Genomic DNA, 144,179 nt, shown 5'->3' with positions numbered 1-144,179 from the left:
TGCTTTAACGGCTTCCCCGTTTTCAGCTGCCCAGCCTCTGAGACGCAGCCTTCCAAGCTCTCTGCCCACTGCAGTATTTCCATCAGCGCTTCCAGAGACATCGGCATCGCACTGCCTCCACCTGAGTCCACACGCCAGGGCTTCTCTCCTGGACGAGGACACAATACCCTCTTAGTGTTCCAATTCTCAGCGCTCCATCTTGCTGCCAGCGATATGACAAAGGACCAGTCACTCCCTGCATCCAGCCATCTCAGTCACCTTCTGCCACCCCCTGACCCCTTCAGTTCCACCGGTTGCCTTTCACTCTGATGAGCACATGTCCCATCGTGACTTTCGAGAATGCTACCCACCATTCTGTGTCTTGTCTCCAATCTCTGTGTGGTTCCTGCTTTCCAGCTACCTGCTCTCATTCTCACACGTCGCCAGTCCGAAAGGCTTTCCTTGGAATTGTGGGAAAGCAGGTTCCTCATTCCTCAGGGGGCACAATCATCCCCTTGTGGTACCCATGAGACCTTGCAGAAGACACTGTCTAAGGACGGGATTGTTTCTCTTTCCTTTGTGCTGAGATCTCGTAAGCTCAGAGTCACATCAAGAATGTGCCAAAAATGTCTCTGGTCTTCTTGTTATGAAGGAATGGCAAGCCAGAGGGTGGGGGCAGAGCAGGGTGTCTTTCCGCCATGGCAGTATTGAAGACAAGCGGAAGCAGACAGAAGCAACTCTGTTAGAACCCTGGAGACAGCTCAAAGCTTCACACTAATTATGTGAATGACAATAAGAGCCAACAATGTTGTCCTGTCTTCAAAACAGTAGGAAAGCTGGGTGTGCCAACCCAGCCTCTGCTGAGTTCCTCCCCAGAACACTGGCAGTCTTGGCCTTGGAGGAGCAGCAGCCCAAGTGCCCACTTGGGGACTCAGGTTCTTTGAATGAGAGGGAGCAAATTAGAGTGCAGGCGTGTTTTGAATTTGCTGGAGGAACTTGAAGGAGGGGTCTTTGTGTGAGCTGAGCACTAGAGAGAGCCAGGGGTTTGCCTGTGATCCCAGCACTAGAGAGAGAGAGAGAGCCAGGGGGTTGCCTGTGATCCCAGCACTAGGGGGAGAGAGAGAGAGCCAGGGGGTTGCCTGTGATCCCAGCACTAGGGAGAGAGAGAGAGCCAGGGGGTTGCCTGTGATCCCAGCACTAGAGAGAGAGAGAGCCAGGGGGTTGCCTGTGATCCCAGCACTAGAGAGAGAGAGAGAGCCAGGGGTTTGCCTGTGATCCCAGCACTAGAGAGAGAGAGAGAGCCAGGGGTTTGCCTGTGATCCCAGCACTAGAGAGAGAGAGAGCGCCAGGGGTTTGCCTGTGATCCCAGCACTAGAGAGAGAGAGAGAGAGAGCCAGGGGGTTGCCTGTGATCCCAGCACTAGAGAGAGAGAGAGCCAGGGGGTTGCCTGTGATCCCAGCACTAGAGAGAGAGAGAGAGCCAGGGGGTTGCCTGTGATCCCAGCACTAGAGAGAGAGAGAGAGAGAGAGAGCCAGGGGGTTGCCTGTGATCCCAGCACTAGAGAGAGCAAGCCTGTGACCCGAGCACTAGAAGGCAGGGGCAGGAGGCCAACTTGGGCTGCAGATGGAGACTCTATTTCAAACAAAACAAAAAAAACCCAAACCATACTGACCAACCAAAGACCCAGAGATAACTGGGAGAAACATGATGGGCCAGGACTTAGACCACCCAAGGCCCCCAGGAAACAAAGGCAGCAGAATCCTGCCCCAGGTATGACAGGGTTTAGGGAGGCACACACATGCCTCAGGCTCCTGAACGCTGGGGAAAAGAACAAAATGACTTTAGGATTTTGTCTTAGGCTCCTCTATCATTTAGGGCGATCCTTGTTGAGAATTGAGGGAGTGTCCCAGAAACAAAGTCAACAGCAAACACCAGCAGGTCCCCTTCTCTTTTGTGTGCACGAGTATTCTGTGTACACATTTGACTTCAAGCCATTCAAGGAAAACTATGTCAAAACACTAGCTAAACACAAGCGAAAAGAAGAAACCAATGCCCACACACAAGTAATCGGCTTTGCAGAGGGACTTAGAAAGTAGTTTTTGTTGTTGTTTTTAAACAATTACAGCCTTCGACAATCAAAGCAAATGAACAAAGCCCAAAGAAAACAAACAAGTCAATAAAAAACCCAAGGAAGGGTGATCACCTGATCTCTAGAATTACAGCATCACACCCAGAAATGTCCAGGTGTCAGAGGCAACAAAGCTCAAGGCACCTGGAGACTGGAAGACTTGGCTCAGGGAAAGGGCAAAGTGAGGAGAAAAACTACCCCCAAGGAGTCAAAGAAATCAGATAGACTTAACAAGGTAACTATCTTAAGTATTCTCATACACAAAATGAACTGAAATAAAACAGCAAATGAAATAAATGAGAATATCGTTAAAGCATAAGAAATCTTATTTTTTTTTTAAAGAACCAAACAGAAACTCTACACTAAAAACAAACAAACAAGAAACCTTTCAAAAGAGATTCAAAAGCAGATGTCCAGCTCTCCCTTCTCTTCCTTTTTGGAGGCAAACTCTTGCTGCATAGTAATGGTGATCCTCCTGCCTCGGCCGTCCAAGCGGTGAGATTACAGGTGCATACCACCATGCCCAGCCCCAAAGCAAATCTGAGTAGGCCAAACAAACAAACAAATGTGTTAGACTTAAAGCTAAAATGAGCAGACTCTGAAATGAAGAAAAGAGAAGGAAGAAACGTGAGCACGAGGGGCCTATGGGCACAGTGAGGCGAGCCAACAAATACAGCAACACAAGAACGAGGAAGAGGCACACAGAGAAAGACTAGCACCCCAAACAAAATGGTGGGGCTGCAGAGGTGGTTCACTGGTTAAGTGCACCGGCTGCTCTCCCTGGCGACCCAGGTTTGATTCCCAGCACTCACATAGAGGCTCACAACCATCTGGAACTCCAGTTCCAGGAAGTCGTCTTCTCGTAGGAACACATATGGGGTACACAGGCATTTAGATAAACACTTAAACACATAAAATAATAAAGGAAAGGTTTAAAAGAGAAGGCGTAATGATTTGCAGTGGCCCATCTTTGATTAAACATATGAACCTAGAAGTTCAAGATTTTAACAAACGGGAGCATCAGTTGCAGGCAAAGATGTGAAGAAGCCATAAATGGAAGCCTCTGTGTGCTGCCTCTGGGAACACTGCTGGGAAAACATGGGTAGCTCCTCATCATTTAACCCCGGGGTTAGTGTAGGGTTCGGCAATTCTACTATTATCAGTTGTATACGCAAAAGAACAGAAAGAATGGACTTAAAAAATCTATACTTTATTATAGATTATAGACAGTGAAGAAGAGCGAGGTGGCTAGCTCTGGGCCTGTGACTCAGATGGCAGGAAACTCCAGCATGACATCATTGGCATAAAGTAGACAGGTGGGTAAGCTCAAAGAGGCTTTTTGTGAGGGGCACCGTGGTGCCGTCTGAGGATGCCAAGGGCACTGTCTAAGTTAGGGTTTCTATTGCTGCGATGAGACCATGACCCAAAAGCAAGTAGGGGAGGAAAGGGTTTATTCAGTGTCCACGTCTACAGCATTGCTCATCATTGACGGGAGCCAGGACAGGAACTCAAACATGGCAGGAACCAGGAGGAAGGTGCTGATACTGCGGTCATGGAGGGGATGCTGCTTACTGGCTTGCTCTGTCTGGCTTGATCAGTCCACTTTATTATAGAACCTAGGACCACTAGCCCAGGGATAGCACTACCCACAATAGGCTGGTGCCCATCTTCTCAATCACTAATTGAGAAAAAGCCTTATAGCTGTATCTCATGGAGATATTTCCTCAGCTGAGGCTTCTTCTCTGATGACTCTAGTTTGTGTCAAGTTGACACAAAACCAGCCCGTACAAGCTTGTTTAGAGGGGATCAACAAAAGCCAAGGGTCCAGGATGCTGCACTAAGGTAAGTAAAGATACCTTTTACGGCAGAGGATCCCCTCCCCTGCCCAAGCTGATGGGTTACTGTGAGGACTCAGCAGAGCGGGTGTGGAAAGCATCACCACCACACCACACCTCTTGTGGTCCCTGCACAACTGCCCAGTCAGCCTCAGGGCCCCTCAGCTCCCTGTTTTGGGACCTGCTTCCTCTCCTGGCTGCCTGTTTCTCCGGTCTCTGCATGCAGTCTGTCCTCTCCAGCACAGGTTCCCACAATGTTTCCCAGTCCGGTTATTCCCTCCTGGGTAGCCAGGACCCTGATGGACAGAAGTGCTGCTGGAGGACCCCAGCAGGTCTCACTTCTTCAATGGCTGTGGTCTGTCCCAACGAGTACCCGGTGAAGGAGAGAGGTGTTGCCTCCGTGAAGCTCTCCAGGGATAAGCTGTGGGCTGGCAGAGCCTTTTTCAAGTAGCACACAAGCCTTTCCCCACAGTTTTTTTTAAAATTTATTTATTTATTAAGGATTTCTGCCTCCTCCCCACCACTGCCTCCCATTTCCCTCCCCCTCCCCCGAACAAGTCCCTCTCCCTCATCAGCTCGAAAAGCAATCAGGGTTCCCTGACCTGTGGGAAGTCCAAGGACCGCCCACCTCCATCCAGGTTTAGTAAGGTGAGCATCCAAACTGCCTAGGCTCCCCCAAAGCCAGTATGTGCAGTAGGATCAAAAACCCATTGCCATTGTTCTTGAGTTCTCAGTAGTCCTCATTGTCCGCTATGTTCAGCAAGTCCGGTTTTATCCCATGCTTTTTCAGACCCAGGCCAGCTGGCCTTGGTGAATTCCCGATAGAACATTCCCATTGTCTCAGTGTGTGGGTTCACCCCTCGCGGTCCTGAGTTCCTTGCTCGTGCTCCCTCTCCTTCTGCCTCTGATTTGGACCTTGAGATTTCAGTCCGGTGCTCCAATGTGGGTCTCTGTCTCTGTCTCCTTTCATCGCCTGATGAAGGTTAATATTCAGGAGGATGCCTATATGTTTGTCTTTGGATTCACCTTCTTATTTAGCTTCTCTAGGATTGCGAATTATAAGCTCAATGTCCTTTATTTATGGCTAGAAACCAAATATGAGTGAGTATATCCCATGTTCCTCTTTTTGGGTCTGGCTTACCTCACTCACTTTCCCCACAGTTTTGAAAGTAGTCATGGAAGATGGGATGTTATCCACCCGGTGTCTTCTTCCTGTTTCTCACTGGCCGGTGTTCAGTACCACCTTCCTTCTTCCCACCTCCCACTTGCACCATCTTTCTCCTGGCTGGATAAATTAGGACATTGGGTCCACGTGCTTCGGTGGGTATGCCGTTCAAATTCGAAAGTAGAAAGGTATAGCGGTTTTAATGGTAGCCCTCCCTACAAAATCACGGTCACTCAGAACTATTCTCCTGGACTAGGTCATGCTCTTAACAAAAGGTGGCTCTGTAAGAGAAAGAGAAACACAAAAGAGCGTTGTCTGAAGGCTGAGAGTGGAGTAGTCGTCTCACAAACTGAAGGACAGCTGGGACTACAGAAGCTGGAGTTGGGGCAAAGATTCTCTCCTAGGGCTCTAGATCCAATCAGCAGCTCCCACACTGGAGAAGGATTTCACTGTTTCAAGCCACCAAGACCATGGCAATGTGTTACATACAGAGCCCCTAGGCAATCACAGGACAGGGGACGAAGGCACAGGTGTCCCCAGAGGCAAAGAAGAGAGCACTGGAGAAAACGTGCTGGCGTGACATTCACGTCTGTCTAATGTCACCGCTGCTCCAGCCTGGATGGTTGCAGGAGCCATCTAAAGATGCAGTCATGCCTGGGGGTGGCAGGTGGAGAATGAAGCTGGAAACCCAAGAAGGCTGGGAGGCTGAGCCTGGGAGATCAAAGAGAGACATTGGTTCATTAAAAATGGATGATGTTGTCAATGGGGATTACTGCAGGAGACGGAAGGAGAAAGAGTAAACAGGTTGAAATGAGCTAAGGGCTGGAGAGATGCATTCTGGGGGTCGGGGATGGTAGCAGAGAGCAAGATTTGAACAGGTGGAGGACTTGCATTTCAGGTGAGGCTAGTGGGAAGCAAGAGAAGTGATTGCCTTAGGTGAAGGAAAGGGGTCTGGGCATGGAGCAGGTAAGGCCAGGACCCCCCAGAGGCCAGACTGAGGTCTAAAGTAAGGATCTGTTAATCCTGCGTACAATGGGACCTGGCAGGAGAAAGAGGGAGGGGAGTGTTTGGTTTAGCATCAAGATTACAATGTGTAGCAAGTTAGTTTTAAACTCTGTTAAACTTGGGGGCAGTTTCTTTCCAGTCTTTCGCAACTCTGCAGGCAGAAGGTCATAGAGGGAAGTGAAGCTGTGTTTGAGGAACCCTCACACAAATTTCCATAGTGGCTGCGCTAATTTACATCCCTGCACACGCTATGGGAGGATTCCCTTGGTTGACTATGGCATTTGCTATACCACATTCTGCCCTCGTATTTCAAGGGGGAGAGAACTCCAGGCATCTAACTGGAGGTTGTGCCATCTAACTGACGGGGGTGGAATGTCTTTACTGAATTGAGTTCTTCATTTATCCGACTTTTTTTTCCTTCATGTGCACCCCTAAATCCTCTTGCTCTCCTTGCAGGAGCCAGAACCTGAGTTACCTAGTTTGGACCCTTCCTCCCTCCCTCCCTCCCTCCCTCCCTCCCTCCCTCCCTCCCTCCCTCCCTCCCTCCCAGGGTGTGTAAACTGCTGCTGGCTTTCAGTGGATCAGTTAAGACCCAGGAGCTCCAGGAGAAGGTAATAGGAAGCTAGGTATGGATCAGGTAAGACCAGGACCTCCAAAGGCCAGATGGAGGTTTAAAGTAAGGGTTGGTTCACCCTCAGTACAATGGGGCCTGACCAGGAGAAGGAAGAAAGGGAGCCATTTGACTTGTCTATAGATTCCGGTAAGTGGCAGGTAGTTTAAACTCTGGTAATCTTGGGGGCAACTTCTTTCTAAGAAGCAAGAGTCAGTTTTATGAGTATGCTGGCCAAAGGTCTCAGAGTTTGCCCATTTCCCAATGATACAAAGACGGCATTCGGTAGAGATGTGCTTGGGTTTTGTTCTTCCCCTAGGCTATAGTATGTATGTAGGCGTGAGCTCTTTGGCAATGCCAGGCTGCAGTGCACAACGCCTGTCTGCGCTCTATGTGCTACCACACAGTTCACGAGCTTCGGGCAAGGGGCTGGAGGTTGAATCACACAAAGACACACAGACAGAGAGACAGAGACACAGACCTCTAGTCACTGGTAAGAAGCCCCTTATTCAATAGCACCATGGAGGCTTATATACCCAACAGTCAGGTGGGCCAACAGGTGAAAACCTTATCCTCTGATCCTCAAGGCCAAGGCAACACATGCTCGTGAAGCAGAGCTGGTAAATAACTTTGACACAGCTTTCAGTAACTCAAATCAGAAGGAAAGTAAAGATCTCTAGCAGGGAAGAACCGCTTGAAGCCAGGACACCAAATGGTCCCAACACCAGGCAGCGCAGTGGTAGTGTCTCTTAAGAGAGCCTCCAGCCCTTCAGAAGGTGAGTGCTTCTCCCTGGCTCAGGGCTTTCAGCTCCCCTCAGCTGCACCACTCCTGGGTAGGTAGCTAGCTGAAGAAATTTAAGTCAGCATATCATGGAGACATTTGCATAGCCACGTGTATTGTGGCATGATTCACAACAGCTGAGATATGTATCAGCCTGGATTCCCAGTAACAGGTAAGCGAATAAAGAAATAGGGGCATCTATACACACTGGAGTTTCACTCACCAGAAAGGAGGATAAAATTATCCACATTCAAGACAAATAGCATCTTTTCTCTCTTAGGAACACATCTAGATCATTTCCTTTTTTTTCCTGCTCTATATTTTTAAAATCTAGATCTTAATGTATATACTTTTATCAAATATATTCATGTCATTTGTTACTATTTGGGCAGAGACAGGGTACCTGCAGGAGGAGGAAGCAGATGAGAGAATCCTGTAGAGGGTGCATATAAAGACAACATGTAAAAGCCGGGTGGTGGTGGCGCATGCCTTTAATCCCAGCACTTGGGAGGCACAGGCAGGATCTCTGTGAGTTCAAGGTTAGTCTGGTCTACAAGAGCTAGTTCCAGAACAGGCTCCATAGCTACTGAGAAACCGTGTCTCGGAAAAGAAAAAAGAAAAAAGGAAAAAAGACAACACACAATATGCAGGCATAAAATAGCATGATGAAACCCATCTCATTACGTACAATGAGTATGGCTAATAATAAATTATTTACAGTGACGGTTTTAAAGGGAAGGAACAGTAATAGAGAATTCAAATCTCGTTTAGGAAGTATTAGTTATCGTCTGAAGGGAGCCAGGGTGCGGTGACCTGGGGTTAGCCTTAGCAGAAGTAGAAAGGGCTGGATGCCCAGGAGTGAGGAAAGCAAACAAGGAAATGCAGCCAGACACTTCAGAGGCAAACATGTACACACGCCTACACCCCACACTCATGGTGTAATGACTTCAACCAAAGCCGTGTTCTACATCAGAGCCTCCAGCTATGTCTACTCAAGGCCAAAATAACTAAATAACTCAGCCAGTTCTGGTGGGAAAGATGCAATCCCGGTGCCTCTGGAGGCTGAGGCAGGGGAATGGCAAGTTCAAGGCCTATCTGGGATACAAAATGAACTTAAGAATATTCTAGGAAACTTAGTGAGATCTTATCTCAGACAGAAAAGAAAAGAAAAAGTAAAAAAACTGCTGGGGATACAGGTTAGTGGTAAAACGTTTAGCTAGCATGTGTGAAGGCCTGGGTTCGAGCCTGAGCACCCCCGCCACACACACACAATTGCATAACCATGTGAACAGTTTTTGTTTTTTTTTTTTAAAGAGAGGTCTCTCTACATAGTGCTGGCTGACCTTGAATCACAGAGATTCTCCTGCCTCTGCTTTCCAAGCGCTGGGAAAAAGACACACAGCACCATACATGGTTGCTTTGAAACTTTTAATCAGCGGAACTTTTAGCTGAGCTAAGAGTTCAAGGAGGCAGCATGTTATAGAGGTGTGATATTGTGATTTATAGTAAGAATATATATTCTCAAAAATAATATATATATTCGCTCCCTATACATGCACACACACATGTGCGCACACATGTTCTAAAGGTAGAGAAAGCATCAGCGATCATAAGAAGCCCTTTGTGAAACACTTAGCTATGTTAACAGGACACCTTGGCAGTCTCCTCACAGGGGCTGGCTGCCAGGGAAGCCAGCTATGTCTTAGAGGGTTGGCATCCCCATCTCCTGGAAGGGCTGAGAGGAGGGCTGGATGACATCATCACCACGGGTCTATGCCACAGTCAGTCATGCCTCCATAAAGTGAAGGCTTCACAAAGCCCCAGGCAGAGCGGTCCAAACCAGTGAGACTGGGAGATGCTGGGAAGTGATGTGTCCAAGGCAGGTGAGCTGACTAATCTTTGCCAACTTGGCACAAACTAGAGTCACCTTGGGAGGCGGGCACCTCAGCTGAGGAATGCCTCCACCAGACGTCCTGAAGACCAACCTGTGGGGCATTTTCTTCATCGTAAATTAAGATAGGAAGAGCCAGTGCATTGTGGAACATACCATGGTTAGGCAGATGGGCCTGGGCATTACAGGAAAGGTAGCTGAGCAAAACAAACTTCCCTCCCCCAGTTCCCAAGTTGTGTTTTTTGTTTGTTTGTTTGTTTTTGTGGTTGTTTTATCGCAGTAACAGAAAACAAACAAAAAGAGGAGGTAGGGGGTCCTAGGACTGTCCTCACGCTGCACCCTCCTAGTTTCTGCCATATAACTGGTCCTGCGTGTACCCTTGCATTCTTGTGGGCTGTTTAAATCAATGAACAAACCCGATGAGAATGTGTGGGTGCCTGTCACTTGTAGATGCTTGGCTAGAAGTACAGGCAGCAACCTGGGCCACAGAGTGGCCAGTGGAGTGGAAGAAGGCCATTGGGATTAAGCCCTGGCCTCAGGTTTCTGTTGACTCCTGGCAGATAGTGTTGCCTTGCACTAAATAGTATCAAACCTGCTGGAATCTTCAGAGAACTGCTTAGTATGAAAAACACATACATATTTGGGACCCAGGAGCTCTTTGTGTGGGTAGCAGGGTCAAAGGCTGTTTGCTCTCGTGTTTTTCCCATGCAGGAGGGAAGAGCATGGACTAACTCTATCTCTTCTCTAATCTGATATGGCTAAGATTGTGTGCTATTGTAGGCAGGAGCTCCCAGAAGTGGTGATGCACACAAACTCATGGTTACAGCTGAGTGGCAGACTAGCATTGGAACCTGGGCCTAGCGCCCCAGCCATGGTTCCATTCCTGTGCAGGATCACTGGATCTGCGTGCACCTTACATCTCAGAAGCTATCTGGCTGCCACGGAGCATGCGCCAGAGGAAGTAAGATACTGCAAGGAGGGGGGCATGTCTGATAAGCAGTCCTACACCCTACAGAGTCAGCCTGACTTCACCCCTAACCCAAGCTCTTTAGAAAATCCCCAGATGAGCTTGAGGGAGCCCCACCCCCACCCCATGATATATGTAAACACTATCATATGTTCATTTTCTGGATGGCAAGACTCTTACCTCTTATCAAGGTCACAAAATACATTTATCCTGCCACTTTTGGCACAGAAAGCCATGCAAAGAACAAAGATTTCTTAGTAGCCATCTATCTTTCAAACATAGTGCCAACTGTCCAGAGCCTGCAAAGACTCCAGGGGGAATGGACATTTAGTGACATATTAATATGCTTCCATTTTCACCTTAGGAAACGTCTCTGTGAAAAGTTATCTTAAAGTTAAGGGTGGTAGAAAAACAGAAAAGGCATTTCCTAAAAGCAAGGCCAGAAATACCATGCATTCCTATAACACACAGGTTGTATTAAAATTCTTTAAAGTCTTGTGTCCATATGATCCGCCCATTCCCAGAGCTTTCTGAGTCTTGTGACTCTTAGGGGATGTCGTGACGTTCATGAGTAGGGTCTCGTCTTCAAGAGAGAAGGGTGACTAGATATGACAGGGAGATTGAAGGGGAGGAGGGGTGTTCTTCCTCCACACATGCTGCCAACCCCCTGCCATCAGAGTCCTCCAGAGAAAGAACAAAGAGATGATACACACACACACTACTCACACACACACACTCACACCACTCACACACTTACATTCACAGTTATACACTCACAGTTACACACTCACACACAAACTCACACACTCTCTACAGCTTATTACGAAGAACTAGAACTGTGTGCTCATGTGATTTTAAGGTCCAAGAGGTTCCAACATCTGCAGCTGGCAAGGGGGAGCCCTGGAACTGCCCATGATGTAGGTTCAGTTTGGATTTCAGAGCCAGAGAAGCAGAGGGCTGAGAACAAAATCTCTAGTCTGAGTCTAAGTCCAAGGGCAGAAGTGTATGGACAGCTACCTTTTTATTCTCTGCCGGCCTACGGACAGGGTGAGGCATGTCTACACTGAGGAGGGAACTCTGCTTTCCTTCAGATTTACACATCGATCTCAGCCAGAAAACACACACACACACACACATCAAACCACCCCCATACCATACAAACTACACACACACATCACCCCCCACACCACATAGACTACACATACACAAACTATACATATATACACACCACTCACTCACACATACACCATCCCCACAAAACTACACACACAAATACACACACCACTCATAGGCACACACATACACCACTTACCACGTACACTTATCCCATCCACCACAAAACTATACACATATATACATACACACCACTCATATACAAACACCACTTAGCACACACACACACGCGCGCACATTCCCCCCCACCACACAAACTACACACACATATATACACACAACCTAGAATGTTTAACCAACTATCTGGGCACCCTGTGTTTCAGTCAAGTTGACATATGAACCGTTCTACTCTCCAGGCCCAGAAGAAGGTCTGCATTCTCCTTCATGTGTCCTCAGCTTTATCCTTCAACCTCGAGCATCCTCGAGCATCCTTGCAGAGTGGTCATTTAAAGGCAGTATGTTCAGCCACCTTCAGTTGCCATAGCAAACACCCAGGCTAATCAGCTTCCACCCCTCACCGTCTTGGCAGTTTCCCTCTGTGGGTGACCCGCCCATTGTTTATGGAGCTGTCCAGGAGCAGATCACCTGATCAAGGCATGAAAGAGAGAAACCAGAGCCCCGCTATCTCTTCAGGGTGTGTTCTGAAAGACCTGAAACCTCCCATTAATTCCCCCCACCCCCTTAGCAGCCACTCTGGGGAGCAACAGGGAGAGTGTTAGGATCTAACCTACAGCAAAGGCAGAAGCAGGCTGCAGGTATAGTTTGCCCGGTGTGTGCAGTATGTGCCGGGTCCTGGGTTCCATCTTCAGCACCACAGAATACACAAGAGAAAGACCAGAAATGAAGAGATCCACATCTGGTGTGTAGGAAAAGCCCTGGGCACGGTGTAAAAGCCGGAGCTTGAGCGCTGCAGATGGACCGGACCTAGCCGAATCTTGTGGCGAGGATGCTCTGCAGCCTGGAGGAAACTCCAGTCAAATGGCCCAAATCCTGAGAGACGACAACTGACTAGCCATATAAATGACAGTTCCCAGGAGGCGGCCTTGCAGACTCGGATACTGTCACCGGGAAGTGTCTCTCACCTTGTGTTGGCTGCATTCCCAGACAGACTTCCCCTCTGAGGTAGCAGGATGGCAGCCAGGAATTCCAGGCTTACATTCTCACACGTGCAGGCCCAGGAGTTCAAGTGGAAGGCCCGCGCACGACTCTCAAGGTCAATACCTGAAACGCATACTCACGTGCTGGACAGGTCACAGTGGCCAAGAGGATACTACACACTCCCACAGATCAGTCTCATTCGGCAGGTCACCTACAGCACCTGGTTAGTATCAGCTTTATTTGAATCCTGTCAGCCAAGAACAGAATAGGGGCATTTGTGACCCAGAATGTCAGGGTCACCTTAACAGAAGAAACATTGATGAAAAGCTGGGGGCTGAACTCGACTGTACCCTCACTGACTAGGTTGTTATACAAGCACAGCTCTGTGAGACGGTAGTTCTCCCTGGGGATGGGCCATCTGTTCCCAGGGTAAAGGAGAAACTTTAGTTCGTCACAGCTGGAGGTGCTGCGGTGGTGAACAACCTCAGGCTGCTAAAACCCTGCACACAGTGAACAGTGTTTTCAAACCAGAATCATTCAGTTCAAAATGTCAGTAATGGTGAGGAGAGGCCATGTTCTAGGACCGGAAATGCAGCCACAAATGCTGTGACCAGGAAAGAGGGCAAGATAGTCATGTGATAGTCCATACCTGCCATGCCAGCAACTGGGGAGGCTGAGGCAGGAGGATTGCTGCAAGCTTGAAGGAAGCTTGGACTGTCTCAAAGAGACAGTGAGAGCAAGTGCAAGTTAGACAGGGAGAAAGGGAAGGGAATGGGAGAGGAGAAGGGAGAGGGAGAGAATGGGGAAGGAGAAACTTGTGTGGCGTGGTGGTTCAGGAATCAGACCTGTGCCAAATACTTGTTGGTATTTCAATGGGGACAAGGCCTGAGGCAGGACAGTCCCTGCTTCCCTTAGCTCAGCCATATCTATCATGGATTTTAGTAATAGCAGTCACTGAAGTGACCATTTTAGACCCAAAGAAATTAGGTAAGAAAATCCTAATGGGCTTTCTACAAATCAAGACTTTGGGTGATCGTTAATACAGCAAGCAGATAGTGGGCAAGAACTGGCAAGTGGCTACGGTTCTACCGTGCCCGGCTGGGAGGAAGCCAGCCACTCATCTGTTGGCAGTGCTGGCCGACAAAGGTGGCATCTGGGTCAGAGCTGTGGCGCAGGCCTCTTGGAGCTTGCTATAGCTGCCTTCCCTGTGCATCCCATGTATACTGTGGGAAGTTAGGTGTCTTAGTTACAGCTTCCGCTGCTGTGATAAAATGTTATGGTCCAAAGCAACTTGGGGAGGAAAGGGTTTATTTCACCTTAAATGCCCTCCTGATCACAGCCCATCACAAAGAAAAGTCAGCTCAGGGACTCAAGACAGGAACTGAAACAGAGGCCACAAAGGAACACTGCTTATGGCTTGTTCCTCCTGGCTTGCTCAGCCTGCTTTCTTATACAGCCAAGGGGTTGTACACAGGGGGTCGGGTCCTCCCACATCAGTCTAAATCGAGAAAATGCCCCACAGCCTTGCCCACGGACCACTATGGTGGGAGCATTTTCTCAATTGCAGTTTCTTCCTCCCTGATGACTCTAGCTGTGGCAAGCTGATCTAAAATTAGCCAACACACTAGGTGAAGGCCCTTGCATCTCCCCTCTCTTCACGGTGTCAACCAGCATGCCTCTCACTGCCCAGGACTATAAACCAACTCAAACCGTTTTAAACCGAGGCAATGGTGTACTATCCCACCTAACACCAGGCTCAGAGGTTTGGGCTGTGGGCCTCCCTGCTCCATTTACCCCTGCAGAGGCCACAGGTATCCCCTCCAGGTACCACATGCTCACAGGAAATGGAGGAGTCCTGTTGTGTACAGATAAAGAGACCCTTCCAGAAGCTTCTCACATACCCCACTCAGGCCTTACTAGCTAAAGGCGGTCATATGCCTGTCCCCAAACCAGCTCCTAACAATGAAGTGGGTTCACACTGGCTAGATGAGGGGTCCAGTCACTCCGATCAGAATGGGAATGGAAAGTCCACCTAATGATAGCCGTTTCGCATTTAACAAGTGGCCCCGCCAAAGTTGCCATCCCTGCTAAGTCAGCTGCAGAGGCTGGCAGCATTTCTGCTGTCAGTATTGCAGCTTTTATTCTAAGACAAACTACAAGCACAAGTCCCAGCTGGATTGGAGCAGCACTGGGTGACGCAGAAGTCACTCAGGACTAGAGGGGAACTAGGCCTTTCCTTGGTCTGGTGCTTGAGAACATTCTTCAAGGATGGGTATCTCTAGCTGGGTGTGGTGGTGCACAGCTGTAATTCCCAGACGTGCTGGTATGTGGAAGTAGTAGAATGAGGAATTCAAGGTTCTCTTTGGCTATTTACTGAGTTTGAGGTCATCCTGGGTCACACGAGGCCCTGCTTCAAAAGGCCAACCTACCACCAACCAACCACCAGAAAATGGGCATCATCAGGACTGCTGGTGCTGGAGAGACAGTCTATTACATTAAACGCACCGGCTGCTCTTCCAGAGAACTTCAGTTCTCTTCCTAGTACCTACATGGCAGTTTATGACCATCTGTAACACCAGATCCAGGGCATCAGGCATCCTCTTCTGGTCTCTGTGGGCACCAGGCACACATGTTGTGCACATACATACATGCAGGCAAAACACACATACATATAAAAATAAACCTTTGAAGAAAAAAGTACCAGGGCCTGGACTGTAGCTCAATGGCATAGCATTCGCAAGGCTCCGGGTTTGATCGGCAACATCGTGCTCACACAGAATCCGAGTTGAAAGAAACCTCTGTCAGCAGGTTTTTTTGGAAACGATGTTTAAAACTCTTTGCCTTGATAAGTTTAGGCGCAGAGTTCTAGTATGGAAAATACATTAGGTGTCCCAAACACAGACAGAAGGAACCCAAAACACGTTTTTTCCCTTGTGGCTGGGTGGGGCATTTGGACCAGAGTGAGGTGGAACGTTTAGCTGCCTTGAGAGACTTCCTAAGCTTTTTTCTCCCTTTGCCTCAGAAAGCAGCAAATGAAAGGTGATGGCCTATTAGTCTGGGTGCTGCAGTCGGGGTCTGTAGTAGAAACCTTAGCTCACCTGTGATATGCATCTGGCTTGAGCCCCAAGCTTTAAAGAAAAAAAAACATAATTTTATGCCAGGTATGGTGGTGCATGCCTTTAATCTCAGCACTCAGGAGGCAGAGGAAATGGGAACTTTGTGAGTTGGAGGCCAGCCTGGTCTATACAGTGATGTCTAAGTCAGGGCTACAAAGTGAAACCCTGTCTCAAACAAGTGTATTTTTAAAAAGAAAGAAAATACCTAATAGATTTAGAGGGTGTTCGTTACTGTAGCTAGCCTAGTGCACCAAAGGTGAAACACTTTCTGAAATCTATTTAAGGGCAGTCAGAGAAGTGAACTGAGATGATCCTATGTCCCCACAACTGCCACCTGACTAACAGCCACCATCTAAATGCTGCTGCTTTCTGGGGAAAGGGGGAGAAGAGCCGGTATGAAGATCAGACAGCAGGGGGAAACGGGGCCAGGTGGGAATGGACATTACTCACATAGGGCTTCGGTGGTCATTGGCACTGAGGAGCTAAGTGTAGCATTTACCAGTGGCAGGCTAGAGAAATGGCTCAGTGGTTAAGAGCGCGGACGGCTCTTCCAGGTGAATCAGGTTCAATTCCCAGCACCCACATGGCAGCTTACAACTGTCTGTAACTCCAGGATCCAACACCCTCACACATACACACAGGCAAAACACAAATAAAATAAATAAGTTAATTAGTTAAAAAAATTAGTTAATTAGTTAAAAAAAAGAGAGAGAGAAAAAAAAACCAAGATTTTCAATGGTCTCCCAACTCTGCTACTAAGAAGAGGCGCGAGACTACATCCAGGGTGAAAATAAAGAAGAAAGCCTGTGAAGCAATCGGGGAGATGCTGCTGGTGGCTCAGCGGAGACTGGGGGTCGCCAGTGATGCTAAGCTGTTTCTAGTAAGCAGATGGTGTCTTGCTTTCTGATTTATAACGTGTACTACAGACTAGGCAATGGACAAAAACTAGATGAGTATTTAGTTTGTACTTCCGGAAGCTACGGAGTTCAGGAGCACGTGTGTCAAGCGGTGAGGGTAGAGGGTAGCTCACAGGAGACAGAGCAGATGTGGAAACTCAAACTTGCTCCTTTGACAGAGCTGCCAAAGTTATCACAGGAGCACCAGTGGCTTGGTTCCCCTGCTTCTAAATGACCCCCAAAGTCACCACCTCCAAATACTGTAAACTCGAATACTCCAAATGCTTGAATGTGGGGTTACATTTCCAATATATAACCGTCTAGGGCACCATTCAAAGCATGGCAGCCTCAAGACTGGACGGGACAACGAAGGCATGACTAGATACAGAGGGCAGTGGAGGGAGAGCTCTGCGGCCTCTATCAGTGACGGATGAGCTGGCGGAGGAGGGTGCAGCGAGCCACGAGTGAAGAAGGCTGAGAAGCCGGGAGATGATGGAGGGCTGCATGCTGCCGAGAGGGACTTGTCCACTGGACTTAGCCGTGCGGAGGTCACAGTGAACATAAGAACAGCTACGGTAGACAGGTGGTGCAGGGAGCCTGATGGCTCTTTGGGACCAAATGTTTGTGCCAACCCAGAATTCATCCATCAAAGTCCTAAGCCACAAGTGCCTTTGGAGTAAGGAAGAAATTAAGGTTAAATAAAGACAGGAAAGGTCGAGCGCTGCTTGTTTTGGGTAGAACTGGAGCCCTATGAGTGGAGACACCAAGGAAGTGCACAGGAAGACGTAGTAAAAAAGGCGTTTTTCCGGGCTGGAGAGACGGCTCAGCGGTTAAGAGCACTGGCTGCTCTTCCAGAGGACCCAGGTTCAATTCCCAGCAACCACATGGCAGCTAACAACTGTAACTCCAGTTCCAGGGCACCTGACACCTTCACACCAATGCATATAAAATGAATTTAAACTATTAAAAAAAGGAGTTTTTCCATGACCCAGGAAGGGGGGGAGCTTTATAGGAAACAGAATGGCTTGACTTTGGACCATTAGACTCCAGATTGAAACCAGGGCCTCACACAGTTGCATGTCGGGAAGTGCACTATCACTTAGCTGAATCTCCGGTACCGACATTAATAGAGGATATCAGAAATAGCTAGTACCGATGGCCCTTGTGAATTCTGCTGCTGAGGTAAAGACACGGTGACAACCTGCAGGGGAAGCAGAGGTAAGATAAGGGCTTGCCTTGTTTGTACTTAAGCTAAAGAGAAAATTAGAAATTCACATTGTGGAGAAGAGAGGGGGGTTTGTGGAGAAGTGTCTGGAGTCCGTGAAGGGCAGGAGGTGAGACCCAGCAAGGGAGGATGGCTTTGGGTGAGCTCAATGACAGCAGGCTGGAGACAGAAGACTGGGTGGGTGGAGAGGTGTGAGGTCTGTGTGCTACGGGCAGCTAAGAGAGGAGGGAAGCCAGGGTGGGGTCTGAAAGCTCAAGACTGGATGTCTGTCCTTGAACAGGAGAGGGGGTGAAGGTAAAGGTAGGAGGTCTTCATTGCATGCTGGGCATTTCTTTAGCCATTGCCACAGTCAGGCGCAGGTTGGGTCTACAGCAGTCCCCAGGGTTGACGTCACTGCCTAGCGCACATGAGAAAGCTAGAGTGTCAGCCAGCCTGACACAGGGATGGGCTGTGCTTGGGTTGAGCTGCGAGAGCTCTATACATTTTGGGGCACAAAACAGTTCCTCACCTTCAGTGCCCACTGTGCAGGGACAGCGTGTTTGAAGCATGTCTTTACCTGCTCCACATCCACTGGGTCCTCCACGTACACGGGTCCTCAGCTCACCAAGAAACTCGGTGTGGGACAGCTATGTCCCATAGCATGTGGGGGCCTTTCATGAAGACCACCAGAAGGGAATAAGCCCACGCTGTAGGCACATTAGGCTCTGGCAGGAATTATTTCACGGGGCTGTGGAGGTGTTTGCAGAAACACAGGTGCCTCTAACAACACAGTCAGGGCCATCATCTACCACACACCCGGCATAGAGAATGCGGGGTGAAGATGGGCGGGGTTATGGGAAAGTAGAAATAAGAATGTGAGGCCTGTGGTACTGATGGCAGCAGGCAATCCCGGGAGCCCTGGGCTAGCCTGGATACTCCACAAACCAAGATGGTTACCCTGACTTCTGACTGTGGCCAACACTCGACACATTTTTCTTTTGGCACAGGGGTAGGGGTGGGAGGGTGTGGGGAGCAGGTGACCATCCCCGAGTATTTGTTTGGAAGAGACTTAAATGTGGGACCAGGTTTAAGGACCTGAAGGCACTGTATTAGTCAGGGTTCTCTAGGGGAACAGAACCAATGGGGTGAGTGTGTGTGTCTTTAAGAACTTATTAGTTCAATTTGAAAATAGTAACAGTAGCATCACACCTGAGGGGCTGGTCCTGGTTGTTACTCTGTCCTTGAGGCTGAGGGCCTCAGCAGTCACAAGTCCCACAGAGGCTCTTCTCTCACTGCTGGGGGCTGGGGTGGGGAGACAACTGGAAGTTGCTCAGTCCACGAAACTGGCTGCCTCAGCAGTCCTAATCTGCTGCCAAAAGCCTGGAATGTTCCTGGAGAGCCGCTGCTCCCTAATCCACGATGAAAGCTTCGAAATGCTGGTTCTGATCAGCGAAGGAATCAGCGGCAGCCATCAGGATAAATCATCTGGACAGCAAGAGGGAAGGCCAGGCCAGAAATCGGGGAGATGCTCTTCCCCTGCCACGCCCTTTTATCTGCTACCAGAAGGTTCTTGCTCTGTCCTCTCCCATCCATCAAGGCAACAGGGCGGTTCTTCAGGTGTGGCTCCTTGCTAAGGTGATTCTAAGTTGTGTCAAGTTGGCATAAGGTCAGCCATAACAGACACCATCGGGTCAACAGAGGGGCTGAGCAAGGCCCCACTCCACCCTGCCACTCACCATGGATCCTCCTTCCTGTTGGCACAGGCAGCAGGAGGACTCAGCCACTGACTCGCCTGCAGCTCCCGAGCCTCAGCTAATCACAGACTGGAATCGGCTAATTCTTTCTGTCTCCAGCTGTCCAGGCTCGCTCCGTTCTAGCTGTCTGCTGGAATGCCAGTTGCACAAATACATATGTTAGGGCCTTTGATCTTCGAGCACAATGACACAAATTTATCAAATGTTTGCCTCTTTCTGCCTCCTTGACAAAGGCTGATTTATCGGATGCAGCCTTCGCCTCCCTGCCTCTCTTGAAATATGAAGTGTTTGTGAATAACCAAGGTAATATTTAATATCCTGCCAACCAGCCTCTCGCACTTGCTAACAAATGAACTACATCCCTGCCAAATGGCCCACATCTGTTTGGCCTCCTCTGTTTGACTAAACGCATTAGCATTAAAATGACTCCTAGAGAATGCCAAGTGTCCCCTTTCTAGATGAGGGAGCAGGGACAATTCTGAAGGAGAGGACCATTTCCCGTGGGGAGCCTCGCTGGTGGCGGGTGTTGTCCTCTTTCCTGGAGTGTCTGGGCACTGGCTGTCCTTGGTCCTGCAGGCAGGCTCATGACCGGAGATCACTTACTCCCCTGCCTGGCTGCCTGGCAGTTCCAGGTCACAGGCAGATCTTGCTAGCTCTCCATGAAGCTTCTCTCTGAGACCCCCAGAGGAAGCAGAAGGCAGCAGTGTGGTATTCTGAAAAGAAAACTGTTGAAGTTCAAAGGCATTGGCACGACGCTCTTGACCCTTGGTGGTTCAGCTTTAGCCTGACTCTGGCCCGCCCTTCCCTGAACAAGGCTTTGGCCTGCAAAATCTCAGCAGGTGGTAAAAGGCATGAGCAGTCACCATGCCAATGACCTCACACCAAATTCACCTTCATCTGGGCTGTTTCTTCTTCAGAAAGAGCTGGGGCCTGCGGGTGGGGAAGGTCAGGCCTCCCTGCTTTAACTATGGCTGGGGGGAGTACGGGGGTGTAGAGGGTGGCCCAGCTTGACTAGCATAGCTCTCCAAGGCTCTGGGACTCTCTCTAGCATCCAGTTTCCTTAGCATGTTTGACCCAAGTCACTGTGGCCACCAACCTGGAAGGTGCTGTCATTCTTCCACCCTCTTGGTCATGGGAAAGATGACCACGTGTGGGGGCTGTGACAGACAGGAGCCAGGGTCAGTTAAGACAAGTATGAACCTGAATCAGGCCGACTGAGGCCTGGACTGCTGTCTTCAAGACTTCAGCTCTTTATACTTGGTTTGAATAAACTATCCCAGCCTTCCTGTTCTCTACCATGGTCAGCAGAGTCTTTGCATTTTCTTCCGGAGACACTGGAGGCAGACGAGTAGATGTTGACCTGCATCCCCAGCACCTGGAACAGGACTTGGCCTAAGGCAGGAAAGGAAATGATTAGAGGCTTTAATATTTTAAGGGGAGAGATCTTGCCAAGAGTGGTGCTGAGACCTACCTGACTCCTGGAACAAGCCAGTCCTGAGACTAGAATGCTGAATACTGCTTAAACTTCCAGCCACAAGAACTGCCCATTCCTCTTCCTCCTCCTCCTCATTCCCCGCCCCCCGCCCCCCCCCCCCCCGCCTGGTTTTTGAGACAGGGTTTCTCTGTGTAACCTTGGCTGTCCTGGAACTCACTCTGTAGACCAGACTGGCTTCGAACTCAGAGACCCACCTGCCTCTGCCCTCAAGTGCTGGGATTAAAGGGGTGCACCACCACCACCTGGCCCATTTCTTCTCTCGACTGAGTCCATTTCAGCCTGGATTTCTGCCATGTGCAGGAAGGGATTCAGATTGAAACCGGTGAGTCAAATGGTTAAGACACAAGGACACACTCTGCTTTCAGACTGCACAGTCTGCCTAGGATTAGACAATAGTTTTAGCGGGTAGGTGTTGTCTTGCCTGCTCCTGGGTGGATGATCTGCATTCCTAAGGGAAGTTAATCCCAAATGGCACTGTGAGGAACCTGGGTCTCAGCGAGGGTTAACGGGATCCACCATCCACACACAGAATGCATACATTACCCTTGACCACATCCAGCCCTGCCCCAGACCCCAGTCCCCAGCCTCCTTCCCAGTTTCTAGTACTCCGTCATCTACTCTCAGCCTTTACTTCCAGGGTTTGAATAGCACACATGGGTCTCCGTGGTGGCTGCACTAACCTATGTGCCACCAACAGTGAATTAGGGCTGCTGCTGACCCTGGCAGAGCTCCACTCGGGGCACCAGCTGTTCTTACTGGAGAGACCCCAAACTCACTGGTTTGGGTCTGCGTTTCCCTGATGGCTAACTCTAATGAGCATTTCCTATGCACTCGGGGCCGTCTGTGTGCCTTTGGAGAACTGTTCATTCAGATCTCAGGTAGGCAGGTTTAAGGTTAGCCTTCTCATTCCTCCTGTCTGGAAAATGCATGTTCTGATGGAAAGCCCTGTGGGTTTTCCAGCTTGGGGCTCAGGTGGCGGGTGAGGGAGGCTGGAAAGTGATCCTGTCCTGGGAAGCTTCCACTGGAGGCAGTGCCCGGTCTCCAGCAGGCTGGCTGTTTATAGCAGCATGCTGCGGGCATCAGTAGGAAGCTTTCCCTTGAATGCCAGCCAGAGGCTTGGGTTGTCAGAGGCCTACATGTTGGGAAAGGCTGAAGGGTATTGCTGCTGGAGTAGAGACATCTCAGGGCAGCTCGCTGCTTCTTCAGGCATGAGACCAGCAACGGGGGAGCCGATGACTTCAGGCAACAGAAGGAGACATCAGAAATGGCAGAGGAATGTCCTGCGCAGTGAATGAAACTACCCTATCTCCCTAACTGGGACTCTAGTGATACAGTCTATGGGTCTTGATTGGGTTCGTTCTCTCTGCCAGTTAAAGAAGTAAAAGGCAGGAACTTCTGGAGGACAACAGGTAACAGGAAAAAACAAAACAAACAAACAAAAAAACTCAAGCACTGCACATAGCAGTTGAAGGAAGGCATTTATCGAGGGTGAGGGGACCCATGCATGCAGCAGACAAGGTGGCTGGGGTGTGGCGGGCAGGGGGAAGAGCTTGGAAAGTTGAAAAATCCCATCTTTTCCTGAGGCCTGGAGGTTGTTGTTGTTGTTTTAAAGCCTTTGACATTTTCGTCCTCTAGAGAGTTAGAATGGTAGACTGGTCCAGAAACACTGTGTGTCATGTCCTGAGCAGGCTCTGAATTTGAAAAGTGGGCCCACAGGTGGGAGACAAGCCAACAAGGCCTTTATTTGAAACCGTCATACTTTTGTCTCAAGTCAGATGGATGAGGAAGAAGCTGGCCACCTTACAAATCTGCCACCTTTATTACTAGCCATGGCCAGGCTCTCTATCTGTCTGCCTTCCGGGCCACTGCCTAACTCCTGTCTCTCACTGGGGATATATCAGGTTCTTATTTCAGCCAAAGACCCCAGTCAGGTCTGAGGGTTCCTATCTCTCCCCTTCTCTTCGGCTGCTCAGATTGAGGTCTTTCTCACCTGCTTTCTCCAAGTCTCCACGTTCACCTTCTCCATCATGTGGGCTGAGTTGTCTTCCTACAGCACAAACTTAAACCACGCTGCTTTCCTGTTCAACTCTTCCATGGTTCCCTATTACCTCTGGGCAAAGTCTATGACTGCTAAGATGCCTGCCAGATGGGTCCCTCTGCTTCTTTCTTGAACCTCCTCCCCTGTCCCTGCCTGGCTTCCAAACTGGAGCCATGGTGAGTTGTTCATGCTTCCAGGCACCCGTCGATCCTTCTCCCCCTTCCTTCACCACCCTCTGCCACATCCCACCTGCAGGATTCCACCTAGTGATGGTTGTCTGTGCTGAGTTCTTCTGTGTAAGCAGAAAGCAATGGGATTGCTATAATACTGAACCAAGCCATGGAGAAAAGAGAACGGTAGGCTGACTTCACCTCTGAGTTTGGCTCACATTTCCTTAGAGCCAGACCCACTCAATGCCAGGCATGAGCCCAAAGGCAAGGAGGGACAAAAGGTCAAGAGACAGGGTCAGGATCATGGTGAGGCTGAGCATGGAGGCCTGGAAGTGGAGGCCATCGTCCAAAGACCTGGGGGAAAAGACCCCTTTTACGTTCTGTCCCCACAAGGCTTTGTCATCCCTGAGAGCAAACTCTGGGATCCAGCTGCCACTGTAGGGCACCTCGGATAATCTGTGGCTCAGGATAAGAATGAATGTCCGGTACTTAGCACACCCCACTCTCTCTGGGTGCCCCTGCTGGCTTTGTTTGCTCTGGGCTCTTCTCTTTGTGTTTGTTGGAGCTGGGAAGGATGGGGGGTGTTGTTTGTGTTTGCCTGGATCCTCTTCTCTGAGTTGTTTGTCTTAGGCACCTTGCCTCCCTCTGGGCAGATTGGGTGGGGAGGGGCCACTCAACCACACACTGGGCTCTATTTATTCCCACGTCCTCCTGTAGCGCCCCCTGGCTGTCACGTGAAGACCAGCTTTTCTGGAAGACCCTGGAACCTCATGGCTTTCACTCAATGGGAGCCTCCGGCCCTGATGGTCTCTGCACCTGGGTGTTCCAGGTCCTTGGCTTTTATGTTGCAGCTGCTCCACACTTGGCTGGAAGGTCTGGAAAAAGGGTAGTTTCGGGATGGAGGGTGAGGCAGGGTCAGATCATGTGGGTCCGATAAACATGACGAGCGCTCTCTGCATCCTTGTGAATGACTCCCCCACCCCAGAGACACGGTGCCTGGGGTGTCAGGATTATTCAGGGTGGCATGTGAAAAGGCCTAGGCAGGGGTGAGAGTACAAAGGAGATGCATTAATGTATTAGGCGGCTTGGTGGGTGAGGGGTGATGGGTACCACACTGATGGATGACCAGGCCAGCCAATCAGATTTTAAGTTCAGTCATCAGCTGCCTTGCCTCTTGTGTGTTCTGTGATATACAGGAAGGGTCCATCCACTAAGGCCTGAGCCGGATGGCAGAGGCGAGTGTTACAGGCTCTTTGATCCAGAATGTATCTTCACTTCTTGCAGCTGATTAAGAACCTATGGCTAAAAGATGCCGGGAGTGTAATCACCTGGCATGAGGCTATTTATATGCGGGTTTACAAGATGGTCTTTTTCTGTGCCCCTCTAGGAAGCAGCTTAGTAGACATATTTAAAAGGCTTAATAGCCAATGGGAAAGGCCAATGTGGTGTGTCAGACGTCCAACTGACTTGCCGAGAACTGTTTATCATATGTAGTTGCCTGCTTGGCTGACTCCATAGACTGTAGCAGACACATGGAGGAGGCCTGCCATTAATGGAGGGGTGGGGGACCTTCCTGGGTAATCACTAGCTGCTTCAACTCTAGAGAAAGGGCCAGGCCAGTGCCCCCCCCCCCCGCTCTCCACCCACGTTAAGTGAGGTGACTGTTTTCTTTGCCCCTGGAAGCCCCTCAAACACCTGCTTCCTATGGGGTTCGGCAGGTAGACCTGCACAGAAGTCTCAGCGTTATGACTGACTTGTCACTTGAAATGTATTAGGGGCAAAAGAGAGGGGGTCAGAGGCCCAAGACCCTGGCTCTAGCAAAAGTCAGAGGAGCAAGTGTTCATGACACGAGGCCAGTGAACAGAAACGCTCTGCTCTGCTCTCAGCATGCCACTGGGCAAAGAAGCACAGAGGCCCAGCTAGCTGTTTCTGAGCAAAGCCAACAAGAGCTTAACTAGAACTGGGGTGGAGGAATACAGGAGAGTGATGTCATGAGCAGATGCGGAGCCTTGGACGGGCTCATGGTAAAGGCACAGCCCAGCAGACCCAGCATAGTGTAGTGCCGCACTCTTGCTTCTGGCTGCCAGCATCAGTGCCTGGCATCCCTTGTACATATTTAAAGTGTTGTTAGCAAGGTATCTCTGGGGCTGGGGACATGACTCAGCAGTTAACAGCGGTCTGCTCTGAAGAAAACGAATTTCCACCCCAGCACCCATGTCGGGCAGCTCACTACCACCTTGACTCCAGCTCCGGGGGACCTGTTGCCTTCTTACCGCCTCTGCAGGGAATGGCACACACATGTGCACATACAGACAAACAGAAGCATGCATAATTAAAAATTAAACAAATCCTTAATAAAAGGCATTTCTATTGGGTGTTAGATCCCATTTTTAGGTTTAAAAAGAAAAACTGACCCAGGATAAAAAGTGGCATCCTGCTGTGTGGTGGCGCATGCCTTTAATCCCAGCACAGGGACAAGCAGAGCTCTGTGAGTTTGAGGACAGCCTGGGCTACAGAGTGAGTTCTGGGACAGCCAGGGCTACACTGAGAGACCCTGATCAATCTCATGGCTAAAGTCTTTCAAAGATGAACCTTCTAGTGAATCAAAAATCAAAACATCTGTGCGTGTGTGTGTGTGTGTGTGAGAGAGAGAGAGAGAGAGAGAGAGACAGAGAGAGTGCATGTTAGTGTGATGGTGCCCTGTGGAGGTCTGAGGTCAACCTCAGGTGTTTGAGACAGGATCTCCTGTCTCAACTACCTGGCTTTAAAAACATGTTTTAAAAAGGAAGATAAGCCGGGCGGTGGTGGTGCACGCCTTTAATCCCAGCACTCGGGAGGCAGAGGCAGGTGAATCTCTGTGAGTTCGAGGCCAGCCTGGTCTACAAGAGCTAGTTCCAGGACAGAAACCAAAAGCTATGGAGAAACCCTGTCTCGAAAATCCAAAAAAAGAAAAATTGGCTAAAAAGGAAGATAAAATTCTGCTCAGTTTACAATGGGATTGCACCTCAGTAAACTTGTGAAAAAGAAGCTGAAAATGCTGTATGCTGAAAGGGCAGGAAGTGCACGGGGTCTCCCCACAGGACTGTGGCTGACCACTGCCTGGCACCCTAACACACTGGCAGCCCTGGGAAGGCTCAGGTTCACAGTTCCCTGTGAGCGAGTGTGTACCATGTCCACACTGCAGCCCAGCTTCACATCCCCGGCCCACCATGGTATCAAAGTGCCATGGTGGGGAATAAAATAAGTATGAGTTTGCTTTCTACTACAAGTCTTTTCACACTGGGTGATATCTGTATCACACATTACAGGCCACGCTGCAGCCCCAGGACTAGGGAGTAACAGCACAGAAAGTTCTGGGTCTAGGAAGGTGGGAAAATACCTTATATAAGCCCAGCCTTTCAGATTTTAGTCTGAGTCTCCGAGGACTGTTCTGTTCATGCTCCCAGGGCCTCGGAGAGATCTCTAGTGGGCAGGACCCTTACACTGGACTGCAGGACATCTGAAAGCAGAGAAGGCAGGAAGGCCTGACAAGAGCCCTGAAGGCTGTGGGAGCCATGGCATCTGGTGGGTGGGACACCCTGAGCACAGGGAGCCCTCAGCAGCCGGGTGTGGGGCTCAGCGTGGAAGACAGTGCCGAGCACACTGGAGAGGACGATGAACTCCTCTGAGTGTCAAGAAGTCTAGTCACACCTCCGCGATACCCTGAGGAGGACAGGATGGAAGACTAATGGTCTGAAGGCAGCTGGGGGAGACTGGGGGGTTTGGGGAGATGCTGGGTGTGAAGGCGTGTGTTAGCATTCCAGAGCTGTTAAGAACTGTGGCTGAGACAATCAGGAAGAAAGGCTGATTTGGCCCACAGCGCTGGAGTTCTCAGGATCTGTAAAGGCAGCTAGCTGGTCCTGATGACAGTAGGTGGCAGATGAACGCTGCTACCTCATAACCGTGGATGGGACTGATAGGAAGGGGCCCCGGGGTCCTACCATCCCTTCAAAGGGTTCCCAGAAGACCCCCTGCTAGGCCCTGTGTCTTAGAGACTCCATCACTCATCCCTGGGCCACACGAGACCCTGTCTCAGAACTACCATCACAACGAAACCAAACTGGAAGAACAAAAGCCATTCAGACCCAGAGAAGGGTGGCTGGTAAAGGAGGAGGACTTAGGGGAGGTGATGGCCACAGTGCACGGCCAGATAGGGAGTGAAGGGCATTACTACTATTTAATATTTCACTGTTGTATAATGTTATTATTTACTGTACTTACATTCCAAAAAGCACCAAATCTCAAACATCCTTATCTTACAGTGATGACCATTTGAGGCAATGGTTATGCTAACTCGTTCCACCTTGGATTCACAAATCCCACCCCTGTGCTCTCTAGGTAGATATGAGTCTAATTTGTCAATTTACAGTCAGGAAAAACCGAAGGAAACACTGACCTGCTGTAGCCATGGGCTAGCTGCTGGAGGAGGGCAGCCTGGTGTAGTGCCGGGCTAGCTGCTGGAGGGGGGCAGCCTGCTGTAGCCATGGGCTAGCTGCTGGAGGAGGGCAGCCTGGTGTAGCACCGGGCTAGCTGCTGGAGGGGGGCAGCTGGTGCTGAACCCTGTGGGCTAGCTGCTGGAGGGGGGCAGCCTGCTGTAGCCGTCTGCCAGCTGCAGAAGGAGGGCAGCTGGGGCTGAACCTTGTGGGGCCTGGGAGCAACAACTGGACACATGCTCTTGTTTATGTAACTGTTTTATTGGGAGGAGGAGAATCAACACTTTATAGACTTAGAGGCTGCAACAAATCACAGATGCCCTTTGCAGACATCTCCATTCCCACAGTTCCGTTCCCACAGTAACCAGCCAGGACACAGCCAGGAGGTAATATTACAATAGGCAGAAAGAGGTACCAGAGTGCTGAGTCACTCTAGACCCAAACTTACCCCACCCCACCCCACTTTTTCTTTTTCTTCTTTTGGGGGTTTGGGGTGCTTGAGATCAAACCCTGAGCCTAGAGCATGGCTAAGCAAGTGCTCTGCCTTTGGACCACAGCCCATGCCTTCCACATTTTTGAGAGAACAGTCCAAATTCAAGAACTGTTTTCAAGTGGCTTAAACCCCTTGAGAGAATCCCAACGGGGCACAGCACCCTGGGAGACCAAGGAACTCAAACACCCTGCCAGGCTCCACAACTTTAAGGCAACAGGCCTCTCTGTGGACCTGGAGGGGTACACATACGACTGAAGTCTTACAGGTGACTGCATTTTGTATCAGAGGCCATGAATTCTCAGAACTGGATCCATGGCCACTAGGGGCCCAACTGGCCCTCTCTGAATCCTACTGGACACACAGAGGAGAATTTCTAGACCCAGGAGGCACCAGAGTGAAAATGCTGTTTACACAAAAGTGGTAAGAATGAGCACAGAATGACTGTTGGCCCAGCTCACTCTCTTTTCCATTAAGTCCCAAGAAGGTCATCAGCAAAATTCTGACAGCCAGACACCACTACAGTGGTACAGTGCCCGAGGGGGTTCTGGGATCATGTCAAGTGACACCCTTCCAGAAAGAAATGCTCAGACCATGCCTACACTTCAAAGTGAGGGATGAAGGCGCCATGTACTTCCGGGTGTTTCTGAAGTCCTGATGTGGGGAGGGGATGGGGGTGATGGTAGGTGCTGGCCGTGCAGCCTGGGATGCTACAGGCAACCGTTTGGAATCCTCACTCCCTATGTTCTGTTACTCGATGGGATATGTGGTTGAGAACGCTGGTAAGGAGAAAGCTAGTCAGGCCCGTCTCCATGGCAGAGACGGGGTGCTGTAGCCACAGTCCGTACTCTTCTGAGGCAGCCTGTGGGAGCCTCAGGATACACAACTATAGAGTCTGGGTTTCAAGCATCCAGCTGTCTGACCAATGGCCACCATGGCCTTCAGGTGGTATTTGTGTATGCGTGTGTTGGGAAAGGGAAGATGTGCAAAGGTGTCATGTGGGCGAGAGAACACAGGGCTGGAGGGAAAGATGCTTAAAGACCTTCAAGGAGAAAAATATTCTCTTTTGTATTAACTCACTATGCCAGTCCCTTCTGATTTGGGAGGCAGTTTGGATATTAATATAAAAAGAACCGTTAAGTGATAACACAGCACCCGTCAATCTGACACCAGCTAAACCATCCATTTCTCTGTATGCAGGCCAGAATCACCAAAACACACTCCCACTGGCCCAGGGAAGTGCTCTGCATTAGCCTGCACATGTCTGCTCTCACGTTCCCCACACACCAGCTAGCTTTCAGCTTGGAGCCTCTCCTTTGTCCTCCTCCTGACCTGGCCGCTGCTTACAGGTGAGCATGAGCAGCAGGAACAGCGGCAGGTGCCACAGGCTGCAGAAGAACAGTTTCCTCGAGCTCCGGCGGTCTGCATCCACGTAGAAGCGGAAGCCGAGGTAGGAGATGTACAGGTTGATGGGGAGGGAGATGATGGGGAAGGCCCACGTGGTGACGTTCAGTACGGGGGCAGCAGTCGACAGAGCAATCAGAGCCAGGCAATGGCGCAGTGCCACACGCCGGCAGAGGGCTGGGTGCGTGACCGACATCATGCAGTAGCCTCCTCGGGAGTAGTCTTCGCGGAGGCCCCAGCTCAGGGCGTTGAAGTGGGGGAACTGCCAGGAGTACAGGATCCCGCCCAGAAGGAGTGCGCCTGTGCGGAGGGGTGGGGAGAAAGAGGCCCGGTCAGGTGCCAGCAGAGATTTCCAAAGGAAGGTTCTCTTGGTCCCAAAGTCCTGCTGGACTTTAGAGGTCTGTGTCCACATGACCAGCAACTCACATCTCTGTCCTCTCAGTGTGCTTTCTAGTGCTCTGCTAAAACATCACGACCAAAGACAGCATTAGGAAGAAAGGGTTTGTTTCTGCTTATAATTCTCACGTACAGTTTGTTACTGAGGGAAGTTGGAGCAAGAGCATAAGGAGGAGCCTGGAGGCAGGAAGTGAATGAAGCAGAGACCATGGAGGAACAATGCTTAGTGGCTTGCTCAGCCTGCTTTCTTATATAATCCAGGAAGGACTACCTACCTTCCCAGAGGTGGCACTGCTCCTTATGGGCTGGACCCTACCATATTAATCATTAATTAAAAAAAAAAGAAGCCCCAACAGAACTGCCTACAGGCCAAACTGATAGAGTTACTCTCTCAGTTGTGGCGCCTCCTCCCAGATACTCTATCTTGTGCCAACTTGACATAAAGCCACCTAGGGCACCTTCTTTGTTCCCCTCTCTGCCTCACTCAGCCTGGTAGGCAAGTTGGGAGGTGTGGGTCCTCTGCCTTAGGTGGGATGGGAAGAGAGGGCTGTGCAAGGGGAGGGCTTAGGTGGGATGGGAAGTGGATTAGTGCAAGCCACTTGCTGCCCCTCATGCTTCCCAACACTGTGACATGAGGGAAGTCAGTACTGAGTCTAGTCCTGACTCTCGGTTGGAATCCATAGCTAGGAGAGGAGCATGGGATCAGTGTCACTGCTTAGAGGTCACTTAGGCCTGCTGGCCTCCCCTCCTAGGTAAGGTTTGCTTCCCTGTGGGACAACTAGAATGCCCTGTTCACACCGACACAGAACTGAGCATGTGTCTGGGCCACTGCTGAGACTCTGGCTTCTATCTGTGTACCTTCTTCACTGGTGGACAACCTGGGCTTCCAGGACACCATTCCCCAGAGCCCAGCACAGCAGGAAACGTAACACAGTGTGTGTTAACAGGCTCAAAATAGGACAGTGCCATCCAGGCGATAGGACTGCTCAGATAAAGACTTCCTCTGTGCAGATTATGGCCCTGACCCAGCTAACTGGATTGCAAACACCCTCTGATCCTGGGAATAGTCCCAGTGTATCTGGAACAGCAGAGGCTGGAGTGGGAAAAGTGGAGCTACAAGAGAGGGTTGGAGAGGCATCTGGAAACCAGGATAGAGTGGTCTCCCCACAGCACAGTGAGGAGAGTGGACTCGGTGGGGTGGGGACTATGAGGAAGCAGAGGGTTTGGAAGAGAGCAGGGAGCTGGACACCCATGAATGCATTCATGGCAGAGAAATGGAGTCTTATTTTTGGTCATTTTTGGATTGGCCATGCTTATTTGCCGCCCAGCCAGAATGCATTGCGGCTATCTGATCCGGGTACCATGGAAATGAACTACATGTGCTAACCCAAGCTACTTGTCATTACCATCCCCTTACAAACGAGAAGGCCTATAGCAGCTCCATTTATCCATGGCTTCAGCTGCAGTCTAGAAATATTAAGTGGAAAACAGAAATAATTGATTTATAAGTTTATTATTTTATTTTATGTGTATAGGTGTTTGGTCTTTCTGTCCAGATGTATGTCTGTATGCCCCTTGCATGCCAGGTATCCACGGAGGCCAGAAGAAGCCATCAGAGTCCCGGGACTGGAATTACAGCTGGTTGTGGGAAGTTACAGATGATTATGAGTTGCTATCTGGGTACTGGGAATCAAACTCAGGTCTTCTGGAAAAGCAGCCAGTGCTCTTAACAGTTGAGCCACGTCTCCAGTCCAATAATAACTAAAGTTTAAATTGTGTGTGTTTCTGAGTAGTGTAATGAAGCCTCACACAGTCCGCTGAAGCTCGCCTACTTTGTTCAGGGTGTCCTTCCCATTAAGCACTTAGCAATTAATCTCAGCAAGTTTTCTGACAAGGGTATGGTAGGACAAGGCATGATCTGAGGCTTCAGATATCAACCTGGGTTGTTGGGGGTTCTTAGAAGCATTTCAAGGAGGGGCAGAAAAAACTGGAATCAGCATGGCCCAGTGATTTTTGGCAGTATTGCATGCAACCAGATTGGGGTGAGGGGCAGGTGTGGGGGCAGCTGAGATCAGTATGATCTGGTACTATAGATGCATTCAGATACATGCTTTAGGAAATTGTTCCTACAAGATGCCCAGTAGGCCCCTTCCCATATGAAGGGTACCCAAGGGGTACCTGCTGGAAATAACAACAGAGACACTTTCTTGTTCATTAAGATAAGAGTTCTAGTACCTGTTTCAGTGACAAACAGAGGACACATCTGAACAGGAAGTCCTCTTGGGGAATTAGAAGGCAGGGAGGGAAGGCGGGGGCACCCAGTTGCAACTGAAGGAGCAAATGGTGAAGGACCGAGATTTCTTGGGATTTTGATAGAAAATACAGCTATCCGTAACTGTTAAATGGCAGAGACTCTCGGGGTGCAGGGTGACTTTAAGGCTCCTCTAGCGGAGCTCATGAGCTGCCTTGGACCCACAGGCCGTGAGCTGAGTGCAGTATGCAGCAATGACAGCCACAGCATGGGGTATGGGTATGACAAGGACAACAAGTGTCTGTCTTGTTGAGAAAAACTCCCCGTGGCAACAGACACATAACATGGGTAAGGGAGACAGGAGAACTCGGGAAGGATGGTAAGGCTCAGAGAACCGGGTGGGTTTTATTCTAGAAACGACTGAGAAAGAACAAACTTGCCGTGGTTAAGATGGCAGCTGCAATGGGAACTTTCTTCAAGCGCCACCCCCGCCTTTGGTGTGCCAACTGTAGTTGTCTATGTTGTGCAACAGAAAATTTTGGCTGTGTTTCTATTTAGAACAAGAGAGCTCAGGCAGAACCTCAATTCTTGAAGAGCAGCAAGCTGTTGTCCTAGAGAAAAAACTGGTGTGGGTTTGGCTCCAGTCACAAGCGAAATCACGTTCGAATCCACAGCTTAATGGAGTACAGGCAGAACACCACCCACAGCTCCGCCTGCGCGCTTCAGCTGCTGCTGCTCACGGAAGAAAGGGAAAACAAATGCTTTCTTCATCAAGATAAGGTGAGGTGGGGCAGGAAGGCCCAAGTCAGCTCAGGACTGCGGTGGGGCCCACCTTCCCGGTGGGGTGAACACAGCACAGGCTGGAGAATTCAAAGATCTTTTGGCACATCCCTTTAGCCTCACTCCCCCAAAGAAGTCCATTTTTAGTGGGCCTGTCCTCCCTGACAGCAGATACCAACTGCCTGCCGGAGACTGCCTACTCTTGGGGGCAGGGAAGGGGGATGTTCCTCTGCTGGGCTTGGGCCAGGGAAGGAGACAACACAAGAGTGAGCTGAAACTCATAGTCTCTGCTTCTCTTCCTTTCTTTCCTTTTCACATTTTGGAGACAGGGTCCCATTATTAGCCCAGGTTATAGTGGAGTTCTCTATGTAGCCCAGGGTGGGCTCAAACTCAAAACAATCCTTCCGAGTGCCAAAATTACAAGCACATGCCACCATGCCTGACTTCTTTTTAAATGAGTGTTCTCATTTTCTTAGACCTACCTGGGAGAAACATCCACGTTCTTCCCTCTAATCACAGTAGAAATCTATGGAGAGGTCATGCAGCGGTGGGTGTGACTCTCTAGAGCATATCCAGGCATCCAGCACATTGCTAATCCCTCTCCTTATGTGGAAGGCAGAGAAGAGCACCCACAGCGCATGTACGGACACTGTCTCAACCAATCCTGCTCTCATCAACGTCTCCTCAGTGACACCTGGGGAGATTTTCCAGCTCTCTTCAAAACTCCTATTTATTATTCCTATGAAAAACAGACTGGGGGGAGCCTCTCCCCATTTCCACCTCTGCTCAAGTCCAGAAATGCTCTTCTACACATGGCCTTGGTAAGGATAAGAACCCGCTGCAGTGACAGTTGGGTTGGGTGTGGTCCTCTCTAAACTTGGCCCATGAAGCTCATCTGTTGCACTGCTGGTCATACTGGGACTTTCAGGGCTGGAGAGTTGCGGAAGCTGGCAGAAGTAGAGCTGGACCAGACCTTCATGGTCACAGGTTTTAAAGCCTTTCTTTGGAGGACTAACACAAAGGCACCTGTGAAGTGGTTGGTCTCACTGCAAGAGACTTCTATGGAGAGGCAGATAAGGGGAGCAGGATGTGGGGCCAGTTTATCAGCTGCACAGGAGAGACAAAAGGCCAGATTAAAGGTCCTCTGGAAACAAAAAGAGTGGGCATTTTCAACTTGGAGAATTCTTTGCAGGAACTTGGGAGTGATGAAGAGGACGTGTGGCAGGAGTTTGGGGTTCTCTCTAACCTTGCCTGCATCCTACCTTCAAGCACAGCCATCAAGAGAAGCTGCCTTTGAAGGGAGAAAAGTACAAAGCTTTGATCCTTCTTAGACTACCTCCCTAGAAGTTTGAGATTCTCTTCAGAATTCAAACTCCCTTAGCTCACGTCCCCAGTTCTTCTCAGCATCATCCTCAATGTTACTTCTTGTCGCCAGAGCTAATTCTGTGGCATTCTGCACCAGGCACTGTGTGCATCTGCGGCTGTCCAGCCAAGGCTTGCTTCATCCTCTCACCTAGGTGGTACTGGCTTGGTACCTTAAAAGCTAACACCAGGCACAGTCAACAGTGATATCAACGACACTTGAGCAAACACAGCTAGTCTGCAATTAGAGATGCGGATGTTGCTGCTATGGCATCGACATCACACAGCCACTTTCCCAGCCTTTCTGCTTTAATGCTGGACACTGGGTAAAGTAGAGGGTTCTAAATATTGTTGCCTAATATTTCCACAAGTCTTCCTTATTTTATTTTGTATTTTAAAGACAGCGTTTATCAGTGGTTGTGGTGGTGCAAGTCTTTAATCTCAGGATCCAGGAGAGAGAAGCAGGCAGATTTCTGTGAGTTCCAGGCCAGCCTGGTCCACATAGTGAGAGACTATCCCACCATCCCCACAAAAGAAGGAAAAAGAGATGCTCTTTATCTTAGTTGTCCTGCACTCTCAGGCACTTAAGGTAACATCTCACAGGATCAGACACTCATTTTGGAGTCTGACGCAAGCGGGGGCAGGATTTTAGAGGAAATCTCTACAAAGGCTTGGGTTCAATAGCACTGGGTATTTAGTAAGCCTTTCATACATATTTGTTGAATAAATGAGTGATCGAATTCCCTCTGGCTCTCCTCTCTCATCTGGGACTATAAGAGGTAAATAAAGTAGAAGGGGGGTTAAGATTTTGCAGTTTACCAGGCGAGGTTAAAACAACTCACTCTTTTTGTTACTAAAGCCATCCGTCTGCCAAGTGTCACCTCCTGATAAGAGCCCATTTCTGAGTCCTCATTTGTAACTGAATGTTGGCTAACATAATTAATGTTTACCGCACAACACCTGAATTACCAACCAGACTGTAACCATCATCACCGCAGTCCGCAGGGAAGACTCCCAAGACAAGGGCTTTCTTTAGTTTAGGAAAAGGAACCCCAGCATCTCTAAGGAGAGGGGGAAGGGGGAAGGGATCAAGCCTGAGATAAACAGTCTCTGGAGATAAACACTGCCGAGAGGCCTAATGTGTATGGCTCCAGGCCCCTGGCTGGTGGCCGGAATGTCAGCTGCCAGCCACTTATCTGACTAGCTCCCCAGAGACTCCTTCACTGGGGTTCCAGCAGGTCACTTCTGTCATTGCCATCCCTGTTCCTCTGCATGTGGGACCAAACCAAGTGCTTCAGCTCCTACGGCAGCAGGTTAGCTCTGCCGACAGCGAGACAACCTTCCTGAGTTCTAGCTGTTGAGCATTTTTAGTGTTTCCTGCTAACGGGACTTAAGCTTTAAAAAAATTAATAAAACGAAGGCAGGATGATTAGATGGGGGGAAGAAAAGGCCACCTCTGAAGCCCAGGTAAAATCCCATCACAATGGCTCACTCTGTAGACAGAAGGGCTTTGTAAAAGGCAGGCATTTCCCGCGCACAGAAGCAGTTGGCTGCTGTGTCCTGACTGCCTTGATATGACAGCCACAAACAAAGCCATTGGCCGTGTGAGCGCGAGAGAGCCGAGTGGTTTCCAGTCCTCTGGGAAGCTAGGAAATAGCAAGTATCAAGAACAACTGACGTTTGTTTAGCTTTCACAGTTCCTGCCTGCTAATGTGCTTAATCCTCTTCACCACCCCCAAATCCCACCTCACTTGTCCTGTGATGGACAACGGCCAGGCAGATCCAAAGCCCTCCAGAGACCTTCCTGACTGGGGCACCCTCAACACAAATTCTTTTCCACCATCTGGTCCAAAAAAAAAAAAAATGAAAGCAGTTGTGGGAAAAGACTCAGCAACCCATGGGACATGCTCCCTCCATGTTTCCTGTCCGTCCAGGAGAGGAGAGAGGCCAGGGAAACACTTCAGCGCCCAGCAGCCTATGAAGGGCATCACCCAGAGCTGTGGCCAACACAGACACTACAGAAAAAACCATGCCACCAAGGGAGGAAGCGGGCTTCTGAATGTGCTCCTAACCTTTCTCTGTGGGTTACTGTGACATACAGCCCCCCACACCCGCCGCCATCTTCTTCATGCACGCCCTGCAGGTAGGGCTAGAAGCCTTCCGCCTCATGCACTGCCCAGCAGCTTCCTACCATCCTGACCTCCATCTACTGAGCCCAAATAATCTTTTGCGGGAGGCATGGTCAGGGACACTAAAATGTTGCTGCTGGTTATGGTGGGTCCTGGTTACCTGGAGGCGGGAGTGGGTGACAAAGGAATGAGAAATGTTCAGTCAATCTGCCTCCCTTCAGACAGCCTCTGTCTATCCCCAGCTTGCTGGTATTAACAAGTTGTTCTTTCAGAGGGTGATCAGACTGATGCTTTACCCAAATACTTGTAAGGTGAAACACTGACCCGGGAGGATGAAGGGCAGGTCTAGGATGGGCAGAGTCTTGTAAGGAAGGGCAGAGGGTGTGCAGGGGCGGGTGTTGGAGGAGAGAGGCACATGGGCCTAGGGCAGTGGTGAAGGCAGGCTCTACAAAGTCTCCAGTACCCAGGAGAACCTGCTGTACTTCGCTATGGAGATAAGCCTGAACTCCAGGAACTCCAGAGCCCGGGCTTTGCTGGTTCAGTTGCCCCGGGGTCTCTAGTGTCTTTGACTGCACTATCAGTTCCTCTGCAGGGAGCCATTGAGGGTACCGTCTGCCCACATTGCACTACCCCAGCTCTCAAGACACACACAATCCTTCCCATCAACTGGCCTCTAGTCTTCCTGAACTCATGTGGAGAGGTGTGAGCCTCACCTCATGAGACACTCGCTAAAGCTTGTCCATTGTTAAGTAATGTCTGTTTTGTATCTCTCAAAGCCAAGCACACACAGGCCCTCAACACCTGCATGATGAAGTGACTGTGGGCACTAGTTTGGTAGGATGGTAGACAGGCAGTTGCCGGGTCTCCCAGCTGCTCTTGCTTCACTGGTTCGAGACCCACTTCATCTCCCATTTCCTCTTCCTGTAAGTGTGGGGTTCCGCGGCCTGCCACTCCTGACTTCTCTGAAGTCACTACTATGTGCGGCTCAAAGATGAAATGGCCCGGAGTTCTACACAAGAGAGGAAAGCGTTTGCCATTTCCCCCTCAGAAAAGCTCTTTCCACCCATCTGTATCCCATCTACATCTCAAGAGCAGAACCCTGGCGGCCGCCAGCCTCTGTGGACAACACACCACTGTCTGTACAGCTTGAACCATCGGCCCCGCCCGTGCTCTAGGTATTTCTGAGGTCCTTAAGGCTAGATCTCTTCGGGATTCTGTCTTTGTGAATTTGAAGAGTGTGGTTCTTGGAGCAGGGGTATCAGCAGCACTCGGAAACTTGTTACATGTGACATTCTCAGGCTGTCTGAGCTGCATGCTCAGAGGCCCAGCAGCATCTGGGAAAAATGGATGGGCACTGAGTTGTGAATTAATGCTTTGGTTTAGTAGGACAGGGACAGGTCCATACGGCACCCATTGTTAAAAGGACACACATCAAGGAGTGGACATGGCTTGAGGAAGACAGTCTTTGCTTCTAGGCAGTGCTTTCTGAGTGAGCTTCCTGACAGAAACCTTCATAGTGAGGAACACTGAAGATAAACAAAAAGTTTCTTGTAGCTCACAATTCAGACCACTATCTGCCCAGTCATGCTGGACCTGGAGGAGGCAGTTCATGAGGGAAGCAGGCATGTGGCAGAGGAGGCTGCTCACTTAGAGCAGTCAGAAAGAAAAATGAGGCCCTGGCCCCTGTAAGGATGTATTCAAACGACTCACTTTATCCAACTCCAATCCACTTTCTCTTAAAGCCCCCACCACATCTCAGTGTTGCTGCCACTGGAGACCAAGCCTTTCAACCTTAAACATTTTAAGGGACATGTCAGATTTAAACCTTAAACAAAGGTTCTGCTCTGTGCTGTCAGTATGGCAGCTATGAACCAAATGTGGCTCTGGACACCTGAATGATAGCTAGTGGAACTGAGCAAATTTAGGTTTATTTGATTTAAAAATTAAACAGCCATCCACGGTTAGCAGCTACCATCATCAACAGGGCAGGAGATGACTAAAGTGCATTGACTGAATTGCAGTCAACTTAATTCCTGAAAAGCCAGCAATGAATACTTTACCACACCTCTCCCAGATTCTGTCCTCTGAAAGACAAACAACTACTTGTTGATCTGCTCATTCTGATCTTGGCTCTGTTGGATGAATGCTTCATACCAAGACAAAGAACAGAAGTCAGTGTCGAGAATTGACAGGGGAACTTCTCTTGGTGGCTTTGGAAATCTTCTGCCTCATACTGGGTTCTGTATCATTTTCTAGACACCTGCGTACTCTTCAGTTGTGAACAAGGTATACCTGGCCCCTCGGCCACCCATCACTAACAAGTCTGTATACAATTAAATTTTGTATTATAGAAAGACCATGTAGAACTCAGGTCACCAGACTTGTTGGCAAAAGCCTTTACCTGATGGCACAGTTGCTGGGCTTTTAACTTTGGATGTCCCAGCTCCTACAACTACACGTCTTTCTCATACAAATGACTTCATCCGGTGTGGCAGCACAGGTCCGACTATAGTAACAACCCATCTGTCCTCAGAACTCCCCCACAAAGCGAGACCATCATCAGTACAAGACGAGAAGACTGGGAGAAAGGTCAGGCTCAGGTCCGGGGTTAGCAGCAAACAGGGGCCGGCCCAGCTCTTGCTTTACAGTTCTTTGCTTCTGCTGCCTCCCACGTGGATGAGGCTCGAGCTGGGTTTATCACAGAGCAAAGGAGCACGTAAGCTTTAGAATGCTGTATTTGTACATTCATTAAAACCCACCACTTACAGGATATTAAAACCATTTTCGGAGACGATCATGGCAAAGGTGTAATCACATTTATGCATTTGCCAAATCAGAGTGTATGAGCTTTTATGAAAAGTCTCAGAAATGTGGCTTACGGGGCAACGGTTTATGGCCCACTGCCTTTTGATCTCTCATGTGAAAAATATGTACTTACATATATTGCAGGAAACCTCACCACTTCCTTCCTAAGTGTCGGTCAAAACACTAATTACTTGACTAATCAGACTGTGACGCTCCCCTCACAGATGGTAAAATGAGCTATTTTCACCCCACAAATCCAGTTGTGACATACCACTGAAAAAATGGAGACCCACTAAATGGTTTTACTGTAGACAGTATGAACAATTTAAGCAAACCATGTAAAAGTAAATGAGGAGCTAATGAAGATAATCTGTCCTTTCACAAGGAAAATGAGCCTACTCCAGGAGAAAGGAAGGAGGCCAGTCAGCTAGGTGACATGGCTTCAACAGGGAACAGCAGGCCAGTTCCACATCCCTTCCCCACAGACTGGGCCTTCAGGTGATCTGATTTTATCACCTTTTTCAGGGCTTTTCCTCACTTTACCCGCAGTCACAGGCCTCCTGTTTTCTCTTAAGTCTTCCCTAGGTCTCCCATGTCAGGATGACACAGGACTGACTCATAAATACATTTGTTGTAGGAATCACTGGAGTGAAATGGAACTCCAGGAAGCCCCATGGAGCCCCAACTGGAGAGTGCTGAGTTCACTGGAAGACTCATGAACTCTTGCATCTGGCTCTCACCAGCCTGACTGTGGAGAAAAGCCAGTGTTGCACCAGGAGACACTCACCAGCATCAAGGCTTCCAGTTGCGGCCGTCCAGCCCATGACAGGGGGGATGGCTCCAACCACGGCTCCAACCCAGGTATTGGCGATGCTGATCCTCTTCAGCGGTGTGTAACAACAGGTGTATAGGAAAATGTTGAAGACCCCCAGGGCTCCTGTGAGTGGATTCACTCCCCAGGTTAGCAGGGCCACTCCTGGCACAGCACAACAGGTGGCAAAAGACACGGCTAGCAATGGGCTGGAAGAGAGCATTGGACACAGTGAATACAGTTTCTCTTAGCTCTGGCCTGCAGCCCAGAGCCTGCACTAATCAGGAGCCAGCATCTTCATATCCCCTGAATGTGATGGGACCTTCTTCCCGGTTGTGAGGAGTCTTTCTGAGACCGTAAAGAAGCCCAGGGAGGAGGTGGTGCCCCTTGCATTCCTCATCTGCAGGTCTCCATTACTCGTCTCTTCTTCAGGGCTACTCTTCGGGGCTCTATTCTAACTGTTACTAAATAAGGGACAGATGCAAACAACAAAACAAGTTCTGGACAAAGACAGGATCCCTTCCAGAAGACATTCTACTCATTTGCTTGCACTTTCAAGTGTCCCCAGATCAATGATCCCAAACAGCAATGACTGCCCCAGGGAATCTGCACGGCACGATCTTCGGTAAATTACAAGTTTTAGGCCCTGTAATCCCATGACATCAATCGACACCAGGGCTGGTGCAACTGCCAATGATGTAACCTGGTTTGTGACTATGATTCTCAACAAGAGGTCACAGAGGGCTCTGCGTGTAAAAGAACATTCTACAATGTGAAAAACTTTGTGGGTATAGAAAAGTATGACCTCCTGGTTCCTGCTTATATACACAGTTATTTCCTCTCAGGGAATCAATGTAAGTCACTCAAGACTGTGTTTTCTCTGCAAAAGCTACAATTCAACTCCCAAGAAATTCATGTTTGCAGTGTCCCAGACCCACGCAACTACAGGGGCCACAAAATGCTTTATGAGAAGTTCTAGTCACCAGTTAGCAGCTTCTAGAGGGTTCTGGTTTTAAAAATGTCATTTCTCGAAGGGATGCAATCAATTGAGATAACACCTTTCTGGTGCCAAGGCTGCGGTGTGCTCCCACTGAGGAGAGGTGCTCTGGACTGTCAGTTGGGCCCTCTAAGAAGGACTAACTTGCAGAATGATGCTGAATTTGAACTCAGTCTCCCCCAGCCCCAGAGGAGATGGGAGTGGAGAAGAAGGATGGCCCAGCAGCTCACTCTGACTCTCACTTGGCTGGCCCTCTTTCCACCCAGAGGCTGTGGTCTGCCCTGCCTGGAAGGTGGACAGAGCAGAATGGGGTTTTCAGGAAAGTGGGAGCACACATGGACATGTGGCCATCATAAGATAACAGAAGAACCATGGCTTTCACTAAGACCTGGGTGCAGACCCCATGGCCAATGACTCCTGAAATACTCAGGCACCCTCAGTCTCTTCTTCCATTTGTCCGTCCATCACCCCCATCCCCACAATTCCCCTGACCTACTGTTTCTGCTCCTGCTGGGAAAGGTTCTGAAAACACACAGGTCAAACCATTTCAATAGGATGCTTTACTATTGCAGCACCTGGCTAGACGTGATCTCCAGCCTGTGTCTCCTGTGATCGTGAACTTACTGCCCACCTTTAGCTCCCCATGGGGACATGTCCTTCCTTCTCACATGGCAGTGACAAGACCTCAGATTACCTCCACTCTCTCCCATGTCAGAAGTGGCTGCCCTTTGTTTTTAAAGACACACTTTGCACTTCTGCTTTGACTCATTTTCCTGCCTAATCTCTTTTATTTTTTTTAGTATGTTATGTGTGTGCTTGGTACTTGAAGAGGCCAGAAGATTCAGATCCCAGGAACTGCAGATGGCTGTGAACCACTATGTGGGTGCTGGAAACGAAACCAGGGTCCTCAGCAAGAGCATGGAGAGCTCCTAGCTGCTGAGTCATCTCTCCACCCGCCCCCCACTATTTGTTAAATCTTATTGTCTCCCTACTGCACACATCCTCGAATAGATGTGCCTATCTCCCCAAGGAGGTCCTGCCAGGCACATCATCTTCAAAGTGAAGATCTAGATGGAGTGCGACTCTAAACTGGACATGCACCTCTATCTTCTCCATTCTGCAATTTCCACTTGCCTCTACGCCTCAATTTCATTCCTGAAACAGACGGCTCTAAGGCCGGGACAAACACTGACTGACTTGGAACTGTCTGGAACCGTGGAGATCAAAGTTTAGGAAGCTGCCTAGGTGTTATCACACATGCCGAGAAAGGAGAGCGGAGGCAGTAAAAACCATGTAAGCATTCTAACAGTTTTCTTTCAGAAAGGTGGTTTCCAGTTTATGAGAACAGGTCTTCCCATACATGAAACTCCAAAAGGCTGGTTTTATTTGGGGCGGGAAAAATGTGGCTCATAAACATATTTATTTTTCCTGAATTGGCCCTTGTGTTTTTTGGAAAGAAAAAAAAAAAAAAGGAAGAAGAAGAAGAGGGTTGTTCCAGTCGCCAAGGGCCGGGAAGCAGTTGGATTCAGGGTGTTAGCGCTATGAAAAGCCCTTTCAGAGACGCACACGTGAATTTAATTTATTGAGATAGGCAATTTGGGGTGGAAGTTTAGTTTCTGACCTGTGTTAGAATCACAGAAAATCATGAGGTTTGATCTTGGCATCTAAATCAATGTGCTCAGGGGCACGAATGAAAACCAAGCAGACTGACAGGCTGCACAAACAAGAATGAAGATATTTACCCAGCATGCCCTGGGAAGCCTAGCACCAGGAGAGAGTGCCCCAAGCGGCAAGGTTCATTGTCCTCGGGCTCATTATCCTCCTGTAGTTCATTTTTGCTAAAATTCTAATCGTAAATGCAATGCACATTCGACTCGGAAAATTTGCAACTATAAAAATAAAAAAAGAAATTCTAAATGAGTCCGAGATAGATATGGTTTGCACCTCAGCCTTTTCTTGTGCTACAGTTATTTTGAAAGTAAATATGCAATTATGGTTTTGCTACTTCCTTAATTTCCCAAATCTTCGGATTCTCCATGTCACTACCTGGTTTACATCAGCATAGACGGTTACAAAGTGGCTTACTCTATGGACATGTAACAACTTAATCAACATACCCTTTCTGGATACAGTATTTTTACCATTTTAAAAACTCAGGTACTTCTTGGATGAACTTCTTATGGAGACTTCTGCTCGTGGCTCCACTTGGGAGGCCTTGCTGAGAGATGGCATGCACTATCCTGCTGCTTTAGAGCCACCAGGCTCTGCTGCTGATGTGCACATTGTATGCGTGGTATGACACCTGCTGCCAGTCTGACTGCACAGCGGTCACTCCCGCCAGTGGCACAGAAGAGCGCCCACCTCCATAATCTACATTAACACTGTGGATACGGCACCAAAAACGAAGCAAAACCGAACCAAGAATTGCCAACAGAATAGATGGAAAACAGCATCATATGTCTCCAAAACAAACACCACAACCTCTCCCACAAGAGCAACAAACAACAACAGAACCAGCTCCTACAATTAACACAGTATATTTGAGGGAGCATAGTATCTCCTCATCTTTCTCGTGAGAAATAGACCCAATGCAAGCAAAAGAACTTGAAGGTAGTCCTGGGCTTCATTCATAGGCTGGTTCATTAATTGAATCCAGAGTGTCCCAGCGTGTCCAGGACACACTGGTGGAATACCCTGTAGATCCTCACATTTCCTGAGTCAGCTCAGGTTTGTGGGATCTGTCGGTGGTGTGCAGTGTCCCATCTGAGCTCCTTGGGTTTTCCTCATTGTTCACCTCCTGCACCTCCTGGTAAAGCACAAAGAACAGCCATGGCTGAAGTGCAGACACAGGCTGTAACACAGGACAGAGTGCTCGCTCTCCTGCTCTCTGCTGGCTGTATGAAACAGGGTGACATGGGGGTCCCTACCTTAGTGAGGCACGATGGAGGGCAGAGTGGAAATGTTTCAAGGAGGACATGAATCTATCTTATAGTGTTTACTTAATTATTTAATTAACGCTGGCATTAAAGGTGTGCGCTACCACATCTGAGTGAAAGGAAAGTTTATACTGGGAGCTGATGATGGATGAGTGGGACAAGGACAGAGCGGCAGAGAAGGCTCTGGGAGGCTGAGTGGGGAAAGTGCTGTCTCAAAGCCTGATGACCAGAGTTTAACCCCAGATCCCTTGGTGAAAGGAAAGAAACAACTCTTGAAAATTGTCCTCTGACTACCGCATGTCCCATGACACACATACACACATGCACGTACGCACTCACACACATGCACGCATGCACACACACAAATACATGTAATTCTAAAAATTAAAAAAAAAATACCCAATGTAATTCTATCACCAAAGGGTTACTGGCCTCTGAAACTTCGGAGGAAGAAGCAGGCAAGGAGAATGTTTTCGGGAAGAGAGAATACAGCTAGTGGCAACTGGGCTACGTCTTAAAGTTCTGTTGGCCAGGAAAGCGACACTATCACTGCGATGTTAAAGCTGTAGAAGCCTGGCACTTTCCGCTGTGTATGTGCTGTTAGGCCCAGCAAGGGCCACAAGCAGCAAGCAACAGACACCCATTTTCACCTGGAAAAAGTGTTCCTTTCTCACCTTGTTAAACAGAACAAAGACTCTGCTTACACGATGAGAGTGAAGTATCCCAGGTCACGGATGGAGGGCAGCCATTCCTGTGATTTCAGGCCAGCGACCCTGCACACTGTCCCCCGGTCCACATTTAGCGACTGCTCAGAACGCCCATCTGCACCCCCCTTCCTTGAAGGTTCTACAGGTGTCTCCAACATGGAGATTAGGAGCTGACATAGGATGTGGGATCACCTTCTTTTATTCCTGACTCATTTTATTCTGCATTTAAACTCTGTTTTAAGCCTCCCTATTAGCGTTTTGCTCTTTATGTGCTTTAATTCTCGAGCAGTTCATGTCCGTGTGGAGTGTCACAGCTGGCTGCTCGGGGTGAGCTGAGGAGAAAGGCTCAGCAGGCCTCCTTGGGTTCCCTTGGGTGCACAGCCAGGAATGGGCTTCTGGGTCCACCCTCCACAGTGGTTCTGGTGTGGCTCACAGATTAGAAGCAGTGGCATAACCCGGGAACCAGGTAAAACTCCAGCCAGGCTTGCTACATGTCACAGACTATCCACCTCTCCCGACACAGTGCTGGCGCTCACATCGCAAAGCCATACTTTCTGGGCCTACAGGAGCCACTAACCTCAGTGCTCACTGTGGCTGGCCAGGGCAGGTCACCCACCCACTTTAAGTGCCTCTCAACGTATTACCCCTGACCTGTTCCAGCAGGAAGAACATGGGGTCATGACCTAGCAGAGAAATGGCGTGTTCCTTGGTTTCCCTGGCTCACCTAAAATGACTTAGTCAGACAGCTTCAAGTGTATGTACCACTAAAAGCCTTGTTGTGGGATGATTCTTTTGTACACTGTGAAGGTGTGTCACTGTGACTGAGTCAATAAAAAGCTGAATAGTCAATAGCCAGGCAAGAGAGAAAAGGTGGGACTTCCAGACAGAGAGGGGAAGTTGCAGGAATGACTCGAGGCATGTGCGATGCCAGCTAGACATGGATCAAGTTGGGTATATAGCACAGAGGAGAGGAAACCGAGTCACATGGTAGAATGTAGATTAATAGAAGCAGATTAATGAAGGTTGTAAGAGCTAGCTGAGGACATGGAAACTAAAGGCCAAGTTTTCATGATTAGTAAGTCTCCATGCTGTTTGTTATTTGGGGGCTTGCGGTCCTGACTAGAAAGTACTTCTACAAAGCCCCCTAAGAAGAAGTTGAAGGGTGGTCAAAGTGCTGGTGCCAGCTAACCCTGGGTCAGAGGAGCCCTACCTCTGCTCTAGTGCCTGCTAAACATTTTCACAACAAAATTACTTAAAGTCTTTAAATTTTGTTCCTATGGTCTGCTTTCCTGATGGCAGAATGACCAAGTACACTGGCCAGGACACAAGCACCCTGAGTCTAGGCCTCATCCGGATGTTTAATCACTGATGAAACAGTGCACCTGTCGGGTCCTTTGTTTTCACAACAAAAAGATGGGGCTGGGGTGGGGGCTCTTCCAGTGTTGTTCCTCATTTAGGTAAGAAGGCTCGTTAGCAAGGCACAAGGGAGGAAAGGGTCTCCCCTGCCCAGCTGCGCCACCCGTGCAGAGTTCTTCCTCTGTAACTTCAGCTAAACGGGGAACAAATTCTTCATGGAACCTCTTACGGATGGACACGGGGCACCCGATGTGTGCAAGGGGCTTCCCTTGTTTGTTTACTCTCATCCATCCCCATTTCTTACTTCCTGGACAGTCAGTCACTACACGGGCAGCAGAACAGACTATTTAGAAAGGAAGACAGACATTAAACACACAGGCACAAGTCCCGTGGGCTCTCACTGTAAAATCAGCGACATGAAAGAACACACACAATGAGATGGCATTATTCAAGTACGGAGGATCCTTTCAGCAGAGCTGGATACAGGGGCTTGGAAAACGCAGAGTGATTCTTTCCCTGGCTTATTTCTAAGCCTACAGACAAGGACTTTTTTTTTTCTTTTTCAGGTATTTTACTTATATACAGATATTTTTACTTGTACTTACAATTTGTATAAGAAATTAATTTTCTTCTATCAAATCACAGAAAATGGACTAGTAATAGGCAAAAGCTGACTGATCTTGAAAAAATGCTGGTGTTCCCAACCTTGTTACTGTAGCTGTGACAGCATCCAGTGGAATCAGAGGTACTGGGGTCTCTGCACGGTTCTGGCTAGACTGAATTGGTATGGGAAAGATGAGAAATGAATATGCAGAGGGTATGACAATAAGTGACCAAGCTTCAGTATGGTGATAGGCAGCTTCACTGCCTGGTGATTTAAGGGTACGAGTATGTGCTGGGACAAGGCAAACAGCCCTGTCTGGTAGTGTGGGAGGGTGGACAGACCAAGAGAGCTCCTGCATACTCAGCCACTCATGCAGAGAGGTTCATGGTTCACGGTTCATGATGAGGGCTGGATGATTTACTTCAAAACTGACATGCAAACTGAATTACATTTTAAATTATGGAATTTCTCTACTGCCTTTCTTGCCCAAGGCTACAACCGAAGAGAAACTGACAGACCGAGAATGGGGGTTTATCCACACATTTTCAAGAATCTGACTTTCCTCCCTTAGAATGGCTTTGTTTACTAAATACTGGTCCTGATATAGCTCTACTGAAGGAGAATTTTCTATAGATATTGTGGACAAGGAGAAATACAAGGTTTAATTGTTCAGCATATTGCACTTAATAAATATAATTTAAATTATCTGACTTTTAAATAGCTTCCTGGGGAAACTGGCCCTTCTGTTTAAGTAGTATGTTGGGGGTCCAGGAAACACTGCATTAAATTAAGCTTTATGAACACAGGTAATTGGCCTATTCAAAAATTAATCTTATACTCTTGGCCATCCTTCCCGCACAAATGATTTTTAAATTATAAAATAAAATTTCCTTTCTTCAAAAACAAAAGAAAAGCTTAAATGTTCGCCAAATCAAGCCAATTTAACTTTAATTTCCTGCATAAACCCCGCCCTTGAGCTCTGAAATGAGTTTTTGGAGAATGTCTACAGATCACTGCTCTGAAAATGTCTTCCTCGAATTTTATTAAGGATTTTCTATTTTTGATACGTCTCAAGCTGTAGATATGATAAAGCAGCACAATAGTGATATAATTTTAGAACTTAAAGAAAATGAAGATACAAAGCCTATTTTAAAAGACTAAGTTTTAAACCACATTTAAGAGAAATGCAAGAAATGTAACAAATATTTCTATTTACTATTGATTATACTCAGAACATGGAGGTTGTATTATATGAAAAAATTTTTTTTGAAGGAAGAAACTAGTACATCTGCTTATACTAAAGGAATTTTCAAAACCAGCTGAAAGACTCTTACCGCTGCGGAGGAAGACAAGGGGGACCTGCTGTTTAGAATCAGGCAGTAACAGAATATAACAAACAAGAGTGAACCCTGTGCCGAGCCGACCTCTGTGGAGGGCTGATGATGTCCTTAGCGAACATCAGAGAAATGGCAGAGCCTTCCACTGGGCCAAGTATGACTGTTCACTAGTGATTGACCAGTGTGTGTTAAAACTAGCAACCATGGCTCCCTTCTCCATGACTGCAGCCTAAGACTTCTCTCCACACAGCCTCCTCCATGACTGTGGCCTAAGACTGCCCCACAGCCTCCTCCGTGATCGTGGCCTAAGACTGCCCCACTGCCTCCTCTGTGACCGTGGCCTAAGAACTGCCCCACAGCCTCCTCTGTGACCGTGGCCTAAGAACTGCCCCACAGCCTCCTCCGTGATCGTGGCCTAAGAACTGCCCCACAGCCTCCTCCGTGAACGTGGCCTAAGAACTGCCCCACAGCCTCCTCCGTGATCGTGGCCTAAGAACTGCCCCAAGAGACCTTACTAAGCTCCTCCTAGTGTATATAACACCAAATTTCTGTTAAATGAACAAGTGTAGCCCACCAGACCCCAGCTTTTCTGAATGTGTGTCTGTCTTTGTCCTTTCTTCACTCCTTGTTACTCCAGTCAGGTTTCTAGGGCCAAGCTGGGCAAGACGTGGCAGACTTCTGAGCTAACCTCCTCAGACAAGCAGCAGCAGCCAGTGACTCTGGAAGGGCGCCACACCAATTCATCTAAATTACAGAAACAACAGTTCGGAATATCTGAGGGGCAGGGCAGGTGATCCCAAGGATGTCTTAGTTACTGCTAAGTTCTTAGTTCTTAGCTCGACTGCTGTGAAGAGACATCATAACCGAAACAACTTATAAAAGGAGGCATTTAACGGGGCCTTGCTTAAGTTCCTGAGGCAAGGAGTGTGGTAGCGGCAGGCAGGCATGGCTCTGGCGCTGAGAGTTCAAAACTGATCTATAAGCACAAGGCAGGGAGAGAGAATGGGCCTGGCATGGGCTTTTTAAACTTCAAAGCTCCACCCCCAGTGACACACCTCTTCCAACAATGCCCAGGCCTCCTAATTCTTCCCAAACAGTCTACCAACTGGGAACAAAACATTCAAATGTATGAATGTACGGGGTCCATTCTTACTCAAACCACCTATGAAAATCAGTTCCCAATGCAGAAGTACAGTCTCTGAATCTACTTAAGCCACTGGGCAGGGCTACCCACCAAAACCCCTTTTCTTCACCCTCTGACAGCCAGTGCCCACTGCACAGAAGACCTGTGCTTTTCTTCTTTTACTTGAGGTGGATGTTATAACTTTCTAACTTTCCCTTTAGTTTTTAATTTATAGGACTTTATTCACTTATGCAAAATAGAGTTGATGAATCTTGGAGTCTTTGCACAACTTAAGAAATGAAGGCAGGTCTTCTGCCCCCACAGGTTGGGAGATGAGGGGGCTGTATGTGAGCCTAGCGGTATGCATTATCCTGCTCCCCCAGTCTGCATGCTTAATCTGGGGCAGTGCTAGCAAATGAAGCCGCAGCAGGAACCGGCTGCCAACAGGAAGGGGGCACGAGGGCTTACTTAAAAGAAAGAGTGGTAGGGGCTGTGCTTGGCACACGACATGTAGGGGTGTATCACCTTGGTCTGGGAAGGGAAGGTTTGATGCGAGTTTCTTCTATTTTTAAATGCTGGCAACTAAGGCAAGCACAGCAGACTGATAGAATCTGAGCTTGCTCTGTTTGCTCTCTTAAGTCTAGGCAGGAAAGTGTCTGCTAACTTTATGATTACTGCTCCCCATACTTCTCTTCATCTTATGGAGAGACAAAAACTAAAGGTAGAATCAGTGTAAGAATAGCCCCCTAGCCTGCACGAAGCCCGAGCCCATCCCCAGCACTTCCAGAAAACAAATGCAATGGCACAGGAACACCAATAAAAATTTCCCAAGAACAGTTTTCTTCACCTTTCTCTTTCAAAACCCCTCTACCAGCAGAGGAGAGCCTCAGTGTCTGTTCAGGGGCTCTTGCAGTCCTTCTTGGTCTCTGTGTGAATAGGGTCCGCCATCCAGCCTGTACATCTCCCAGGCTACACTTTTTAGTACAGTGAGTCTGTAGTATACAACTTCATGTTCTCTATACCTAAAAGTGACGCCCAATAAAGTCCCACAAATCAAAATAGGCAACTCCTAAGCCTACACTTACAGCCGCCAACAGGAACAGCATTTGCACATGTCCAGTCTTCAGAGGGACATCAGCCTACATGAACCTTGATTATTGTTTAACGAAATAAACAGAAAAAACAAAACATAGACTAAGTTCCTAAGATATGATAACTATTTCTTCAAGTGAATATTTGACTGCCTGGATATCTTACAGCTGTAAGAAGGGCCGTGGGACCTGAGATGCCCATCACACATAGGGCCAACATCAACAAGCATTAAGAACTCAGAGCACTTCAGTCACGCATGCTCTCCCTTGTCTCCTGACTACCAAGAAGACTGTGGCTTTCAGAGACCCCCAGTGTGCCCCTTGCTCACCCCAGCAATGACGAAGCATGATGATATGTACAGAGACTTTCTGCTGATTCCTCAACTCCACGGTTCATGATACTGAACGATCTTATTTCCAGAACAATCTTCTTTACATTAACACCTCTGCAACTAAGTTGAGACCAAATTTGTTTTTCCTGCTGCTTCAAATCACTGGTTAATGTTACCAAAAGAAATTTCTATACTTACCAAATGTTTATGTTCTTATTACATTAGCAGTATACACACACTGAGAGACTAATCATAACAAGCCTTCGAGGCTGTGCAGGCCTGTGCCTGGCCGGGGCCGTGTCCACTAGAGCAGCATGACTAGGTGGTGACTAATACTCAGAGCTCCCCTGCAGCCACACGGTGTTTACATTTGCTTAAGTGCTTACTGGTAAAACCTTCAGTAAATTTGAAAAATGTCTTCTGTAAGTCTCCATAATACTTAAGCTAAACCCTGCTCTTTAAGTTATAATGCCAACTAAACAATCCATTCATTTCATTCTAAAACTCAATCTTTATCATTCATTTTCAAGACAAGTATGGCTGACCCTGATTCCAAGGGTTTCCATTTATCCTTTCCAAATACCCTTGCGCTCAGCTCTTATCGGGCAATCTCCCCTGCTTACAGCCCACACCTAAGCTTACACATCATGGATCACCCTCATCTGATCCATTAACTTGGAAAAACTAATGTTGACATCTATTATTTCTGTCAGCATCACCAAGCTGGAAAATGGAAAATTCAAAGGAGATGCAATCAAAATACAGATGTTTTTCAAAGTAACAGGAAGAAAGGCTTAGTCCAGGGACCCTTGCCAGGAAGCATGCTGTGTATACTCTGTCCTTCTCTGTGTCTGCTATGATTACTCAGACCTTCCTGTTCACACCAATTTATTAATTTCATTTAGCAAGCACTCTGGGGCTGCCCAGCCCTGTCTGCTAAGCAGTCTGCACATCCAGTTTCTCTGCCCACTTTACGATGTTTTCAGCATCACACAAACAAAGCACACCACGCTGTTAACACCACAGGTAATCAATACATTCTGATGAGTGGGAATAAAAGGGAGAATTCGAAAACATTTACAAGAAACAATAGGCCTTGGTGCTATTAAGAAATATGAATTTAACGGGGCACCAGGGACAGGGGCATCACTGAACTACCACTCATATAGGCACACTGGAAGTTTAAACTGGAGAAGTTCAAGTTTGATGAAGACAGGAGATTACAAGTTTCTACATCCCTCTGTACTCTCGAAAACACAGCTTCAACCTTGACAAAACACTGAAACAATGCTGGGGAAGACCTGCCAGATGAAAGAGAGGAGAAGGGAGAGGAGGTAAGCCTTAGCCTCCTAGGCAAAAGAAACGCAGCTACTGCTAAGTTTAAGAAGTTTCAGCCGGTGTGGTGGTGCACACTTTTAGTCCCGATATTTGGGAGGCAGAGACTGAGGAATCTCTGAGTTTGAGACCAGCCCGGTCTACAAAGAGAATTCTAGGACAGCAGGTGCTGCATAGTTTCAAAAAACCAAAACCAACCAACCAACTAACCAGCCAAACAAACAAGAGCCCTTTAAGTCTTGAGTATGAAGTGGTGACAGGATTTGACGTAAACATGTCCTGAAGCGGGAGAGGTGGATTGCAGCTTCAGAATTCTCATGTGGACCCGGGCCTGAGATGAACAGCTGACCAAGCATAAACTGACGTTAGGTGTAAGCTTCCTAGGCACAGGCGGCCTCGGTGTCCTCTGAGCATCTCGAATGGTTAACGGCTACTGTTCGCTTTTCTGTTACTCCAGGTCTGATCTGGCTTAGGGGTGAACTACCAGGCTCATACTTTGGTTACCAAGTTTTTTTCTTTTGGAGGTGAAGCTTTCTACTTAGAGAATTGAACTGAAAACTTTGGGGGCTAGGGCCGAGCTGGTCATTTCAGGAACGCATGAATTTAAGTGAGAACGGGGTGCAGCGGGTTGGCAGAGAGAAAAATACAGTGTGATGCAGAGAGAAACAGAGGCGGCTGGAGACGGGAAGTCAGCTGCACACAAATGCTAAGGGGGATGCTCTCTCCAAGGAGGAGAAACCACTGCACACAACCGGCAGGCGGAAGTCTGTGGAGGAGAGAGAAGTTAACATGTCCAGGTACTAAGCCAGAGAGGAGACCCCAGGGAGCACATGGCTGAAGAGTCCTGGGAGAGGTCTCAGCGTGAGTCTGGGCAGAATGACCCGCTCTCAGCAGCACTGGGCAGAACCTGGAGGACAAGCCAGTTCCCAACAGCTCCTCCCACAGATCCTAGGACTGTGGACGACTGCTTGTTCCTATCCTCACAGGAACTCAAGTCAATCTTCGGAAAAAATACTGGGGATATTCACTTCACATCGCCCCTCCAGGCACCTTGAACTACTGAATCCATTTTATCCTTTAGGACCAGTGTGCGCGGAGATGGGGCCTCACTCGATCGGGCAGTTCAAGGACACTTGTGTGACGTAAGGGATAGGAAGAAATCATCTGCTAGTGAGAATAGAAAAACTGAGCCCCATAGACCTTGGACGCAAACCACCTCTTAACTTTGTAAATGACAAACACCAATTGCCAATAGAAGTGGTCAATGTGAAGCCAGGGATCACATGTTCCCAGGGGAAAAGCTGCAGTGGTTTGGCTCCAACAGGGCTACACTCATGGAGATGACAGCGAGGTTAAGACAGCTCCATTATGAAGCCCCTGGAGCACTTCTCTGCAGACTTCCTTCTAGGCAGATGCAAGAGCTCTTTAGGCAAGAGCGCCGTGACTCCGGGAGGCTTCATGTGCATCTGAGACACTTCCTGAGTGATGTGCTCAAGTCACATGGTGGTCCCTATGCCACTAAAGAGTCTGATAAATAATTCCGCCACAATGGCCCCAGAGCTGAAGGAAAAAGCAGAAAGCCGCAGGGTCAAGTGTTTCCACAGGAAACACAGAGAAGATGTAAAGATGTGTCTATTAAGTACCTGTGCTATTGCAAGGCACAGCAGACCCAGGAAAGGTACGCGGGTGGCAAAGAACCATGCCTGTATGTTTTAAGATGAGTTCAGGCACCCATCTTGACATAAGGACACTAATGCAGAAAATGGAGGTAGTATTTTCCAAATGGGTTAAGATGAACAATTTTTTTTAAAAAATTCTTTTTAAATGGTAAGTGATAGCAGAACAATAAAGGAAGTGGCCTTTTCTGGTGCCAGGAACCCTACGGTCGAGCACAGACATTTATACAGGCCACTGGAAATAATTAGAACTTAAGTACTGCCCTCTGTACTTTCTTGGAAAGGGGAGACAAAGAATATAATTTTGTAAAGTTTTATTCTCATTAGACTATTTCAGCTCTATTTCCCTTTTTGATTCTAATGAAAAAGATATAGAAAATTTCCATATTTAAAATATAAAGAATATGTTTTCATTACTTTAAAAAAATAATTAACTTAATACTCCTTATGTATCAACAATATACAGTGTCACCCTCTCCCCAGGTAAACAAGCTGCACAAAACACAGCACATTCTAAGGACAGGCAGCAGCACTCGGGCTGCTAAGGCTGTCTCAGGCCTGGGTGCACTTTCATCTTGAAGTGCGTGAAGCCCAGTCCCACAATGTATTCAGTTTATATAGGTGAAATTATTAGACTCTAAATTATCCTTCAAAATCCCTGACGTCATCCATAAGGGACACACAGGTTATGTCCACACAAGTCTAGGGAACACTGTCTGTGCTCACTAAAGCTGGAGCCTGGGCTAGTGAAGCTGCAGGCGGAGCAGAAGCAAAGGCGGAGTGGGTCAGCACTCAGCATTTGGCCAACAGGAGGCCTGCACTGAGGAGGGCTGCCTGTGGACGCCCTCCTGCCTGAGTGACGAGGAGTTATCCTTCTGCCTGGTGGTGGGCTGAGGACTAGGCCCCACACTAGACCCACAAAGTCCCTGCGATCATGTCCTAATTCTTCTCGGCTCCTCCACCTCCTGGGTTACCTGAGACCTGCAGGTAAAGCTGCAGGACCTGACAAACGTAGTGCAGAGCCATGTCATAGAGAAGCTTCAACATTAAAACTCAGCACTCCCTCTCCCCGCCTTCCTGCTTCTAGCTGTCACTAGATCATCTGGGACATGTAATAGGCCTCCGTTTTTCTCCCTCCTGTGGATACTCGGCCCCAGCGTCCCACACTTAGGACTGGCTCCTGGCTTCCCAGGTTACAGCTAATCCAATCTAGTTCTTGCCATGGTTTCTCCTACTTTCACCCCATACCATCCTGGCCTTGTTCCCTAGTGTATGCCATCTGCTCTACACTGTCCATTGCGTCTGGGGCTGTCTTGGCTTAACACTGCAAACCGGAATTCCATTGGTTTGTCAAGGTGCACTCCTCTTAGTCGATTTATATACCTGTTATTTATTATTTAATGTGTGTGTGTGTGTGTGTCACAGTATGCTTGTGGAGGTCAGAGGATAATTTGTGGGAATCAGTTCTCTTTCTGCCATGTGGACCCAGGGGATTGTACTGAGGTGGTTATGTTTGGCAGCAAGTACCTCTACCTGCTTTGCCATCTTGTGTATGCTCACCTTCCTTAGTCTTAAAGCTCATTTATTCATTCTTCACTCCCAAACTTCTCAGGGTCTTGCCAGTCTATGTCATGTGTGCTTGTTTGACCAAAATGTTAGGGAATCAAGAAATATCTAGACTTCTGCATTTCTCTGGCCTGGGAGATTCTGTTCTCTACTGCCTGTCCGTCTCTGTTCATACATTTTTACATCTGCTCATTGGTGCGTGAGAATTGTCTGTATTCTGTCAATCATATTATAAATAAACGCTGATTGGCCAGGCAGGAAATATAGGCGGGAAAGCCAGACAGGAAGTAAAAATGATGTAATGAGAACAGGAGAATTCTGGGAAGGAGGAAGTTGATTCCTCCCTCTCCTGCCCAGACCACCGAAGCAGCAGGATGTGATCTGCCCCACTGAAAAAAGGTACTGAGCCACATGGCTAACGTGGATCAGAAAAATGGGTTAATCAAGATGTGAGAGTTAGCCAGTGAGAGGCTAGAGCTAATGGGCCAATCAGCTTATAATTTATGGAGACCTATGTGTGATTTTCTTTGGGGCTAAACAGCTGTGGGAAACTGGGCAGGACAGAAACCCAAACAAACAAGCCAGGCAGCCCTCCATGTTACAACTCAGCATTGCTGTGCTGGTGCGCTGGCTAGTTTTAGCACACTTCACATAAGCTAGAGTCATTTGGGAGGAAGGACTTTTACATGAGAAAATGTCTATAGACTGACCTGTAGGCAAGGCCGCGGGGTAATGCCTTGATTACTGACTGTGAGTGCTGCCACCACTGGCTTGGTGGTCTTGGGTTGTCTACAAAAGTGGGCTGAGTAAGCCAAGAGGAGCAAGCCAGTAAGCATTGTTCCATGGCCTCTGTATCTGTTCTTGCCTTGAGTTCCGCTCTGACTTGCCCAGCGATGGAGGGTGACAGGCAAATTAAGATAACATAAGCCCCTTGCTCTCAAAGTTGTTTTAGGTCATGGTGTTTTACTGCAGCCATAGAAAACCCAATGAAGACAACAGTCGTCAGCACTCGGCCACATGTGCTATGCATGCTTTGTCTTAGGTGGCTATGTTCACCGGCACATCGCGTGGTCTCTACCACACTGTGGTCTCGCAGGGAATCAGGAGTAGACAGTACCGAGCAGTTCTGTGACAGCACCACGACAAAGCCTGCAGCACCAGAGACCAGGGGACACAGCTGGCATGCCTGGCCGACTGGAGGGAGTGAGGGCACATGAAAACAAGAGACCACAGCACTCAGGATGAGGCTGCGAGGCCTGCAGGGAAGTACACTGAGAAAAGACCTCGGGCAACACAGTAAAGAAACAAAACATTTTGTCTAATTACATTTTGTAAAAAGGTTTTAGGCCAGAAGCAGTATGATCATTTAAGGAAGATGCATCTGCCAGCTGAGTAGAAGCAAAAGAAAAGGATGAGAAAGGCAGGGAAGCCAGCCGGGCTGCTGAGCAACCTGCACTGAGCTGAAGGTGGTCCTTGGCAACAGCCATGGACAACAGGACACAGATTCCAGGACAGTCCAGGAGGCTAAAAGACCAGGAAATAGTAAATAACAGACAGGGTTAATAGAAAGTTCAAGGCTGCCTCCAGTTGCCTGGTTTAGAAAACAAATGAAGAAAGGTAAGGAAAAAGGAGAGATGGTAACACACAGCCTGCCACGCCTGCAGGGCACCAGACAGAGATCTCCAAAGCCCTGGGCCCAGAACAGCGATTTATACAGAAGAATAAACAGGGTAGATGAAACAAGAGGGAGGTCCTGTGCTTGGGTTAGAGACCCCTTTCTGTGTTTACACATCACCTAGAATTGGTCCCTATGCAGTGTCTGGCACATTATATAAGATGCTTAAGAAGTGGGTATCCTGTAAGACACAGAATTGTTCCCTTGATCATTACTGCCCCCAGAGTCTATGACAGTCCTGTTGCTAAGTGCAGTAAACAAGCAAACAAACAAACAACAACAACAACAACAAAACCAAGCCATTTTCTGGGTATCTTCTATGGAATGGGAAATCAGGAGGAGCTCATGGGGAAGAAGATGGGAGGACACTGCAGAGCAGGAAAGATAGGGTAGGATAACTAACACCAAAGGCCTTTGGGAAGCCACAGTGGAACCTACTGCTGTAGAAGCGTCCATATATAGAACTTAAATGGACTTACTGTCTATTGGGAAGACAATGTCCCAACTAGACATAGTATACTACCAAGTAAAATCCTCAGTACCATTAATGAGTTACACCTTTTTGAGTATTTGACCAAAGGAGTCCCAATAGCGCCCCCCCCCCCCACGCTAAACTGCCAATGCTATTGGTTATTCTCTACAACCTGAGGGCAAGACCCCATTGCTAAAGACATCATTTACTTATAGCATGGAACATGAAGAAATCTAGCTGGTACTCAAGGGGATGCTTCACCTTTACTGACTGACACGAACACGGCTGGAGGACTGACTGACACTGCTCACACACGCTGGAGGACTGACAGGCACTGCTCACACACGCTGGAGGACTGACAGGCACTGCTCACACACACTGGAGGACTGACACTGCTCACACGCTGGAGGACTGACAGGCACAGCTCACACACGCTGGAGGACTGACTGACACTGCTCACACACGCTGGAGGACTGACACTGCTCACACGCTGGAGGACTGACAGGCACAGCTCACACACGCTGGAGGACTGACAGGCACTACTCACACACGCTGGAGGACTGACTGACACTGCTCACACACGCTGGAGGACTGACTGACACTGCTCACACACGCTGGAGGACTGACAGGCACTGCTCACACACGCTGGAGGACTGACACTGCTCACACGCTGGAGGACTGACAGGCACTGCTCACACACGCTGGAGGACTGACAGGCACTACTCACACACGCTGGAGGACTGACAGGGCTCACACACGCTGGAGGACTGACAGGCACTGCTCACACACGCTGGAGGACTGACTGACAGGGCTCACACACGCTGGAGGACTGACAGGCACTACTCACACACGCTGGAGGACTGACAGGCACTGCTCACACACGCTGGAGGACTGACAGGCACTGCTCACACGCTGGAGGACTGACAGGCACAGCTCACACACGCTGGAGGACTGACTGACAGGCACAGCTCACACACGCTGGAGGACTGACTGACAGGCACAGCTCACACACGCTGGAGGACTGACAGGCACTACTCACACACGCTGGAGGACTGACAGGGCTCACACACGCTGGAGGACTGACAGGCACTGCTCACACACGCTGGAGGACTGACTGACAGGGCTCACACACGCTGGAGGACTGACAGGCACTGCTCACACACGCTGGAGGACTGACAGGCACTGCTCACACACGCTGGAGGACTGACAGGCACTGCTCACACACGCTGGAGGACTGACAGGCACTGCTCACACACGCTGGAGGACTGACAGGCACTGCTCACACACGCTGGAGGACTGACAGGCACTGCTCACACACGCTGGAGGACTGACAGGCACTGCTCACACGCTGGAGGACTGACAGGCACTGCTCACACACGCTGGAGGACTGACAGGCACTGCTCACACGCTGGAGGACTGACAGGCACTGCTCACACACGCTGGAGGACTGACAGGCACTGCTCACACACGCTGGAGGACTGACAGGCACTGCTCACACACGCTGGAGGACTGACAGGCACTGCTCACACACGCTGGAGGACTGACAGGCACTGCTCACACACGCTGGAGGACTGACAGGCACTGCTCACACACGCTGGAGGACTGACAGGCACTGCTCACACACGCTGGAGGACTGACAGGCACTGCTCACACACGCTGGAGGACTGACAGGCACTGCTCACACACGCTGGAGGACTGACAGGCACTGCTCACACACGCTGGAGGACTGACAGGCACTGCTCACACACGCTGGAGGACTGACAGGCACTGCTCACACACGCTGGAGGACTGACAGGCACTGCTCACACACGCTGGAGGACTGACTGACAGGGCTCACACGCTGGAGGACTGACTGACAGGGCTCACACACGCTGGAGGACTGACAGGCACTGCTCACACACGCTGGAGGACTGACAGGCACTGCTCACACACGCTGGAGGACTGACTGACAGGGCTCACACACGCTGGAGGACTGACAGGCACTGCTCACACACGCTGGAGGACTGACAGGCACTGCTCACACGCTGGAGGACTGACAGGTACTGCTCACACGCTGGAGGACTGACAGGCACTGCTCACACACGCTGGAGGACTGACTGACAGGGCTCACACGCTGGAGGACTGACAGGCACTGCTCACACACGCTGGAGGACTGACAGGCACTGCTCACACACGCTGGAGGACTGACTGACAGGGCTCACACACGCTGGAGGACTGACAGGCACTGCTCACACACGCTGGAGGACTGACAGGGCTCACACGCTGGAGGACTGACAGGCACTGCTCACACACGCTGGAGGACTGACAGGCACTGCTCACACACGCTGGAGGACTGACAGGCACTGCTCACACGCTGGAGGACTGACAGGCACTGCTCACACGCTGGAGGACTGACAGGCACTGCTCACACACGCTGGAGGACTGACTGACAGGGCTCACACGCTGGAGGACTGACAGGCACTGCTCACACACGCTGGAGGACTGACAGGCACTGCTCACACACGCTGGAGGACTGACAGGCACTGCTCACACACGCTGGAGGACTGACAGGCACTGCTCACACACGCTGGAGGACTGACAGGCACTGCTCACACACGCTGGAGGACTGACAGGCACTGCTCACACACGCTGGAGGATTGACTGACAGGGCTCACACCTGGAGGACTGACAGGCACTGCTCACACACGCTGGAGGATTGACTGACAGGGCTCACATGGCTGGAGGACTGACTGACACTGCACACACGCTGGAGGACTGACAGGCACTGCTCACACACGCTGGAGGACTGACAGGCACTGCTCACACATGCTGGAGGACTGACAGGCACTGCTCACACGCTGGAGGACTGACAGGCACTGCTCACACACGCTGGAGGACTGACAGGCACTGCTCACACACGCTGGAGGACTGACAGGCACTGCTCACACACGCTGGAGGACTGACTGACAGGGCTCACACGCTGGAGGACTGACAGGCACTGCTCACACACGCTGGAGGACTGACAGGCACTGCTCACACACGCTGGAGGACTGACAGGCACTGCTCACACGCTGGAGGACTGACAGGCACTGCTCACACACGCTGGAGGACTGACAGGCACTGCTCACACACGCTGGAGGACTGACAGGCACTGCTCACACACGCTGGAGGACTGACAGGCACTGCTCACACACGCTGGAGGACTGACAGGCACTGCTCACACACGCTGGAGGATTGACTGACAGGGCTCACACCTGGAGGACTGACAGGCACTGCTCACACACGCTGGAGGACTGACAGGCACTGCTCACACACGCTGGAGGACTGACAGGCACTGCTCACACACGCTGGAGGATTGACTGACAGGGCTCACATGGCTGGAGGACTGACTGACACTGCACACACGCTGGAGGACTGACAGGCACTGCTCACACACGCTGGAGGACTGACAGGCACTGCTCACACACGCTGGAGGACTGACAGGCACTGCTCACACACGCTGGAGGATTGACTGACAGGGCTCACACCTGGAGGACTGACAGGCACTGCTCACACACGCTGGAGGATTGACTGACAGGGCTCACATGGCTGGAGGACTGACTGACACTGCACACACGCTGGAGGACTGACTGACACTGCACACACGCTGGAGGATTGACTGACAGGGCTCACCTGGCTGGAAGGGGCTGCACACGCTGCTGGAGAAGGAAAGCAATCACCAGTCTTACCCAGCAACGAACCCGGACAGCTACAACAGCGGCCTGCCTGCCTGATACTGGTACAATAGCGGCGCAAATATTATGAGAGTAGCCAGCATTTTTGACCGGATTTGAGGCCCATTGTTTGAGTAAACTCATATCTGACGCTGTTAGTGAGGCCAAGAACCAAGACTAGATAGGTCGTGGGACCTAGCTGAGTGGACAACAGTTCAACAAGCTTCAGGATGAACAAGTCAATGACTATCCGAGAATGGAGAAGAGTCACGATTTACCTGATCTGTCCGCGAACCAGGGGCCTGTTCTTTGTTCTATTCATGTTCGAGTCAAATGGCACCTCAAAAAACTGTGAAGAGAAAGAAAAAGAAGACAGCAGGTATTAAACATGTTTGAGTCAAATGGCACCTCACAAAACTGTGAAGAGAAAGAGAAAGAAGACAGCAGGTATTAAACATCATTGGAACCAGCTCTGCTTTGGCACTGAAGCTTTTCCTCGGTAAACTCTGCCCTCCTCCCGTCTTTTTTGGGGATGGGATGCTGCTGGAGACCAGACCCAGGATCGCCCACCCACTTCTCATCTCAATTTAGATAACATGATTTTTGTCATTTCTTAGAGACAAATTCTCTGGGAAAAACAAATTTTTAAAAAATGTACTGTCAAGAATGTGTATTTTTGTTCTCTTTAAAACTGCTAAACACACAGTCACAACCACTAAAGCCATTGTTCCAGGTTTAAAGCAGCAGAGTCCTTCACACACTGTAGACCCGTGCATCCGCCATTAGCACTGGCCTACTGGATCAGGAGGGATTAGGCGCCCAGGGAAAGAACTGAGGAGAGACTGTGATTTTGAACCTTTTGCTCTACCTGGCACAGGTTGGATTTCATGTGTTCCAATAGGGCCATGATCATAAAGCTTGCAGCATCCCAGCCTAGATAACACACTCAACAGCCTGCCATATACTAAAGTGCAATTTTTGCTGTTACCTGTCAAAGGCAATGCCCAAGAAATTTTTAAGACTCATTTTCCAAACCCCTGATAAACTGTATAAATACGTTCTATAATATGTTATCAGAGCCAACTTGTCAACTTTAGGGGTATAACAGTAATCTAAAATCTGATTGAGGTATTTCAGAAAATCTTTGACTAAATGTGCTTGAAGCAAATCAGTAGAAGAAACGATAATTCAATAGAAGTTAGTCTATCTCCAGCCATGTTCCTTAATAACCCTGAGAGCTGCTCCCACAATGACTTAATGGTCAAATCATATTAGTGCGATAAGGAGTCTGAAAATACTAACATGAATAAATCTAATTAATGCTGCTTACTCAGTGTTTCCAAAACTTATTTGAGCATGAAATCTTTTTCTTTTATCAAGAAAAACGTGTTTAACAGATTTCAGGAACGTCTGGTCCGAGTCTACTTCGGTGATGGGAATCACATGAACATGTGTGCAAACTGTGGCTCCAAATCCTAGGCTCTGCACTCTGAGCTCTCTACAGATCAAGGGGAAACACTGCTGCTGAGGGCAGTGTAGGAAGGGCTGGGGTACTCACAGGAGCCACCTGACGCCGCCTCTGACAAGCACACATGTCTTAGTGTGCTCTCCACTGCTGTGCTGAACACCACGTCCAAAAGCAGCTTGGGGGCAGGGGGGTTATTTCAGCTCACAATGCTCTGGTCCCACTCCATTACAGAGGGAAGGAAGCCAAGATAGGATCCTGAGCGCAAGAACTGAAGCAGAGCCCACGGATAAATGCTGCTTACTAACTTGCTCCCCATGGCTGGCTCAATCTGCTTTCTTAAACTACATAGGACCACCAGCCCAGAGGGGATACTACCTACAGTACACTGGGTCCTCCTACATCAGTCATCGAAATGCCTAACAGACTTGCCTGCAGGCAGTCTGACGGGAGCAGCTCTCAAGTGAGGTTTCTCTTCCCAGATAGCACTAGTTTGTGCTAAGTTGACAAAAACAAAAAAAACAAAATAAAAAATAAACAAACAAACAAAAACCAAGCAGGACAAGTGACCACTTGTTACCTTTACATACCAATATCTTTTCTTTCTTGTTTATATCCAAGATCTCATACTCATAGCAACATTACAATATAAAACATATCCCAGCTTTTGAAAGCCACAGTCTTTAAAAACTCAAACACTTTCAACGTTCAGCCTACCTAAAATCTCTTTAAAATCTAAAGTCTCTCAAGTATTCCTATAAACTCAAAATTAAGTTACATACTTTGCACTCTAAGGATGAAGAATCGGGACATGGTTACAAACAAATCAAATGAAAACTGAACTCCAACAGTGTAAATTAAATCCTGCAGCTCAGTGTCTTGCATCTGGGATTCACTCATAATGTTTTGGGCTTCAAAGGGCCGAAGAAGCTCGCCTCCCTCAGGCTCCGCCATCCTAAGCACACAAAGCTTGTCTCATGGGCTCAGGTCAGCTCCAATCCATACCTGCCATGCCCTTGGCACTCTTCCCATAGTCCCGTTGACTGCAATATGCCAGGGTCTCCACAGGCCGCACCTGCATCAGTAACCTCTCTAGGCACCCTTAAGGACTATGACCCTGCTACATGGTGTCAAGCGTCAATTTCTCTCTATGACCCCTGTAATCCTAGTGTTTCCACTGTAACTCAGGCTGTGGCACCTTTACCAACCGCCTCTCCTGGCCTCTTCCAGTGCCAAGTCTCAGTTACTTTCTACCACCCCTTCTTGCCTTTCAAAATTACCACCTGGCAGACCAAGTTTAGCTGCCAGTATGAGACGCAGTCTTGTCCCACTCTGTCGCAGTGTCTGTGTACTGTGCTTGAGAAAATACCCCAGATTTTACCTCAATGACGTGTGTTTCTTATAATCAAAGCTGATTTTTCAGCCCAGGTAATCACCATCTATTGTCCCAGTAAAGCAAAGGTTTCACTGCCACAAATCCGTAGTCAATAATCTCAACAAACAGTCTTGATAGTCTTTGCTTCCTCCTGAAATATTACATCAGTACTCAGATCTTCTGAGTTCCCGCAACAGCTCATTAAGCTCTGAGCAAAGGCCTTTCCAGCCCCAGGTTCCAAACACTTCCGCCACCCCCCAAAGTACGACAGTCAGGTCTGTTACAGCAATACTCTACTTCTGGTACCAATTTCTGTCTCAGTTTGCTTTCTATTGCTGAGATCAAACACCGCTTGCAAAAACAGCTGGGGGGGAGGAGGGTTTATTTCAATTTACAGCTCTTGGTTCATACTCCATCACTGAGGGAAGCTGAGGCAGGAACTCAAGCCAGCAACCTGGAGGCAGGAAAGGAAATACAGACCATAGAGGAGCACGGATTCCTGGCTTGCTCCCCTGGCTCTTACTAAGCTTTCTTATAACACCCAGGAGTACTGCCCAGGAAGGGCACCAGCTCTTAATCAATACTTAATCAAGAGGCCAATCTGATGGGGCATTTTCTCAATGGAGGTTCATCTTTGAGATAACTCTAGCTTTCGTTAAGATGACAAAAAACAACCAAGACACACACATGGAGAATCAAGCAAAGGTCATGTGTGGTGGGGCATGCCTTTTATCCTAGCACTTGGGAGGCAGAGGCAGGAGGATCTCTGTGAGTTTGAGACCAGCCTGGTCCAAGACAGCCAAAGCTACATGGAGAAACCCTATCTTGAAAAACCAAAAACAAACCACGCAAAATTGTATTCTGAGCTATTTAAGAAATTTAGGAAGTCCCACAGTCTTTAAAAATTCACTCAAAATCTTAAGAGTTCAGCCTCTTTAAAATATCTAACATCTCTTTAAAAATCCAAAGTCTTCTTGGGTGGTTTTAATCCCATGCCTTTAATCCCAGCACTTAGCAGAGGCAGGCGGATCTCTTGAGTCTGAGGCCAACCTGGTCTACAGAGCAAGTTCCAGGACAGGCTCCAGGCTCCAAAGCTATAGAGAAACCCTATCTTGGATACTCTACCCCCTGCCCCAGTCAAATCCAAAGTCTCTCAAATGTTGGTTCCTGGCTTGCTTCTCACATCTTAGTTACTATAAATCATGCAGTATCAAGAAGCCAAAAGGCTTGAAGACAATAGGTAGTACCCAAAGACAAATAATGTTTTTCCCCCCTTTGGGGGAGACAGTAGTGCCTTTGTGTGGTGGATGTAATAGCATAAATGATATTTTGCTATGGTCCTTTTGCATCTGAGGGTCATGCTCAGAGGGATGAACTATGATGGCTCTATTTGATGTTGGTTTACTTATACTGGAACTACACCGCTCAAAGTCTCTTCCTGCATAGCTGTAGGTTAGAGACCGCTACAGGGCTTGAGTGAGACTTAGAAGCAGCAGCCATGTTGATTCTTGGAAAGCTGGTATGGTGTCAGGTGCTATTTGTAGCTCACACTCAGTTGTAGATCTGGTGGCCAAGCTGCCGGCTTCCAGCAGTACCAGGCCTGCAGCTTCTCCAGCTCCTGCCAGACTCCTCAGGCTGCAGCCAGTTTCTGAGTTCTTCCAGCTTCTGAGGATCCTGGGCCAAGTTTGTGTGCTGCTCACTGGCAAAATGTACCAGCTCTTCTGCAGGTCACTGGAGCATCAGTGGCAGCTGCTTGCAGGAGTCCAGATGGTTCAGTTTGACCTCACTTGTCATTGTGTTCCAGACTCCACGCTGTTCCTCTTCTTTCCTGATCATGGCTTTGCTTATGGATCCAGCACCATGCAAAATAGCCCTACATTAATCTGATCAACACTCAGATTGCAGAGGAGCTGATCCCTCTATATTCCTTATGTTATTCATAGTGGGTCTGACATTCTGATCAAATTATCATTGACATGGGTGTCTGCCCTTACTCTCAACATGGCTTCTATTTAAATGATTGGAGCTGAAGAGGAGATGCAGTAGTTAAGTGCATGTACCGGTCTTGCAGAGGACCCAAGTTCAAGGTCCTAGCACCTGTAGCAGATGGCTCACAACCACCAATAAACTGGCTCTACGGGGCCAATGCTTTTGACCTCTATAAGTATTGCAAATACCCATGTGTTGGGGACTGCAGACCCTCAGACCCTGAATTTTCTGTGACCCCTTGCCTGCCAGAGTAAACTCGTTTTACTATGCTTGCAGCTGCTCTGAACAACAAGACCCTTATGAGTTCCTGATTGCAGGGGAGTGGTTTCTGGTGGGCTAGCAGCTGAAAAGTCCCAAGAGCTAGGACATGGCCATTAGTCAAGGAGAGCCCTATATAAGCTGCCCTGGAATACAATAAAGGGGGCATTCTTGTTTCAAGGATGACCCCCCCCCCCGTGTGTGTGTTTCAATCTCCAGCCCCTTGCCCGTCTCACGAACTGTCCCATGGTAGACAGGTGGTACTGCACACCCATGCACATGCATGCAATTAAAAATGGTTTTAAAGAGTCTCTGGATTTTCATTACTTATTAATCCAAGTAACAGACTTCTTGAGATATGAATATAAGATTTAAATGTTAAAGAGAAACAGTAAATGAGTACTCAAGGAACCACTAGTGCAAATAATGCTTATATGTACAGACTGTTATATCCAGTAAAAAGTGATGGGCAATTTGTAAGCATTTACAATGCTCTCCTATCAGAATCCACATTCTATGTAGAATTAGCCAGTTTCATGTTAAAAGGTTCTGTTGTAAATGTTCTTATCACCCACCCAGTCCCAAATTTTTAAATTCATTTTTTAGGCATTTGAAATGTTTTCTCTTTTTGAACTGAAATATGTATATTAATCTCATTCCACAGGACTCATGAGTATTTCAATCACAAATTATGTTATATCAACATATGTAAGGTATTATTCTAACATGATATAGAAACTGGTCGTATTCTGGGGACCTGAACTCTATGCATGGGTATATACATGTGTTTCTCATGATGCAGGAATTTTCATGAATCAGTTCATCTGGATAGGGAAGATGAAATGGTTTCTGTATTTCTAAAGAGACAGCCATCCAGAGATAACAATTGGGTCCAGAAAGTAGCAGGGAACTCTGGGGTGCCACAAACTGGCAGCAGCTTTGGACTCCATGAAGGCTGCAATTTCTAAGGACAAGCAACATTGGGTAGAAATTCCACACTAACCAAGACTTAGAGTTTATTTCCGTGAAGGCATGACACCCCTTCTGCACACCAAGGGATCAGAGCTCAAGCTGCCTGATTCTGTTTTCCATGCATTTCTGGGGTCTTGGTCATTGCTCTGGTTTAGATATCCACAGAGCAGAGTATGTTCAGATGAAAGTGTACACGCTTTAGCAGTCAGTGTAGCCTGACATACAGCAGCCGCTGTCTACTCACGTTTCCCTGGGGTTTATAACTTTTTGTCTATCCCGTTATCATTTAACTTGGCTTTAACTATTTCTGAAGCAGTCAACTCGATGTTGCATATAGTAAGACAAATGGGATATACATGCTCAGAACATACGGTTTCCTTGACACCCAAGGGAGACTGCTTTCAAGATGCTGCGGATGTTTGAGTCCCATATATGGAGTGGGAAGTATGGCATACAGAGTATGGCCACACTCCCACACGCCCTATGTCACCCCCAGATTCCTTGCTCCACCTACCAAAACGTGAATGCTGTGGAGGTGGCTGCTGCACTGTATGGCTCCACCAGAGAAGAGCGACAGGGAGGAGCTCGATGATTCAGCAGAGGCCAGTTCCTAGTCAAACACCTCAGCGTTGGAGGGTCAAATTTATGGACCATGCAATAAAGGACAAAGACGATGAGCTGTACCCAGGAGAGTCCAAAGCGCACTGAGAGTGCCATGCTGGAGAGAGCGCACTCCAGACGGCTGCACTGGTCTCCCTCTGGGCCCGAGATGCTCTTTTAGTAGAAGGTTCTGCTCAGGGTTTGTGTGGCCACAGGACCAGTCACTTCTCCTCACTTCCCAACACAGTGACGGGTCCCCTGAGAGCTAACCTGATCTAAACTGGACCAGCTGAGACTCTTTCCCTAGGATAGTACAAGGCGGTGAGTGCCCAGGGAAATATGACCAGCTTCTTTCTCACTGCCAGTGGCCACAGAACAACACGAGGGAGAAAGAAAATGAAAGGAGAGAACAATGCGGATTCTAGTGAGCAGAGATCTGCAAGGTCCTCACACCTTCTCTAGCTTAGCTGAAAGCCTCCTGTGTGTGTCTCCAGTGTCCCAGGACCATGAGGAAAGAGAGACTCTGAACATTCCTCACTTGCCCCACAGGAAACAACTTATTTTCTGTCTAGGTTAAATTCTCAGAAGACTCAGAAGTTTTTTTTTTTCTTCTCAGTCTGTGCCCCACCGCCCTAGTAGAAATTCACCAATCACTTGGTCATTTCTCATTCTAAACTTTCTTCCTCGGGTTTCCAGGCTTCTTTGTCACACTCTGCCATAGGCTCTCTGCCCTCCAACAACCCCAGGATTAGCTGTACTGCTCACATCCTAGAGTGAACAGCAGTGGAAACAAAAGCCAAGCTAGCCTAGAGAACAGGGGCCTGCAGGCTCTTGCATCTTGTGTAAGCTGCTCGTAGGAATGGCAGAGTCACCTCCAGATGATGTCAGCCATCACTCTTCTGGTCCCAGTCTGCTTTGTCTATTCTTGCAGGTAAACTTGTTCCAGGAAGCAGGAAGCAGGCACCAGTGCTCTCTGCCTCCCATCCCAGTATCTCAAATAGGAAGCCAAGTCTCTTCTCATCTCAAGACAAAAGATTCAGAACCAACAGGCCTTGGGGACTGTCCTCAAAACACAGGGAGGGTGCTGGTGGAGTGACACACTGCTCACACTCAAACCACAAGTGCTCGTTTCTATACAGCAAAGGAAAAGCACAACCCCCAAAGGAAATGGCAAGGCGCCAGGCAGAGAGGCAAAGCTATTTACAATGTGCTGTAAAGCTAATGACCAGATCATTTCGTTCTGTGTGCACTATACCTACAGAAGACCTTGTCTACAGGAGCAAGGGTATTCCCCATAAGCAGCTGATGGGTTTTAGTAAATCATAGGAATTTCAACACTGTAATCAGTTTAGGAGCCAAGTCAATAGCCCTAGAGCAGTAAAGGCACCATTTTATCCTCTTGCAGTCGCACAATGATAACTATTAGAGCCGACAGTGATGCCTGTGCTTTTCTATCGTACCATGGTTTCACTTTAGCGCAGAATTTCTGTTAACCCAGACAGTTGATGCTCAGAGAGAAAATACACTTACTAACTAACCTTTCTCACAGACAACATATCCTGTGGTGTTCCTGAGCCTTGTGAGTTGACATCACACAGATACAAGATAGAAATACAGCTTGGTTTAACGGATAAACTATTTGGCTATGATTAATTATATTCTACACACAAAAGGATAGACCTTTATTGTGGAGATGTCTGTAAGCCTGGCTAGAGAATATATCCAACTAGATAACAAGGTAAAACTCTCCTCTCCCCGCACTACATAGTGAGAGCAGCACTCCTCCAAAGGGCCAGAGAAGAAACAGCATGGAGTCTGCTGGAGTTTAGAGTTTGTTTCTCCATCCATCTTCTCAAAAGCTGTCAATGTGTGTTTGTCATTCCAATCTAGCTCACAGCTTTTTACAGTCCGAGATAATATCTCCATCAATCTTGGACCAGATTAAAAGGGATGTTTAAAAAAATAGTTCAGGGAGGGGCACCTTGCCCAGAAGGACCCACATAACACTTCTTCTTACAAGCCAGTTAAGATGCTTAACCCTTACTTTTCCCTTGTTACCAATGTCCTACTGGTCTACCTCCAGTAAACAAACTAGACTCATTTCCATTGAGGTTTTTTCCCATGAGGAATTTGAATTAGTAAATGTGGGCAGTCTGGTATTTATCAAAAGTAGCTTTCACACACATGGTCACTGGGCAATGCTCTCGGAACAGGTCATCTGTGCCACCTCTCATGAAGGCTTCACCTTCCAAACAAACAAACAAACAAACAAACAAACAAGAAAGACTCAAAAGAAAAATTAGCCCATATTAAAGGCAAATACTGTGCCCTAGAGTAAAAGCAGCAAGAAAGCCCATTCTGTGCCTAGCTCTCAGAGCTTCTGCTGTAAAGTGACCTTTCGTTCCTGCAAAGGGGAACCTCAATTTGTAAACACTGCTTTCTGACAAAAGATGGAAGGAAATGGAAATATTTATAATACCTGTCTCTGAGTAGTGAGGGAGGATGATTTATTACTCTTATCTTTTCTATTTTTCAGTGTCTATAAAGACCATGCATTTTCTCTTTAGGGAAAAGAAAGGTAACTGAAAATAAACCCAAGCCAGGTGTGGTGGTGCACACCTTTAAACCCAGCCTTGCAGGGTTATCGGGGAGATAAGGAGTTAGACCTACCCTGATCGCGTGACCAAACAGTCTTAAAACTCAAACCAAACACGTCTACCTAGCTGATCTAACACCTAGACAGCCCCTCTCTAGATTAACCAAATATAATAATTTCTAAACTCATCTAACCCGAAACCAGCCTTAAGGGAAACCTAGGCAATCATAGCCTGTTCTTCTCCCTGAGTCACATGAGAAGACAGAACTAATCTCAAAGGTATCGCATACAGTCACCATCCCATGCCCAGATTGTCCCTTGGGCTCAACCCTCCTAGCCACTTTCCTTCCACCACTCTCCCCAACTCCACTTCCTTTCAGGATCCCTGCTTCCTTTGGTTTTGCAGGCAGCAGCCAGCGATCTTTCCAGAAGCAAAGCTGGTCATGTTCTTTTCCGGCATAAACTCCTCTGCCCGGCCCCCCACCCAGGGAGTGAAGTGAATACTCCAACGTGGCTTGCAAAGCTCTCAGTCACCCACATCTCCAGATTCTTCTGTTTCTGCCTCTTCCGTGGTACTTCCTAAGCGGTGCACACACCACGTCCCTGCCTGTGGGGATCCGCTTACCTACAGTAGGGCTGATTAGCTTTCCCTAGATTTCACGTTCTGAGCTGTGCCCATGCAGAAGCACTTTACTGGGAAAAGTTGCCATGGGGGATCATTGAAGGAGGGCACTTGCTAAGGTCCACTGGGTGCTCACTGCTCACGGGTAACACCATTACACCTCCATTCAAGCCCAGTGCTCCAGCCTGTAAGGACGGCTTTCATCACTCCCCAGTCACTCTCAGGCACCTGTTGCTTTTCTTCTTCCTCCACCTCCAACACTAGTCAGGGCCTTCTTTGTTAGCGAGTGCTGGCTCCTTTCTCTTCCTCTTATCCTACCGCCATGTGTAACCTGTTCTAATGCTATCAACCCATGGCTGGTGACCCCGTTTGAGGCGGCACTCCCGTCTCCTGCCTTCCAGGAAACTCAGTGCATCAGTGATCCCTTCAGCATCTTTAGCTTGTGTCTTTCAGCAATGGATTATTCTCCTGTACCTCTAAACAAGCTCAAGTTTCCCCTTCCCAACCTCCCGTCTCAGCTTCACTTCCAATGGCATTATCTACGTCTGCACAAGGTGAACTCTTGAGAGAGGGGAAATGAGTTGAGTTCCCATCTCAGCACGCTTCGTCAATGGGGGAGTTCAAGGTTAGTTAAGGGCCTTCTAAAATCTCTAAGAAAAACGCTGAGGAATTTCCATTCAAACAGCTGCCAAAGGCTGTAATTCCCTCAAAGTCTACTCTTAAAGTACTGAAGTCTCAAGGCTCTTTGAAAAGTAAATAAATGCACCGAAGTTAGTGGCACCAACAGAGGCTGCAAAACAAAAACAAAAGAGAAACCCCCTCAACTTTAGAAGATTAGAAAATGATCAACTAGTACTATCCCAGTTGTGATTTAATACAGACCTAAGACTTGAATAACGAATAAAATCCTAGCAGAGCTCTCCGCAACTGTGACACTACACAGGCACCTTAGGCATGGTAATGAGATTAAACAATAGAACAACATTTTCACTCGGAATTGGCTCCCTAAAATACAAAACAATTAAATGTCATCATTAAATAAAGAAAAGCTGTGCACTGAAACCGGCCAACCTGCAGAGAGAGGTTCGAATGCTGCTGAAAGACACATCTGGCCACGGTGGGTGGGGAGGGAGGCTAGAGAAATCATTAGGCAATCTGAGAACTCCCAAACAAAGACACTGTAAAATTCTGTACTATAAAGCAAAGGAAACACTTAATCCCTCAGGAGCTGTAGTATGTATTGCAGCTGGAAGGACACGGCGATCCACCAAAACCTGGGGTGACACTGGATCTCCACTCGGCACATGTGGCACAAAGCCTTGCTCTCCTGGCACCTGTTGTCTAATCATCTGTGAGAGATTATTCTAGGCAGCACAAGAGGAGGGGCAGAAGGAGGAAGGGGAGGGGCAGAAGGAGGGAGGAGCTGGAGCGGGGGAATGAAAGTCTTTATTTTTATATCAGGAAATACTGTGCTACACACCAACCTCCTAAAAGGAGGTCATATTTGCTTTCTGTAAATTGCCCCAAACATTACCCTTACTAAGCTGTAGAGGGAAAGGACTGGGTTATTAGGAGACATCAACTTTCTTACTGTATTCCTCATGCCTCTGAGAGGCTGTCTTGTAGCAATCACAGCACATTTCAACCTCAAAAAAATTTCTCTGCTATCCATTCCCCCCACAATCCCCAAAAAGTCTCTTCTCAACCCCCTAAAAGTATTTTGAAATAACTACAATATATGTTAAGGAATAAGCAGTTTCAAGAGTCTATTATAAAATGTCTTTCCTTGTGGTTCTTAGTGGAAAACTACAATAGTAAGTAAAAGCAACAAATATTCATTTGAAATAATAAATCAAAATAAAATAACGCTTGCATCAGAGGAGAGAAAATATGAGACTATTTGTGAAAATCCAGGTGGCAGAGGACAGTCACTGAGGGAATACTCCTACCAGGCTTTAACAATTGCCCCTGCCCTTTGTTCCCTTGCCTCACTGCCGACTGAAACTGCCTTCTCTGTGGCTGGTAAGCTGAGTCCACATGAGCGCTGGGCTGGGCCGCCCATGTCTGAGAAGGGGGCAGTTCCTACTGAAAGATGTGGGAAGGCTGGGAATTCCGATATAGGGCAAGTTATTTGTCATGCACGATGGGTAGGAATGCTGGGTAATTGTCCAGAACCCTCAAGGTTTAAGCCTTTTCTCCCAGAAGCCACAGAGAATCCTTCGATGAGGGTGATGTCCTAGAAAGCGCAGGGTATATTTATCACCTCACCGAGAAGGCTGTGGACAGCAGCAGGGCCAGGCAAACCATGTGGGGAAAGCTCGAATCAACACTAAGTATTTCCGAGCCTTGCGCTAACAGTAAATGGGGAAGATGCTTGCTTTTTTTTCGACATGTGGATAAAAACAAATGATTAGGTGTTGCCAGGAAAGATGAAGCCATAAGGACCAAAGTTCACAACTGGTTTTCAATGATTCTGTAACTTTAAGTAAGTTTTAACTCAGCTTAACAAAATGGCATATTAGGACTTTATTTCCAATTTTCTGCTAAACATCAATTTAACTCTGTAAAACAGACACACATCTCTAAGATTTATTTTTTATGTGCATTGACTGTGCATGTGTAAGTGCCCATGGAGGCCAGTAGAGGGCGTCAGAAACTTGGGAACTGGAGTTACAGACGGCTGTGGGACTTGGAACTGAACCCAGGTCCTTTTGTAAGAGCCATCTATGCCCCAGGCAAACATGTGAAAATGCCTTTCAAGTATTTGTGACAGCAGTTTTTATTAGCACGAACCTCTGGAGAGCTTATGTATGTTATATTTGGTCATCAAATCCCGATATTAAGAGTTTCATATTTCTACTTCTCCTATCTGATACAATTCTTTTTTCTTTTCTTTTGGAGACGGTTTCTCTGTGTAGCCTTGGCTGTTGTGGAACTAGCCCTGGCGACCAGGCTGGCCTCTGCCTCCCAAGTGCTGGGATTAAAGGCATGTGCCATCACTACCAGGTCTTCCTAAATCTCTTAAGATATGAGAGATAGATATGGTGTTTCTTTTTAGGGATCTGTGTAAAATGGAAACCAAATTTTGTGACAAAAACAAAAGAAATGTATCCTCACTAAGTGTTTTGCCAGAGGAAAGACTTTTATTAGTAGATGAATGTATTTTGAATTATTATTTTAATCTTTGAGAAATTAAAATAATTTAGTCCTTTGAAGGGATGCACCATTCCTGGCGGTTCTGCAACTGGTAGAGTGTGGAGTAGATGGAGCAAGTCTCTATTCCCTCTCTGCTCCAAAAGCCCATATATACAGTCCTCAAAGGGAGGCTGGATACAACATTAAATTTATTAAAGCAGAGCTATACTTGATCTTGCCTAAAAGGCCAGGAAGTAATTAATATTTTGAATTTTGAATACTGGGTCTCAGTTAAATGGAAGATGCCCCTTAGTCCTAGCTAGAGGTTGAACCTAGAGCATAGTGTTTTTCTAGATAACTACTCTACCAAAAAGCTATGTGCCAAGTCTGCTTTTAATTTTTATTTTATTTTATTTTAAGACAGGGTCTCAGAAGTTACTCAGGCTGGTCTTGAAGTTGCCCTGCGGCCCAAGCAGACCTTGAAAGCAGAATCCTCTGTTTTACCTTCCGTGTACCTGGGATTACAGGCCTGCACCACCAGGCCCAGCCAGAAAGGATGGGTTTCTAAGAGATCCCTTACTTCCACATAGTGAGGGAACATTGGAAGAAGAGAAGATATTAGCAGAGTATTTATTAAAATAAGAAGTGATGAAAAGCTGTCCCCAAGGTCACGTTAAACGCTGTCTATCACTAAACAATACAGATAAAACATTGTGAAACGTGCATAAGTACATTGACATCAGAGACTTTAGAAATGTCACGTGAGCTGCAAGGCTCATTCTGATGTATTCAAACACGTATATATTTTCTTTAAAAAATAATCTTAGCACTTGGAGATAAAGACAGGCAGGTCTCTCTGAGTTTCAGGCCAGGCAGGGTTACACAGTGAGAATCTGTGTCATAAACAAAATGAACAAAAGAAAATTCTAGTTACATTTTATTTATGTATTTCTCTGTCTGTGTTTGTGGGCACATACATGCTATGGCACATGTGTGGCAGTCAGAGGACAACTTTTGTAAGCTGGTTCCCTCATTTCACCATGTGGGTCAGGTGGCAGGTGTCTTTATCCACTAAGCCATGTCACAGCCCCTGAAATCCTGTATTTAAAAATCGTCCACGTTATATACTGTTTCTTTTTAGTGCAGGAATGAAATTCTCTTCTATTTATTTACTTCAAGTGTATATATGTGGGCATGTATGTGCCATACTGCACACGTGGCTGTCAGGGGACAAGCTCTTTCCACCATGTGTTCTTGGAGGGAACTCAGGTCATCAGGCTTGGTGACAAGCACCTTTACCAGATGAGTTGTCTCTCTGGATGTGAGACAATGGAATTCTAAGTTAAACATGCCAGAACAGAATATTAACAATAACCATGGTAATGGTCACAAAATATAAAGGATTGAAAAGGTAAATAGATTAATTAGATATGATGTATAATATAAGGAGACATTAGAAAACAAATGCGTTATTAGATAGTTGTCTGTGATGCTAAATTCTGTAACAACTACCACGCTAAACCAGACGTTAGTGGCTTTTATTCCATAAGGAGAATGAACTAAATAAAATAGTCCCTATTGCTACAAGGGATAGTCGGCATATATAAAATACATATATCAACTAACATTTAATAATAATTACTTTAAAACATTCTAATATAAAAGTGTAATCTAAGACAGATATATTAACACTACAATTTAGAGGTAGACAGAAAGTCCCAGACAATATTCATGCATAGAAATTTAAATAATATATGACCAGCAGTCTTTAAAGAGACCCTAGTGTAAAAGAATGTGATTTATCATCCTGGTGTGACATTCACTCACCAATGTTATTTTTAAAGGAAATGTGCTATTCCATGATGTATTGCACACTATGGTGGCAATTATTAGTAAGCGCTAGCTACTTCAAGAAGTTAAGAGTGGACTGAAATGGTCTCGTCACAAAGAAAGGGCAAGCATTGGTGGTGAGGATGTGCTAGTTAGACTGGCTTGGTCATTTTACAATGTGTGTGTTTGTGTGTGTGTATATACACACAAACCAAAACATGCTATTATTTGTTAATTAAAAATAAAGCAAAAAATAACATTATCACAAGTCAAATAACTGAAAGCTATGCAGCAAAGAAATCAGAAGTAAGAGTGAATTAAATGAAGAAAACTCGCTGAAGATGACTGACTGAACACAGAACACGTACAGCACATGGTAGTTAATAATCTAAATTTTCTATTGCTCCTAACAGGCTAAATAAATTACTATGAGAACTACAATGTGCTTAAGAATAAAGCAAGGAAGGAAAGGGGAAGCACACTGATGGAGGAGGAGAAAGATAATGGGGTCAGCTTGTCGCTAGAGAAACTACACAGAGGGAAACTCCCCCGTAGGAAGCTGCCCAGGGCAGAAGAAGGCACGTGCCGGATAAGCAGTGTCCAGTGTCGCACCTCTCTGACTATGGAAAACCTGGAGGAATGGGCAACATGTGGAGAAAACGACTTAAAACATCAGGAGGCTAAAAACAACCGGGGCACTTCAATAATCGGGGCGATGGCAAACTAATGCTGTATTTAGTCAGTGCTGGGTTCAGAGCTGGGGGCTACGGGCTTTCAAATTTTCCTTTATTATAATAAAATGAAGACAAGCCATAAACAGAATAAATAACACAGATAGATGTGGCTATGGGTTTTGTAGAAAGGATTTGTAAATGGTTTGGTGTGGAAAGTTTTTTAAAAGTTCAAAATTATATTTTTAAAGCCACATTAAATCTAGATTTTCCAAAACACACTAGAAACGTAAAAGCTTCCTCACAAGCCCCTTTGAAGGCCGGCGTGAGGGGGGTCTGCACACAGATGGCAACTCAGGCTGCCTCGGAGAAGGCACTGCCGCTTCAAAGTCTCTTTACTTTTCGGAGCTGCTGGCGAAGCAATTTCTGCAGCTCTGTTCCTTTAATCCTGGCTGCAGCTCTCCTCGGCTGGGCTCTTCGGAACCTTGGCTCCTATCATCATTATTTTTTCTCGCTCTAATCTGTTGAAGTTAGATAGCACAGCAAAACAATCTGATAAACACTGTGAGCAAAGCGGTTTCTATGTGTCCTCTGCCTTTTCACTTAAATCTGTGATGTTTATGAATGAAATGTTCAAGTATCGAACTCAACACGGGATTATGTGTGCATGTTTGTACGTCTGTGGGTGTCCATGTGTGAGCACTTCGTCGTCAGAGGACAACCATCAGGGGCTGTCTACCTCAGTTTGAAACAGGGTCTCTCATGGATCCGGAACTTGCCAATAGGCTGAGCTCTGTGCTCAGGGATCCCAGAGATGTGCTCCCCTCCACCTCTGTGTGCTGGGAGCACCCATCACTGTGCCCTGCTGTTTTTGTCACATGGGCTCTGCATATTAAACACAAGCACTTTGTTGAACCAACTGTCCACTAGTTCCATGGTGCAAGTTTTATACATTTATGAGTCTAATTTAATTGCTAAGAAATACTGTTTGTTTGTACAAAAATGTGGTGAGACTACTTTAATTTTAAAAGATTATGTTTTATTTTTATTTATGGATTTTATGAGTGACGGAGGCAGCCAGAATAGGGTATCAGATACCCAGGAACTGGAGTTACCAGCAGGTGTGAGCCCGTGGGTGCTGGGAACTAAATCCAGGTTCTCTAGAGGAGCAAGGACTTTCAACTGTTAAGCGATCGTCCTCACCTGTGCTGAGGTTATTTCATTTGAAAGTCTTAAAGGAAAATGTCACTAATAATCACGGGTACCAAAATGCCTGCCAAAATATTTTATTTTAATCAACTTTCCGGTTTAAAAAAATCAGATATATTTTCAGCAATGTATTGCACAATTAAGGAAACATTATTTCCAATGAGTTAAGAAGCAAGTTTGTTTTGAACAAATAATTGATTCGAATTATAAGCTAACCTCAGGAGGGTTAATGGGCTAACTTAGGCTACACATTCATAACGTCATCAAAGCAGTGCGAATTTAGTTCACTGAGTGCTGGAATAAACATAGAAGATAAGTAAACCGAGGAGCACAGGCGTAGCCTGGAGTGCCTGCAGCAAGGCACTGCTCACCACTGCCGAAGAGAAATAATTTCCCCGCTTAGGGCTCTCTAACACCGAGGATGAGGAGAAGCTCTGGAGCCTTGTGTCATGCAGCCCTCACTCCAGTCCGTTCGGCAGCATCGCCACTTTCTCTTTAAAGATGAAGATAGTGGGGCCCAGATGGCCTAACCACCTGAGGCCACAGCACTCACATCTGCCCCTCCCGGGCACGATGGTTCCCAGCCTCTGTTCCTCATCATTGCCTGCTCTGAGCATCAGACACACCGTGCATCGTGACACTGTGTCGGACTGCACAGCAGAACGTGGGCAACAGTAAAAGGTTTCTAAATAGACAACAACCAAAATCAAATGCAAGATGAATGTGGTGTCTTCTGCAGTGTTCGCCCAGAGTTTATCAAGGGACTTCACTGCACACTTGTTTCTGAACTCGTAACACAAGGGTTTTGTGCTGCTCACCTGCTCGCCACACACATCTGCCAACAGCACCTGAGCCACCTCAGCTGAGGCCTGTCCTACCGCACAGGATTCTGCTCTTATTGAAACACACTGGTGCAGTTAAAGGAAACAGAAGACTTTTGAAAGGACATTTTCCTAATGCTACTTCTTTGTTTACTTCTAGACCAATGCTTCCTTCTTCTCTGCCTCCGTCTATAAGCTCTAACTATTTTAAATTCCTTCTGGCATTACTTTAAAGAGAAAAATTTAAAAGCTAGGCGAAACCAACCAATCAGCTTCAACAACCAGACTTTTGTCTGACTAAATGCGTGGTTGACAGGATTGCTTTTGGTAGCTCTGAATGTCTAGTCCACGCTCTTCACTGCTCAGAGAGAGGCCTTTGAATCGCCTGAATTCCTGACCATGGGTTTGAAAAAGATGTCAGACGAAGTACACAGGTGTTGGGTTTAAATCTAAAAATTCCCATGGTCTAAAGTGGAGACTAAAGCCAGCGCTCTCATGTCGGAATGACAATCTGGGAGCGAACACGCTCTCTACACGTACAATCACACCACATTCTGTTTCTTCAACAACACAAGGCCAGCAAGCCTCGGGATCTACTGACCTGCTCCTCACAGTCTAGCTCTTCAAGGAGACGCAGCATCAGGTCCTTCTGAAGCACTCAGTGGCCCAGGTGGGGCACCGGGTGTGTTCCCAGGCTTCTAAAGCAGAACTCGGAGCAGAGGCCGGGGCCTGCGCCTTCCGGCAGCGGCACTGCAAGGGATTCCTTATACACGAGCTTTAATCCAGTCTTAAATAAGTGTTCAGTTTGCTCAAGTACTACTGAACAGAGCTTCTTATCCAACACAACTCCACTTAATATAAAAAATTAAGTTAATGGGCAAAAGTACCCACACATATAAAATCTATACATAATTGATACAGAAAAAGATTCTAATAAAGTCTGCCAAAAGAACAAACAAGCAAGCAAACAGTAAAAAGCACCCCACTGTGTAATTATAGTATTTACCTACCTAGAAACAAATGGCTTTGTAGTATGAGTTTGTTTTGTATTTATGCCTAATGGCAACAGTAATCTGACTGAATAGTTATTAATTTTAAAGATGACTTTTCAGCCGGGAAGTGGTGGCGCACGCCTTTAATCTCAGCAATTGGGAGGCAGAGGCAGGTGGATCCATGAGACCTAGTTCGAGAACAGCTAAGGTTACATAGAGAAACCCTGACTGGAAAACAAAACCAAAAAAACCCAAAACCAAAACCAAAACAACAACAACAAAAACAAACCCAAAAAGATGACTTTTCATGCAATTATGTACTGATATATCATAATCAGAATGAAAACAACAAACACAAAAGCTGTCATTTGGACGGACTAAAGAACATTTTCAAGATGCAGCAAGTCATCACCCTGCTGGTGGTTTTATCTTAAGGTTCTGTACGACATCAGCACCGGGGAAACGTGGACCAAGGGCACATGGGAGCTCGAGTTTTTCTTATAGCTCAAAGAAGTATTTTAATAGAAAATACTGGGGCAACACCATCTGCCCACATCTAGCCCACACTCCAAAGCCGCTTGATCGCGAGTTCAGCCGCACGGCTGTCCAGGAGCTCCCCTCCCCTCCCCTCCTCACTGCTGTCCAGGAGCTCCCCTCCCCTCCCCTCCCCTCCTCACTGCTGTCCAGGAGCTCCCCTCCCCTCCCCTCCCCTCCTCACTGCTGCCCAGGAGCTCCCCTCCCCTCCCCTCCCCACTGCTGTCCAGGAGCTCCCTCCCCTCCCCTCTCCTCCCCTCCCCTCCTCACTGCTGTCCAGGAGCTCCCCTCCCCTCCCCTCCTCACTGCTGTTCAGGAGCTCCCCTCCCCTCCCCTCCCCTCCCCTCCTCACTGCTGTCCAGGAGCTCCCCTCCCCTCCTCACTGCTGTCCAGGAGCTCCCCTCCCCTCCTCACTGCTGTCCAGGAGCTCCCCTCCCCTCCCCTCCTCACTGCTGTCCAGGAGCTCCCCTCCCCTCCTCACTGCTGTCCAGGAGCTCCCCTCCCCTCCCCTCCCCTCCTCACTGCTGCCCAGGAGCTCCCCTCCCCTCCCCTCCCCACTGCTGTCCAGGAGCTCCCTCCCCTCCCCTCTCCTCCCCTCCCCTCCTCACTGCTGTCCAGGAGCTCCCCTCCCCTCCCCTCCTCACTGCTGTTCAGGAGCTCCCCTCCCCTCCCCTCCCCTCCCCTCCTCACTGCTGTCCAGGAGCTCCCCTCCCCTCCTCACTGCTGTCCAGGAGCTCCCCTCCCCTCCCCTCCTCACTGCTGTCCAGGAGCTCCCCTCCCCTCCCCTCCCCTCCCCTCCCCTCCCCTCCCCTCCCCTCCTCACTGCTGTCCAGGAGCTCCCCTCCCCTCCCCTCCTCACTGCTCTGCAGGCAGTGGTGAGAGCAGTCAGTCTCTTCTGTGTGCCTGCTGAGCCTTTCCAGAGGTAAGGACATCAGTGACCCCCCCCCACAGAGTTAGGCAGCTTACAGGTTTGTTCTGGGCTCTGACACACCCCTTGACAAGGGTGGACGCATTTCATCTTCCAGTATGAATGGCCATTAAGAACCTCAGAACCCCGTTAGATTTTTTCAGAAATAAATACTTTCGAGCTAAGTTGTTTACCAGATTTTTTGATAGCTAGTTTAAAAATTTTAGTACAGAAGAAACCTGTATCTTTGTCTCTTTATTCTTCAAGGATGCTTTCGTATGCACATAAGCACGTCCCGAGGAGCACTCCACTCCCAGGGCCACATGTATGAAGCAACAAGAGAAAGCTTGAATCACTGTATTCTTTAAGATTGAGATGGATTTTTAACAATTCCGAAGAATCAATCTTTGTTCCTACAGTTAGTCACACTTGCTGAACTCAGAGACAATGTAGTATCTATGTCACCAAACAGGTTAGTGAGAAAACTAAAAATATTACTTATGAACTAAAAAGAAATCCCCTGATAACAAAGCAAAAAGCGTCCAGAATCCACAACACTGACCGAAAGAGCACCGTGACCACAGGGGCCGTTCTGTAAACAGCAACTCAGCTTTGCCTGACAAGAAACATGCTACACAGAATCCAAGGGCCCTGCGTGTGACATCGAATGCCATGTGGCCCAGGCTATTTTGAAACTAATGAGAAATCTGAATCAAGGATAAGTTTGAAACAAAAGATATTTCCTTAATTTCAATTAGGATAAAAGTCTCTCAATCTACATCTCATAGTCAGCGATTTTCTGAAGATTCATAGTGAAGGCAGGATGTAAGGAAGCCAACTTGGCACTATTTTATTAGACAGATACAATTTCACAGCTTTAACCTATCTGGGATCATGATGGCAGGCATGTAAAAGGCCTGATTGTCAACTGCGTATCTTGAGTATACCAAGTACCTTACATCATACATTGAATGCAATTATAATTTATAATTTGTTAATCTAACAAAAATCAGGTGTACAAAAATAGACATAAGAGCCACACTCGGGGATTACTCTAAAAAGTAAGAAATACTTCAAGGGTCATCGTTCTAATTCAGTTTTAAAATAACAATATTTGTTTTTCAGAACTAGTCTATGGCTGAACTTCTCATGAGCGCGGACAGTCTAAATGTGTGTAATTTGGCTATAGTTGGTATAGGGTAACAGGCAGCCGCAGGCCTCTCCCAGCTTCCCTCAGAGAGTGGCTGGTGGAAACATTTAGTAGCCCTTCACTTGTTCCGACCTAAATGTGCTCGTTTAGAGCGCTCTCAGCAGCTTGAAAACAGTCGCTCGTCGTCTCCACACTGTGTTTTCACAGGAAGAACAGAAACTGCCATTAGCTCACTCCAACTGGATGAGGACACAGGCTTCCACACATTACCACATCACTTGTGATAAAATAAGTAGTGGCGTGTTTAAATACATGTGGTTTATTTTTTAACTAAATCTAAGGGGAATTCTAAAGGATTTTATTAAATCAACTACGCTAAGGGTTGCTAGCATTTGTCTTGGGGAACTTCACAAACGTTCCATGCCGCACTCTGCCTCGCATCCGTACGCTCACACGATGCCACTCACCATGCTACAGAGGTAAACATTTCACGGAGTCCAAACGGACTGAGCTGCACTCTGTCTTTCAGAACTGCACCAATCTAAATGAACTAAACTTAAAACAATACTTAATATTCGGACACAATCCCATCCATAGTATTTGAAAATTAAATTTCTGGTATAACAATGCATACTTTTTTTTTAGTTTATTTTCAAATTTAATATACCAAAGTATGATATAGCTTCCGAATGGACACTGGAAATTAAACAAAGAGGAGTCCACTATGGCCCAGGCGTTTCTCTTGCTGCAAAGATCCCTCTCTCCCTGTCCACAGACCAACTGCTTACAAGTTCAACTAATGGCTGCATACTACAGAAAATACTTCGTAAGAATGTTCTAGTGAGAGTCGTCTATTTGTAAGGCCAGAATGCATGCCTTTATGACGAGGAAAACACTGCAGACAGAAATTTCAGAGCAGAAGCTCCCGTGTAGCCGTGCTGACACGAACACGGGTCGCGCTCCTCGCAGTGCAGAGGCAGAACAAGAGGCCCAGACTGCACAGACCATACCTCTGTGCTGCGTGGGTTGAAGCATCAGTTGTTTTATTTCACACAAAGCGTACTACAGCCATATATTTGAACATCTCCACAACTTCTCTTTCTCCGGAATGTAGAGCGACAGTCATGGCACCTGGCTTATATGCGTATCCCAGGCACAAGTGACCGCACAGCTGTGGAAGGCTACAGCTCAAATATCAAAAATTCCTGATATAATAAAATGGTGTAAACTTAAACCACCCATTTCTAATCCAATTACTTTATCTCCTCACCTCATCGACAATGATTTCATGATGTTTGGCTGGAGAATGATGTGGTATTTGGTTTGTGATTAAATTCTATCAAGAGCTATAGAATATGATGGGTATTAAAACACAAAGGCAAATGTATGTATTTTAAACACAGACATAAAGGATAAAAAGATACATTATTTAGGGAAGCTTCTCATTAGTTAAAAATTACCTCAGAAACCATCAGTGTTTGCCACCACCTTGGGATTTAACCTCAGTGTTTTGCTTTCTGTAGGAAGATACCCTAGGATGAGGAGACCTCAGTCACATTCTCTACATTGTGACCTCTAAGAACAACACAGTGTGGTGTTTCCCACAGCAACTATAATTCCATGTCACCCCTAGATGTGTGTTATTAGCACATGGCAACCAGACAAGCTACGGTATGGTTTCTGTTAAGGAGAACATTTCCGAAATTTGCTTTCTCAATTAGTGCCACCAGGACACAGGGTAAAGTTTTGCCTGTTTCTGGACCATTATGGTGCATTGTGATTGTCCAGGCCTTCCCGTTACATAAAACGCCCTCTTCATGTAAAGCCAGGGCCAGAGCAAATCTCACAAGGTCTCAGTGGATCATCCTCAGTGGGAGGAAGGGGATGGCTGGAACCCGCCCTTCTCTTCTCTTGCAATTCTGGCTGAGGGGCTCTGGCAGGCATGGGGGAGTCGGTTTCAACACCTCCCTCGCTTCCCTAGAGAGAAATCAGGAGGCTGTGGCACCCTGGCCTGTAGGAATTCAGCCGGGGAAGAGAGGGTACAAAAAAACCCAGGGGCTTCTGGGCTTTGTCTCATTTGTTTTGTTGGTCCTATAAGATAACCCTGCTCTTTAAATGGTTACAGAGACAAAGGCATGTTGGCAATCAGCACATACTAAGGGCTCAGTGAGCACCCCCTCACTGTGCGTGTGTGTATGGGGTGCATTTGGTCATGTGTGTGTGCAGAGGTCAAGGGAGGTGATTGGGTACCCTAATCTATGCACTCTCCGATTCCCCTGGTACAGTCACTACACCCAGAGACACAGTCACTGCACTGGAAGCCTGCATTATGGCTAGGCTGGCTCATCAGCATGCTCTGGGCTCCACCTGTTTTCACCCCTTACCACCAAGCTCACAGCATGTGTAGCCCTGCAGGGCCTTTTCTCAAGGGTGCCAGAGATCTGAACTCAGGCCCTCCGGCTCATGCAGGAAGCTCTCTTCTTCACCCAGCCATCTCCCCAGCGGCCTCCATCTATTTTTATAAAGCACTGCAAATCTCTCCACTTCACAGAATAATTAGGAGTTAGTTTAACTGTCATTCCACAACTTGCATAACGTTTTCACACACATGACTTTGAAATCATCCTCAATCCTGAGGTGGATAAACTTGTACTACTTTTTGTATCTAGATATTCATCTCATACCGCGTTTACATTTTCTTCGGGGTTAAGACTTGACTGCACAGAACTTTCTGGCTGGGGCATTAAATATCTCTCTTACAATAGGTAAATGGATCCACTTTATATTATATAATACAGGTACTCAGCTTTCTTTGCTTTTTAAAGTTATATAATATTTTCTGATAGCAAAACTGGGAAACAGGAAAAAGAAAAAAAAAGATAAAAGCCTTAGTACTGAAATTCACATACGTTTCTGATGCAAAACCAAAAAAACCAAATAAACACTAAAATGCGATCTTTCAGACTGTAATATAAAAGCAACAGATAGCAGGAACAATCCGAAATATTGAATCCTCAGATAAAACCAAAACAGCTGGGCCTGGTGACGCACACTCTTAATCCTGGCACTCAGGAGGTAGAGGCGGGTGACTTTCCGTGAATTTGGGTTTGAGGCCAGCCTGGCCATAGTGGGTTCCAGAATAGTCAGGGATACAAAGTGAGAACCTTTCTCAATCTCCCCCACCCCCACAAAAAATGTGAAAGAAAACAGAACAAACCCCAAATCCTTGGCCAAGGTTGGTGGCCTGGGTAGGAGACACTGGAGATCTCAGTGGCTTGGAGGAGAAAGAAGGTGGAGATCCGAGGCAGCAGCTGCTTTGCAAACACCCGCTTTTCACATACAGGACTGCCTGCACACAGGCTTGTGTCCCTGACTGGAGCATTCCAGTATATCAAAGTTCTCCATGTTCTTCGTGCCCCAGATGGCCTGTGCCAGTGTTACCTTTTATACGTCAGCTCCCAAATAAACCTCTGGGCATGACAATGTTGTTTTGTACTTCCTTACATCTGAATTCAGTAGCACTATTCCATCTTGTTCTTAACAGCATGATTAGTAAAATTAAATACTTCACTGAGTCCTCTCTCAAATTTCCAAAATGAGTAGAGAATGAAGACGTGACGTACTGCTAAGGAAAACCTGTGCTATGCTTCCTTATTCAAATTTTAGGCAGAGAGAAAACTCCAGAAGTGAATCATTGAGGACTATATTTACTTAGAAACTCTAACTGTTGTTTTCATGGTAATTTCAAGCTGGGCAAGCTACTCTGAGCCCCTATCAGTTAAAGTGAAGCCATTTATGATATTTAATACAGAAAACAGTTTTCATTGTTTTTTTAATGTTATATGCTATTTTCTGATAACAAAATTAGAGAATATAAAGAACAAAAGATATAAGCTTCAAATTCACATGAAAAATTAGATATCTTCAAGTATACTGCTTTCTTACATGTTCCTTTAATTTACGGTGAACATATTTGTGTAAGAAGATATGGGTGGATGGACAGATCTACCTGTCTGTGTAACACCACGGAGAATATCCTTCAATGGATGCACCAGAATCTGGTTTGAAATAATCTCTCCTGCCTCCCCTTACGCTGTTTTTTTTTTTTTTTTTTTTTTGTTCTACATTATAGTAACCTTTTAGACAAGGCCTTTCACTTTCTCTACACTAGTTGGCCACTTGAGTGAGTTGAATATATGCAAATCACACCCTACTGTGCATTTTTCAACCGAGAGGAACGTCTGTGAGCTTCTGGAGGCGGTGATGATCTGGAGCTCAGTGGTGGCTCCACTTGGACCTGTGCCTGTAGAGTCAGAATCACCTTGGAATTTCCTGAAAAGTTTTTTCAGAGATAACGGGGCTACAGTTGGGGAGAAGAGGAGCAGAGCAACAGGAAAAAGGTGGTGTGTGAGGGGGAGTAACAGATGAAGAAAAACAGACTGCAAAAAAGGGAGAGAAACAGAGATGGAGATGGTAGCGTGGAAGATAATGTGGCTATGCATAAGGCAGAAGAGAGGGATTTCCTCGAAGGAGACAGAACTCAACCATTCCTGAGATGTTTATAGTTCCTGTGTAAAGTGGAGACAGACTCCTCACTTATGTCAAGAGGCCAGATTTAGTCCTGGAGTCTTGCTGGATCCCAGTGTGGCTCTGCTGGCTTCAGCACCTCCATTCTACTTCCGGGGGAGGAAAGGAGAGGACAAAGAAGGCTCACCAGAGACACCTGGGAGCGAAGAGCTCCTTCCCTGGGCTTTCTTTTCTTTCCTTCCTTCTTTCTCTCTCTCACTGTTTCTTTCTCTCTCTTCCTCCCCTTCCTCTTTCTTTCTCCCTGAATTTATTTTATGTGCACTGGTGTGAGGGTGTCAGATTCCCTGAAACTGGAGTTACAGACAGTGTGAGCTGTGTGTGGGTGCTGGGAATTAACCCAGGCCCCCTGGAAGAGCAGTCAGTGTTCTTAACTGAAGAACCACATTCCCAGCCCCACTGGATTTCTTAATATGTGGCTATAGAATTATCTTCACAGGCTGGTGCACACGCGGAAGGAGGAGAAATAAACTTGTTTTCTAATTTTTCATTAAATAAAGACAACACTGTCAAGCACATATGCTTGCTGCAGACACCGCTTGAGCTAGTTTTCCTACAGGCCTGCACCTTCCTATCTTTGTTAAGGAGCACAAAGCTCGGAGAGCTTACAGAAGATGCTGGAAATGATGGTGGTAAATTTTTTCAAGGGGTACATAAGAGTTGGAGGAGCTGTCTCATCCACATAAGCTAAGCAGAACAGCCCCACTGAAAGCAAGCACTGGAACAACATGAGCACCGAGGACTGGTTACAGCACTATATGGATGCAGTTCGGACATACATCTTGAAATATAGTGTTAGCTAGGCAGACAGAGGAAACTTCACTATGAGATTTAGATATGACAGTAGTATCTGAAAACCAAAGAGGAATAGTTTTTATAAATAATACAAAACGAGTGTTTGAAAAAATAAACTTAGAATCACAGGATTAGATACATCTTAAGAGTGGAGCACTTTTGTTTGGCTTGTATAGTCAGTCCAGCATGTACGATCAAGAATTCATCCATAATATACCCAACTTATCCCTCTCAAGGCACCCAGTTGCTTTTCCTAGTACTCTCTTTATCTAATTATCTGAATATTTATGGTGAAAGAATTTTTTTACAAGGATTCATACATGCAAATAAAAGAGAAACATCTTTACTCTTTGTACACATACTTATTACAGTAATGATGGGTAATTCACACTCTGAACCATTAAATTCTAGTAGATGTTATGACCAAAGAAATATGCAAGCATAGACAGCTTCTTTCCAGAAACGTAAAAGAATAAGAACACAGCTAGACAGTCATATCATAATGAAATGAGATAGATATCTGAACATAATTACTGCAGAGAGAGCCTTTTGTGAAATAAACCGCATGTCCAACATTCAAATGTTTTAATTCCAAAAATATAAGAAAAATAAAAACATATCACAGCTGAAAATGCAAATATTCAAAATTGTATCATTAAAATGTAGATCAAATATCATAATCCTATAATCCATTCACATTTTAAGTCTATTTCGTTAATTACGAATTCAATTCAGTAGCCAGGCAGTGGTGGCTCATGACTTTAATCCCATAACTTGGGAGGCAGAGGCAGGTGGATCTCTGTGAGTTTGAGGCCAGCCTGGAACGAGAGTTAGTTCCAGGACAGCTATGAAATACAAAGTACCACAAAAAAAAAAAGAAAGAAAACAGAATTCAATTCAGTGAAACATGTAGGTTAAACTATGAGAGGTAACAAAAAGTAAAATCAAATATATGGTGTCAATGTAGTAAAAAGAAAAATCAGGTCCTGACTAGTGTGTGTGTGTGTGTGTGTGTGTGTGTGTGTGTGTGTGTGTGTACCTTCGAAGTTCCATGGGGTAACTTAAAAGCCACTCCTCTCTCTCTTAGAAAGATTCAAATTACTATTAAAAATACAGCTTTCGGAAAACAATTAAACACACACTTGGAAGGTAGTTAGACACATGTACTTTGGTGTGGCCATGTTACTGTTTTGGTACTTGAGGGCCAAGTAATAATTCTTCAGTAGACACAGTTATTAGATAGACTTCGAAGTATACAAAAATAGTACCTTTTACTTTTAAATGTATAAAGGCAGTAAAATAATTAATATTTTAATTGGAAACAAAAAGTAAGTACATAAACTATCAAGATAACACATTTACATTTTCACATGTAATACTTATTTAATGAAAATCAACAGAGTTATATTATTCATAGCTCTGATTCACATAAATGTAAGTGGAAAATATTACCACATTTAGATGTTTTTCTCACTGATCTTAAAAATTCTTATCTTATATCAAATAAAATTTGCTCGTCCCCAACACATACAAAGATGGAGGTAAGAGCACACTGCATGCTCACGGCACAGTGTGGTCAGTCCCACCGGAACTGCACTGCATGCTCACGGCACAGTGATAACACCAGAAGAGGCACAGGAAGAATATTCTTCAAGAAGAATCCGGCCAAATCATTAAATTTAAAAAAGCCCACCCGCAGTATAGAAGTTGGCTCAGCAAAGAAAATAGCTTAAGTTTACAAGCTACTTCATAGCCTACGCTGCAATAAACTCTCTAAAAAGAGTCAAAATTGCCCCTGCTTGTTTAAATTAAACCATTTTCTTTCAAAATTTAAGTTCAAAGATTAAAATAATGCATAGGTTATTCAGTCCTTTGTCCAGAACTCATGATTTTATTTTACAAAGAAACACAAATTACAGTTACAGCTTTTTCCTAAAGTTAGAAACACATGTGAGACCAAATCAATTCAGCTTACTGCATTTCAGCAATGCTCACACTTGGTCATTCTGAGAGTATTTCCCCATAATCTTCAAACACATAGAGACGAGAAACAATCACAGACGCTAGTGCTTCTGCAGGGACTTATAAGAATCAAGTAAAACCCCAACTTTTCATAGGAACGTGATCAAATCCTCCTTGTCATGGAACTTTTTGCATGCCAAGTCAGCAGACAGCTCCCTAGACTCCTACCCTCACACCAAAGAACTCAACAAAAGATGATTTTCATAAAAATAATAAAACAGAACACTGTCACCATGAAACACACAAATTATTCAACTAAACAGCGTAAAATACGCACACACAGAAACACAGGATACTTACTGTACAAAAAAAACTAAACTCATCCATGAAAAAAAGTATGAAATTTGCCAAAAAAAATAAAAGAAAGAAAGAAAGAAAAAGAAAGAAAGAAAGAAAGAAAGAAAGGCTTTAGCTTTCGATTGTTAACTAGCTGTGGAAACAGGATGTTTATTAGCACTGGATTTATTTTTAAACTACACATTACACATCTTTGAGACTAAAAAGGGGATTACAGAAATCAGAAACTTTTAAAAGTGTTTGAATGCAGTAATTCAAGAGTTTATATTCAATGGTTTGACTGAAGGAATTTAAATCAGTGAGACCCAAATGGCTTAAGTTTAAATAGATATTGATGGAGAAGTAAACATTTGGGTCCATTTTAAAATAAAGATGAAATAGTAAAGTGCCTTCAAGCTAAACATATTTAAAATAATAAATAGAAAGTAATGAAAGGCAAGTCCTTATACAGAACTGGGAAGTCCCGGGGATGCGTCAACACAGTGCCCCTTATTAATCTCGCTGTGTTGTTAGAAGCATTTTTCTAATTGACACTGAATTAGCATTTACTATCCCAGAGAGAGTTCTCTGTGGCGCACACTTTAATGGAGGTTGTCTGATGGCTTTGGCTTGTATCGGAGGTGTAACAAAATAGATTTAGTGAGTAGAGCTAGCTGTGCTGGTGCAGGCAGCACCGGAACGCCCTGCTCTTCGCCCACTGCACAGCCAATGCATGACGCTCTCTCCCCTGACTAATATATGAGGTCCCCTAAAACAATGCATTAATTATGCATTCCCTGAGAGTCAGACACTGTGCTTAATATGATTAGTGCTGCTGTCTACCCCACTTAAGTCCTGACATGTATTTTAAAACCTGAAAGCGAACTGGAGGCTGTCTATACTCAGAACACTAGCTGTGGGCTTCCCAGCGCGCACACAACAACCACGAAGCACACAGGCGCTGACGCTTAGAGAGGCCTGGCTTTAGCTCCTCCAACTCTGTGCTCCCTTTGTGATGTCTCTCAAAAGTGTCTGCCTCTCCCCCTGAACCTGCTCTAAGTACAGTGTGTTTTTCAGTACTGAAAGCAAGGAAATTTTTTTAAATTTATTTTTTAACTGTCAATATTTTTCCCTCTTGGTTGCAAATGAACCCTCTTGGGGAAAGGTTATTTTGGCAAAGCAAGAATTTAGAGTTCTAAACATTACTGGAAGACCTAAAGTCCATTTTCCTCAACTACAGGGTTTGAGGCCACTTCCGTCAGTGATCTGAGAGACAACAATGCTGTGCATGTGGGCAAGCTCGTGTGCATTATCAGCTGCGGGAGTGGGCCTGCTTTTTTCCGAGCATGCTGAAAACACAGCCCCCGCGAAGGTTTCCACTGTTGGTGGCTAGATAAAAACATTCCTGCTGCCTTGGCCCTGCGCATTCATCAGTGACAACCTGTGTAAATATATTTAAAGACGAAGTTCGCATTTCACTGTGCACATTTCAGGGGAAAGCCCAGCCAGCGTCTCATAAATCAATTTGTCACCTGCTTTTACTGGTCGTTTTCTAGTGGCTTTCAAACCACAGCGAGACCTGGGAAAGTGATAGGAAGAAGAAAGACTGGACTCGCTTCACACAGCAGGGACATTTGTTTCCAGTATAACTCTAAGGGCTCAGCACTACATAAGACCCATCATTTGCCACATTCATACAAAGGCCAACTCTGGCATGGCCTTCAAGTGGGAAAACACACTGTGTTTCATTCTATGACAAGGAAAAAGCAGACTGTGCTCTGAAACCTGAATGGCTCTCTCAACCCCTACCAGCGAGGACTACCGAGGGAGAGGACATGGCAGTCCACTCCCCCTCCTCATGTAATCCCCACAGGTAATCACCTAACAACCGGTGTTATGAAATGACTACACCATCTTAATTACCAAGAGGCCCATTAACAAATTACATGGGCAACAAGAGCTGGGAAGACAAACACAGACCAAGGAAGGACAACGGACACAGCAGTTCTCCTCAGCCATTCCGAATGGAGCAAGTAAAATGATCCATGTGGCAAGTCTCAGGGAATTTAATCTAATATTTTAATTTTATGTTAAAGGAAATTAGAAAAGCAAAGAGAAACTTGTGTGGAATATTCTTAGGCTGTAACTCTCCTCACGGTAACTGTCCCATGCTCTATTTTTAATGAAAAGGCAATAATAAAGTACAATAAACCCTAAATGCAAACCTCATTAAAGGACTTGTCAGCAGTACATGGACGGAGTGCTAAGGGGGAAGGATGAAGCAAATTTTTCTATCAGTAAAAGCACCTTCCAGCCTAACAAGAGGGGTCACCCTGCAGCATTTGATGCAACTACTAACCTATTTATAGCTGAACGGAGCAGACTCCATGAGTCAGGTATCCTGATTTATTCTTCAGAGACCCGCCATCACCTTGACAGGAGGGAGAAATGGGAAACTAACCACCATGCAATGAACTGTAACTGCTGTAAACATCTTATCTCCTCCTAAGTAACAAAAGAAGCCAGTTTCACAGCTGGCCCTGGCTACGACTGCCCAGCAAAGAAAGGGGAAGTGCTTGATGTTGAAAGGGAAAATGTCTGGGTCTGCACATCATATGGTTTGACTTAGAGCGACTGATTAAAGATATTAAACTACTCTAGCATAAATTGCATGCACCTGTTGTTCTCATGGTGGCAGCCCTTGCACAGCCCTGTGAGCATGAGAATTCTGCCACGGACAGAAAGACCTGGCCGACTCCATCTCACATTGCTCGGCAATGGAGGAGAGTGGATTTACTAATCAATTTCACAGTTTCTTTGGATACACTGTTTACATTAAGATGTGATACCAATAGACCAGAGAAATAACATTGACATTTTCTAGTCAATGTCTTTCATTAGAAGCTGCCTCCCTAATTTTATGACTTGTATATATATTTTTCAACCAGACAAATTAGTTTCATGTGTTTTCATCATGCTGCAGGCTACTTTACCCATACGGGGAAAATAGCCCTGAATTCCCTCCAACAGTTTTAATTTTCACAGCTCAAATATTAATAGATCGCCTATGTGAGTCCTTGCTACTTTAAGAAAATAACTAAAACAATGCTGCTAAGAGACCCTTCTGATGGACTGTGAACATGCCACTCAAAATCACAAGCTCCCTGTGCACAGAGAAAAGTCTTAGCTTCGTGACTAAAGAAAGTGGATCTGAAGTCTGGGATGTGGTGCTGAGGTGAGGTGCTGGGCGCAGCCTTGGGTGCCTTGCTTGAACTTACAGAACTCTGGGAAGATCAAAGGCCTGGCACACGACAGTTCTCTATACAGTGCACTACAAAGGTAAGGCCACTTGTGATCACTGCCATCCCGTGTCTATGCACCCAGACACCACAAGCGTTAGGTCCTGTCTGGGCTTGGTTTCTGCTCAGAAACTTTCTTTGAAACAGGTGGGCTCTACGCGGGAGTGCCCACAAAAACAAGCTCTTGGTTCCATGGCTATAGGTAGAATTTGGTTACTTTCTGGAAGATGTGTAATTATGAGCAGATATTAATCTAATACGATCTGCTGAGGCAACAGACTCTAGCACTGATGTTTGAGAGACAGCAGTGAGGGCATTTTGTTGGCAGCGGGCAGGTGAGGGGCGAAGTCACAGCATGACTCCCTCAGACGGGTGCTTTCATTTGACCAAGGATACCTTTCCAGTCCCAAGAGTCCTGGCAATCACGGCCACTAATGAAGACTTCAGTCAGGTCTTCATGTAAAACCTCAGATACAGCAAGGCTGAAATCGACACACAGAGAATCATGGAGCCCAGTCAGGTCCACAAACCTGCTGGCAGCAAGAAAGAGGCAGGCACCTGGACACAGGTGTACTGTGTGTGGCAGGCTGGAGTCAGGTGGCTGAGACCGGCTGGCTTCTAGCTAGCACTTGGCCACATGACCTTAAGCAGCTTGTGTACCTCCTCTGAGCATCCATTTCTCAGCTGTCAGATGGGTGATAACAGCAGGGAGCACGCAGTTACTAGGAAGATAAAATCAGGTGATAAACGTAAAGTTCTTGGTGACCTCGAGAGAGACCATTATTGTTGTTATCACCATTTTTACTTTGATTCCAATTATTTCCAAAGGGCACGTTAGAGCGGGAGCACTCAGTGGCGTCAGGCACAGTTAAGGGAAGGGGGTTGCTCCTTGCAAGCTGGGCAAAGGAGGAAGTACAAAGATTAGCTCACTTGAGAGAGAACTAGGAGGCACAAGAAATCAAAGGCAGGGAGAAATGGAGCCTGTGTTCCTTTACCCAAGCCCTATAGTATTAATCCTAACAGAGGCACAGGGACAGAGTCCACAGAAGATGCGAATAGATCATGGGAACTCCCCTGACTGAAGAGAACCATGGTAGACTGAGAAAAGTCAGCAGCCTCTATTGGGCAAAATCCAGCCATATGTTACTATGCTATCGGTGCATCTACCTGGAAATTATTTTCCCAGTATGGGAAAACTAATTTGTTTAATGGGAAAAAATTCAAACCATAATTATTCATACTTCTCCTGGAACTGACACGCTTCTTACCACCTTGCCATTCCTCCTGTATCCAACTGGAGAGGAGCTAAACAAAGTCTGTGAGGGGAGTCACCAGCCGTCAGCTGGGTTTGCTCGCCACTGGCTTGGCCCACTGACCTTAATCAGCATCGAACACGCTCACAGTTCCACCACCACACTACAACGTCAGGCTGGAGCAGAGATGTGTAGGGAATGACCAGCGCCAGCAGACCAGCTTCACTGTAACAAGCACAACCTTAAACAGTCTTGAAAATCGCACTTACCAAAGCTAGCAAAATAGCATGGAAGTAACGCTTTCAATGAAAAGCTCAGCATTTCCGTTTTCAAAATATGACTGGCTATCAGAGAGAGGAAGGGAAAGGGACTCTGGGGACTGGAGAGACAGCTCAGTGGGGAAGGCCTGAGCCACCAAGCCTGACGGGCTGAATCTAATCTGCCCAGGTGGTAGGAGAAGCAATTCTAGCAGGTTATCCTTTGACACACACACACACACACCCAACACACACATAAGGCACATGCCCCTCACTCCAAAAAACATAAAAAAATTAAAGGAATACATTTCAGTTTTATGTAAAAAGCATTGCTAGTTATTTACTTGCAGTTAGAAACACAGAACATTTTATTTGTATCTATGTTAAACATTTCTCATTTTCACTGTTTTTAAAGAAATGTGGCTGAAAGGTAACATATATGAAGCAGCCAGGCAATAAGGCCACAGATCCTGATACCAACTCACTTAACTGGCCTTGCAGGGCATGTAGAGATGCCATTGGCACAAGTTTTCCGAGGAAGGGCCCTGAGTGCTGAGTGCCCTGGGCTGACATGTCTGTAACCTAATAAAGCAGCTATCTGAATCAAGTCAGCCTTTTCAGAGTGAAGGCTCCTTTTCTCTAATCCATTTCCTACTGGAATTATCTCCACGTTTTTGTATTCCTTCTTGCAGTTGTAGGCTGTGATGGTAATGTCCTAAGGTCAACATGCCTTACGCTTTCTTACTCTAGGCTCCATATTTCGTACCCAATCAAATTGAGCTCTTATCTTGGCAATTATAGCATTCAAAGAGGAACAAGCCAAGTGCTTCCTCTCTGCACCGTGATATAACAGAGACCTCTGCACACAACACACACATACATGGGTATGTGTGCTTTCCAGCTTCTCTCCATGACTGGATTATTTCTTGACTAAAACCCACTTCTCCCCATCTTTAAGTCATGAACATGGGCCAGCTAAATGGGTGGCCTCTCTACAAACTTCCCTAACTCTTTCTAGCTCAGAAGCTAGATCTAATCTTTCTCTGTGATACAATACCCGCTTTATTTCTCTTATGGCTCCTAGCCTCAGTTGCTGTTATCTGCACACATTCCTTACACTGCCCACCCTGCTGTGAGAGGAGAGATGATGACGCCACGTGATACAGGTAGACTATACAATGGGGTCTCCTTTTTACAGACAAATCAAAACATGCCTCATGCCACACAGCTGCTGACAGGACTCCAGCTAATGTTCCAAGGCATCACGGTACAGAGCAGGACACTGCAGCTGTTACCATGATATTTTCATCTTTGTTCCAACTCTTAGCTTGCTTAGAGCCTCAGTGTCAGAGTTGTGGTCAGAAGGGTAACACAGGCAGGGTAGTAGGATTCATGTCCCCCACCACCACACCCCTTCACCATGTCCCTCCACAACTCTACTAGCAGCTTACGTTTTCAGCACATTATATATATTTTGTTCTTGCTAGTTTTTTTAAGTAGACTTTGTATATTGATTACTCCTTTACTCAAAATAAAATTCAGGTAATACATTCTGACATGAACAGTGAGGTGAGGCAATGAGGAATAAAAATAAAGTTGGAAGATACGAGCAAATAACTTCAAAACAATTACAGAATTGAGATCAAGACTAGACATATTCAAGAACAAGGTCTATAAAAAGTAAGCCAGGCATCAGGTTAGGAATGGTTACGATTTTGTTATCCAGTCACAGAAGTAAAGGAAGAGATAACAGAAGGAAAACAGAACAATGGTACAACAGAGGTGTCAGAGAATCCCCACGTCCTGACTCTTGCTTTTCTATGGACCTAATGTTTTTGTTGTTTTGTTTTTAGAGATAGGCTCTCTCTCTGTAGCCCCAAGATGGCCTCAAACTCAAATCCTCCTGCTCAACCTGCCAAGTACTTGGAATCACAGATAATGCAGCCCCATATTTGGTGGGAGGTAGAGGTGGGAGGTCCATCCCCAATGAACTTGAAGCCTAATGAAGCACCTAAGAGGAACACTCATTTTACCCCCATGTGAAGGTTGCTTTCTGGAATTCTGCCTCACTGTCAGTCTGTGGATTCCTTATCCTATAACCCCCCAAAACAGCTCTCTGAATTGCTGTGCTTCAAACATCTCTTCACAGTCAACCTTAGAAACTTCTCTAGCCTTCAGTTAACAACATAATCCTCCCCCTTTTGAGAGCGGCTCTCACTACGGAGCTCTGGCTAGCTTAGGGCCTACTATGTAAACTAGACTGGCCTCAAAATCACATAGACCCATCTGCCCCCACCTCCTGAGTGACAGGAGCTCAGCTCACAGTCTTCAAGGACATTCTACAGAACTTACTACCTCTCCTAGAAATGTGTTCCTGTTTCCATGACATTTTCTTCTTTTTGTCCTCTTCAGGGTCAACCTCTACCTGCTGTTTAACAGTGCAGTTCTCAGGCCAGTTAAAATTACTGTCTAAGCAGATGACTAAGTGCCTTCCTATAACACTGTTGGGGGTGAAAGAATTTCTTCTCAGTCTGCCATACCCATCAGCCACCACGGAGCAGAGGTTAGGGTGGTTCACAATCACGGCAGTGAAATATACACACCGTACTCAGGTGGGTCTACAACAACAGAAAGGAGGGCTGTAACAAGCCCGTATGCTCTGCGGAGTCAAGGGGGTCTCATAGGTGCGATTTCTGTGAGTAAACCCTTTGGATAGAGATGCTGCTCCTAGTCCACTGCACAACAAACAGAAGTAACAGCAGTGAGATGGTCACACTCCCCGCGTAAGAGGAAGAGGACAAGAGAATGGGCAGAGAGAGAGCCATGTGGAGAATCAACCATGTGGAAATTTCTCAGAGTGTCCCAGCAAGTATGTGCATGGGTGTGCATGTCACTAGCAGGATCTTTTGGTGACAGGTTTTCTGGTTTTCTCAGAAGCCATCAGTAACCCCGGAGTTTTTGGTTTGAGCAACCAAGAGCTCAACTGACAGCGCCTGGGAGAGGTTTCTGGGCAGGTCTGAGAATGGGTTAGAAGCAGAGCTGTAGACGGTGGCTGTGATATGCTGCAAAACTGAACGCCTGGCTTCCTGATCAGCTACTGTACAGTTTCAAAGGTTCTGAAGAGAAAATATTGCTGGGAGGTTACAAGCAGTTTCAGATACGATCCCACCGAGCATGTTTGTGACTCATGTTGTTACCCCCAAATCACTTTGGAATACTAATTAATAAAGAATAATCTTTAAATTTGTTTATAATTCTCTTAGTGATAACCTTTCAAAGATGACTAACAAAATTTGCATTCACCTTTAATCCCAGCACTCAAGAGGCAGAGGCAGAAGGACCTCTGTGAGTTCAAGGCCAGCCTGGTGTACATACACAGCGAGTTCTAGGACAGCCAGACACTTTCTCAAAAAAGTAATTTCATTTTAAAATGGCAGTTTTGATGAGCTGAAGTTAGGCTTCTTTACCTGAAGAATTTGCTCTCCTCTGCTACTTCCCATCCACTCCAACCATTCATTGATATCTATTTGTCAAAAAGTAAAAGCAGCTTTTGCAGCCAGAGGTCTCACAGGTCAGTGAGACATTCAGATATGTCAAAAGACAAAATGCAATTAAAGTGTAGTGGAGTTATATGACCTCATAAGAGAATAAGTTGAAATCCAGAGTCAGTCAAATCATGCCCTAACTTAGGAGTTTATGAAAAACAAGAATGAAATACAATTAAAAGGGACCTTAATGTAACAGGTTAAATACACTACCCCAGAAATGGGTTTTGTTACTACACAGAAATGCTTAGCACAATTTAAGGTACCTTTAAAGTGTTTCTGTTTAATTCCTAATTTCAGCAGATAACCCCCACTTACTCCCCAGGTGCTCTGCTGGCGTACTTTACAGAGGATGTGATGTTAACGCTGCCCACAGGCAACCGAGATGTTTTCTAGCACACCACCAATGACACAGCCAGAAACCTCTCTTCATCGATCAGTTACTAAGAGTCAACACTGAATTTTTATTATTTTACTACACTGGCAATTAGAAAGTGAGAATTCCATGTTCAATTATGACTGAGATTTCAATTTGAAAGAGAATTTAAAAAGGTATCAATAGGCCAGGCATGGGGGCACACATCTTTAATCCCAGCACTCGGGAGGCAGAGGCAGGCGGATTGGTGAGTTCGAGGCCAGCCTGGTCTACAAAGCAAGTCCCAGGACAGCCAGGAATGTTAAACAGAAAAACTCTGTCTCGGAAAACAAAATCAACCCACCAACCAAACAAACAAACAAAACAGTTAACTACAGTGTGACAATGAAAACAAGAATGATGGATTTAATGAGATTTGGATTTCTTTTTCTGTAAAGAGCAGTGGGGTCAAAGGGTTGAATGCCCACTCAAGTGCTTCTAAAAGGTCCAGGAGAATTTTTAAAATCTGTGATTAGAAGACAATAAAGACATTTGGAGCATTATAGTTAATGTATATGAGAACACGTGGGGGATGGAATAATTGAAGGATACTGATGAAATGTGGAAAATATTTTAAATTCTTAAATCAGAAAACATACAAATATGGAATGACATGAAATGTAAATTAGCTTTAGGACCTAGTGTTTTAATTTGACAGCTGTTTGACAACTGCCAAATGGAAAACTGACCTCAGGCAACTGCCTATAAGCAAGAGAGATTTAAGCTCAGGGATCTCTCAGGGAGTGATGCATGCATGCTGGAGGAACTCCTCACAGGGGAATAGACAAACACAGGCTGGAATTTTATTGTCTTTGAAGGTGCTGATACTCAATGGACTTAAATTTCACAGAGAGCTCCATATGACTCTGCCACAATTAATGCTTCTCTCTGAAACATGACGCCACACTGTAAACACATCTGCAATTTCCAGGTGTTTCTTGAAGCAATTTTCAGTTGCCCCGCTTTGACTTTACCTTTAGAGTGCTAAAATCCTAATCTATTTGCCCCTCCCCTTGCAGCTGAAAACTAACAAGGCCTCCTCCGGTACAGTTACAGCAGCCGGCAGCTCAGCCCACAACTCTGCTCTTCAGACTACTGAGATACTTTGCCTGTTATTTTTAATCAATACGAAACGAGGGGGACTCTATTATTTTGTTGTAAGTAATTTTCAGAATGCAGCTCTTTGCCCTCTTTGGTAAATGATAATATAAAAACTGACTATCTCATCCCAAAAGAAGGTAACTGGAGGCAGGAGCCCCAAGTCACCAATAGGGGTTGTTTAGCACAGGGTGTGGAAAAACTGTGCTAAGTTTAAAATCATCAGACTTTAGAGGAAAACCAAATGCCTAGTTACTGTTGAAAACTGGCCTTCATTTGCTGGGCCAGTCATGACAGCTGCTCTCTCCCTCTGGTTAAGGCTCGGGCTGCCAACCCACCACAGCCCTAAAACCAGAGACCATGACTAGAAGTCAGAGAGAGTGTCTTCTGATTTCCTGAGAATGAAACTGTCGCTGTGGGAACTGAGACAGACTCCTGGAGACTAAAGAACAACTTATAGAATAAAACAGTGACACCCCTTCCAGCTCAGCCTTCCCACTAGCAATGCTCCTGCAGGATCATATGAAATCAATTACTTTTTAACAGAAAGTCTGTCTCCCTATCTCATCCCCCCCGACTGAATATTTTTCATAGAAAATAGTAGCAAAAATTAACATTAATTGCATTCTCATTAATACCAAGATTTTAGACTCTTAGGCTCAGAACTGAGGTCCTGTATGACACTAACTGTAGGTTACTAGATAAGAACACAAATGTAATTTTCCTTTGTTTATTTTAGACAAGGCTCTGTTACATAGATCGTGCTGGTCTTGAACTCACTCTACAGCCTAGGCTGAACTCATTCACTAACCTCATCAGCTTCTCATGGCTGGGATTCCAGATCTGTTACCTCCCCGGCTTGGTCTGAGCCACCCCCCCAATGAATGTGGGCATCACATGAGAGAGCAAATACCAAGGAGCCGTGAATCTGGAACATGTAAACACCATCTCAGCAGAGGAGGAAGGGAGAAAACACTAGTGGGAAATGAGATGAATTTGAAGAAAGATAAATGGGCCCTTAGGAGAAAATAGGAGATAGGATGGTGTGCCAAAAGCTGTCACTGTGTGGTGCTAACTCTACTGAGATTAGAAACGGGAAGGGACCCATGAGAACTGAGCTCCTCTGGGAGGCTCTGATTTTAGGCAGACAGGGAATTTCAGGAGCTCAAATGCTCGTGTGTGTGTGTGTGTGTGTGTGTGTGTGTGTGTGGTAATTCCTAGACCAAAGTGGTCACAAGCACCACATCCTGGCATCAAAAATACTGAGTTCATTCCATCAACAACCTTATCTACTTGCAGATGAGAAAAACGCAGGTTCAGAAAGGTTATGTCAACAGCCCACAGCCACAGAGCTAACAAGCAGCAGGTATAGGCTTGCTGCCAGGTGGCCTGGCTCTGACTGAACCATCAGGTGTCACTGAGCATCTCATGTGCCAGGGAAGCATGACCCTCTCAGCAATCACAGTTCCAGACAGTTCCCACCATCACTGAGCTCACAGTCACATGGAGAATACAGCAGCAGTCAAGAGCTCCAGCTTTGCGAGCTTATAAACTGAAGGAGATGTGAGAAGGGGCTGGTCACGAAAGGGGGCTGGGTCAGGGATGTCTCCTGAGGACCCCAAGGTGTTGTTACTTTAGCTGATCCATTTATTTTATATGTGTTTTGCCTGCATGTTGTATGTGCACCATGTGCATGCCTGGTGACCACAGAGGAAAAAAGAGGGTGTTGGATCTGCTGCACCTGGAGTTACAGATGAGTTAGCTGCTATGTGGTTGCTGGGAAATGAACTCGAGTCCTCTGCATGATAAGTGTTCTTAACCATTGAGCCAACGCCCCAGCCTGATTCAATTTCATTTATTTATTGTATGGATCCCTGCCTGGCACTTTCTTTTTACTATATTTATGGCTTATCTTTTCACGATAACACTAGGCACTGCCTGGATCCACCCGAGTACTGTGTTTGGAAGGAGGAGGAGTGTAGAGAGTGCCCGTTGGGTGGGTGCCATGGAAACTCTAACAGTCACGGGCAGGAGAAAGAGCGTGGCCTGAAGAGTGAGCCACACGGGGATTTTGCTTCTATCCACAGAGAACAGAGGGGCACTGGTGTTGGGGGCCACTTTAAACTTCCCAGTTTTGGCCTGGCACACTGGGTAAAGCCGGCTGCTCTAGCATGTGAGGCTCTCCATGGTCTGTCCCTGCTGTGTTTCTCACTCTCAAGATACCGTACCTACCTTGTGCCTCAGGCTTTTGCAGCCCTGCCATGTTTGCAGTTTCCAGAATGTTCTTTCTGTATGTAAACAAAACTTCTCATCGCTGGTCTTCACTCCAATGTTCCTTCTGCCTTAGAAGCTGTCCTTACCTGTGCGTCCCTAGAAAAGCACACCTACCCAACCTCAAATACAAGGCCTATTTCTCTGAGCTTCCCTGGCCCGCCAGGTGGAGATGACCACACTGATGGCTTCCTTTGTACACCTTAGGCACTTCCTGGCTTCTCTGGGTGCCAGTACACTTCACTGTTTTATTGCACATCCCCTGGAAAGGAGGGAACAATCTCTTTACCTCTAGCAAAAGCAATCAATAGCTATCGAAGGAGAGGTGCTGAACAGCAGCTAACAGTCTAAGTACCCCCCACTACTTAAGACACCCCGACTTCCAGTGCTAGCCAAGTCACAGGCCAGGAAAAGGCAGGAGACCAATGATTTCCCTACCCCAATCATTTTAGCCTGTACTGAGCAGAATAAATGAAGCTCTGTGTGAGAACCAGCGCAGTCATATTTTCCTGCCTCTCAAAGGCATCAAAAGGAAACTCTTAGAGCCCACGTGTTCACTGAGTGCTTATAAAGGGGCTCCTGGATGCAACCCGACAGAGCCGAAGAGATGATTGGAAACTCATAGGCAATTTTTCCCCTCGTGGGAAAACACGTCAGACTTGGGACTGCAGAACTGTCTATAACTCTATGTTCAAATTTAACTAGGTGCTTACTTACATATGCTATTTTGCCATTAGGTTAGTCAGTCACTCAACAGCAAGTGAGAGAATCCAGGCTCAGTAAATTCAGTTCCGTACTCATTGGCAATTCTATGAGCATTTTAATAACTGAGAGTCTGCCCTTAAGATATGTTTATGTTTTTAAGGTCAGAAGTTGTACTTAATCCCATTATGTTAAATTAGTAGATGACATATATAGCATTAGGTGGAGGACCTTTCCCATCTTAACTACCATGAGCTGTTTAAGGAATCTGTACACAGCACTTCTTTTTATTCTGTTCACCCAAGGGCAATGCATACTTTGATAAAAGCACTAAGAGAACAACCATAATTTTACTCAGCAAATAAAAATGTTAAGACATTAGACACTGGTCAATGGTACTTTTTTTTTCTTACTTGCTAAAAGATATGTATCTTCTCTACTAAGCAAATCTCAGTCAGGATAAAAGATAAAACTGCCTGTTTTCTTAGCATTTCAACAGTTTACATGGTATATTTTAAGGCGCAAATACACTCTAAGCTATAAGCATTTGAAAATTTTATTAACCACCCAAATTTCTCTTTTGTTCCACGCTATCTCCACATTCCATCACTCAAATCCTTGGACTTTTTTTGTTCCCTGTGATCTGAGCTTCCGGGGGAAATCTGGCATAGGACCTGAAGGAAATGCCACAGTGAAATTTTCCTTAAGATTAATCACACAGGTAAGTAATTTCCCCTTCTTGCCAGACAATATTTTCTAAAACTTCTTGGAAAAATTGAAGAGACAGGATTGAGTGGTCACAAAAATGTGAATCTTAAGACTGTCTTAAATCATTCATATATTGTAAAGGTTGAACAGCTTGCCCAGCCCAGCCTGGGCAGCCTGGGCCTCCAGGACAAGCCAGGAGCACCAGAGACACTTCTCAAGGTAACCTGAGTGAGAGATTCCACTGGCTATCCTCCTGCCTCCAACACCCCGATTCGTATTCCTCTCTACATCTAGGGCTCAGTATGGCGGTAAGAATAACTCTGAGACTCCATTTTGACAGTATAAATACACAGTGAGGCATCGAGGGCTTTGGTTTTGGTTTTTACATACTGAAACCTTAAAAGCTGTGTGCCACTAAAGGAGTGTGAGTCAGTGATAAGGACCACAGCCTCCCAGGCATCGGCCACACAGCTTGCTTTTCCATCAGCAACATCAGTCATCAGTAAACCAAGAGTCAACCTAATAGAGAAAACAGGGAGGGGGATCTGTGGTTGGGAGCAGAGAACCACTGGCTAATGGGATTCAGAACAAGCTGACAGGAAAGGCAAAACACAACCAAAGATCAGGAAAAGAAAGAAAGATATTCACAAAGAACCTCAGCTTGACCTCGGCTATGTGGGGGTGACAGAGAGATACGCAGGAAGGAAACAAGCTACCCAAGGCAGATTTTATCACACACAGTCAAAAGCCAGGAATTCTAACTCCAAACGTCATGTGGCTACCATCTGCCATCACATTTCAACCAAATGTCTGCCTAAAAAACAAAACAAAAACAAAACCCAAACTGTGTGTGCACGTGTATATGTATGCATGTGTGTATGTGTGTAAAAATGTGCATCTCTGTGTGTGCATGTGTGTGTGTGTTTCCTTGTGCACAGATGCCTGCGGAAGCAAGAAGAAGGTATCGGATCCCCTGGAGCTTCAATTATAGAAGATTGTGAGCTGGTCAACTGGGTGCTAGGAAATGACCTCAGGTCCTCAGGAAGAGCAGCAAGCGCTCTTAGCTCTTAACCACTGAGCCGTCCCTCTACCCAGCCCCCATAGCTACTTTTTCATCAACTTTTCCATAACTATATAAATAATTCCATAATAGCTATTCCCTCAGTCACATATGAATAACAAGCATATATTTGCACATGCTTGAAATAAATACATACATATTATAGTTTGCAAGTACAGTTGTACATCCCTAATCCAAAAGCTGAAACTTTTAAAATTCCACACCCACCTGAAAATATAAAAATTTCGAAAAAACTGTCTGCAATTATCTTCAGATTAATATATAAGATGCATATGAAGCATTAATAAATTTCATGTTTGATTTGTGCCCCTCCCCAAGAAATCGTAACACACACACACACACACCCCGCACATACGCAAACATAACAAAATCTGAAAAGACTTCTAAAATCTCATGTAAAATCGTCCCCTGGTAAACTGAGGAAAAGTGCATTGTGTCTTTCAATTCTCTAAGACTCTAAGTGGGGACAACTGGAAGAAAGACGATTCTGGAAGCATGGAGGCTGTGATCAAAACTGGAAAGCCTTTCTTTTAATAAAAGCAGTAACAGTTGATACTGAGCACACTGGGCTGGCTTGGACATTCATTGTTCTAAGTGTTCCTGGTCACTCAGGACGGACCCATGACTCTGCCTGCTGGGTGACTCCACCCCTGGCACTCAGTAGCAGTGCTGTAAGCTATCCTGGGAGCAGCGAGACTTGCCCATGAGAACAGCCTGATTCTAAGGCGGTGGTTAGATTGACACCTGCTAAGAAAATGAAGCCGTGAAGTGGGTCCACGGGCTCCAGTGCTAGGTTGGCCATTTTCAAATGTGAGATCAACAACATCATCAAACTTCATTTCGTTTTTCTAAAACACAGAAGTAAAGTCACCTCACAGACTCTTCACAAGAAGCAAATAAAATAACAACCAGTTGATGTGGCTCCAAAGTACTTGAAAAACCTATCTACAAACATCATGTTCAAATCATCATCTCTGCGTCTGCGGGCAGGACTTCACCTGGAATGATTTGACAATGAATGCCAGTGCCAAACTTATTCCACTTAGATCGATCATTCTAGACAGGAGAATCAAATGTAATTTAGGGGCCATTTAGGCTATATAAATTCCGAAAAACAGGCTGCATTTCAAAAAATTTTTTGACGTTGTTCAGCAATGTTCATCATTTTCCTTATATCTAGAAGTCGTATTTAGTTGGAGACTCTACAACTACATTCAATGATCCTCTATGCAAACCTGATGTGCTGCAGTAGCTTATCTGAATAACCTACAAGCTGGGACCTCCAGAGACTGAATGACTGCAAGTTCAAAGTCAATCTACTTCTCATTGATCTGTCCTGCACATATTAGGTTAAACAAACCCTCTCCCTGGCATTCACTAACAGAAGTCTTCTTCTAGACTACAACACTAAACTTTATGACTGCTTTTGTTCAACGTGGAAGATGAAAGACGATTGCTGTTGCTTTGGGCTGACTGCACAGTCAAAACAAAAGAGACATCAGAGAAAGGGGAAAATGCAAAGAGGCATTAGATATTAATCTCATATTCACCAAGAAAAAAAAAACTTTGCTTGGTTCTCCTTTCAGAGTTTAAAAGGCTACGAATTTTCTTTTTCTTTAACCACCCTATAATTCAGAGCTCTTTATCCAAAGCCCTTCCTTTTTACCTCATTTCAGCCATGAAAGTCGCTCAAGTATTGTTAGTATCAAACAAAAAACATGTTTCTTCTTGACCCTATTTATTCACACCTCTTGATCTCTTTCATTTCCTTCATAAAAATTGCCCACATCCATAGGCACACGCGATGCCAAAGATGACTCTCCTTATCACACTTAGCTTTCTAATTACAGCCTACCCCTCAGATCTGAGACTATTTATGTTTTATGTCTTTCTTATAATTTCTCTAAAATAAAGTTTCTGAGAACATCAATGGTTCTTTTAAAAGACAAGTCCAAGTTATGAATTCATTCATCGTTCATTTGATCTTTCAAAAGAGGCATTTCTTTGAAATCCTGTGAACATAGACTCAAATACAATCTAATTTGTATATGCTTAGAAAATTATTTGACAGACAGCAAGTGCCAAATAAGGGTTACTATCTGTAATTATTATTACACTTTTTTCCCTATTCATCTCCTTGTATGTCTCCAAAATGGCACACTACTGGCCTCCTCCTCTGCTCTCAGCAGAGTGAGAGAGGGATGAAATGTGCAAGTCATAATCATTCAGTTCAAGGGAGTTACCAACACTTTAAAAAAAGATAATGCAAATGAAGAATTGTTTGCAGCACAAGTACCCAGCAACCACAGTTAGAGAGGGATGTGCTGCAACTACTGCCACACGGATGGAGAAAGAACACCCAGGTTCTCCCACAAGGAGAACTGACCAACAGGCTTATGGCTGAATATGAAGAGTTTGAATCTTTATGGTTGAGCACCTGGAGCGCCTGGGGGAGGGGGGACAAAGTGCCACAGTAATCAAGACAATTTACCAAGAATATTGTAAACAGAGACATAATACACTATCAGAACTTTACAATTCACTGATAACAAAGCAGTTAGCAGCTGTAAACAGTCCTTAAGAAGGTTTGTGTGTGCACGTGGGAACACCGTAACTAAGACCAGTTACAAAGTGCTAAGACAAAGCCGAGGGCAGCAAGGTAACCTACGCTGCTTGCAGTCCCATGGGCATACCAGTGAACAGAAAGGGTAGCAGAACGATATTTCTACATTGTGCTGTGGACAAGCGAAGGCTTAAGTGGGTTATGAACAGTAAAACTCTAAACTTTTTGTACAAATCGAGACATCTGAGAGTGAGCAGTTGTAGAATGTTATTTTAACTAGGCAAAGATGTGTTACATTTGTTTATGCTGCGGAATTATTACTTAACTCTGTAAAGGTGTGTTACTTTTGTTTATGCTGCATCTAACAAGGCTATGTGTTTAATTATGTAAAAATGTATTGTATCTGTTTCACCTTGCCTGTCTAAGACATATGACTGGCCCAATAAAGACCTGAATGGCCAATGACTAGGCAGAGAAAGGATAGGTGCAGCTAGCAGGCAGAAAGAATAAATAGGAAGAGAAATCTAGGTTTACACAGAAGAATGAAGAAGAATGAGAGAAGAGAGAAGAAAGGAAACACTCAGGGCCAGCAGGCAGGCAGCTGTCAGACAGCCAGAAAGTAAGAAAGAAAAGGTAAAAAATCCCGAGACAAAATGAAGATAAAGCGAAACGGGTAAATTTAAATTAAAAGAGCTAACCAGAAACATGCCTAAGCTAGGTCAAGCATTTAAAATTAAAATTAGAAAAACAAAACAAAATGAACACACACACACACACACACACACACACACACACACACACACACACCTCCACAAATTGCACAGGCTTTTTCTTTTAGGCCACCAACCAGTTCCCAAATCACGACAGAGACTCTAATTACTGACCGCTCAGCTTAGATTTCCACCTACACATTAAATAGGAATCTCTTATTTTAGCCTCTTATTTAAACAAAAACCAACGAATCTTTGAATACAACAAATCATTTTTAGGAAACTAAGCAAGATTTAACTGCAAGAATTTTAGTTCATTAGAAGGATGGTGGCTCAGGCCTTTGATCCCAGCACTCTGTGGGCAGAGGGAGGCAGAGGGAGGCTGGGGGAGGCAGGTCTCCGGGAGATGGAGGACATCATGATCCAGACAGTTAGTGTCAGCACAGTTATAGGGGTGCATAGTGAGACCTTGCTTCAAAACGGTGTGTGTGAGACACTTCGGGCCAGCATTTGAGTCTCTAAAACAGCCAATGAAGAGCCCTTGGTTAAATAAAGCAAACCCACATGCTGCAGTCATTCTCCACCGCGCACTGATGTGCAAGAATGTGCACGGTATATTCTCAGCAAGGGTTTGTTCACAGGAAAAATACATATGGACCATATGCTCTATATTAAAAATTGTTATTTTTGCTTACATTTTGTCACTGATTCCCAAAGAAACATTTCATAAAAAATTTTAACTGTTACCTTAAAAAAAAAACCCAGCAAAACAAAATGTTTTACAAATATAAGAGGAATTCTTGCCTTCTACTCCAAAGGGCGGTTCAGCACTCCATGAACATAGATTATCTTAAGATCCTAATTCCAAAGTTAAAGTTTTAACTGCTTTGGTTGGTGGCCCTCCCTAACAGCCATTCTGCTGCTGGAAACCTGTCACTTAAAGACAAGGAGAACCATGTGCAGAGTGACATGAGAGGCAAAGGGGATTGACGGGTTGTAGAAGCTGAGGCAGAGGCAGAAAGCGGGGTACCATGTCATCACCCCACTCACTACAGTAAACGTGTACAGGAATAAACTCACAGAATACACATTTATCGACACAAGCGCTCCTAAAAAGCCATGTGTGGCAGGCTGCCCTTATCTGCGGAGAAGACATTCTGAGATGCCTACTGGATGTTTAAGAGTTTGCCAGCCCCCTATATACATGGTATTTATCCCCACACATACATACTTGCGATAAAGATTAATTTACAAACTAGGTACAGAAAAAGAGTAGCATCAGCAATATTAAAACAACATGTGATAAGCTATGTCAAATTTATGAATTATTTATGTATGGAATTTTCCAGTTAATACCCTCCAAGCAGTTGATTACGGGAGAACTCTAGAGGAGACTATGTACACACAGAATGAGTAAAATAATCCCAATTACAGTTTATTGCAATAAATACTGCAGATAATTCTAATTTTTCTGACAACTTTTTAAAATTCTAATTCATTCTACTTGAATTTATTTGACTATGTTTGTCCTCTCTCATGAGCTGATCAGTCAAAGGCATCCACAGCACGCTGTCTTTCAGTGGTTAAATTGAAAACACGTACGCACTGCTTTCATCCTTTGAAGACATGCCCACTTTAAAGCCACGCCTGGGTCTTGAGTGGCGTGTGTATACACATTACAGAACGCTCTAGAGCTTTGCTTTTGCATGTCAGTGTCCGTGGTTCTCCACACATCTCCTAAGTACCTCTTACTGCCTTGTCACTCAGAAACTGAATCTCATTTTCTCTCCTTAAAACAAATGGAAGAACTGCCTTTCAAAGCTTTACTTTTTTCTTTCACAAAGAGATCACAGAAGCTGGATGCAAAAAAGAAACAGGGCTAAATGAATAACAGCTCAAATAAAGCACATAAAAATTTAAAATATACATAAGATGTTATTTGAATATTTTTATAAATATGGACAGATTTTTCCCCCTCCCTTAGACACCATGAGTAGCTGACATACTCTTTAATGTGAATACTACCATTCAAAAATATACATATCTTTACCTAACTGTTATTCCAAAGCCCAGTTCAGGGGCCGGAAAGACGGCTCAGCATTTAAGAGTACTAGCTGCAGAAGAGCCAGTTCTGGTTCTCAGCATCCACCTGGTGTTCACAACCCTATAACTCCAGTTCCAGAAAATCTGACGCCCTCTTCTCATCTCCACAGGCACTAGGCATGCACACAGTGCACAGACACATAAAAACAATACTTCGTTTAGTGCTGCCTACTGTGCTTGTTCTGTTCTGCTCACACAATTTAAGACTGCTGGTAAAATGCCCTGTACTCCTTTGTTTCTTAACTTTTTGAGACTGCCTAATAATAATGAAAATAAGACACCAACGTTACGGCTGGGGGCGCTGGTAAAACCCTAATAACACTAGAACGTACTCTGCTGAGGAGCACCACAAGGCTTTAAGCACACCACCTCCAGACACAACTAGATGCCAGCCAGAGGGAAGAAGGCTCACAACAGATAGAGGAAACCCATCTGCTGCGTGCGCTCACTGAGCACACACCACTCACAGCCCTGAAGAGGGCTGGCAAGGCCCAGGGACACATGGGGAAGAATGTGACAAAATGTCCCAGGAATGGGGGCAACAACATGAGGGATCCATGGCTGGAAAACCAACTGAGAAGGAAAATCACCACAGGGACAGACACTGCAATTGCTTGGTACCAAAAGAATCCAATCATGAAGTCTGTGGCTTTCCTCAATGTTCTTAAAAATCTTACAGAACCTAATCCACCCCTTGTAGCAAATCCACAGGTATGGACCTGGAAACCGAGCAGCTAAAACTCAATCCTGTAAAGCTTCTAACTTCTCAACTGGGACCCAGTTCCTAATAGTTTCTGCCTAAATAAATGAACACCATCTCCTTCTTCCCCTACAGAAACTTCCTTGCGATTGCTAAAAGGGTTGTTTTCCTTGTGTGTGTGTGCACGTGTGTGTGTGCCCATTCATGGTACTCAGAGGCCAACCTCAGGTGTTGTTCACTGGCCCGTAACTTGCTACATGGGTTAGGCTGGCCAGCCACGTAGTTCCAGCGATCTGTTTCCATCTCCCGAGCACTGGGGTTACAAGCCTGCCATTATACTTGGTTCTTTTCACATGTTCAGGGAATCAAACACAGGTCCTCTTGCAAGTACTTTACTAACTGAACTATCTCCTCCACTCCTAAGAGAGATGTATTCATAAAAAATAAATATTGAGCTAATATTTTTGGAGGGCAAGAGGTAGGAAATGTAGGTGAGGAAGTAGCTCTCCCAGTCAAAGTAACATTTTTAAAAATTATATTTTCATTATGTGTGCATGAGAATCCCTCAGTGACTGCGTGGAGGTCAGAGAGTAAACGTGCAGAAGTCCGTTCTCTCCTTCACCACGGATGTCTTGGTAGTGGAACTCAGGTCATCAGGACTGGCGGGCGGCTAGCACCCTTATCCCTGAGCCAGAATCTCACTGACTCACAACTTTTTTTTTTTTTGGTTTTTCGAGACAGGGTTTCTCTGTGGTTTATTTTATAATATTCTGAAATTTACAAATATTCTGATACTTTTTTAGTTGTTTTTATTATTCTCAACTCTCACAAATTTATATTAAACATTTTCTTTGAATTTATACAGGTTAAACAGAAGACAATAATTAGTCTTAAGGATATGTGCAGCACCTAGTTTAAAAAAGGGAAGCTAGAAACTGACAGGTTCTCCTGGCTTATCCTTTTAACTTAGGTACACATAGGTAATGATTACAAGTGGGGAAACAGACTCCAAGTGGAGCCACTTCATGGAAAGTATCATATATGGCTAAGGAGCCTCGGCCTCACTACAGACTTCATTTTTGTTTCTGGTTTTTGAGAACTACTATAGCCTCCCTAATGATGGCCTTGCTATAAAATTGTTTGACATTAAAAATAACAGGCCAGCTGGGCAGTGGTGGTGTACGCCTTTAGTCCCAGCAGTCGGGAGAAAGAGGCAGAAGGATCTCTGTAAGTTCGAGGCCAGCCTGATCTACAGAGCTAGTTCCAGGACAGTTAGGGCTGTTACACAGAGAAACCCTGTCTCGGAACAAACAAACAAAAAACAGGCCAATGTATGTGGCATAAACCTTCAGTACAAGCACTCAGGAAGCAGACGCAAATAGATCTCTGTGAGGTCTACACAGTGAGTTCCAGGCTAGCAGACTGTCTCAAAAGCAACAATAATAAGAAATCCTATTTGAAAAGCATAACATCCTCCCAACAGTGGACAAAACATCATGGAAGCACACGATTTTAAGCGTTATCAAATTACACTCCCACAGACTAGTTTCTTCTATGTGGTGTCCTATGAGCATCCAAGCTGGCTCCTATTTGAAAACTGTGCCAGCTCCTTCTGGGTGTTCTGGGGATGAGACAGTTTTCCTTAAGTTTTAGCCAAGGCTTTTTCACTGTAGTATCTTATGAAAAACCACAACGTCAGAGCACACCACAGTGGCCAGGCAAAGGAAAAAACTATTTCAAAGGATCATCTGGGTACTTAAAATAGCAAGAAGAAAAACGATCCATTAGAAACACTTAGCAATTAATTATATGATCTAATCTGGCTGTACATACCAAGAAAACTCTCTCTCTCTCTCTGTGTGTATGTGTGTGTGTGTGTGTGTGTGTGTGTGTGTGTGTGTGTGTGTTTAAAACTGGGTATGATCCTTTAAAGTACTCTGGGGCTGGAGAAATGGTCTAGAAGAGTGCATGCTGTTATTCCAGGAGACCTGAATTCAGTTCCTAGCACCCAAGTTAGGTGGATTACTACCACCTGTAACTCTAGCTCCTCAAACGGTGATGCCGCTGCCTTCCCTACACACCTGCACTCACATGCACATAGACACGTGCAGACATATACACCTACACGAAATTTAAACTAACAAACATGAAGATACTGCATTTTGCGCAGTGGTGGTTTAAAATGCAGAGACTGTGCACGGTGGCACATTGCTGTAGTACCAGCACTTGAGAGGCAGTGGTACAGTGTGTTTAAATCCCCCTCAGTGACATAGCCAGACCATGCTAAAACAAAGACAAACAAATAAAATAAAAAGTAAAATACAAAGAAATAAAACTACATCAACAGCATATAACTGCAATGAAGTCAAGGAAATGTTTCTGAAATGAAGAGAACACAAAGTTCTGGCAGTTTTCAATGCTTTTTAGCCCAAAGAATCCTGGCCACTTCAAGTACACACTCTGCCTCACTCTGGAAATCATTTGCCTCAAAAATCAAACCAAACTAAACCAGAGTCCTCCCCAGGCCACCTCTGTGGGTGCAGGGTGCTTCTGCAGCAGGGCACAGGACCTGGGTGGGGAGTTCTTCAAACCAAAGGCACAACCCAGCCAGCAAGTGACAACAGCATCACCTGCTCCTAGGAGAACTGACCTGATTGATGGAGTTGGCAGCACAGGATGCAAGGCCCGTTCCAAGGGAAGTAAGCAGGAAGCAGGACCAGTCGAAAGGGCCTGGAGCCAGCGCAAAGCCTGCTGAAGTGGTGCTCACGACGAGAGCTGTAATAGCAACGGAAATGCTGGTCAGAAGCCGGATTCCAGTCTCCCACTTGCAGCAGACGATGATCCTACAGACTCCAGGTGGATGTTCTTACATCTAAAAAATCCACATTCTGGGCCAGCAAAATGGCTTCAGGGGGAAAAGTTCCTGCCACCAAGCCTAATGAATTCAGACCTAGAACCCACATGGTAGGAGAGAACCTCCTGTAAGTTGTCCTCTGACAGCCAAATACACAACATGGCGCGTATACAAACACACATATGTGCACATGCACGCACACACACACACAATAAAATGTAGTATTTTTTTAAAATATTTATTTATTTATTTATTATGTATACAATATTCTGTCTGTGTGTATGCTTGCAGGCACCAGACCCCATTACAGATGGTTGTGAGCCATCATGTGGTTGCTGGGAATTGAACTCAGAACCTTTGGAAGCGCAGGCAATGCTCTTAACCTCTGAGCCATCTCTCCAGCCCCTAGTAATTTTTTAAAATCTGCATTTTTCTGATTTTAAAAATGATATGTATAGATTATATAAAAATATTTTCTTTTAAATCCATTAGACTCAGAGGAAGGAAAATAAAACAGGTCTTCCAAATTCATCATTCACTCATTCATTCAACAAATATTTATGGACTACCAATTTGTGAGCAATATTATGCCAATGCTAACAACTATAAAAGATAAAGCTGTGCTCAGTGTTCTGACTGCAGTGAGAGATGCAGGGAACCTGTTAGTCACTGAACTGCATAGCAGCAAACAGAGAGGGCTTGAACTCTGCAGAGAACTCCAGATCATGGTAATGGAGGCCTTGCCTCCAACAGAGGAAGTTCCTGGGGCCAGAATGGAATAGAGCAGCAGGTTTTCAACCTGTGGGTCATGACCCCTTTGGGTAGGGAGGTGTCAAACAGTTCTTTTATATGGGTTGCCCTAAGACTATCAGAAAACGAAGATATTTACAGTATGATTAATAACAGTAATAAAATTACAGTTACGTTGTAACAATGAAATAATCTTATGACTAGGGGTCACCATAACATGAGGAACTTAATTAAAGGGCCGCAGCAATAAGAAGGTTGAGAACCACTGGAATACAGGAAGACAGTAGGACCATAGCCACCAAGAAGGTTTCAAACAAAGCCATGCAACACTTGCTAGCATGAGGCTGCTGCCCTGGGGAGCCCTGGTGTTTCCTTCTTTGGGTTTACAGAAGCTGATGGGACCAAAAAGAGCCTATGAGGGCCATGGAGGTGAGTAGTAAGAATTCCCCAGAAGATCCTTGAGCATTTATGAGATAATCAGGAAAGCTTCAAGACAGCACTGTGCTAACCTTTGGGAGGGAAGGCAGAAGGGGAGAGTGTGATGGGTGTGCAACACAACAGGGAGCTGGGAATGCCGTGTGCTCTGCATGGACGATGTGACTCAAACTAGCACACCTTCCACCTCCGAGCGGCTTTGCACACTGAGAAACAGAGACAATGTCTGAAGACATCGTCTGTGTGTCTGTATGTGCCGGTGTATACAAGCACTGAAGGTCAGAGGACACTTTCATGTGTTGCTGCAGTGTAGGTGTGGCCAACATTTTTTTCTCGAGGCAGTATCTAACCATACTCTGAGATTTGATAAAGAGGCTAAGCTGCTGGCCTGAGAGCCCCAGGGATCCTCGTGTCTCTGCCACACCAGAACTCAGATTAGAAGTGTTCACCATACCAAGTCAGGCTTTTTTGGGGGGTAGGAGAGTGGTAGATTCTGAGACTAAAACTTGAGTCCTCACGGTGCTGAACGAGCCCTGGAGTTCATTTTGGTTGCTGTAACTGGAAGGAAGAAATGCCGCTGCTTCTGGAGGGCAGATGCCATTGTTCTTCTGTTTATCTTTCCTGTGGGCACAGGAAAGTAGACTTTCTGGTCTACTCTAACCCCATGATCTAGTGCAATCTGTCACTACAGGGCTCCCTAACAGCTCTCCAGATCCCACTATGTTTCTCCCTGGGATGAACTGGGAACAGATCACAGCACCCCGCTGCAAACCAAGTGCTTGGAACTGTACCTGTGATTGCTTTTGGCTGCACTAACTGCACCCACCTCTCTCCAGCTAACACACTATTGCCCAATCACGTGGTTTCCGGCTGTTCTTTGACCACTTGAAGTCATGTGATTCAGGGTCCTTGTATGCTGCTTCCTTGAGCTAGCTCCTTCTCTTTCTTTGGGTTCCATCTAAGATATCCTTCTTAGGGAGAATATCCCTGGTCATCTCATCAAAAGTAGGCCAGCTCAGTAACTCCCTCCCTGACAGACATCACTCACCACACATTGGATCCTTACAAAAATGAGAGCTCCATGAAGGCAGAGTCCTGTGGGAATAGTTTCCGGCTCTGTTTTCAGGGTTACCACCATGGCAGGAATAGAGCAGGGTTTACTGAAGGCAAAGGAGGAAAGGTGATGGCTGCCTGATTAGACTGGATGTATTTGGTAGCCCTGGGAGTCCATGCAGGAAGGTGATCCACAGATACAGTTCAACCTAAGAGCAATGTCCCAGGCCATGCAGGGGCAGAGAAACGATCCCATTAAACCCCTGTGGATGAGCATATTCCCAATGAGCAACTGGAAAACTAAAGGGTTCTAAGGGACATTTGGATTGGAGGAGTGTCAGAACGTGGTGTGTGGGTGAGGTGCGATAAGAAAACAAGGAAAAGGATGGCAAGGGCTACATTTAACAGTTCAGTTAGCTAGCAAGCCACGGTGATCTTCCTGCCTCTTCCTCCACAAGTCGTGTGGTCGTTTCCCCACATTGCTCACCTCCCCCCACCCCGTGTCCATCCCTCCGCCCCCTCACCCCAGCTACCACCTAGATCCTGCCTCTTAAGGCTCCACGACCTACTACCTACATCAGCACTCCTGGGAGGGAAGACTGGGAATGCACGGATTCTGAAGGGCTCTGAAAATCCAGACTACAGCACCCCGTGAATAAGAGTCTAGCAGCATGGCTGCAAATGCAGTGAGCACTTGCAGCCCCATGGAAGCTCCCCCCAGGGCAGAGGAGACAGGCAAAAGGACTGAGCAGCAAAGGGGCAAGGGCAGGGCCGAGGATGCATGGTTAGATACAAGTGAACAAGCAGGTTGGGAATAAAGAGACAAAGGAAGCTGCTCAGACATCAAAGGCACAATGCAACCCACCTGTCCCCCAGATACGGCACTGCAAGTCACAACAGGTGGGACAGCCAGCACCTGGAAGCACCTGGAACAGTCCAGCAGGTGCAACACTCAAAACACATATTTCAAAGGAAATATTTTGGAAGAAGTTTTTTAGCTCTGATTCTGTAATGACTTATGTTCCAAAGGCAATTGCATGGTGATTACAGGCCTTGAAAACAGTAGTTGTAGGGACGTGTCACCCGTGCGTTAAGAAGAAAGAATCAGCCTCTAGTCCTGAGCACATTCAGGGCCTTCAAGAAGGCTGACATTTCAGGGTAAGAACAAGGCTCCCACAGGCTCCTCCACCAGTAGCCCCTAGAGGAAGCACTTCACTTCTTCAGTTGTCACACCATGAACTGCAAAGCTTCAGGGAACATAGGCTTTTGTGAGAGTCACCTAGCTTTGCACAAGTCGACAGGTGGCTCCTTGCATATTGCACAACCAAAGGGACATCAAGAACCAAGACAACCCTGAGGACCCAGGCCAGTGCTCAGTTACAGAGGATTTGGGAGAAGAGAGACTGATGGGCCATAAGGTTTCCTCTCTTACAATCAAACCTAGTAGACTGCTTTCATCCAGAGTAAGTCAGTCAAAACAACCGGTGACTCTACTTTAAGGCTTAAACCTTAATCCAAAAATAAGCTACTCACAAACAAGAGCAGCTTAACCATTAGAATATTATCAGTATACAACTAGTAAACCCTAGATACACCAAAATAAGAACAAGTTTAGAAATCTGCAAATGCATAGCTCAACTTTTTATATTGTGCACAGTAGCACAAGACTGGAACCCCAGCATTTGGTAGGCTGAGGCAGGAGAACCAAAAGTTAGTTGGTAGGTAGCCTGGACTAAAGGAAGACCCTGTCTCAGAATGAATTAACAGCAGAAGTCAGTTACCCTCACAGTAGCTGACAACGTGCTATAATCAACCAAATAGCAAAAACCAAACTGCCTGAAGACTGCCTAAGCCGAAAAGGGTACATACACATTTAGAAGAAAACTTAGGAGGGCGGTGGTGGAACACGCCTTTAATCCCAGCACCCAGCACTCAGGAGGCAGAGACAGACAGATCTCTGAGTTCAAGGCAAGCCTGGTCTATAGATTAAGTTCCAGGATAGTCAGAGCTACACAGAGAAACTGTCTTGAAAAACAAAAAAGAAAAAGAAAAGAAAACTTACTCAGAGGAAGAAGTATCATATTCTTTTGCATTCACCCCACTATTTGATTGGGTGGAAACCACAGAAAAAAATTTCAGATTTCTGACCCCCAGGTCTAGCCAACAGCTGAGAGACATAGAAAACGGTCTGCAAAAGACCAACAAAAAAAAAAAAATGGAAAAGAGTTTAGAAAGAAGTAACAGCGATAAATTTACAGAATGGGCTTAAGTTTAGAAAGCACAAATTATAAGTGGTAATACCACAAAAAAATATGACAGCAACCCCTCATTATTGTGGTAGAACTTGGGATTTTTAAGACTTTTCTAGAAAGGATCACAAGCCAACAAAGAATGCATTTACCGACTAAGTCAAAGCAATTAATTGAAGGAAAAAGGAAGAGAGAGTTGATGAATTGTACAAGCAACACTGAGCAGAGCAATGTCCTCATACAACGCAGCTGCAATTAAACTTCACATTGATTTCCTGGGATTCATTACATGGAATCATTCTGCAACACCAGGATCTCATTAAGAGCGAATGTAATATATTCTTTCATTAATAACTCTTGAGATTATACTTTATTTGGTAATCTCATATTCTGTCCCTTCGCAAATAAACATAAAATCAATGCTGCCAACCAAGCATGGCCCTCAGTCCAGGCCGCGGTGCTGCACTGCAGGCGGATGCCTGAGAAAGCACAAGAGTAATAACCCCATTCCTTCAAGCTTGACCCAGTCTTGCTCGGGAGGGGGTGCTCAGCCAGAGAACTCCATGCTTCCCCTTTAAGAGTGAGCAGCAGCTCCACTCAGCTGCCACCCGGAATACAGGGCACCACTGAGTCCTAACCTGAGTCAGTCAGTTCTGAACCGCCCACCAGACTAGCCTAAATGTGGTGTGGGCATCCTATTTCCAGGTCCTTCACTCAGGTTCACGTGTCTGCTTGCCTCCTCCAGGGGGAGGTTTCAATTTCTGTTCCTATGATTAAAATGTTTGATTTTGTTAGAATCACAGCACACATTGACTGGCCTGAGGAAACAAACACCTTGCTCCAACCTGCCATTGAGAGCCACCTGCTGAAGATTCTAGGTAACTTCTAGGAACTAAAGAGTGGCAGAGCAGCCAGAAAGCATGCTGGGCCCTCGGGTCACAGGTTGGAGGACATGAATTCTACCGACAACCATTGCACTTGGACCCTGAACACCAAATGAAGATGAAGATGATGGTCCCAACCAACAGACACCTTGATTTCAGCCCAGGGGAGACCAAGCAGCGAATCTACACCAGGTCAACAGCCCCCTTAGAAAAGTGGTGAAACGGTGACTCTCTCAAGCTGCTAAGTGTGTGGCAAGGTTGGTGCTTAGCAAGACTAGCACAGTAGCAGCAGAGGACGGAAACATACTCAGGGACCATTTACAGGCCACTGCAACATGCGGGTGGGACTCAAAAGTCTGCGCTAGCTGACAGCCATGTAAGCAGATCTCAGGGCTTCATGCTGAAGAAAGTATGAGCAGTTAGACTGCAGCAGAGAAACAAAACTCCCAAGCTCAAAGAAAGACAAACGTTAAGAAGGAAAATTGTGAATGTTAAAAGCAGTCAAATAGTCTAACCTCTCTTGGGAGAAATGCTAATCCCAGCCTGGGGACTGACCCCTCACGGCTCCGAGAGCTATCCGGACAGTGACCTTACACACCCAGTCCAAAGCGACATCCCTGACACACCTACCTAGCGATGCAGTTCCTGTCTCTGCAACAATACAGGGTAGCTTCTACCTTCTTGGTACAAAGCTCCAATTATGCACAAGCCACCATGCCCAGTCTCTCCTCCTTCTGAGAAGTATCCGGGGTAACCAAGCACGCTTGGATTCTGGACTCCTGTTACTGTTGATGCTGAGGACACTTGGTGGAGGCACAAAGGGTTTTCACGCCATTAAAAGCACTCAACACAATGATGGTGACTATCAAGGGCTTAATTAAGTGGTGCTTTGGTAACTAGTAAAAGGAGCTCCCTAGAATTCCAGAGCAGCACTTCTCGGGCCACTCAGCTCGGGCTTCACATAACAAAGCATCTTGCAAAGGGATTGCTGGAAGACACAAGCTGAAGTCTGCTTAGGGGGTAAACAAACAGCGAAAACAGCTTACAGTGCCAAAGTAAAGTGTTTTCATGTGTACTCAAAGCAACAAAACCATGTGGCCACCTCAAAGACAAGGTGAGAAATAAGACTTCTGCTTATATTTCATTCTCATTTTCTCTGTCTCTCTGTTCTCCTGGAAACAGAACCCAGGGCCTCACATGCTAACTAAGCACAACGCCAATTCTTTCTTTTATAATTAGCATTCTGCACACCTTAAAGTGAATCTATTGATATAAGAGTACATGAATTTCACTTAGAAATAACTATGCCTTAGGTGACATTTGTATATAAGAAATTATACATATATTCTCATACAGTGATACTTTCTACACCAGGAAGGACATTAACAAAGCTGGAGAAGCCTGCTCTTCACAGGCAGCAAAGGAAGCACTGGGAGAGTAAGCGGTTGGTTTTGTAAACAGGGAGCTGTGCGAGCACCCAGGGGCTCAGCATAAATAACATGGTAGCGTATTTAGTTCTCTGCTTTATGGGAAATTCTCCAGTACATGCTCCAAGGATTCATCTTCACAAAGATGAAAAGCTCACAAAATGAAGGGAAGACACCCACACACTTGCCCAGCGGATTACAAAATCATAAGCAGGCAGGCAAGCTTTAAACCCCCTTCCCCTCTATGCAGTTCACAAGGAATTCCACAGATGTGAGGAGTTTTAAAGGGTCACAGAGGAGAAACCCACCCTCATACTGAAAGTGCGTGTTAAGCGTCCCATCCACACAGCTGGGAAAGACGTGGTTATATCTGTCACTGTAACCCAGCACTTTCAAGAGTTCCAGGACAGCATCCCTATCTCCATCCTCACAGTATATTTTCTAGAGGAGCTATGTAACTCCTGGGAAGGCCTGCAAAGTCTTCCTTAGAAACTCACATTTCATCAAAATGTTTAGAGGCTTCCTATCCAAGACTCACTGGTCTCTGAACACATGCATAACCAATGCAGTCCTTTCCTTTCTCAGACTGTCAACTGGACCACAAGGCTCACAGTCCACCCTGGTCATCTACATACGGATTTCCCATAAGCTCTGCTTCTTAATGCCCATTTATTTTTTAAGATTCATTCCCCAAAGAATTATTTGAAAAGCAAAATGGTGATAAACCAATCTGGACAACTGCTGATTTTGACACACTACTTGGTAGGAAGATTAAAGCCATTAGCTAGATGACACTTTGAAATTTTCTACAGACTTCAACTTGCAAATAGAACTATCGCTTTTCATTGTCACTGATGGCAGACACCGTGCAACATCATAAGCCAAACCCCACAAACCTACACTGTGTTCTCAGAATGAGTTTGTAGGTGTGTCCCTGGGCAATGGTATAATTGCTTAGATCTGAAAGTTTACTATGATATAACTTAATCCAGGCACAGGAGGTAGTCTCTCCTGGTTTGCTAATGAGACCACGTCTTTTACTAAGTAGCTGTTCTTGCGATAGCCATGACTGTCTTTGTTTCTACTAATGCCCTTTCTTCCAACTGGTTGAATTTCTAATTTAAGTGAGATTTTTAGGCTACCCCAACTGGCAGCCTTCTTTGAACGTCCTAGTATAGTTTTCTCATCAGCATCCATATTAAAGGGGTAACAATTCTTATGGGTATTGTTAAATCTTGGTAAAAAGTCAACTGATGAGGGACAGGGTATCAACCAGAAGTAACTGATTACCTATAATCGCTCCGGGTGAAAAGATAAAATGTTTCATAGAGATTTAAAATAACAGCTGCAGAACTCACTAGGTCTCCCCCTCTTTCTTTCTTCCTTCTCCCTTTTCCCCTTTCTTATATAGTTAATGACTAAGTCTGGTCTGAAAAACCCAGGACCAAATTAAACCTCTTACCTTCAAATGTACTGAGTAACATTGCCGCCAGAATGCAATGTTTCAGGATGGTTACCAAGGCAATTCACCAACGAGCATTTGGTTTGCATTTAAGAGTGAGCATTCAGCAAAGGGCAATCAAGTGCCCCTCAGCCCTCATGAAAATATAAATAAGAGCTGTTTACACTAAGCTAATGCCACCAATAAGTGAGACCACCCCCATAATTCTTTCAATTACCGTCTCTCTTTGAACCTGAGACCTTTCCTGCTTTGAAACCCTATTTGTAGCTTTTTTTCCTTTTCAATAAAGAACTATTTCTTCTCAATATTATTTTCTATACTCAATAACTTTACAACTTTGTTCTTTTCTTTTGAGATACAATGGTTAGATACCTAACAACCTTTCCATAAAATGACCCTCCAAAGCCAGAGCTCAGGCATGAAGGTTTTAAACTTGTGAGAAGTGGAGGAAGTCCCCAAAAAGAGTTTGACAAGAGGGAATTGTTAGCCAGGCGGTTTCCATTAAAATGGTGACACTTCTCTAAGTTTCTTACCCAAACTGTTCAGGTGACCACCTACAGCCAAGCACTGAGAATGAGCATCTTTGTTCTGTCCGACAGTACTCGGTATTTCCTTCATCTGACTACTGCCTCAGGACCGACTGCTCTCTCCCTCTCCAAGCTTAACTCTACGAATGGCAACTGTCATTCCTTCCCAGTACGAAGTGGCATCAGTGCTAACTGCATCACCACTCTGAGCAGCGGGCACAGCTTCCAACAAGAACACGCTTCACCATGCTGATGACTAACACTTGGGAGAATGCCCTTATGGACCACTGTCTGTAAGTGAACCTGGACACCAACAGTCACTTGCCAAGCCTAATGGAATTCACTGGTAACATTTATGTTCATTACTTATCTGAACAAGAAAGACAATTCTTAACTGAAGAATATACATCATTTAGAACAAACCAAAGTCTCTGACGATTCTATGGGCTCAGAGGGCAGAGTTTTCAAATCTGATGAAAATTTAAGAGAAATGAAGCAGGGCAGCCTCAATACTCAAGAGATACGCAGAGGAGAAAAAAAAGTCGCAGGCTATAGACTTCAGCACACAGAGCCAGCAATAGGCAAACCAAGGACCACAAAACACACACCAACCTAAGATCACTTGTTAGACACAGGATTCCTTAGCTGCCCCTAAGCAATAAACTCCTATAGTACAGTAAAATACAGCCATGGAACCAATTCCCAACTTCAGACAAAAACAGATCACATGGTAGTGGTAGTCCCACAAGATGCTATCACCTAGTGACACTGTGCCCACTCTGGCTTGTGTGATTAACACTCTGTGATGTCTGCACAACAAAGTCACCAACCAGAAAGGGTCCGTCACTAAGCACAGTAGCCTTATAATAGATTATTTGTCATTAAGAGGCTGAGCCGTGACTGAAATAGTAGAACAGAATCCACTACACTTTCTTTTACTATTGAGTGACTAGTTCTTCGTCAGCTCCTTGTGTGCACGGCACTAGAAACTAGCCAAGGGAACAGAGATGGTTAACAAAGGTTCAATCTGGAGACTATTCTACAAGTCAGCCCACCATACATTTCACATACTGGTCAAGGAGCGTCACTGTGTGAAGGATACCAAGAACTCCGTAAAGAACACTAGGGCTGCCTAGCCTACAGGCAGGAAGGTGGGAGGGGTGTGTCGTAAAGACAGAGGGAAGGGCTGGCTCAAGAGCTCTAGTGGGAGAGACTAGGCCAGCCTCTCCCCACCTACAAATAAAGTCTCTCAGAAGGTAAATATGGACCAAACTACACGTCTGTCTTTATAAAGTCAGTGGACAGACAACAGACTTCTCTTTGTATTTCTGACATCCAAGTTTACTACTCCTCCATATTTGTGGCATAAAAAAGACATTTGTAAAATTTCAACTACAGTAGAGTTTAGAAAGGTTTCCAAAACAACAGGTGGACAAAATCTTTCTTCAGCAGTTACAACCTTGGAGCATTCTTTTGATACTTCTGTTAGTGTTTCATTCCTTAATCTTAAAAAAATTCTTTTTTATTATTGTTGTTTATATGTGTGCATGTGTACATGTGTGCATGATGTGTATACATGTGTTATAATGTGTTATATACATATACATGTGTGTGTGTTATAATGCAAGAGTAATAGGGAGGACAACCTTGTAGAGTTGGTTCTCTCATTCCACCTTTATGTAGATTCTAGGAATCAAATTTAAATTATCAAGCTTGCAAAAAAGAGCTTTTACCTACTGAACCATCTTACTGCATCTCTTAATCTTAATAAATGGGAAGCTACCACGTTTTGCTTTGAACTGAAAACTAAGCCCTCAATAATACTCCCAAAGGGTAATTTGGCACCCAGCCAAGTCTAGCATGCTGACTGAGAAGTAATGGCTTGGTCCACCTCCAAAGAGCTTCAGACAGCCTGCTCCTAGACGGTGACCTGTTTGGAGCTGTAGACTCTAGTAGAAACTCAGGTATCTAGAGTAATGGGTGGGGGCTAGGTAAACAGGCTAGGGATGGGAAAATAATGGCATGTGGGAATTCTCCTATTGGACAAGAACTACTCTCTTATGTTGTGTGGGAGGAGAAAGAAGACAGGTTTCTACAAGTTAAGAGGGATCCGGGGAGAAGAGGCTTGGCACTCTCCTCTCTAAGCATGCCATGGGAACCGTCTATATCAGGGTCATCACTTGAAATTCAGATTCCCAGGCTACAACTCAGGCCAAGAGAGAAGGAATTTTGGGAGGACATGCTCAGAAACGTACATGAAAACAAGACCCCAAGGATCTCAAAGGTGTAGGAAGCTAGAAAAATACTGGAGAGTTGATTAGATTGGGATTTTGATGCCGGGCTTTTAAAATGATGGACATTGAAACTCTGCCATATTTTAGCCTTCCTTGTGGCTGGCTGCATGCTGCGCAAACCTGGCACAAGACACAGCAGAGGCTCCTCTCGGGAGCTTCCCTTCCCCTCTCGTAAGGTGGCTCCTGACCTTCTACCTTTGCCCATGTTCATGTTGCTGCCTAGAGGAAGAGGAGAGTGTAGAAGACATCTTGTGGTCTTAGGGTCATACATCATGAACCAGTGAGAGAAAGAAAGAGACACAAGGCATCATGCTGAAACACTAACCCAAAACTTAACATGAGTGCTGAAGCTCCGGCTCTTCAGAATTCCCATCCAGGCAGCCGAGTCCACCCTCAGTTCTATTTCTCTCTTTTTCCTTGAAAATTGCCAGTATTGTCAGAAAGGGATTTTCATCCTCAGGAGAAATTTATTTTTACCTTTTTCTAGTATTAACTACAGCATTTTGTACTTAACAACCAGTTCAATCAACATGAAATTGAATTTAAGACAAGTAAATCCCAAATTAATAATGATATGAGGAGAAAACAGAGCAAATTAGCTAAATGTATGTTCATCCATATTAAATGCAAAACAAAACAAAACTGGTTAAGGGCTGAAGAGATGACTCAGTGGTTAAGGGTGCTTCTGCTCTTGTAGAAGACTCAGTCAATGCCTAGCACCCATATGGCAGCCCACAACTATCTGTAACTCCAGTTCCAAGGGATCTGATACCCTCACTCAGACATATATGCAGGCAAAACACCAATGCACATAAAATAAAAAATAAGTCATTCAAAAAAAGGGCTTTTTTTCTAAAGCCAGTGGTGATGGTGCATGCCTTTAATGCCAGCACTCAGGCATAATGGTATATTATTTGTGTTTTAATAAATAAAGCTTGCCTGAAGACCAGGACAAGGCAGTCATACTAGTCAGCCATACAGTTCAAAGAGTGGTGGCACACACCTTTAATCCCAGGACTTGGGGAGACAGAGGCAGTAGGACCTCTGTGAGTTCAAGGCCACCCTAGGTTACACAAGACTGAATCTGTCTAAAAGAGAAACTGTAGTGCTTACACTACAGGACGGTATGCGAGCCAGGAACTAAGCTGGAGACAGACAGAGACAAGGGGGCACGGGTCATCCTTGATACACGAATGACAACTTTATTGTGCTCAGGGGCAGCTTATATAGGGCTCTGGCCACGCCCCAGCTCTCGGGATCTTCCAGCTGCAGATTCACCAGAACTCAGAGCAGCTGCAGGCTGCTCAGAGCAGAGAAAAACAAGTTGTTTACAGGAAACTCAGGGTCTGGTGGTCTGCAGTTCCCAACAAAAAAGAGCTCACACAAAGGTGATCCCAGCCCTAGGGAGGTGGAGACAGGAGCGATATGGCTGGGTGGAAAGAAGAATATAAAAGGGAAGAGACAGAAACTCAGTGTTGTGTGGCGTTTGAGGACTCATGGTGACAGGATCTCACTCCTTTGGTCTGAAGATCTGGAAAAGATAAAAGGTCTCTCTAGTGGTTGGTTGCTTTGCTTTTCTGATCTTCAGGTTGAACCCCAGTTTCTGTCTCTGGGTTTCTATTATTCATGCTAGGGTAGAGGCAGACAGATCTCTAAGTTTGAGGTCAGCCTGGTTACATATATGTAATACAGAGAAACCCTATCATGAACAAACAAAACGAAACCGATTACTTTTTGTCAGGTTGGCCTGTACACAAGTCTTGGGGACACTATATCGATTAATAATTGATGTGGAAGAGCTCAACCCACTGTAGTCCATGCTGCCCACATAGCAGCTAGTCCTAGAAGATATTAAAATGGAAGCTAAGTAAGCCAGGGGGAGCAAGCAGTAAGCAGTGTTCCCCCAGTGTCTGCTTCATTTTCTGCCTTCAGGCTCCTGCCCTGGCTGCCCTCCAGGATGGACTAGAGCTGTGAGATAAAGCCTTTCCCCTGCAGCTTGCATTTGGTCAGTCCTGGCGTTTATGAGCGATACAAGGCCATTATTAGAACAATACAAAGTCAAGCTAGGACAGGAATAGGGTGTTGCTGTGACAGACCTGAGAGGACTAGGGGAGCGTTCGGACTTTGGACTGGAAAAGCCACTGAGTTCTCAGACCTTAGTGAGCTGTTCTGTAGGAACTTCCAGGACACTGCTGGGAGAAACGCAGATGGTTGAGGCCTGGCTTGTGAAGTTTCAGAGGAAGCTGAGAATCCCTGAAAGACTTCCCAGGGCCATTTGGGAGGTATTTTGTATGAAGGAGCTGTGGTTTATGGTCAGGTAGGGCTGAAGATTCAGCTGGGATTAACAACAGGCCAGCATCACTAGTTGAAAACTTCTGGGAAGTGTTTTCCTCAAGGGCAGAGCTGTGGTCCAGAAGCGGCAAAGGTTGCATCACCAAGGTGGCAGACAAACTTAGTAATGTGTAATTCTTCCACATCTTACTAGTTTGGGCAGCACGGGAGCTAGAAGACTTTAGGGTCTTAGAGAGCAGTTGAGACTTGGCACCACGAGGCAGGGTCGGGGTCACTAAACAGAGGCTGAAGAGGCTACTGGTGAAGTTGTAGCCTTAGCATCTATGGAGACCCCAGGATACTGGAGATGCCAGGGCTTGGGGATGACCACCAAGGACATTGGCAGGTGTGCAATGGAGCTGGCCAGAGCTTACAAGGTAAGTTGCTTGTCCTTCAGATGGCAGAACTAGGGACGGGGGTCTGCACAAGTGCTTTGGGACACAGAAGACCGTGGGTGAACCTCAGACGTCAGACACTGAGCTACTTACACTGTTGGACTTCGTTATGATGTAACTGTAACTGCACTGGTTCTTCCCTGCTGGAGTAAGAAGTATATATCTTACTTTTTGATTTTACAGGAGCCCACAGTTGAGAGATTTTGAACTTTTCAAGAGATGTTAGATATTTTAAAGAAACTGAACTTTAAAGTGCGTAAATTTTATAGAATGTGGGACTTTTAAAGTTATACTATGTTTCATAGTGTGATATTAACACATTTTGAGGGACAAACAAGAATATAAAAAAATAAGAGGCCCGATCAGATGGCTCTGTGGTTAAGAGTATTTCTGCTGTTCCAGAAGACCCGTGACCAAACCCTAAAGCCCACACTGCAAAGTGTACAACTGCCTGGAATCCCACTTCTACGAGTCTAATGTCCTCTTCTGACCTCCGTTGGAAGCAGCATGCAAGTGGCACACATTCACACTCACACAGAGAGATACACACACACACAAATGAAATGAATCGTTTTAAAAGAAAACAAAAGCAAAACACGACCTAAGTAACCAAATTCAGAGTAAGTCTCTCACAAAAAGGTGAGTATGATATTAAATTCTACAAGCTTATTTACCAAAATCTATAAAAGGAGAGTTATTTTGGCATTACTAAAATGAGAATATTTTAATCTTCTTTTTTTAAAACCTATTTATATTTTCTTAAAATAAATACATAATAGTTACATAATTTAAAATACTACAGAAATATCTGGGAAGCATTATTAGGCATTATTCAAAATGCAAACCTCAAGGGATCCCTCTAACTCTGCAAGTAGGAAGGTATTACTGTGGGGGCATAGGTTGTTTGCACAGCTAACGCCAGAGACCACAGTAAGGACACAAAGCAATCTAAAATGAACCAGCTCTAGCAACAGCTTCATCTATCGGTTCCAATAAACAATCTATTCAGTGTGCTGGCCTTGGGAAATGTAACTTTTTAGCACAGATGGTGGTCAGGAAAAGTCCTGTTTTTCATTGACCTACATTCAGTTGAAACTCATTGAGTCACTGCAGCCTCTTATGATCCTAATCCAAATAAAATTTCCTCACCCTGGTGTGGTGCTTGCAACAAGCTGCAACAACATTACTGTAAACAGCTCAGCTGGCAGCGGCTCAGGGAGGCCTTTGACTCCTTTATAAACTCAGTTTTACTTTCCTTTACACACTTGCTTGTGCACACGCACGCGCGCGCGCGCACACACACACACACACACACACACACACTTGTGCACACATCTTCAAATGACATTCACACCAGCAAAGGATTGGCCCAAGCCCTGGAAGAAGTGCTGAGTTTTCGGGCTGCAGCTAGTCTGCCCTCCTACAAAGGAAATCACAGTCTGATCAGTATATGGCCCTTCCTTGGCATATTATAGCACAAACAGAGGAAGCACAGAAAAGACTCGTTCTATGTGACTGCAGGCTCTCAAAACTTCCTGCCTCAGCTGCCATTAGCTAGAAATGAGTTGTCTAAGATGTTAAAAGTCCAAGAGAAATCAATTTACATGTATCAGGGATCTCCTTAAAGAAATATTCCTGCTGACTCCAGGCTGTATGAATTCAAGTAATAAACTAAAGAGGAAAGTACAAGGTCAGTCAGATGAGAGGGCTTAGGGTCACTAAAGGGTGCTACTTCTTTAAATGAAAGAAGCAGAAGGAAATGGCTTTAATTCAATTAGTCACATGGGATAAATAAAATCATATGAAGGAAATTTACAACCCCAGGTCTCTTCCATCTGTGGCTGTAGGTGAGGAGGTAGCCCCCTTTCCTCGGAACATCTTGCTTTTGCATGCCTCTCTTGTGTGGTCCAGGGTCTGCCCAGCTGCCTTTCCTGTGGCCAGCTGTCCCACCCGCCAGCTCTGGCTCTCAAATAAGCAAGTTCTCCCCAGCACCAGTCAGACCAGAATGTCTGGGACCAAGTCTGATGCCTGGGTCCTGCCTCCATCAGGTTTCTGAGGTAAGTACTGATCACCCGGTGTTACATATGAAACATTTAGATCTCTGGGTCATGTCTTGGACCGAAGGAATCTGAATCCCCAGCACAGTGCAAGGAATTAGCATTTTAACCAGCATGCCACCAGTGCTCCTTCCCCTTGAACACAGCATACTAAAGGATAATTAAGATATTAAATCATTACTACTGGCTTAAGATTCCAGACTCAGGTTTTACATATTAAATTCCGTTGTATCTAGGATGCCAACTCAGATAAACAACCACATAAGCCACATTAAAAAAAAAAACAAACAGTACAATAGCCAGAATAAAGAAAGTTGTAGCAAAACAATCCTGACCTTAGTCACCCTTTATTTGTTACTAATAAAATACTCATCGGATAAACTTTAAAAAAATGAGGTAGATTACTCAAAGCAGCTCCTGCTTGCCATCTCCTGACTTTCCAGGTAGTGGGCACTGACTTCCTGAACCTTTCCAGCCAGGCTTCTGAGAGGTCCCCCTGCATCTACAGCGTGGTCTGAGTCCTTCCTGTGGCGAGGGGTCTGCACCTCTGCCTGGGACAGAGCCCTGACTATCTGCTTCCTTGCAGGATTTTACAGGCCTTTCGTAAGAACTAGAGGAATGATCTTAAGGAATTCTGCCCTGTTGCCTCTGCTCTGCTCGCTCTCCCTACCACCCCCATACCCGTTCTTTCCTGTGACCACACTGCTAATTCCATCTGAAGACCCCGAGTTCTTCCAGGATAGAATTCCATCAGACCCTGTCTTTTGAAGAGACTTGCTCAATGAATTTGCCAAAATCAAACTCACCTTTCCCCATACTTCTTTGTTTTTTTCTACACAGCCCTGGATGACCTTGAATTCAGAGACCAGCCTGCCTGAGCCTCCCAATTACTGAGATTAAAGGAGTATCTGGGTGCCAATAAAACCATATTTAAGGATATAGGAGACCATGGATAATAGGCCTGTGAGCCATGTCGCCTTACTCCATTTCTAGTGAAACAGATACTAAATGACACCAAATCCTTACAGACTGAACAAACACACAGGCATATCACAAAAGCCTTGAACTAAGACTTTATGACATATGGCAGTCAGCCCTTCCTAACCATGAGTAAGACAGGACCCATCTGAACTCACCAAAAGGAAAAGGTAAGTGGGGCGGAGTAAAAGAAAACAATAAGGCATCACACACACTAATCCAAAGCACCTAACAGCCACGTTCCGTGCGCAAGGCTGGAGGGAAGATGACGCTTGTTTCTGTGACTACTGGGACGGGAAGTCACAGTGACAGAATCCTCGGCACAGCACTTCTATTCAGTTTCTGGGGCTCTTTCAGCTCAGTTTTGTGGCCAAATAGTCAGGGCAGTGTTCATACTGGCAGTAATGGTTCAGGAGACAGAGGCAGCTTGCTTACATCCTAAGACTAGTCAGCAAGCAGAAGGGGATTCCAGCTAGAGCGGGCCAGGCTGTACCTAACAGAGCCCACCCACAGCAACCCCTTCCTTCAGCAAAGCCCAGCTCTCAAAGGCCCCAGAACCTCCCAAGTAGTGCCACTGGCTGGAGACAAAGGACTGAAATAAATGAGCTTATGGGAATCATTTCACATCTGAACCGTAACATTCCTTGCTGCACAGGCTCACGGCCATCTCATAATACAAAATGTTCTCAGTCCAACTTCAATAGTCCAAAGTTGGGAGTGGGAAGCTCACTGTAGCAGTCCACAGCAGCTGAGTTACTTCAGTCTAGGTATCCATCAGTGGAATAGCAGATTAGAGAACGCGCTAAGGATACACACCGTGCAGTCTTATTTAGCTATAAGAAGAATGAAGTCTTGTCTGTAGAAAACGGATGGAACCAGAGATTGTGTTAACTGAAATAAGCCAGACTAAGAAAGACAAACGTCATGTGTTTTCTTTCATGAGATCTAGATACAAAATATATGTCAGCATAAAAGTGGAACTATTGGGGGAAAGAAGAGGAAACGGTGGGACGGTGCAGGTAGGGGGAACAGTGTGTGAACATGGTTTGAGTTCACAAACCCACTATCCGCGCAGCCAGTGTGCTGCAAAGGAGTGCTTTCGGCTGAAGACACACAACTCAGCGCTGTCTGAAGCTTGCTTTTGACTTAGTCTTCAGATTTAGTGGCAACTAAGACACTTAAAACAGAAAGAAATTCACAAAGTGACCATCTCTCTCTGAGAAAACTAGAACTTGTTACGGCCATGGTTGAACAGTGCGACTCTACAACAGAGTAGATGCCCACGTGACAACACTCGTCCTCCCAGCGCCTCCCTATGTGACACCCGGGTCATTCATCAATTTTCCCAATGTGCCGGGATGCAGCAGGGTTCTTGGTTGTTGTTCAGGCTTCTGCTACTGCTTCTCATTCCCCTCATCTCCCTGCCCAGTAAACCCTCACTCACCTATACAATCTGCATGGACAGAAACAGTTCCCCTGGAAACACAACACATAGTCAGTAGACATTTAAATATTTACCCATAACTATTTCCAAACTCACCTGTCAGCACCCTCATTTGTAAGGAACATTGCTGGGTGCTTTAATACATTATACAATTAAAATTCTGAAATGATATACTTCTTTCCTCCCTTACAGGTGTATATATTATCTCAAAAAGGTAAAGAAAAAGCACCTAAAACTCACTGGGAGTAAATGTCCAGCTAGGATCTCAAGACTGGAACTGATGGAGGAGAGTCTTCTGTTTTGTGTTAATTTCATTGGTTAAATAAAGAGACTGCCTTGGCCCTTTAATAGGACAGAAAATTAGGTAGGCGGAGTAGACTGAACAGAATGCTGGGAGAAAGAAAGCCGAGTCAGGCAGTCGCCATGATTCTCCCACCCGACACAGCCGCAGGTTAAGATCTTCCCTGGTAAGCTACCTCATGGGCTACACAGATGATTAGAAATGGGTTAGATCAATATGTAAGAGCTAGCCAATAAGAGGCTAGAACTAATGGGCCAGGCAGTGTTTAAAAGAATACAGTTTCCATGTAATTATTTCGGGGCATAAGGCTAGCCGTGCGGGCGGCCGGGTGCCAGGAACGTAGCCCGCCGCTCCTATCACAACATGGAACCCCATGCAGGTTTCCTAGACAGGCCTGAAAGATCTGACTAGAAACGGCAGCACGGGATAGGTAAACAGAGATGCAAGAATTGGCTGTCACTACAGTACATTGCCTTAGAAGCAGGCAGAGTTGGAGCAGAAGGTAATGTAGACACAAAGGCCTCTTGTGTAGGCTAGCAAACAAAGACCGGAAGTGGTCTCGGGAAAGCAGCTGATAGTTCTGAGCAGCATGAGCTGTAGGTAGGGTAGAGGAAGACAAAGGGACAATTAGGGGGGAAAAAACCAGGACTGGAGAGATAGTTCAGTGGTTAAGAGTACTGGCTGCTTTTCCAGAAGAGCATGGTTCAGTTCCCAGTACCCATAAGGCCACTCACAACCCTCTGTAACTCCAGCTCCAGGGGATGCCGCCCTCTTCTGACCTGTGGATACCAGGCATGCATATGGCACACAGAAATCCACACAGGAGAAACACCTATATACATAAAATTATAAATAAATAAATCTCAAAAAGCAACGGCCCTGGATGTTCCCAACCTGAATTAGAATAGCAGTTGTAGAGGGAGAAGCACATTTGAGAGGCACTACCCTTGGTTCCATTCAGATGCTGGACTAGAGCTGAAAGAGACTGGCTTCTCAGCTGAGGAGAGAATACTGCTACTATTCCTGACAGGGACAGGAAGATAAGAGAAGTGGACCAATCAGCAGCCTAGACGTGTTAAATGACAGTGCACAAAGAAGACCCTGCTGCTGACAGGAGTCACTTCTGAGGCTGACCTCCTGAAAGGTCCCACTTTGTAGGTGACATCTGTATGGCTACAATATATTGATACACCCAGACCTCCTGCAAAAACCACAAAGCACAATGGTGAACTCTTGCTTAGCCGGAGCGTCTCTATGCAGAAATAGACTTGTTCTGTTTGTTACACCATAGAATTCTTGCTATACTCTATCACACTCACTATGTCCACTCAACCCCACCCCACTCCCAGCAAAAAGAGAATTTTCTTTAAGAGCATTTGGTCACTCAGGAAGGAAGTTGTTGCCTGAGATTCTTGGTGTCCACACCTTTGGAGACAAAGGAACTCCTTCTTTCCGCCATCCTTCTCTGTGCTCAGAGTCTTCACTTCTGCTCATCTGGTGAGACTCTTATTTGCCACTTTCTGCCTTCAAAGAGCACCTGGTTTAACCTGATCACAGCTTGCCATACTGTCCCTTTACTTTCATCCAAGAAGAGGGAGCAGGTCTTCATTTGCAGGATAACCAGAACACTCTGAAAATAGCTGTCACAGAGCTGGATCGAACTCTAGCTATCAGATGACACAGGACCACGCTGTGCCTGGCTCACAGGGCAGCCCATACAATAAACAACATTATTATAGGATAGTAGCCAACTGGATACAAAAAGATTGGATCTAATAGTAGGATTAGAGGGGGAAACACTTCCAAACATCCTTGGAGTGATCTAGTCTATAGCCCTACACACATAGGATAACCCAGAGGTCCCACAGGAACAGAACATAGAGTAGCTAAAGTCCCCAGCAGTGCAGCTTCCTGGACTCAGGTACTGCATTTTAAAAGCACAGTGACTGTAAACATAACAAGCATAAGGAAATAGGCAGGATAAACGTCTACTTTAATTCACATGAGGTCACTTTTGGCATAAAGGTTACAATGTACGACAATCCCCAATTCTGTGGAAGCAGAATTCAGAATATCCAAGTGGGAATCATAATTAGAGAAAGAAAAATCTTGAGTTTCAAAGCTTAAGGGAGGTAATAAATACAGCTCAGTAGAAATAAACAACGGTCCCAGAAAACCAGGTACCTGTGAGTTTGATCTTGGACAGTCGAGCCAAAATGCCGGGCAGATCGTCAGCGTGAAGTTTCATCTCTTTCCACTGCCTTTCTTCCTTTGTCTCTTTGGCTGTGTCGACAGCATGCTCCACTATGGAGGCAGCCTCCAGCTCCATCAACTCCTCATTTGGCTTCTGGGACAAAGGCAGGCTGGAGGCTGACAGAGATGGCAGCTCATCCACTTCTGCTCTAGCCTGCCCTGAAGACATGTGTTCAAGGAATGGAGAAGTTGCTGGCTCTGGCTTTGGTTTGACTCGCTGGCTAAGGCCCCTGTGCAGCTGTGTGACATACTAGACAGACAGACAAACAGCATGCGTTACTACAAACGATGATGTCCCTTGACAGCTTTCACTGCTGGGAAGAGCTTACCATATAACGTCACACTGTTAGCACGGCATGCGATACAGTGTGTGTCACAGACATCAGCACTAAAAGACAAGGAGCTAAGATTAATGCTTTGGCTATAGTTTTAAATTTGTGGTTTAGAAAAATCTAGGAATCTAAGTTCATGGCAAAGAAGAGCCATCTGTTACCGACTGGCCTTCCTGAAGGCTGGACTTTCTAATCTAAATACAACGAAACCGGCTACAGATAAGCAAGGTCAGCTACTGACCACCTGGCTCTTAAGCAAACAGTCTTGAGTGGAGTTCACTGGAAGGCGAGCAGGGCCACTCACGCTGCACTCATGTGGGAGTGTGGGAAGAGGAAAGAACACCAGTTTTAGAGTCAGCCCCTATCACTGATGGGCAAAAACTGATAATTACTAAAAATATTGTGAGGGTCCTTATTTTTTATATTAATATACATTTCAGTTAACCTTCACAACAGTGCCATACTTATAAGGCCATTACTTATAACTCTTTTATTTATAGATGAGAACACCAAACTTGTAAAATTTGACAAAAACCAATATATTGGATTTTAGTAACATTTTGTATTAATTAAATTTTAAGTTAAAGAGGGTATTTTAAATGAAAGGGTGAGATGTTTCTAAATAGAACATTAGACTATGATGTGATGCTCTTTCACAGAAGCACTACGAATTTCCAGCTGTCTTACTAGTCCATGACCCTTTCCTAGAAGAGAGTCATGTTGCCACAATCTTTACATAGATACAGGCCTGTAAGAACCAGATACTCAGTGCCACTGTAAAAGCACTGGCAAATTAAAAAAAGAAAAGAAAAGAAAGAAACTTTACTTAGTCCACTCAGTAGTGTGTGCGCGTATGTGTGTGTGTTCACATGCAGTGAGGTACAAACACAAATCAAAGGTCAACCTTCAGTGATGCTCCTCAGGAGTCATATCTCTTTTTTTTTTTTTTAAAAAAAAGATTTATTTATTTATTGTGTATACAATGTTCTATATGTATGCATTCCTACAGGTCAGAATAGGGCACCAGATCTCATTATAGATGGTTCTAAGTCACCATGGAGTTGCTAGGAATTTAACTCAGGACCTCTGGAAAAACAGGACCTCTTAACCTCTGAGGCATCTCTCCAGCCTAATCCACCTTGTTTCCTGAGACAATCTCTTGCTGGACTCTGGGGCTCACCAAATGGGCTGAGATGGCTGGCCAGTAAGCCCCAAGGATCCTATGTTTGCCTCATTAAAACTGAGGAAACAAGTGTACACTTCTACACCTAGCTCTTTTCTGTTGGTTCTGGGGATCCCCCATAGATCCTCATAGTTGCAAAGCAAGCACTTTACAGACTGAGCCATTTTACATTCCCTCAGAAGTATTTTTAAAGACTTTTCAAATGCACCAATGGTCTAAGAAAATAAGAGGGTCACACTGTTAAACAACTACTGTATTCCTGACATATTTACAGAACTTCAAAGAATGTATAAAAGATGCGCCCTACCAGTTCAGCTTTTCCTAATTTTAGCCTGGTTGAAATATGCCATAAGTTTTCAATCTTTCTCCAAACTTAATCAATAAATTCAAGATCATATATTTAAACTCAATGCCAGAATTATTCTGGTTTCAGTTAAGAATAATCAAAGCAAGAGATTAAAGTTTTGGATAAACTTAAGAGAACACTAAATAAAAGCCTCTTTCAAACAATACTTCCTAAAACTTTTCTTCGAATAGGAATCTCTGCAATTCCCTCACCCAGAGAAAAGCAGAGGCAAAAAGCAACTGAAGGAAGGCTTCTACTTACCATGCGCTTGAGGAAGCTTAAGTGCTGGACCATGACCCACTGATTATTGACATTCCTGAACAGACGTGTGACCCTGTGTGGCAATTCCTGTATAGTTCTTCTCTCGAGATACCAGACACAGCCTCCCACGGAGCCTGCAGCAAGGAGACGAAGAGAAGAAGGCATGTTGAAACGGTGGCCGCTCACTCAGTTGTGCCTAGATCAAAACCAGGCAAGATGCTGCTGGGTGGGGCTGGACTCCAAGCCACCGCTGACTCCCACTGGGGGATAAGTAGCACTCATCAGCACTAGGCTTGGGTGAGGGATGGAAATGTCACCTTCACATCATTATGCTTACAAGAGTTCAGACTACCACACTGTAGATGTTTCTAATACAGTGCAATGAGTTCACTTTTTATAAAGTAGAAAGGGAAGCACTCATCTTTTCTCACTAAACGCTGGTAAACTGAAATGAAGGTTTGGATTTCCTTTGCGTAGTTAAAATAACTACAAGGAAGGGAAAATGACGTTCAGTAAAATACGACCGTCAACCCAGTTAGGAATGAGCTGCTTCTGTTGCACCCAAATTTGAATTCTAATCACTTTATTAAACCTCTCAAGTCAACAAATTCAGAGCTTATCTCAGACATCACCCTCGTCCAGCATGTGAAAGCATAGATGCTACAGTTATCCCCTCGCTGACCCTCCGGGTCCACAGCCAATCTTTCCTAAAGTGTCTCCTCTCATGGATTCTACAACCTAAAGTTTATCTATGTTCTGTTTTCTGCTTCTTAGTTTTCTAGTGTGCTTCAATTTTCTATGTTTTGTGTAGTTATTTCCACTAAGTTTAAGCATTCCCTCCTGGAGGAAGGCTTGTAATACTCAAGAAGCTACAAACCTACAGGGCTCTGGAAGCTTAGAAAGTTTTAAGATTGGGAAGGGCTCCTCCCTGAGGTTATATATGCAGTCAAACAGTTGCAAGGTAGGACATGCAGGTCACACCAATACCCCCTCTTGCTATTCAAAGACTCCTGGGAGCTTCTACTGGAGCAGAGTTATAGCAATGAGAGGAAAGTCATCCTGCCTTCGTGCATCTCCTTTCTTTTCCAACCTGTGTGTCACAGATCCTACCCCTAAGCCTCCCCAAACAGCACCACCTCTGGGGACCAAGAGTTCAAATGTCTGTGCCTATATTCAAACCAGCATATATTGCTATCACAAACCTGCACATCTACTTTATCACAGCAATACTGCCTCATGACCTTCCAACAAAGCACATTACACACAACTGGATAAACATTATTTACACTGTTTCCTTCTGTGCAGTCTACTCTCTATCAAATTCTCAGTCTCTTCCACTATTCTATCATGTTATATTGTGTTTTATCAGAGTACTTCCTACTACTTTTGAACTTTTATTTACTCTTCTCTCATATATTACATCCTGACCAGTTTCCCCTCCTCCTTCTCCTCCTAGTCCCTCCCCCATCACCTCCCCTCTTCCCCAGATCCACTCCCCAGCCATTTCCCTTCAGCAAAGGGCAGGCGTCCCAGGGATATCAAGCAAACACGGCATAACAAGTTACATTAATACTAAGCACATCCCCACATATATGAGAAAACCCAGAGGAGGGAAAGGGTCCCAAGAACAGGCAAGATTCAGAAACAGCCCCTGCTCACACTGCTAGAAGTCCCACAAGAACACCAGACTACATAACCATAATTTGTATGCAGAGAACTTAGGTCAGATTCATACAGGCTTTCTGGCTATCACTTCATCTCTGTGAACCCCTATGAGCCCTGGTTAGTTGATTCTGTGGGACATATTCTCTGGTGCCTTTGACGCTCTCACTCCTACAACCCTTCCTCCCCTCTTCCACAGGATTCCCCAGCTTGCCTAATGTTTGGCTGTGGGTCTCTGCATCTGATGATAGCACTTCTTCTTTTCAATGACTTATTTATTTATTATTTTTATGTGTGTTGGCGTTTTCCCTACATATCTGTGGGAGACTGTCAGATTCCCTGGAGGCAGCGTTACAGGCAGTTGTAAGTTGTCAGGTGGGCACTGGGAATTGAACCCAAGTCTTCTGGAACAGTCAGTGCTCTTAACTGCTGAGCCATCTCCCGAGTCCCATGATAGCACTTCTTAATGCAAACTGTTAAAGAATGCAGTCCCCTGAACAAAACATCCTCCATCTATGTCAGACCAGCTACACCTGCTTGCAAAAGTCCCTCAGGATCCAGCTTGCTAGCTGTTGATCTTCCCTCATAGACAAGGCACTGGGGAGGGCTTGGACTTTCATGTGAGATTTCAGCCACTCCTCACCATTTGTTAGCAGTTCTGCCTTAATTGCCCATGGCTTCAGGGCGCAGAGGTGCTAGAGTCAAAGGCTGGGAAAGGTTCACTGGAGGGGCACCATCATCCACACTGGGGACAACCTTGCAAGAGCAGCTGCTCTGCGATCCCTCTACTCCTACCAGTAGCCCTCACCCATGTTCTATAAGCAACTCAATAAACACATTGGTTCCCCAGGTTGAACACTGGTGGAATCATAATTTGGTTCTTCATTAGGACCTTATCATGAGGGGGTAGGCACTGTTTCCGTCTCCCCAAGGAAAGAATTCTCTAAACACCATCATCATAGTGTTTAGTTCTTTAATGGCCATCTCTCCTTTAGTCACCTTTTCTACCACAGCTACTGGACACTTGCCAGATAATAAAGTGAAATGTTTGGTGATGACAAGCCCAGGGAGCCTTCCTCAACTGTGAGAATGAGCCCCGCCTCTGGAAACACAAGGCCATTATCTTAAAGTAGAGGTGAGCCAAATCCTCAAACCACAATTATGACATGCTCACTTTCAAATGGATGGATATGTGTTTGCCTTGGAACCACCTTGGAAATTATTTCAAGATTAGGTGGGCCAAGTTGAAATTTTACAGAATGGCAGCAACAAAAATCCTGGGGGAGGGCAGGCAGAACATAACTTGGAAACTGAATTTGTAAATGATAACAACCCTTGGTTTAGTTAAAGTGTGTCATGTGTTCATGAACAAATACCTAGAAAATGAGAGCGATTTCAGGCCTGGGTAAGCACATGTACACTTTAAGGTATCCAGGGCTTACAATAGATGCATTAAAAATCTGGAGAGTTGGTCCTATCACCATGATTCACTATTAATACTGGGGCTTTTTTTTTTTTAATCAGCTAAGGAGACAAGTGGCTTCAAAGTTCCTGAAGCTTATTTCATGGAAATGAAAACAATCTGAACTTTTCTAAGCAAACTCAGAAGTACCTGCTAACAACCCTAAGGGTCCTTCTCTACCAACTTCCCCATCAAACTTCTGAGTGGGATCTTGCATAGACCGCCCAAGGAACAGGAAGGTATGTCCAATTTTAGCAACTAAAATATTAGTCTCCTCTATTCCACCATTCTAAAGACCGATCCTAGAATAGTAGGGTCATATGCAACCTGTCTCCTACACTGTGGGGCTCATGATCAAAACAGAATTGTCCCATACGGAGCTGAAATGTAGAACAGAAAAGTAGAAAGAAAGGCTTCTCCGAGGAACATATACAGGAGAAGCTTCCAGACAGAGAGAATAGTCAAGCAACAAGAAGAGCTGAGTCCTCTGAAAATGAGTACCAACGGTCAGGATCAAGGAACACTCACAGCAGGAATGACAGAAAGTAACAAAGTGACTCAAAAAAGACTCATAACCCACCTACCCCCAAAACCCAACAAAAAAAAAAACCCACAAACTTTTCAGTATGGAAATTGGCAATCATATAAAAACAGAGGTATCCAAGGAGTCCCTATTACTTATCCCCCAGCTTCAACAATTACCAAATACTGCCCAACCTTGCCTCTGTTACCCTCCCTTCCAATTGCCACCCTATTTTATGAGTCAGAAGGGACCTTTGAGATCATCTCTCTCAGTTACCTCAATAATAGTAAAACTCAAATGATTTGCATTGAGATCACACAAACCCAGGGGAGAAAAGAACTTACTGGAACCACTGTTAGCAACACAGCTAGTCAGACACCGTGGGCAGCTTGTATCTGACAGTGAAGCCTACAAAATATTTCTGGGATGTGAGAAGAAAGTTTTTGACTTCTACTATCTTGTCTCTCATATGGTGTAGCTATCATCTCCAGATATTAGCAACAAAACCAACCTCCTCTTCAAATATTTCTACCAGAACAATCTCCTTCATTCGCAAGTGACTGAGCATGGTCAATGTACAGAGGAACTTCTCTGGGCATGAAAGATAAAGGGGTGAATTAGTGAGAGAGGCAATCTCTACCTTCACAAAGTAGGTGTCTAATTAGGAGAAACGTACTAAATTGATGTACATCTGGATTGCGTGTGTGAACAATTAGAGTATGTCCTAGCCATGATAAATTAAGATGATACAAAAGGCTCCTATTTTAGCTAGAGTGCAGAAGCTGGCCTCTCAGAAAAGGTAAGATATGAGACCTGTTCAAGAATTTGTGATAAAGAAATACTTATCAGAAGGCCTTTCTAGAACGGAAAGAGCCATCCTGAAGGCACAGGGCTAAGTCTCAATGGGATTCAGCCTGCAGCTATTATCCTGGTTATCACCGTGACACTGTTAGCTGGAAGGAAGCTCCTCCATGGGGGGCAGGTGCACCTCTTGTCATTACAAGGCAGTGGCTAGGAAGCGCGGCTCTCATAACCACCAGGATTGTGGAGTCCCCCGGTTTACCCTGCCCGCCAGCTTGCACAGTTTGGAACTCCGAAGAAGCACAAGACACCAAACGTTAGGGACCACCTGGCCTATGCCACAAAACTGGTCCACATCTCCGTGGCCTTTCCCTTCAGGTTACCCCAAAGGTCACCTCCCTGCCAGGTGACAAGCCAAGGGCTTCCAAGGTTGCAGCCAGCTAGAACGAAGATCTCGCGCGTGGCAAATAGACAAGAATTCTCCCACGATCGTTCCCGGTGGGGTACAGTACCTGTGAGGAGGCGCGAGGAGAGGGTGTGCGGGGACGCGGCCATAACGCACTGGTGCAGCTGTCCCCAGGAGCCCCGTGTCCTCTCACCTCACCGGCTCCAGGGCGCCGCCATCTTGCTAGCCCGCCCTAGGAATGAGGCGGGACTTCCTATCTGTCACGTCCGGTGTCCCGCAACAGTGAAAGCTCGGCGGCGGGCGCTTGTGGACTTGTCGGGTGCTGTCTTCACCTGCCGCTCTGGTCGAGATTGGGTGGAGGCGACGCTCCGGGGTGCCCGAACTGCCCGAGCGCGTAGACAGAAGAGCGAGTAGTGGCGGGGCTAGGGCCGCGGAGTCGGTCCCGGCTGGGCTTGAGAGTTGAAGCCTCCTGAATTGTACTCCAGGCTGCTGTTACACAGCCTCCGGCTTCTCGTGTTGGGGGTTTGGTTAAGTAAAAGAACGAGGAAGGAAGGATCTCCTTAAGCAGAAGAGCGAAAGCAATGAGGTGAGAGTCCTGTGGTTCACCTCCGGTGCTAGGCAAGGGGCACTGAGGCAGGAGACTTCGCCGATTGTGCAGGAGCTCGCACTGTACCTCTGCGTGGGATAGGTGCTCCTTGTGAGAGTCTTAAATGCGTAAGTCAGTAAAGGCTACGGAATGAGGTTAACATTTCTGAAGGCTTTCTGAAGAAAGGCTTTGAAGAGCCAGCTTGCTGCTCAGCAGAAGGAACTGCGATTTTTCCAGGTTAGAAGGAAGACAGCAGAGAATGGGATTGATTCTCCGTGGCCAATCACGGTTTATCATAGTGTCTCCATCAAATTAATGTTAAACTCAAGAACAAGAGAGTGGGTCCCTGGAGAGGAACTGAAAAGTCAATAACAACTTCCTTCAACCACTGTTTTGCAAGCATTTTGAACATGCCCTGTTCCGTGAAATATGAAGTCCAAGCCTTAAATACACAAATCAAATGCGCAATTTGGAGTTACATTCATCCCAACAACATTTGCTTATTCTTAGATGAATCAGGCCTTCTGCTCTGCATCCATCTTGGCTAAGTAAACCAACTAACTGTTCCTGAACTGGTTCCCTTCAACGACATTGAAGGGTCTGCCTTTTTACCATCATAAATTGCTAAGCCTTTTACAAACCAGGCTTCTGATACCTAGTTGGATGGTTATAGGATATAGAACCCGATGGCTAGAGAGATTGATTCAATGTTCCCCCATATATATATGTATATATATATAATTAAAATTCACGTTATAAAACCAAAGGGTGGTAGGACTGCATCCTCCCTAAGATGGCGATACACAAAATTAAGCAATAGCAGGAACTGCTAAGTTTGTGGAGAAATACGAATCCTGATACGTTGCTTATGGCAATATAAACTATCGTAGCCACTCTGGGAAACAGATGAAGTGTTCCTCCATAAGTTCATCACAGCGCTACCTCGTCACCCCGCTGTGCCTTTTCCAGGTGTATGCCCAAGACAATGACAGCATTGGTTCACTCCTAATATCACAATATCCGAAAGTGGATAGAAGCTAAGTGCTCATCAACAGATTATACACATGCTGCAGTGTATCCACATAGTGGCCCTGATTGCCATAAGGATGAAAGTAAAGTACAACTATCTACTATGACCATGAAAATAATACTAAGTTAGAGAAGTCAATATAAAAGATCACTTACTGGATAGTATTGATGTATATGAAAAGACCAGAATGTTTAAATTGTTAAAGAGAGAGAGTAGGTAACTACTTGCCTAGTGCTAGTAGACAGTGCTAGGGAGAAAAGAGTGATTGTTAGTGGGTGCAGGGCTCATTTGAATAGAGGGAAGATCAAAATATCCCTAAATCGATTGGGGTGGTAGTTTTACAACTCTGAATATGCTTAAAACCGTGGTGTAGACAGTTGATAGTAATTTGTCAGATGTAAATCTTTGATGAGGATAATGGGCATTATTTTCATAGAAATATACTAAAGACTCTCCAGCTCCCTCAGTGGTCATTGCTCAACATGCTAGCTTCTCACTAATAATGTGTTCCCAGCCTCTGCTTGGTATCCTCTGGCGGAAGTGTGTCTCCCCTCTGCAAAGGAGATTCACCATAGGGATAAGTAAAGAACAAATCTATTAGTGGACATGAAAGGGAGTGGTTCCTTTGTTCTGGTACTAAGGGTTTAACCAAGGCAAGCACTCCTAAGTTCTACCTCCAGCCCCACGCTGATTCTTTGAACATTAAAAAAAAAAACTGCAAAAGTGCTCAACTACTGCTAGGGAGTGACATCCTGAGGAGGTGCTTCCAGGAAGTACAGGCAGATGCGAAGGAAGCAAGGGGGAAGAGAAACTAGTCCCTTTTCCCTGTGCCTCTTGCTGCATCTTGACCCTCACTGGGATAGCTATGCAGGACCCCTGCCGCAATGGGATTGGCCTATCCCCAGCTCTAGGAATGGTAGCTTTGTAGATGACTGATGGAATTTACAGCCTCTCATGAACTTGACCACCCAACTCAGCTCCTCAGAGTTCCTCTTTGTTCCTCCAAGGTGATTTATCACATCAGAGTAGGCTCATCCTCTGAGATCATTCCAGACAGACACCTCAGTTGGAGTCTACCAACACCTTTTCCTTCATAACTTTCCAGATCTCAAGACCATACGTGAGTTTTAGGGTACTAGACATGAAAATGACAGTTATTTAAAACGGGTGGGTTGGCAGGAATAAATAAATAAATCCTTCCCAACATCTTTGTAACAAACTGACCCTGACTGTAATGAGGGAAGCAAAATTCCCAATACCAAAGAGGAATCATGATTGCTT

The 144,179-nt window shown here is 46.0% G+C and overlaps 1 protein-coding gene across 1 annotated transcript; it reads right to left on the bottom strand.

Moving 5' to 3' along the window:
* Positions 1–28,025: 28,025 nt before the first annotated feature.
* Positions 28,026–141,522, bottom strand: Cox10 (cytochrome c oxidase assembly factor heme A:farnesyltransferase COX10). Its single transcript, XM_075992161.1, has 7 exons — positions 141,389–141,522; positions 136,429–136,562; positions 134,238–134,556; positions 113,263–113,387; positions 61,383–61,453; positions 40,182–40,414; positions 28,026–29,971 (listed from the first exon to the last, which is right to left on the bottom strand). Exons 1-7 carry the CDS (start codon positions 141,429–141,431, stop codon positions 29,565–29,567), a joined length of 1,332 nt encoding a protein of 443 aa, XP_075848276.1. The 5' UTR covers positions 141,432–141,522; the 3' UTR covers positions 28,026–29,564.
* Positions 141,523–144,179: the final 2,657 nt, after the last annotated feature.

The sequence above is a fragment of the Microtus pennsylvanicus genome, chromosome 11 (assembly GCF_037038515.1).
Source record: "Microtus pennsylvanicus isolate mMicPen1 chromosome 11, mMicPen1.hap1, whole genome shotgun sequence".
NCBI classification, from domain to species: Eukaryota; Metazoa; Chordata; class Mammalia; order Rodentia; family Cricetidae; genus Microtus; species Microtus pennsylvanicus.
This window is presented reverse-complemented; position numbering and strand designations above follow the sequence as displayed.

What these genes read in the sequence shown, in the direction of transcription:
- Cox10 (XM_075992161.1), bottom strand. Translation starts at nt 141,431, where the DNA reads ATGGCCGCGTCCCCGCACACCCTCTCCTCGCGCCTCCTCACAG. An exon ending in GTCCAAGATCAAACTCACAG is followed by an intron (nt 113,388 to 134,237) that starts GTACCTGGTTTT and finishes TTGCTATTACAG; the next exon opens with CTCTCGTCGTGAGCACCACT. An exon ending in CTGCCAACTCCATCAATCAG is followed by an intron (nt 61,454 to 113,262) that starts GTCAGTTCTCCT and finishes TTCTCTTCACAG; the next exon opens with TTTTTTGAGGTGCCATTTGA.